The sequence below is a fragment of the Tubulanus polymorphus genome, chromosome 6 (assembly GCF_964204645.1).
Source record: "Tubulanus polymorphus chromosome 6, tnTubPoly1.2, whole genome shotgun sequence".
In the NCBI taxonomy this organism is placed as follows: Eukaryota; Metazoa; Nemertea; class Palaeonemertea; order Tubulaniformes; family Tubulanidae; genus Tubulanus; species Tubulanus polymorphus.
Genome location: NC_134030.1, coordinates 16,646,819 through 16,790,997, shown reverse-complemented (window position 1 = coordinate 16,790,997; position 144,179 = coordinate 16,646,819). Strand labels below are relative to the sequence as shown.

Here is a 144,179-nt window from a genome sequence, read left to right as displayed (position 1 = left end):
GTAAGTATATCATGATTTTTTTCTTACCTTTACCTCATTATTCGTCAAAACAATGAAACTTGTCATCAAAAGCTGTACGTCCTCACTCTTCTCAAAAACGCGTGAAATTACCTTGTGTTTAGCGGGTTAAGACCTGGGTACTATGGATTTATAGGTTAATAATAATGTAAAAGTATAGGTAGGCAATTGAGACAATTGGTAAGTAAACCTTTGGAGCGAGGGTCAGCATTAGCCATTACTGAAAAAAACGTTTGTGGCAAAAGAATGAATTGATAATTTTTCGACATCAGTTTCGCACCAACAAACAAAAGATCCATAAATCATAATAAATGGCTCTCAATGTTTGTAAGGCCTAATATATGTTAGTTTTTTCATAAATGAAGCTATCCCCCTTCAAAATACCTTTAATATGATATATTACACGGTGTAGTAGACCATATACAGCTTCATAACCCCCCAACATCGAACCAAAATAGGTTTTGGCAGAATGATCGAGTTGTCATGGATACTTCAACAATCCGTAACTTGTTAACCTACCCACCGATCTTAAAGTTTTTTCTGTTCTAAATAAGTATTTCCTTATCTTTCATTTGATATGCAACTTGCCATAGCTGTGAAGAATATTAAAAATAAGGTTCCTATTCCTACTGAGACTCTCAGTGCGACGTTTTGACAATGTACATGCTCTCGTACATGCTCTGAGAGCATGTACATTTACATAAGGCCGATTTTTCCTTCAAAATTGTCACTTACCATTGGTCTGACGAACAACATTCGATACGATGAAACCAGGGCAAAATAACTGCGATTACAAGCCTCTCGATTCGACCGACGCGCCATATTGATTTGCGCTCAAGTATGAAAGTTTCCACTACGCGGCAGCACCATATGGCGTACCGGTGTTGCGTGCCGAATAGGAATCGTGCCATCTGAGAATATATCATCCTCGCTTGCCAGGGGTCCAGTATCACTCCCGAACTCGCTTCCACCAGCCCCCTGGCCTCACGAAGCGTGATTTCATTACTGGCGCTGTTGCGCATGACGTCATATATCGATTTGCGAAATACTTCCTTGTTCGGTAAAACGTTCGCTGATTGGTCCATTTAACGGGAAAACCATTATAAGTCTACTCTAATTGCCACTCTAATTGACAACATATTTACTAACTCACATAACTATTACTCGGGCATCCTTACAACACCACTCTCGGACCATTTTATCACTTTTGCGTGTAGTCACAGAACAAAACAAAAACCCAATAGTAAACAAACGTACACAAAAAATTTTATCAGTGAACAAGGATTTAACAATATATGTGATAAACTCAGCGATATTGACTTCCCAACACTCCTAAACAAGAACCTTTCAATAAACGAAACATTCGAATCATTTTCAGCGACCTTAAGCACAATAATTAATTCAGAAACCACTTCAAAAAAACTGAAACGAAACAAATACAACACACCAAGAAGCCCATGGATAACTAAAGGCATAATTCAATCGATCCAGAACAAAGATAAAAAATACATACACCTAATGTCTATAAAAAATGAAATCCTACGTGCTATCGAACTACACAACTTCAAAACATACAGAAACAAACTTAACTCAATCATTAGACTTTCCAAAAAACTTCACTACCAAGAATCCTTAAAAATGGCAAACGGCAACATAAAAGACACCTGGAAAATCCTGAGGGAAGTAATCGGGAAAACTAATAATAAACAAGACATTACACACTCATTCAAAATTAACAACATTAAGACTACCGACCCAATCAAAATTGCCAACTCTTTTAACAATCACTTCAATCAAATTGGTGAACATCTAGCAAATGAACTTCCCTTATCTCAAATGCCTTCTCAACACTACCAACACTACCAACACTGAACAATTTACCTAGATCCGACTCTAACATCTTCCTCATGCCAGTGTGCGAAAGAGAAGTCATAGAAACTATAAATAATCTCAAAACAAAACACTCAAGTGGTCATGACAACATTTCCACATACACCCTACAGGGAATCATCAACCACATATCATACCCTCTAACTTGCCTTTTAAATCAATCCTTCTCAACAGGCAAATTCCCCGATTTACTTAAAATAGCTAAAATAACACCTTTACATAAAAAGGTGACATAAACCTGATCGAAAATTATCGACCCATTTCACTACTAAATTCACTTTCCAAAATCTACGAAAAACTTGTACATAAACGACTATCTAAATTCATTGACAAACACCTTTTTTCCTAACCAATATGGTTTCCGACACAGCCATTCAAACGAACATGCAATACTCAAACTCATAGACAGAATTTCTAACTCACTAAATAACAATGAATGGACAATAAGCATTTTCCTGGACCTTTCGAAGGCTTTTGACACTCTTAACCACGATATACTACTAGATAAACTTGAACATTACGGCATCCGAGGAATAGCAAGAGATTGGTTTTCCTCATATCTTTCTAATCGTCAACAATACGTTTCGTACAAATCCTACAACTCCTCTACATTATCCTCAAACATCGGTGTACCCCAGGGTTCCATCCTAGGTCTACTTCTCTTTCTAATTTACATCAATGATATCTATGCCTCCACGGTAAACATGAAGTACATATTATTCGCTGACGATACAAATTGCATTGCTTCTCATACACACCTCAACACACTCATACAGTATATTAATTATGACCTAAACATATTGAATGACTGGCTTATCGCTAATAAACTTACCCCTAATCTAAACAAAACTAAATATATCATATTTCATAATTATCAGAGAAGACCATTCATAAACCACATACAACAAATCAAAATAGGCAACTTTGAACTTGAAAGAGTAAAACAAATAGATTTCCTCGGCTTGACAATACATGAAAATCTGAACTGGAAACCACATATCGACAAAATACACAAGAAAATTTCACAAATTACTGGTATCATAAACAAAACTAAAAACATCCTAGACACACAAAATTTACTTTCTCTCTACTTTTTAAAAATCTTGAAATCCTCAAAATCAATGATGTCCTCATCCTTAAAACTGCACTTTTTATTCAAAACACCATCAAATCTTCACCCCATTACTTTTCTAATTACTTCACCGCGGAAAACTTATCTCCTTCAGTCAACATCAGAAAAAGCATATATTTAGACCACGCACATTCTTTATTTTCGAAACAAACACCGCCAACCCCGCATCAAAATTCACCTCAAAACATTCTTTCAAAATTTAAAATGTAAACTCAGACCATATCTCACCTCTCCGCCTACAATGATATCCATCAATGTAATAACCCTAATTGTTATAATTGCTCACTCTCCTGAACCCTCTAGCTTACTCATATAAACTCTCCTGAAATTATAAAAAATCATCAACTTTCATTTCCTTCCCCTTTATTTCATTTCCCTTTCGTTTTTTTTCCCTGGGTGCTTGCGACAGCGGCCTAAAGGCTTTGCTTGGCCCACACTGAAAGCTACTGTTCTCTCTCTCTTTTTATAATTCTGCTTTGTTTAAAAAAATTGTAAATGTTATTGTTTGTTTTCTATCAACCTGTGTACACAGCCTGTCATGTTTTCTGTGAAATAAATTTGAACTTGAACTTGAACTTGAACTGACGGTTTGTTACAAGCGCTGTGATTGGTACGACCGGATTCTGGTCGGCTAGTAACGACTCCAACGACTCGTGAGGTCAAGGGGTTTGGAGAACAGCTTTAGCGTAGTGGGTTCGAATCCCTTGACGGGTGAAGATGAGAATTTATGCGCACTACTAAATTTAAAATTGCTTTGGCGAAACGATGATTTTAGCGGGCTACCGGCGCGCCGCTAAAATCTTTCCTCTTTCTTTTCTTCTCCCCCTTTTCCCATTTCTTCTATAAAAATGACAATATATATACGAGTATAGAAAATGAATTCATAGATATCATCTGATATCATATCCGTTTCTTTGCTAGAATTTTAAATGATATTAGAATATTAGCCTGCCCAGATTAGGACTATTAGTAATAGGGATAATAGGCTTTCAGATCAAAGATCGAAAGGTCGAGCTCATAAAAAATGAAAAATATGAAAATAATAGCAATTTCTATTTGAATTAGTAGCGAAACTCATGAAAAATGAAAAATAATTCTCGCACACTCGAATTTATTTCTCATTTTATATGAGTTTCACTCCTAATTCAAATAGAAATTATTATTATTTTCATATTTTTCATTTTTTACTCACTCGCCCTTTCAACCTTTAATCTGAAAGCCTATTATCCCTATTACTCTTAAAATATTTATATACATGAATAAAATATATATGAATAACATATAAATTGATAGATTACTCAATATAAAAGTGTTAATAAAAAAGTAACGAGTAATTAACGAGCTCTTATAGAATAGATAAATAGATATATTTTAAACATATTTCAATATTTATATTTGTATGTGTTAGATTTTTGAACATTAAAAGTGTTAGTAAAGTGTGATTGAAATAATTCATATATATACACATGAATAACATATAAATGAATAAAATATAAATGAATAAAATGTGTAAAATCAATTTAAAAAAAAAATTAGTATTAAAATGGAAGCAAATAAGTACTACTGTTCAACATGTAAAATCAATATAGATAAATCCCAAAAAGCAAGACACAATAAAACTAAAACACATTTATAGAATAAATTGAAATTAGAATATGAAGATGATATATTAGAAACTAAATTAGATGAATTAAAGAATGAAAAAGAAACATACAAATGTGATACATGTAATCAATCATTCAGTGATAAAAGATATTATAATGAACGTTTAAAATCTAAAAGTCATATTAGAAATATGAATAATGATATTTTAGGTGAAGATTATTCTGATAATGACAATGATAAGAAACATAAAACAATTAAAAGAATAAGAAATAAATGAAACAATAAAAGACCATACATGGAAGATGTAAGAAATTATATTAATTCATTAGATAATAAAAAAGATATAGAGATAACCGAAGCATTTAAAAGTGATATTGGCCCAGCATCTATTGAGTTTAAATTTCATGAAGGAAAAACATTAGAAGAAAATAAAAAACATTTAGAAAATATGAAAAATATTATAAAAATAATCACAGATGTTGAATATCCTAAAATTAGCATATCAGTTAAAGTTAAATTTATAAAATCTGAAGATAAACCAATATATAATATAAATTCTCATTCACAACATATTATATCTAAACAACATATAGATGATAAATTAGATAAATGTTATAATGAAATAAAAACTAAAATAGAAGAGAAATATTTCGAAGGATCTGGTTTAATATTTGATGAAATAATATTTATGACTTTACATGTTTATAACACAAAATATAATAAGTTAACTTAATCAAAACCAATAGATGAAAATAATGTATCATATTATAAAGAACCAGATATTGAAGCATCGAGTTATATTAAACTACCATTTAAAACTAATGCTGTTATAAATGTACAAAATTCTGATGATAAATGTTTTCTATGGGCAATAATTAGTTGCTTACATCCTGCAACTGATAATATTTGTAGATTAACTCATTATAAACCATTTGAAAATAATTATAAGATAGATAAGTATCCTGTTAGAATTAAAAATATCCCAAAAATAGAAAGAGATAATAATTTAAGAATAAATGTATTTGATTTAATCAAATTACCAAAAACAAAAGGCAACAATATAAAACATTATACATTAGAACCTTTATACCTATCAAAAGATTATGATTCAAATGGTGTTGTAGATATATTATATTATGAGAATCATTATATGTGGATTAAACAAATAGATTTATTCTTTAGAACAGAAAGTGATCACCATAATAAAATATATCTATGTAGAAAATGTTTACATAAATTCAGTAATGAAAGTACATTATTAAATCATAAACAATTATGTGAAAATCATGATTATTGTAAATTAGTTTTACCAAATGAAAATGATAAAATATTAGAATTCAAAAAATATGATTACAAAAATAAAATACTATTTGTTATATATGGAGATATTGAATCATTAAATAAAGAATTAACTGATCAAGATAGAAAAGAAATATATTATAAAAGAAAGAAATTAAATTCTAATGAAAATGATATAATTGATTATTCAGATCCTCTAATAACAAATACTATCAAAAAGATTCATCAATCAGCTGCTGCTTTCGGGTTATATATTAAATCTGATTATCCAGAACTAATTAAAAGTGAATATTATAATTATAGAAATGAAAATGTTATCAATCATTTTTGTAACTTATTAATTGAATATGAAATAAGATTTAGTAAATTATTGAATACAAATATAGAAATTATAATGACAGTAGAAGATAAAGAAGCATTTGAGTTTGCAGATAAATGTTATTATTGTGAAAAGATATTTAATTATAAAGATAAAAAAGTAAGAGACCATGATCATTTGAATGGAAAGTTTAGAGGTGCAGCGCATGAGAATTGTAACTTACAAGCTAAGAAAATTAACTTTGTACCAGTTATATTTCATAATCTATCAGGATATGATGCACATTAATTTATCAAACAGTTATGTCATCAAATATAAGAAATCAATAATGAAATAGAAAGATTAAATTCAAATAGATCAAAAGATAAAATACCAACTTATAAATTTAAAATATATAAAATATATATATATCATTCCAATTTGGATGCTTAAGATTCATAGACTCATATAGATTTTTAAATAGTTCATTAGATAACTTATCAAAATCATTAGTTGATGATGAATTAAAAATATTAAAACAACACTACCCAAATAATGATGATCACGATTGGTATAACACTATATCCGTGTTGACGCGATGAGGAGAGAATCCCACAATGATAATAAAAAGTCCGAAAATGAAACTTCGAGATAGTAGTTTATTTCAACGTTTCGACTATATCCTAATAGTCATCTTCAGGAATAATGAGATACTACAGAAATTATGAGATATATATACAATCCAGAGACAAAGAGACTAATTCAAGTAATCAGAGATGATACAAACTAAAGGAAAATTAACGTAGAAACAGTTACACGCTAAAATAGATTAAAGGGAAGCAAACTAAGGGGTGATTATAAACAACAATAGTGGGTATAAATATAAATGAAACTTAGTCAGTAGTAAAAAGAAAGACAAACTAGGGGGCACTTAATTTTCCTTTAGTTTGTATCATCTCTGATTACGTTGGAGCATCAGTTTTAGAATTATCAATGTTATTAATGTATGAATTATATTATAACGTATTACAACCTCATTTTGGAGAAAAACATATAGAAATCTTATATTTTGATACCGACAGTTACATATTAAAGATAAAAACTTATAACATAACAGATGATTTAAAAACATTAAAACATCGTTTTGATTTCAGTAATTATCCTAAAGATCATGAATTGTTTAGCAATGATAATAAAAAAGTTCCCGGTAAATTCAAAGATGAATTAGGTGGTGAAGAAATGATTGAATTCATTGGTATTAGATCTAAAATGTATTAGTAATAGGGATAATGGGCTTTCAAGCCAAAGGTCGAACGGTCGAGCTCGTAAAAAATGAAAAACATAAAAATAATAACAATTTCTACTTGAATTACTCGCGAAAGTCATAAAAATGAAAAATAAATTCTCACACGCTCGAATTTATTTTTCATTTTATGAGTTTCACTCCTAATTCAAGTAGAAATTGTTATTATTTTTATGTTTTTCATTTTTACTCACCCGCCCGTTCAACCTTTAGCTTGAAAGCCCATTATCCCTATTACTCTTAAAATATTCATATATATATGAATAACATTTAAATCATTGAACTTCTAAAATCAATTTTAATAAAAAATATAGTATTAAAATGGAAGCAAATAAGTACTACTGCCCAACATGTAATATCGATATAGATAAATCCCAAAAAGCAAGACACAATAAAACTATAACACATTTAGAGAATAAATTGAAATTAGAATATTTACAGTTATATTCAGAACAGTTAACAAAGGGAAAGAAATTTATTGAATTATGGAATAATGATCCAAATAATGAACAATACGTTGAGGAATTTATTATCAAGGAATCGAAAGAACTTATCAAAAGCAGCGAGGAATGAAAAAGGATGACGTTGGTCGAAGAAATGGAAGAGGATTCTAAAATTATTAACCAATTTAGTAAAAAAATACGTATAATAAATGGAACCAGAACAACCACAAATTATTAATATTACAAATAACACTAGCGTTATAAACATATACTACAAGAAGTGTTCTAAATGTGAATTAGATAAATCATTAACAGAATTTAGTAAGCGTAAGATTAGCAAAGATGGTTTTCAATATTGCTGTAAAACTTGTTTTAAACTATATACCAAACAATACCGAGAAGATAATAGAGAAGCTTATAATGATTATATGACAGAATATATGAGAGAAAGATATCAAACAGATCTTAATTTTAGATTGAAACAATGCTTAAGATCTAGATTCACACAATTATTCAACAAAGAAACACATTCAGAAACACTATCTAATCTATTGGGTTGTTCAGATGGATTTCTCAAATCATGGATAATATATCAATTCGAAGATAAAATGAATATAGATAATTATGGTGAATACTTTCATATTGATCATGTGTTGCCGATTTCTAAATTTGACTGAATGATGAATACAATAAAAAACTTATTTGGAATTGGAAGAATCTAAGACCTTTAGAAAAGAAGGAAAACATTATTAAATCCAATAAACTAGATTTACAGTTATATTTAGATCAACTGGATAAAGCAAAGACATTTGTTGAATTATGGAATAGTATTTCACAGAATCAACCGCATTCTGAGGTTTCGATCAGTGGTTAGAAAGCTGGCAATTCTATTTGAGCTTTGTATGTATATAATACATAGCTTTTGCTTACTACTAAAACATATGTTGCCAAATATATCTTGTTTTCAATTCTAAAGAATTAATTAACTTCATCATAAAGAACATCTGTGCAGAAGTAATTAGTTTGGTCGAACGTGCGCCACGTCGGCAGTTAGAAATCAACATTCACATACATAGTACGTATTGGATATTCTCTCTCAAAACACAGTTTACAGTTCTAAATCTAAATGTAAGTACCGTTTTTTGTAGTTATTATGAAGTAGGGAAACCTTTAAACATATTTAAGTACAGTAATTCATTTTCACGATATATTTTAGATTAAAATGGAACACAAAGATCAACCAGAAATTCTAAGCCAACCAACGGATGAGGAACGATTGCTACTGGATAGTGAAACTCAGGAATCAATAGAAATGGAGGATGAAACTCTCGTAATTGACGAACAAACTTCACAAACATTACAAGAACATTTGGACTATCATCAAGAAATGGTGAAAATTCTGAGTGATGTAATACATAATAAACAATTACCGCGCGAACTACAATTACCAAAATTACCAGCAACGCGACTCAAATTGCTGTTGGGGCTCAAAGAATCGAAAACTAAGAAAATGAGTGGAGAAGAGTTGAACGAGTTTTTAAAATCTAAATTAATCATTGACACAGGACATTTAAACTTTCCGGAAATACGAAGTATAGAAGTTATTTCATTTGCTGAAATTACTGATATCTTAAAAAAAAGTTATAAAACCATATTAAATAGAAAAGCAAATCACCTATGGGACCACATCATTTTCGGGGGTTATCTAAATATAGGGTTTTCAATGTTTGATAAAGAAACTGAGGGGATTTCTTGGGGACTGTGGGTTAAAAAGAACATAGATATCAGTGCCGGTTTTGAAAGAAAACTGAGAAGAGTAGGTAGATTAATAAAATATGAAAAATTCAAAATATTAGGATTAGCATTTAGTGAAGTAGTAAGACATTTACCAGAAATTGAAGAAATGATTGTAAACAATCTAGTAATTAAAGAATTCTGGACAAAATTATAAATTATGATACTGAAGGTCTTAGATCTCGATTGTATATATCTGTTTTAATATTGTATTGTTTACTGTTAACTGTGTATTGCGCAATAACCGGTCCGATTGGACCGCATTTCTATTGTTCTCCATTGTTCTACTATTGATCGTTGTTGACTGAAACAGCTGCTCAATATTGATTGGTTACAGTTCTATGTTTGAATGTTGTAGTTTACAGAATAAAAATATAACTATGTATTGCGCAATAACCGGTCCGATATGACCGCATTTCTATTGTTCTCCATTGTTCTACTATTGATCGCTAAAATGTGTATAATAAATATATCTGTTTATGAAATAATATTTCCACCAGTCGTTTCTTTGAATTTATTTTCAGTTGAGGATTTGATATCGAGGATCCGAAATGACTTATCTGGACAGTTATAGTTACTGCTCCTAATAGATAGACAATAGTAGTGAGATAATCTAAATCCTAATTTAAATAAAATATAATAAAAAAACAATAACTTCAACTAGCTAGTCAATTCTATTATATTTTCAATATTTTCTTTTGTTAATTCTAATTGACATTAGATTGAATAGATTTTGAATAGATTTGAATAGAAATTCTTTAACTTTAACTAACCTAGTCAATTTAGTATTAACCTAAAGAGATACTAGTATCATTTGAAGAATACTTATAATATTTTTCTTATTAAATTTCTCTAATATAAATGTCAAAGAAATCTAATAAGAATAGTATTGATATTGAAAAAACATTAGATGATTTGGGTATAAGTGATAATAAAGATACAGTTGTAACTAATTCTATTCAAGTTAATAACAATATAGATTATGAATACTACTTATATTGTAAGCATCATCTTGAATTATTAATTGCTGGCGGGAAATCTAAGGAGTTTTTAAATAGAATCATTACTTTTCAAGAACTAGATGCTATGAAACCCGATCAAGTAATAAAATATTTTAAGATTTATGAAGAAGCTCGATTAGCTAGAATAAATGATTCTATTTCAGATGGTATTGTCAAATGTTATTCTAAGTTATGTAACCAGTTAATACCAATTGATGATGAAAATAAATTATATAATGATTTGAAAAATGACTATTTAGTTATGACTGAATTACAAAAATGGGTTGGATATGCTTCATTTCAATTAGGATCGGTTATGACATTAATTTCTACTGGAGTTATTACATTTTCGAACATCAAACCTATGGAATATAAATCAGGTAAGAACGAAACAGATGTACTACAACCAAACGTCGAAACAGAAAATGAATCAGAACAAAAATTAACTAAAATAAATGAGTGATAGCGTTAAGAAGAAGCCTAGATCCGAGAAACAAATTATATGGGCAAGAGAATTAGGTAAAAGATCTTCAGAATTAAAAAAAGCTAAGAAAAAGAAATTAACTGATATAAATGAATCACAGACTTTATCTGATGGTGCCGTACGGCACCCACACGGTGGTATTGATTCAAATAATAATCCATCTAATTCTTCTAATGCTGGAAGTAATTATAAATTATATATTACAATTGGATTAGTTACAGTTATTATATTATCCGGTGTAATATATAAATCAAAATTCAAATCTGATGATAAAGATGATTCCAATGACAATAAACCTATTATACCAGAAAATAAGTCAAATGAAACTAAATCTAAATTATTATTAATGGATTAAAATAAGATGAAAAAAGAACAATATTTAAGAGCGTTATATTACAACCCAGAAAGTGAAGTATCATTTTCTAACGTTTCAGAATTATGGGATAAAATTAAATCTGATAATAGCAATATAAAATATAGTGAATTAAAATCATGGTTACAAAATCAACCCACATATCAAATTCATAAAAAGATGGATAAAAAATATTTAACAAGAAAAGTAATGGTTTCATATATTGACCAACAATGGCAAGCTGATTTAATTGATATGAAAAACTTAGAAGAATATAACAAAGGATATTTTTGGATACTAAATGTTATAGATATATTCAGTAGATACGCATGGAGTATCCCGATTAAAAATAAAACTGGTATAGAAGTTACAAATTCTTTCAAATTAATATTTAAAGAAGCTATCCCAGATAAAATACAATTTGATGAAGGTAAGGAATTTTATAACGAACATTTCAAAAAACTATTATCTGATAACGATGTAGAATATTTTTCAACACATTCAGATAAAAAAGCATCCGTTATAGAAAGATTTAATAAAACATTGAAAACTAGAATGTGGAAATATTTCACCGCTAATGAAACATATAAATATATCAATGTGTTAGATGATTTAGTGAAAGGTTATAATAATTCTAAACATAGTTCTATAAATATGAAACCTATACAAGCTAGAAAAGAAGATAATTCGGAAATAGTTTGGAATAATTTATATGGCGCGTTTGTTACACATGATTTTGGAGAACCTAAATTCAAAATTGGACAACATGTTAGAATTTCTAAATATCGAAAAACATTTTATAAAGGTTATACCCCTAATTTTACAGAAGAAATATTTAAAATTAAAAAGATAATATTAACTAAACCATTTGTTTATAAACTAGAAGATCTAAAAGATGAAGAAATATTAGGTTATTTCTATGAACAAGAATTATCACTTGTACCAAATCCAGATGAAATAGAATACAAAATAGAAAAAGTATTGATAACAAAAACTCTTAAAGGAAAAAAGTATTCTTTGGTGAAATATAAAGGATATGATGATAAATTTAATGAATGGATTTTATCTAGTAAAATTAAAAGAATAAATGAATAAAGATTTATTTATATTTGAACCGCATAATATGTTAGTTACTGGAGTAACAAACTGTGGTAAAACACATTTCATATTAGATTTGTTAGAAACTATTTATAAGAATCATTTTGATAATATAATATTATTCTGTCCTACTTATGAAATGAATAAAACATATAATAGAGACATAGTTAAGATAAAAAAGTTTATTATATTAGATCCTAAAACAGTAAAAGAAAATTTAGATAATTGTATAAAAATAGCAATTGATACTTATAAAGGATCAAATACATTATTCATTATAGATGATTGCGCAAATTTACATGATTCAAAAGTTAGAGAAAGTGAGTTATGTTATTTAGCTTTCTCTGGTAGACATTTTAGGATAACAACATGGGTTTTAAATCAAAAATATAATTCAATTGTTAAAGACTTTAGGGAGAATATAAGATTTCTAGTTTTATTTTATAACAAAGATAAAAAATCTATGCAACAATCAGTGGAAGAAAATCAAATTATACCTCCTGAATTACATGATGAATATATGAATAAATTAAAGAATAATAAAGGTTCCAAATTACTTATGAGATTACAATTTCCATATGAATATAAATTTATAAAATAACTATTTGTATACCTATGTATTAGATACCTTAATACCTAATACCCCATTAGATGCCCTAATACCTGATACCCTATTAGATACCTTAAATAATTAAAACCCTTTTTTATTTACTATTATTTTATACAATTTTCAACCTTTATTATTCGAGTGTTAGATAATTAATTTCTGAATCACTTTCACTATCAGACGACCCTAACAACATATTTAACTGCTCTACCGAATCTACATCAACATCTTTATAATTTTTTTTCACCTTTTTCACCTTTTTTACCGAATCATCAATAGTTGTTTCATTATTACGCTTATTCATCCTTTCTATTATATCATCAATAGTTTCTTCTTTATGTTTCATAGAATATTTATTATCAATATGTTTATCTGTAACTATATCACCATGTGGGTGCTGTATGGCATCATTTTCATTATCATCTTTATTAGTGTTTGCTCCTAATATTTCATTTACAGTGTTTGATCCTAATATTTCATTAGCATCGGTTAAATCTAATTCATCGTTATTAGGTGTTGCTAATAATAAATCTTTATATAATTCTTTACCATTTACTTTTTTATTTGAAACAAATTTTGTAACATATCTAAATGGGTGTTCTATAAATTCTTTTTTGCCAACACGTTCTATAACATTAGTAATATGTGAATTTGTATTCATATGTTCATTCCAATTTGATGGAGCGTTTGAAAATTCACCATTACAATAACCACAATAATTTCTATTTTCACTAACATTTAATATTATTGCATTATTAGATGTAGAAGGTATTACATTATTAGATGTAGAAGGTATTACAGATGTAGAAGGTATTACAGATGTAGTAGGTATTACAGATGTAGTTGGTATTACAGATGTAGTAGTAGGTATTACAGGTGTAGTAGTAGGTATTATAGGTGTAGTAGGTATTACATTATTATCAATTACATTACTTAAATTATCAACAACACCACTTTTATTATTATCGATTTCTATCAGTTTAGTTTTATAATTTTTAAAAATAGGATCAAATATCAATGCTATATTACAAGGTATTACATAATATAAACCATCATTATTTTCATGTGTATCGATGTATGGAATATGTTTATATACTTTACCTCCTTCCATTTATTATATATATTTTTATTAAAGTTAAAATTTTAATACATAACACTATCTAATTGTGAATTTACAATATTTAATTGTGCGTCAGATATAATATAAATGTGCATTTTAAAATTTTTGATTCCTTTATTCTCTTTCATGAATAATTGTATTCCATCTTTAGTGTTCTGTAGTTTTTTTCCAGAACCATGTAATGAATTATCTTCAGTTGTTCTAAAATCTAACCATAATGCATATTTATTGCCGGTATAATAATCAATTTGATTAATGTTGCAATTTTCAAATGATTTTATTTTTTCATTCATAAAATGTTTTTTAATTTCTACCCATTGATCAATCATTCTCATTCCTTGACAAAATATTTTATTTGCTATACCTTCGATAGTTATTTCTACTTTTGTTATTTCAGGATTATAATAATTGTCAACATTTATTGCGCCATTAGTATACGTTCCAATAGTAAAAAATATTAATATACCTTTAATAGATCTTCCAGGAAAGTTAATATTTTCATTAATTATTTCATCATTTGCATTAATAGTTACAGTTTTAAATTTATCAATATAATCATATAATAATGAAAACCCTTGATTGTATTGGGTTTGAATTATACTTGAAATATTTTCATCAGTTACTGTGTCATATTCTAAACATATATTCGATAATTTATAACTCATATCTTTATTAACGCTAGATAATACAATTTCATTTACAGGAGCAAATGTTATCTCAAATATAATATCTTCTTGAATTGCGTATTTATATAAAGGTGCATTATTATTTATCAATTCAAAGTCTAATGGAATTTTATATTTGCTTCCATATATACTTTTTATCAATTTATCTACATCATTAGTTAATATTGCGCTATTAGCTTGATCTTAATTTATTTTTTTTTTATCTGATCTTAATTTATTTTGGTTTTCTGATTGAATACCCTGAAATATCATATTATTTCTATTTTCTTTAGTTAACCATAAATCTTTATAATGCATAAATAAATTATAATCATCTAATGAGAAAACTGTTTCCGGACCAATCTTTATTGTTAACTTTTTAATCAAATATCTTCCAACATTATCAACAACATAATTATTATTATTACCGATTACTTTTATATCGGCTGATAAATAGATACTATTTGGAACGTAAAAAGTATTTTGTGTTAATCTAGGGATTCTAACGTATAAAGTTTCATCGGGATTAATATTAGAAGGGTTATGAGTAATTATATGATGGGATCTTTCTGCTTTAATAGCATTAGATATTCTAGAATTCGAAGAAGGATTGATATAATTCCCACTCATTTATTTAACAAAAAATTTGATTATTTATTTTTTATCATATTCACTAACCCAAATATAATAGCACTTACAACCGTAATTAAAAATAAAATAATATGTTCAGCAGCAAAGTTAATAATGTTTCCTGCAGATTTCAATATAAAACCAACAATTGAAGCAATAACTCCTGGTAAAGCTGCAGCAGATTTCTTTGATAGTTCCCATAAATATTTTGCTAATTTCTTTAAACCATCTTTAACTTTATCTTGTATAGAATTATTACCTGGAGGTTTATCTGGTTTATTGGGAGTAGGAGTAGATTTTAAAGCATTTGATATTGCTAAACCAATTGTTGTAAATAACATAGTTACAGATGTTAGAATTGAAAGAATTGTTATTCCTTCTAATTTAAATAATAACTTTATTCTATCTTTTAATGATATTTCAGAATTTGGTTTAATCAACAAATCTTTAAAAATAACTTTTAATCTATTAATATTATAATCATATGATTTTAATAATAATTTAATTTCTTCTTTTTGTAATTCTATGTTATATTCTAAATCATCTTTTTCTTTTTCTAAATATGCATTTCTTTTTTTAAATTCAATTTCTTCAATAACTTTATTATCTCTATCTAATTTTAATTGTTCTATTTCTTTATTTTTATCAGTTAATTCTTTTTCTAAAGTTCTAATTTTAAAATCTCTTATACTTTTATCATGCGCAATTTTATCAGATGCAAGTCTTATACTAATAATTTCTCTAATTGCTTTATCAGAAAATATATCTAAATCTTCTAATTCTTGATCTGTTGCATCAAGTAACCCATTCGGTAAAAGTTTTTCAATTGGAACTTTATTTGATTTAAGTTTACTAGTTTTGGAAGTTATATTCTGTTCAGAAGTTGTTTCTGTTTCTAAATTATTATCGATTGTTTCAAATAATTCATTAATTCTTTGTTTAAATACTCTTTCATTTTTAATAATTTCTTCTTGTGTTACATCTTCTGGTTCATTACTATTTCTTATTCTTTTAATTCTAGATAGGTCTAACTTAAGCAAAGTTGATTCTGCTAATATTTTTTCTTGTTTTTTATAAGAGATATCAATATAATAATCATCTTTCAAACGATAATAATATTCACCATCTAAAAACTTTAATTCTTGTACTAAAAGTCTAGCGCCTCTAACATTGATATTATATCCAGATTTTTCAAATATAGGTTTGAAATTATAAATATATTCATTATATTCTAAATTTTGTTTTACTAAATCTGGATTTTCATTTTCAGGATTTATTCTCGATCTAGTTCTTCTATCAAATTCATCTGTTGATGGGCCTTTAGAACCACTATCTGCTAAATTAGAATTATATGCTGATTCATCATTATTATCAATATTAGTTTCATTAAAATCAGGTTGTGGTTCATCATCAATATATCCTTCATTATTATTTCCCATTTCTCCCATTTCATAATCTTCTACACCTTCTACTTCCATTTACATAATAAAAAATTAAAATTTAAAATATAATATTCCTCCGATTACAATTCCTATACAAGTTATAGCTAATTTAGTATTTTCATGGGATTTATTATCATCATTTAGTTTAATTATATCATGTTGAATTTTATCAGTTCTATTATTTTCTGATGTATTGTAATCTTTTATTTTGGAATCATTATTTAATTTAATATTCTTAGTTTTAGTTTCAGTTGATTGAATGTGTTTTTTATTTTTTTCACCTTCCATTAATTTTGGAGCAGTAATAATCTTTTTATTTATATCATTCAATCCAAATGAATTATTTATTGTTGCAGTTTTAATTAGATTATTATAACCAATTATATTTCCCATCTTCAATACTAAATCATTAGAAATAATTAATAGATTAGGGCCTATACAATAATTAAGTCTTACATGAGATTTATCTAAATAATTTTGATATCTTATATTGTTTTCTGGAATCGATCTATTTTTATCATTATGAATTGAATCTTCAAATAATACTTTAAACTGTTTTTGTGTATCGAATGATGTATTCAAATTTCCAATTATCGGTGATCTTGTTTCAACTTGCGCACCTAAAATACATATCAAATAAGTTCTAATAGATTGATTTATTCTTTCTATACCTGATTTAGTAAAACCTTCACTATTTTCTAAAATAAAATAAACCCAACCATTATTGTTTTCTTGTTTTAAATTATCATAAAATTTCGGTAATTTATTAAAATTTAATGTTTCTAAATCCTTTGTTTCTATTTTACCATAACCTAATTTATTATTATAGATATTATAAAAACTATTAGATGGTATGGGAAGTGCACAATATTCTGCAATCTTTTTAGGGCAAGGAAGTGATCTTATTGTTCCAATTTTTGTTCTAAAATCAGAATTATTTATATCTATATTAAATTCATTACAAATCTTATAAAACTTAGATAAATTTATATTATTATCTAATTCTTTGAAATACCTAGATCCTGGTAAAGCGCACTCTAATTCATTTAATATTATTCTTATTTGAAAGTATGTATGAAATCTAAATAAACTTTGAATTAATTTATATTTAGAATTATTCAAATGATCATTCCAACTAATTCCACATCCTGTTGTTGCACAATAAACAGCAAAATTTAATTTAATTCTGCCAATACTTCATATTAGATTTTAATAACCATTGTTTTTCATCTTCCAATTTTTTAAAATTAATTAAATATACATGAAATATATTTTCCATCTTTGCATTAAAATTATTAGTTTCAGTAACATAAATATATAAATCAATTAATGAATCTAAAACTTCATTTCTATATGTAATATCTTTATTAAAATCTATTGCTGGAATATTATATTTAATTGATTTATTATATCGGAAAGCTTTTGGAAAACTATCTACCATTTATATAATTAAAAAAATTAATAATTTATTAATTCTTTTAATAATTTATCTTGTTCTTCAACTGTTATATGACCATTTAAACTTATTATATAATCTAGTGTATTCTTCAATTTATTAATTTCTTTTATATTAGTTTTAATTTTTTCTTTATTACTTTTTATATTTAATTTTGAACTTATACCAGTTAAAACACTTGAACTTAATCCTAATACACCAATTGATATAGCTAATGGTGTTAATGGACTGAATATTGCTAAAAATGTTATTACAGAACTAATTGTAACCGAACCACTTATAATCAAATAATATATAATTTTACTTTTTAAATATTTTTTCTTTTTTATCTTTAAGTCACTTTCAAATTCTAATATTTGTTTTTCTAAATATGTTTTTAATTTAGTTTTATTTATATCATGAGGAATAATATCAATATTATCAACTTTATCTTCCATTTATTTAGAATAAAAATTACTAATTAGTAAACTTATAAGCAACAAATATAACAATAACAGTTCCACCTAAAATCCATATTATTTCATATTTCTGTTGTTCTTTACTTGGGGTATAATAATCTGATAATTTAGGTTTGTATAGATGTAATTTTTCTTTATTTGTTACTGTGTTATATAAACTCATTGCATCATCAACTGATTGAAAATCTCTATGTGAAATCTTCTGATCATATAATTCTTTATTGATGTAATCCGTATAGTTTTGTCTCTTTTCTCTATATTCTTCTGCAGCTTTATTGTATTTCTCTAACGCTAAGTTATGTCTTCTTTGTTCTCCTAATGAACTATTTTTATCAATATGTTTAAATAAATAACCACCACCAGTAAATGCTAAAGCGTTAACAATTGCCGATCCTATAATAGTTATAATTGCAGAAGCCATTTATTTAACAAAAAAATTATGCATTTATATGGGAGGAATATATTTTTGTTTTTCCAAATAATCAATAGTTAAATTAGATAAAGTAACTGCTAATGTTAACTTTAAAATATCATTTATATCAAATCTATCAACATTAACACTTCCCATTTTGAATACTTTTTTTAATACCATTGAATAACCAACCGTTCCAACTGATAGTAATGCGCCATTATATAATCCAGTTATTATCCACTTATTATCACTAATTTATTTATTAAAAAAATACTATCATCAAAATATTTAGTTAACTTAGTGATGATTAATTCAACATTTATTTTATTACTAGTTTCATTTGTATATATTTCAATTAGTATTTTTTTAATATCATCTATGATAAAATCTTCATCTAATTCATAAAATCTTAAAGATTCTCTAATTAAATTAGTAATCTTTTCTACATTTAAAGTTTCTTTATCTATTGTTGTTTCATACTCAAATGTTGTTTCATTAGAAAATGCAGTATTTTTGATATGTGTTATTACATCATTAATATTAAATTTCATTTCTTTCTCACGTTTAAAATCAAATCCAAAACATATACTCGGTCCAACAGTTATATTCATTTATATAGGTGAAAAATTACTCTTTACATCTTATAACTAATTGATATATCACAGGAAAGTTATTCAAATCAATTAAGTATCCATTATGATTTCTTATTTCTAATTTAAAATTATTAAATTTAGGAATGCATGGTTAAAAATCACATTCTGTTAAATTATAATTTATTTGAGTTCCAAATTGTTTAACATTTTTTAGCGGTAAAATATTTAGTATACTAGAACTACAAATTGTTTCTTTAGTTGCTTCGAAAGTTTTTGTAGGCTCGATTAAATTGCAATAAATATAAAAATGTGTAAAAGGTATTATATTTGAGCTGCCTTCTGCGTTTCCAGTAACTGTAAGTGGTTTAATTCCTAACATTTTAGCCAGTGGTTTGTTTACCATAAATTTATGTTGTTCATTAGATATCTTTATTCTAATTTTATTAGTACTATCAATTTTATTAAATTTAATTTCAAATAAAGAAGTGCCCCCGATTTTCAACCGAGCTCTTCTATTAATTTCCTGCGCTAATGATTCTAAATTATATAATCCTGGTTTTAAAAATATATGAAACCATTTATCTTTATTTCTCATATAAATCATAAACCCTCTATGTTCAAAAGTTTTATCCGATATATTATAAAAAGAATTACATAAACTTATATTTACTAATTTTAAATCAACACAATTTTTGAATTCTCTGTCTAATTGTACTAGTAAATTATGTGATTTATAATTTGTAAGTTTTCTAGAATCAACAAATATTCTATATTCTTTTAATTCCACCATTTATTTTATATATTTTCTTATTCGAAATCTATTTCATGGTGCCCTTTTTCATTCTTACCTTTGTATACGAAATAGAAATCACCAGAATATAATTCTTCTAGATCTTCACTTGATAATCTATGAAATCTATCTGGTAAATAAGTTCTGAATTTATGTGTATTTCCTTTTAATCCTTCATATTCTAAATGAATTACTAATTTATCTCCATATTTATTAGTAATTGTTTCAATGTTAGTAATTAAATATTTCTTGTGAATTGTTAACTCAGTTAGTTTTTTAAATTTATAATCTACAGATTTGACGCTTGAAGTATCTTTAATTCTATCTAAGAATTCACTGTGTACTTGTTTACTCTCCATTTATTATACAAATTTTTATTGAAATTTGATTAACACGCTAGAATCCTTTTCATAATCTCATTTTCTTTTGTTTCTTCTCTTTTGAATTTTATATATTCATCTAAATTGCAACCATAGGCGACTGTGTGGATTCCATCATCTAAAATATATCTTTTATCATCAAATGGGTTTAGACTTATCTTCTCTATTTCTTCAATATACATTTCATGATCTTCAGATCTTAAACATTTCATCTTATGTTTTCTAACTTCTTCATTAAATATACAATTGATGTAATCTTTAAAATGAATATTCTTTTCAACAACGCTTTTGGTAATTCCTTTTAACTTTTTAGCTTCATGAGTTTTAGTTTTATATGAATACATTTTAGATCTAATACCAATGAACTCTATCATTTCTTCACCACCTAATTCATCCTTAAACTTCCCTGGAACTTTTTTATTATCATTGCTAAACAATTCATGATCTTTAGGATAGTTACTTAAATCAAAATGATGTTTTAATGTTTTTAAATCATCTGTTATGTTATCAGTTTTTATCTTTAATATGTAACTGTCAGTATCAAAGTATAGAATTTCTATGTGTTTTTCTCCAAAATGGGGTTGTAATATGTTATAGTAAAATTTATACATTAGGAATTTTGAAATTTCTAGAACTGCAGCACCAACATAAATAGGTTTATTGAACTTCATTGAAGTTCTCTTCATCTTAACTGCAGCTAAATTTTCATCAAATATTCTGTTACCAATGAACTTAGGATATGATTGTAAATGCCTTATCCTTTTACCATTACTAACTAACTCAATATCATTTCTATTTCTTATGTTTTCACAAGTCTTACCATAGAACGCATTGTTCATTAACTTAAAAAAATCTTTTTCAAAATCAGTTTTAGATTTAGTTCTCTGTGTAGTATTAAAATCTATATATTTTTCTAACCATTTAGATTGACTGAATGAAATATATCTATGTACTTTTTTTAATATCATTCCTTGATTCAAATAAAACTTCAACATTCTATAATGCACAACGTAATTATATTTATCTTCTTGAGTTACCATTAACTTTTCAGTATGAATATGATTATCGGGTTTAATTCTTTTTTGATAATTTGATAATTCTTCATGTTTAACAGTTTTATGTTCGGGACAATATGCTAGATTTCTAGATTTGAATTTAATATTTTCAGGATATTCTAAATCTACAACGAAGAAGTAACCAATATCTGAATCATCTGCAATATCTAGGATTCTTTTCTTCCAATCAAATTTATCAATTTGTAAAACTTCAGTTATTTCAAACATCCCATAAGGTTGTGGTTCCATCATTGCCCAACCATAAAGATTATTTGCATCTATGTATAATAATTTATATCCAGGATTATCATTTACATTGAAATATCTATCACCTAATACACCTGAAACACCTCCTCTTATAGATTTTTCAAATAATAGTAATTGATCTATATTTGTTAACAAATCCATTTTTATATCTGTAAATTTTAATCCACAATCCCATGTTAATCCTGGTGATGAATAACAATGACAAGGATCAATGTTAAAATATTTTAGGTTTACATCTCTAAACCTTTCGAATATATCGGTTAATAATAATACATCTGATTTTAAATATAAATCTACTAATTGCCCATGATTTTCTATTTTGAAATGATTCCAAATATTCAATGTTCTATTATAAACTTCATCTTTAACATATTCATTTTTTAATTCATCATAAAATTGTTCTTTTAATAATTCAGTTATTTTAAAATCATTATGTGATTTATAAAATGAATATGGAATTGCGCCTTTATATCTCATTAATTGAAAATCATCATTATTTGGGTAATATTCTTTTAATATCTTTAATTCATCATCAACTAATGATTTTGATAAGTTATCTAATGAACTACTTAAAAATCTATATGAATCTATAAATCTTAAGCATCCAAATTGGAAAGATATATAATTCTCAGATGTTTTAGCTAACATTCTAAATTTATAAGTTGGTATTTTATCTTTTGATCTATTTGAATTTAATATTTCTATTTCATTATTGATTTCTTCTATTTTATGACATAACTGTTTGATGAATAAATGTGCATCATATCCTGATAGATTATGAAATATAACTGGTACAAAGTTAATTTTCTTAGCTTGTAAGTTACAATTCTCATGTGCAGCGCCTCTAAACTTTCCATTCAAATGATCATGATCTCTTACTTTTTTATCTTTATAATTAAATATCTTTTCACAATAATAACATTTATCTGCAAACTCAAATTCTTCTTTATCTTCTTCTGTCATAATTATTTCATTATTTGTATTCAATAATTTACTAAATCTTATTTCATATTCAATTAATAAGTCACAAAAATGATTGATAACATTTTCATTTCTATAATGATAATATTCACTTTCAATTAGTTCTGGATAATTACATTTAATATATAACCCGAAAGCTGCAGCTGATTGATGAATCTTTTTAATAGTATTTGTTATTGGTGGTTCATCTGAATAATCACTTTCATTAGAATTTAATTTCTTTCTTTTATAATATATATCTTTTCTATCTTTATCTGTTAATTCTTTATTTAATGATTCAAAATCTCCATATATTACAAATGGTACTTTATTTTTGTAATCATATTTTTTGAATTCTAATATTTTATCCTTTTCATTTGGTAAAACTAATTTACAATAATCATGATTATCACATAGTTGTTTATGATTTAATAATGTACTTTCATTACTGAATCTATGTAAACATTTTCTACATAGATATATTTTATGGTGATCATTTTCTGTTCTAAAAAATAAATCGATTTGTTTAATCCACATATAATGATTCTCATAATATAGTATATCTATAACATCATTTGAATCATAATCTTTTGATAGGTATAAAGGTTCTAATGTATAATGTTTAATATTATTTCCTTTTGTATTTGGTAATTTAATTAAATCAAATCCATTTATTTTTAGATTATTATCTCTTTCTATTTTTGGAATATTTTTAATTCTAACCGGATACTTATCTATCTTATAATTATTTTCAAATTGTTTATAATTTGTTAATCTATAAGTATGTTTATTATAATCTTCAACTGGGTGTAAACAACTTATTATAGCCCATAGAAAACATTTATCATCTTCATTTTGTACATTTATTACAGCATTAGTTTTAAATGGTAGTTTAATATAACTTGATGCTTCAATATCTGGTTCTTTATAATATGATAAATTATTTTCATCAATTGGTTTTGATTTAGTTAACTTATTATATTTTGTGTTATAAACATGTAAAGTTATAAATATTATCTCATCAAATATTAAACCAGATCCTTCAAAATATTTCTCTTCTATTTTAGTTTTTATTTCATTATAACATTTATTTAATTTATCATCTATATGTTGTTTAGATATAATATGTTGTGAATGAGAATTTATATTATATATTGGTTTATCTTCAGATTTTATAAACTTTACTTTAACTGATATACTTATTTTAGGATATTCTACGTTTGTAATTATTTTTATTATTTCTTTCATATTTTCTAAATGTTTTTTATTTTCTTCTAATGTTTTACCTTTATGAAATTTAAACTCGATAGCTGCTGGACCAATATCACTTTTAAATGCTTCGGTTATCTCTATATCTTTTTTATTATCTAATGAATTAATATAATTTCTTACATCTTCCATGTATGGTCTTTTATTGTTTAATTTATTTTTTATTCTTTTAATTGTCTTCTGTTTCTTATCGTTATCATTATCAAAATAATCTTCACCTAAAATATCATTATTCTTATTTCTAATATGACTTATAGATTTTAAATGTTCTTTATAATATCTTTTATCACTGAATGATTGATTACATGTATCACATTTGTATGTTTCTTTTTCATCCTTTAATTCTTCTAATTTATTTTCTAATATATCATCTTCATATTCTAGTTTCAATCTATTCTCTAAATGTGTTGTAGTTTTATTGTGTCTTGCTTTTTGGGATTTATCTATATCGATATTACATGTTGGGCAGTAGTACTTATTTGCTTCCATTTTAATACTATATTTTTTATTAAAATTGATTTTAGAAGTTCAATGATTTATATTTTATTCATATATATGAATATTTTAAGAGTAATAGGGATAATGGGCTTTCAGGCTAAAGGTTGAACGGGCGGGTGAGTAAAAATGAAAAAACATAAAAATAATAACAATTTCTACTTGAATTAGGAGTGAAACTCATAAAAATGAAAAATAAATTCGAGCGTGTGAGAATTTATTTTTCATTTTTATGAGTTTTGCGAGTAATTCAAGTAGAAATTGTTATTATTTTTATGTTTTTTCATTTTTTACGAGCTCGACCGTTCGACCTTTGGCCTGAAAGCCCATTATCCCTATTACTTGTATTCATATAAAACTAAAGAACATGAAGCTAAAAAGTTAAAAGGAATAACCAAAAGTGTAGTAGAAAAGAATATTCATTTCAAAGATTACATCAATTGTATATTCAAAGAAGAAGTTAGAAAACATAAGATGAGATGTTTAAGATCTGAAGATCATGAAATGCTTATTGAAGAGATAGAGAAGATAAGTCTAAACCCATTTGATGATAAAAGATATATTTTAGATGATGGTATACACACAGTTGCTTATGGTTGTAATTTAGATGAATACTTAAAATTTAAAAGAGAAGAAACAAAAGAGAATGAGATTATGAACAGGATTCTAACGTGTTAATCAAATTTTAATAAAAATATGTTATTAAAATGGAGAGTAAACAAGCAAACAGTGAGTACAACAAATTATTTCTAGATAGAATAAAAGATATTTCAAATGTCAAATCAGTAGATTATAAATTTAAGAAGTTAAAAGAATTAATAATCCATAAGAAATATCTATTTACAAATATTGTTACAGTTACTAACAAATATGGAGATAAATTAGTTATACATTTAGAATATGAAGGATTAAAAGGAAATATATATAAATTCAGAACATATTTACCGGATAGATTTCATAGATTATGAAGTGAAGACCTAGAAGAATTATGTTCAGGTGATTTCTATTTCATATATAAGGGTAAGAATGAAAAAGGGCACCATGAAATAGATTTCGAATAAGAAAATATGTAAAATAAATGGTAGAATTAAAAGAATATAGAATATTTGTTGATTCAAGAAAACTTACAAATTATAAATCTCATAATTTACTAGTACAATTAGATAGAGAATTTAAGAATTGTGTTGATTTAAAATTAGTTAAAATAAGTTTATGTAATTCTTTTTATAATATATCGGATAAAACTCTTGAACATAGAGTCTTTCTAATTCATATTAGAAATATAGATAAATGGTTTCATCTATTTCTAAAACCAGGATTATATGATTTAGAAACATTAGCCCAAGAAATTTATCGGAGAGCACGATTAAAAATTAGAAGTGAAGATAAATTTTCAATTAGGTTCATAAAAAGTGATAGTTCTGATAAAATTAGAATAAAGATAGATGATGAAAACAAACATGCATTTTTAGTAAAAAAACCAATAGCTAAACTGTTAGGAATTAAACCAGATACTGTTACAGGAAACGTAGACGCTAATTCAAACTTAATACCTTTTACACACTTTTATACTTATTGCAATTTAATTGACCCTACAAAAACATTTGAAGCAACTAAAGATACAATTTGTAATTCTAGTATATTAAATATTTTACCATTGAAGAATGTTAAACAATTTGGAACTCAAATAAATTATAATTTAGCTGAGTGTGATTTTAAACCTTGTATTCCACATTTTAACAATTTTAAGTTAGAAGTAAGAAATCACAATGGATATTTAATTGATTTGAATAACTTTCCTGTAATTTGTGAATTAGTTATAAGATGTAAAGAGTAATTTTTTGATATATAAATGAATATAACTGTTGGACCGAGCATATGTTTTGGATTTGATTTTAAACGTGAGAAAGAAATGAAATTTAACATTAATGATGTAATTATACATATTAAAAATATTGCATTTTCTAATGAAACAACATTTGAGTATGAAAAAACAATAGATTACTAATTTAATTAGAGAATCTTCAAGATTTTATGAATTAGATGAAGATTCTATCATCGATGATATTAAAAAAATAATAATTGAAATATATACAAATGAAACTAGTAATGAAATAAATGTTGAATTAATCATCACTAAGATAACTAAATATTTTGAAGATAGTAATTTTTTTGATAAATAAATGAGTGATAATAAGTGGATAATAACTGGATTATATAATGGAGCATTACTATCAGTTGGAACTGTTGGTTATTCAATGGTATTAAAAAAAGTATTTAAAATGGGAAGTGTTAATGTTGATAGATTTGATATAAATGATATCTTAAAATTATTATTAGCAGTTACTTTATCTAATTTAACAATTGATTATTTGGAAAAACAAAAATATATTCCTCCCATATAAATGCATAATTTTTTTTGCTAAATAAATGGCTTCTGCAATTATAACTATTATAGGATCGGCAATTGTAAACGCTTTAGCATTTACTGGTGGTGGTTATTTATTTAAGCATATTGATAAAAATAGTTCATTAGGAGAACAAAGAAGACATAACTTAGCATTAGAAAAATACAATAAAGCAGCAGAAGAATATAGAGAAAAAAGACAAAACTATATGGATTATATTAACAAAGAATTATATGATCAGAAGATTTCACATAGAGATTTTCAATCAGTTGATGATGCAATGAGTTTATATAACGCGGTAACCAATAAAGAAAAATTACATCTATACAAACCTAAATTAACAGATTTTTATACCCCGAGTAAAGAACAATAGAAATATGAAATAATATGGATTTTAGGCGGAACAGTTATTGTTATATTTGTAGCATATAAATTTACTAATTAGTAATTTTTTGCTAAATAAATGGATGATAAAGTTGATAATATTGATATTATTCCTCATGATATAAATAAAACTAAATTGAAAATATATTTAGAAAAACAAATATTAGAATTTGAACGTGACTTAAAGATAAAAGAGAAAAAATATTTAAAAAGTAAAATTATATATTATTTTATTATCAGTGGTTCGGTTACAATTAGTTCTGTAATAACATTTTTAGCAATATTTTCACCATTAACACCTTTAGCTATATCAATTGGTGTGTTAGGATTAAGTTCAAGTGTTTTAACTGGTATAAGTTCAAAATTAAATATAAAAAGTAATAAAGAAAAAATTAAAACTAATATAAAAGTTTTTCACTAACGTTTTAACGTTAATGTTGAACGTTCGTGCAACGTTTTTATAATGTTTTTTTGTAAATGTATTTTAAGGTTCACAGAACGTTTTTGATAACGTTGACTGAACGTTACTTCACAACCTCTCTGCAACCATTGAGCTTGATAAAACGTTCCAATAACGTTTGTATGACGTTACTTTATAACCATGATGTCCTCTTTCATGAGCTCGAATAAATCCCTTTCAACTAACTAATATTTGAATTATTTTACCTAACTTTTATTTTGTGTAACTACGTATATATAAGTAATTGTATAAATAGGGGTTCAGATCAAAGGTCGAGCTCATGAAAAATGAAAATTTTTCATTTTTTACTCACTCACCCTCTCAACCTTTAATCTGGAACCCTATTTATACAATTACTCTAATATTTTTGTCACAGGGTGAGTTGTGGACTTCTCCGATGCGGAGTTTGGTTTTTCAGTTGTATGAACTGTCTAGTGGCGCCGGCCTAGGGGTTGTCGTCGTGCCAACCGGAAACCCGTGTTTATTATCATTATTTATATGTGATTCGATCTGTTGAGATCGAATTATTGTTTGCGCAAAATAAACTGGTTTTTATATTATAGAAATATTTCACTCCGTTTATTTAGGTAAGTGATGATGATAAACTGTTATATAAGTGTATGGTTTTTCATAGAGGCCGTCGTATTATGGAATATATTATGGATTTATAGTTACTTTTGTGTTAAACTTTCCGGAGTTTTCCCGGGGTTTTGTGTGACCTTGGCTTTCAAAATGGTGTCTTGATATAATAAATGGTTGCTTTAGGGTATGGTAGATGGGGGTTTGTGAAATACATATTATGTCTATAATTATGATAGAATTAGATTGTATATAGGAAATGCACTACTCTGGTTATTATTATTAAGGATAATGTTAAATAATCGTATCTAAGGCTAGTAAAATAGATATTAAGACTTTGTGGAATTATGATCATTATTTATATGTGATTCGATCTGTTGAGATCGAATTATTGTTTGCGCAAAATGAACTGGTTTTTATATTATAGAAATATTTCACTCCGTTTATTTAGTGGTAGCTGGGGAGCTGGTCAGGTGGCATTTCCAGACACCTGTCTATGACAGTGATATACGGCGTCGGCGGAGAATTTCGACTGATTAAACGAGACCATCTTTGAGGCTGCGGTTAAGCGGAGGGAGCAGCTCTCGTCGCCGTTAATGAATCAAATCGAGGAATCCGCTCTGTCATTTTTTTATAAATGAATATTTTATATATGAATAACTTCTAAAATCAATTTTAATAAAAAAATTGATATCATAATGGAAGCAAATAAGAAGTACTACTGCCCGACATGTAAAATCAATATAGATAAATCTCAAAAAGCAAGTGATAATAAAACTGAATCTCACTTAGAAAATAAATTAAAGTTAAAATATAAAGAAGATAGATTAGAAACTAAATTAGATGAATTGAAGAATGAAAAAGAAAAATATAAATGTGATACATGTAATCAATCTTTCAGTGATAAAAGATATTATAAAGAACATTTAAAATCTAAAAGTCATATTAGAAATATTAATAATGATATTTTAGGTGAAGATTATTTTGATAAAGATAATGATAAGAAACAGAAGACAATTAATAGAATAAAAATGAATTAAACAATAAAAGACCATACATGGAAGATGTTAGAAATTATATTAATTCATTAGATAATAAAAAAGAAATCGAGATAACTGAAGCATTTACAAGTGATATTGGCCCAGCTGCTATCGAGTTTAAATTTCATAAAGGTAAAACATTAGAAGAAAATAAAAAACATTTAGAAAATATGAAAAATATTATAAGAATAATGACAGACGTAGAATATCCTAAAATTAGTATATCTTCTAAAGTTAAATTTATAAAATCTGAAGATAAACCAATTTATAATACAAATTCTCATTCACAACATATTATTTCAAAACAACATATAGATGAAAAATTAAATAGATGTTATAATGATATAAAAAGTAAAACAGAAGAGAAATATTTTGAAGGATCTGGTTTAATATTTGATGAAATAATATTTATGACTTTACACGTGTACAATACAAAATATAATAAATTAACTAAATCAAAACCAATAGATGAAAATAATTTATCATATCATAAAGAACCAGATATTGAAGCATCGAGTTATATCAAACTACTATTTAAAGCTAATGCCGTTATAAATGTACAAAATCTGATGATAAATGTTTTCTATGGACAATTATAAGTTGTTTAAATCCTGCAACTGATAATATTTGTAGAGTATCAAATTATAAACAATTTGAAAATAATTATAAGATAGACAATTATCCTGTTAGAATTAAACAAATACCACAAATAGAAAGAGATAATAATCTAAAAATAGATGTATTTGATTTAATCAAATTACCAAATACAAAAGGTGATAAAATTAAACATTATACATTAGAACCTTTGTATTTATCAAAATATTATGATTCAAATGGTTTTATAGATATATTATATTATGAAAATCATTAAATTCTGGTGTCATTGATTATTCAGATCCTCCAATAACAAATACAATTAAAAAAATTCATCAATCAGCTGCAGCTTTTGGATTATATATAAAATCTGATTATCCAGAACTAATCAAAAGTGAATATTATAATTATAGAAATGAAAATATTATGAATCGTTTTTTGACTTATTAATTGAGTATAAAATCAAATTTAGTAAACTATTAAATGAAAATAAAGAAATAATTATGACAGAAGAAGATAAAGAAGAATTTTAGTTTGCAGATAAAAATGTTTTTATTGTGAAAAGACATTTAATCTAAAAGATAAAAAAGTTAGAGACCATGATCATTTGAATGGAAAGTTTAGAGGTGCGGCGCATGAGAATTGTAACTTACAAGCTAAGAAAATCAATTTTGTTCCAGTTATATTTCATAATTTATCAGGGTATGATGCTCATTTATTTATCAAACAGCTATGCCATAAAATAGAAGAAATCAATAATGAAATAGAAAGATTAAATTCAAATAGATCAAAAGATAAAATACGAACTTATAAATTCAAAATGTTAGCTAAAACATCTGAGAATTATATATCTTTCCAATTTGTGTGTCTAAGATTTATAGATTCATATAGATTTTTAAGTAGTTCATTAGATAATTTATCAAAATCATTAGTTGATGATGAATTAAAAATATTAAAGTAACACTATCCAAATAATGATGATTTTTAATTAATGAGATATAAAGGAGCAATTCCATATTCATTTTATAAATCACATAATGATTTCAATATAACTGAATTATTAAAAGAACAATTCCATGATGAATTAAAAAATGAATATGTTAAAGATGAAGTCTATAATAGAACATTGAATATTTGGAATCATTTTGGAATGAAAAATCATGGACAATTAGTAGATTTATATCTAAAATCCGATGTATTATTATTAACTGATATATTTGAAAGGTTTAGAGATGTAAATCTAAAATATTTCAATATTGATCCATGCAATTGTTATTCTAGTCCAGGTTTAACCTGGGACTGTGGTTTGAAACTTACAGATATAAAAATGGATTTGTGAACAAATACAGATCAATTATTATTATTTGAAAAATCTATAAGAGGAGGAGTTTCGAGTGTATAAGGTGATAGATATTTCAATGTAAATGATAACCCTGGTTATAAGTTATTATATATAGATGCAAATAATCTATATGGTTGGGCAAAGATGGAGCCTCAGCCTTGTGGGATATTTGAAATAAGTGAAGTTTTACAACATGAAAATAATAATAAATTTGATTGGAAGTAAAGAATTCTAGATATTGCAGATGATTCAGATTCTGGTTACTTCTTTGTTGTAGATTTAGAATACCCTGAAAACATTAACTTTAAATCTAGAAATCTAGCATACTGCCCCGAATATAAAACTGTAACACATGAAGAATTATCAAATTACCAAAAAAGAATTAAACCCGAAAATCATAATCATACAGAAAAGTTAATGGTAACTCAGGAAGATAAATATAATTATGTAGTACATTATCGGATGTTAAAATTCTATTTGAATCAAGGAATGGTTCTAAAAAAAGTACATAGATTTATTTCATTCAATCAATCTATATGGTTAGAAAAATATATAGATTTTAACACCAAACAGAGAACTAAAGCTAAAATTGATTTTGAGAAAGATTTCTTCAAACTAATGAATAATGCATTCTATGGAAAAACTTGAAAATATTAGAAATAGAAATTATATTGAGTTAGTTAGTAATGGTAAAAGAATTAGACATTTACAATCATATCCTAAATTAATCGGTAACAGAATATTTGATGAAAATTTAGCTGCAGTTAAAATGAGGAGAACTTCTATGAAATTTAATAAACCAATTTATGTTGGTGTTTCAGTTTTAGAAATATCAAAATTACTAATGTATGAATTTTACTATAATGTATTACAACCTCATCGGAGAAAAACATATAGAAATTCTATACTTTGATACTGATGCGTACATATTAAAGATTAAAACTAATAATATAACGGATGATTTAAAAACATTAAAACATCATTTTGATTTTAGTAATTATCCTAAAGATCATGAATTCTTTAACAAAAGGCGCCGGTAAATTCAAAGATTAATTAGGAGGTGAAGAAATGATAGAATTTATAGGTATTAGGTCTAAAATGTATTCATATAAAACTAAAACTCATGAAGCTATAAAAGGTTTAAAGGAATTACCAAAAGTGTAGTAGAAAAAAATATTCATTTCAAACATAAGATGAAATGTTTAAGATCAGAAGATCATGGAATGTTTATTGAAGAGATAGAGAAGATGAGTTTGAATCCTTTCGATGATAAAAGATATATTTTAGATGATGGTATACACACAGTTGCTTATGGTTGCAATTAAGATAAATACTTAAAATCTAAAAGAGAAGAAACAAAAGAGAGGGAAATAATGAACAGGATTGTAACGTGATAATCAAATTTTAATAAAAATATGTATTATAAATGGAGAGTAAACAAGTACAAAGTGAGAACAACAAATCATTTCTAGATAGAATCAAAGATACTTCAAATGTCAAATCAGTAGATTATAAATTCAACAGAGTTAACAATTCATAAGAAATATTTAATTACAAATATTGATACAGTTACTGATAGATATGGTAGTAAATTAGTTATCCACTTAGAATATGATGGATTAAAAGGAAATACATATAAATTCAGAACTTTTTTACCAGATAGATTTCATAGATTATCAAGTGAAGATTTAGAAGAATTATGTTCTGGTGATTTCTATTTCATATACAAAGGTAAGAATGAAAAAGGGCACCATGATATAGATTTCGAATAAAATATGTAAAATAAATGGTAGAATTAAAAGAATACAGAATATTTGTTGATTCTAGAAGACTTACAAATTATAAATCACATAATTTACTAGTACAATTAGATAGAGAATTTAAAAATTGTGTAGATTTAAAATTAGTAAATATTAGTTTATGTAACTCATTTTACAATATATCGAATAAAACTATTGAACATAGAGCCTTTTTAATTTGTAATGAAAATAAAAATGAATGGTCCTATACATATTTAAAACCGAGGTTATATAATTTAGATACATTATCACAAGAAATTAATAGAAAAGCCGGGCACAAATTAGGTAGTAATTCCGGGTTTAGTATTAGATTTTTAAAAAGTGAGAGTTCTGATAAAATAAAGATAAGGTTGTCTTATATTAAAAAACATAAATTTATGGTAAAAAAACCTATAGCTAAACTGTAAGGACTTCCTCAAGATAGATCTTTTACAAATGTTGGTGCTACACCAAACTTAATACCTTTTACGCACTTTTATATTTATTGCAATTTAATTGATCCTACTAAGACATTTGAAGCAACTAAAGATACAATTTGTAATTCTGGTTTATTAAATATTCTACCATTGAAGAATGTTAAAGAATTTGGAACTCAAATAAATTATAATTTAACAGAATGTGATTTCAAACTATGCATTCCTCAATTTAATAATTTTAGATTAGAAATATTAGAAATCATAATGGATACTTAATTTATTTGAAAAACTTTCCTGTGATATATGAATTACTTATAAGATGTAAAGAGTAATTTTTTTTATATATAAATGAATATAACTGTTGGACCGAGTATATGTTTTGGGTTTGATTTTAAACATGGTAAAGTAATGAGAATTAAACTAAATGATGTAATTACTGATATTAAACGTAAATCATTTAATTATAATATAGAAAAAGTAATTGATTTAATCAAAACGCCTTTAGAATATTATGAATTAAATGAAGATGGAATTATCGATGATATTAAAGATATGTTATCTAATATTTATGATAATCATACAAGAAGTAATGACATAAATGTTGAAATAATTTTAACTAAGTTAACTAAATATTTTGAAGATAGTAATTTTTTTTATAAATAAATGAGTGATAATAAGTGGATGATACTGTGTTATATAATGGAGCATTATTATCAGTTGGAACTGTTGGTTATACAATGGTGTTAAAAAAAGTATTAAGAATGGGAAGTGTTAATGTTGATAGATTTGATATAAATGATATCTTAAAATTAACATTAGTAGTTACATTATCTAATTTAACAATTGATTATTTGGAAAAACAAAAATATATTCCTCCTATATAAATGCGTAATTTTTTTGCTTAATAAATGGCATCTGCAATTATAACTATTATAGGATCGGCAATTGTTAACGCTTTAGCATTTACTGGTGGTGGTTATTTATTTAAACTGGTGGTTATTTATATTGATAAAAATAGTTCATTAGGAGAACAAAGAAGACATAACTTAGCATTAGAGAAATATAGCTGCAGAAGAATATAGAGAAAAGAGACAAAACTATATGGATTATATTAACAAAGAATTATATAACCAGAAAATTACACATAGATTTTTAATCAGTCGATGATGCAGTGAGTTTATATAACGCAGTAACAAATACAAGAAAAATTACATCTATTCAAACTTAATTATCAGATTATTATAACCCAAGTAAAGAACAACAAAAATATGAAATAATTTGGATTTTAGGTGGAACAGTTATTGTTATAATTTGTAGCATATAAATTGACTAATTAGTAATTTTTTTTTAAATTAATGGATGATAAAGTTGATAATAATGATATTATTCCTCATGATATAAATAAAAATAAATTAAAATCATATTTTGAAGAGCAAATATTAGAATTTGAAAGTGACTTAAAGATAAAAAAGAAAAAATATTTAAAATCTAAAATTATATATTATTTTATCATTAGTGGTTCAGTTACAATTAGTTCTGTAATAACATTTTTAGCAATATTTTCGCTATAAACACCTTTAGCTATATCAATTGGCGTGCTAGGATTATCATCAAGTGTATTAACCGGAATAAGTTCAAAATTAAATATAAAAGGTAATAAAGAAAAAATAAAATCTAATATAAAAGAAATTAATAAATTAAAGAATACACTAGATTATATAATAAGTTTAAATAGTAATATAACCGTTGAAGAACAAGATAAATTATTAAAAGAATTAATTAATTATTAATTTTTTTTATAATATTCCTGCAATAGATTTCCATAAAGATATTTCATATAGAAATGAAGTTTTAAATTAATTAATTAATTTAGGTATTTATGTTACTGAAACTAATAATTCTAATGCAAAGATGGAAAATATATTTCATGTATATATAATTAATTTTTAAAAATTGAAAGATGAAAAACAATGGTTATTAAAATCTAAGATGAAGTATTGGCAGAACCAATTAAATTTTGCAGTTTATTGTGCAATAACAGGATGTGGAATTAGTTGGAATGATCATTTGAATAATTCAAAATATAAATTGATTCAAAGTTTATTTAGATTTCATACATACTTTCAAATATGATTAATATTAAATGAATTAGAGACTCCTTTACCGGGACCTAGATATTTTAAAGAATTAGATAATAATATTAATTTATCAAAGTTTTATAAAATTTGTAATGAATTTCACATAAATATAAATAATTCTGATTTTAGAACTAAAATTGGAACAATAAGATCACTTCCTTGCCCTAAAAAGATTGCAGAATATTGTGCAATTCCCATGCCAATTAATAGTTATAACAATATCTATAATAATAAATTAGGTAATGGTCAAATAGAAACTAAGCATTTAGAAACATTAAATTTCAATCAATTACCGAAATTCTATGATAATTTAAAAAAAGAAAACAATAATGGTTGGGTTTATTTTATTTTAGATAATAGTGAAGGATTTACTAAAGCTGGTATACAAAGAATAAATCAATCAATTAGAACTTATTTGATATGTATTCTAGGTGCACAAGTTGAAACAAGATCCCCAATAGTTGGAAATTTAAATACATCATTTGATACACAAAAACAATTCAAAGTATTATTTGAAGATTCAATTCTTGATGATAAAAATAGATCGATTCCAGAAAACATAGTTAGGTACCAAAATTATTTAGATAAATCTCATGTAAGATTAAATTATTGTATATGACCTAATCTATTAATCATTTCTGATGATTTAATATTAGAAATGGAAAATATAATTGGTTATGATAATCTAATTAAGACTGCAACAATACATAATAAGTTTGGATTAAATGATATAAATAAAAAGATTATCACTGCTCCAAAATTAATGGAAGGTGAAAAAATTAAAAAACATATTCAATCAACAGAAACTAAAACTAAGAATATCAAATTGGATAATGATTCTAAAATAAAAGATTACAATACATCAGAAAATTTAAAAACTGATATTATTCAACATGATATAATTAAAACTAATAATGATAGTATCTCACATGAAAATACTAAATTAGCTATAACTTGTATAGGAATTGTAATAGGAGGAATATTATATTTTAAATTTTAATTTGTTTTATAAGATATAAATGGAAGTAGAAGGTGGAGAAGATTATGAAATGGAAGACGTGGGAAATAATAATGATGGGTATATTGATGATGATTATAATGATGCTGAAACTAATATTGATAATGATGATGAAACAGCATATAGTTCTAATTTAGCAGATAGTGGGTCTAAAGGCCCATCAACAGATGAATTTGAGAGAAGAACTAAATCGAGAATAAATCCGGAAAATGAGAATCCAGATTTAGTAAAACAAAATTTAGAATATAATGAATATATTTATAATTTCAAACCTATATTTGAAAGATCTGGATATAATATCAATGATAGAGGTGCTAAACAGGAAGTGAACAATTCAACACAGCAAATTTTATTCAACATAGAATACTCATGGCGACATCTTGTGTGCCCGATGATAACTATCTGAAGCGATTTCATCAACGCGTGTCAAAACGCCGTGTGGACGCACACCAAAATTTGGACTGGTCTAATTTGGAACGGACCAGGTACGGACCCATTAAGACCGGTCTAAATAGTTGTCATGTGAACGCGCCTCATATAAACGATTTACCTGATGAAATTACTGCAAAGTGTTTCATTTATGATTGTGCCTATATATCCTAAAATCCAAGTGTTGCTTCAGAATCCTTGCAAGTGTTGCCTGATACATTCAGTCGGGTTCGCCAAACCGACAGCGTGAGTGTGTTTATAATTCATCGTTTCAGATCTCAAGATCACGTATAGAAAACAGCGCCAAAACTCAGAATGACAATACACGCGCTGCAGTTAAAGAGCCATATGATGAAAACTGATATCGCAAAATTTTAAAGTTCACGTGAAAGGGGGCGTTTATTGTCAAAATCCATCCAGGAACATATGAAATATGATAAAACACGCATTACAGATAGTTTTTGAAAAAAGAGAAAAAGTTATCCATCCATACAGGACAAAAGTACCCTAACAAAATAGGTGCTAGCAACTGTAAAATCGTTTAGACAACCGGTTGGTTAACAATGGTGATCTCGAACCATGTGTAGTAGTTCAAACACATTTTAGAGACAATACACTTCAGTTCATCCTATAGTAACCAACGGTGTTAGACGTGGTCGTTTGGATTTGTTCCGTCTAACAGGACTCCGGTGTACCCTCGCCCCTATTCACGCTATACGGTTTCGACAGTTTAAATGGAGTTTCTTTCTTCATTGTTAGAAAAAAACGACTTTCTAAAAGGTGGGTGAAACAAAATCAAGACACTTCGTGTTCGGCCATGTAACATAATTCTCGAAACGAAAGACTGAAATCGGGATCCGTATCCGTATATTTCGCAGAAGATGGGGGATGGGCTAACCTGCCCCATATTAGATGGGACAGGCAACCAGTCCATGTAAATTCATGTTGTTGAATTAGAGTCTACCATGACGGGAAAACTGACGAGTCACCATCTATGTCTGCTGACATAGGATCAAAGAAAGGAACTACAAAACACGTCTTCTTTCTTTGACAACTACTCGTGAACTAAACTTTATTTACATCAGGTCAACATCTGGTTTCATGCGCGTTACAGAGAATGCGCGGGAAAATATCGCGCCAGTACTATTCTATTAATAGTAGAGATCATCTCTCAACACCCCCACTTGATCTCAGCCTTTTACAATAAAAATACTACTTGACAAATACAATCAAAAAGAAGTTCAATTCACCAATTACCTAAATATCGAATATATAAGGATACGTGATACATGACATAATTTCATGTTGAGCATACAAGCACTGCGGTCAACATATTAAGCTTATAGATATTTCCACAATACTTAAAAAAAACACTCTCAAATCCGTTTTTCATAGCACTAACAATTACACTTTAATTTCCAAAAATAAAACTATGGAATTGTTCTAATTTGAAACAGGGACTTGGTTTTGTAAAAGCATCTGCTACACATAGAATCTGTTGGGCAGTACTCTATGTTTATTTTCCCAGCACTTATTTCAGATCTAATGAAGTGGTACCGTATGTCTGTGTTTTGATCTCTGGTGATTTACTGGGTTCTTACACAAGTTAATAGTTCCCTGGTTATCTTCGTGAGTGAGAACTGGAGTATGCATGTGTTCACATAATCAAGATCTTCCACGATTTGTATCAAATAAAGGTTTTCTTGTGTGGCGGCTGCTAATGCCATTTATTCCGCCTCGCATGATGACAGCGCAACTGTTGGCTGCTTCTTGGATTTCCATGATATTAATTCACTACCTTCAGTACGACTACCACTACGACTAACACAATAACCCGTAATGCTAACTGTGACCGGACGACACAGTCTCCAGAACGCTTTGTTTTTGCGCGGTGTGGCGCCACGTCACAGGTGTTTGACCTACTTATCCCCTTACTGCCTAAATGGCAATGTATAAAGCTTATACGGCTTGTATGTATGCCTGGTAGTCCTGGCAACCCCGGGGACTTGTTTGTGTTCGAGTTCGCTGGCGGGTGTATGAATAAAATCTATGTAGGTCACGAAAGTCATTATCGGTGAATAGAGGTCAAGTTGTGTAAACAAAGTAGGGCAAAATTGAAAGCTTTATAAATAGACACAGCGGCTGGTATACGGTGTCTATACATGACGCAGTGGATATAATGAAGATATATAGAGAGAATATGAAGCTGCAGTTAGGGGTAGGGGTACCCGAATGACCCGAAAGTAGGTATAATTTTTTTTTGGACATTTTGGGGGCCCCTAACGACCCCAGAATAGCTAGATCATCAGAAACAAGCTGAATCATCATATTTTAGTGTAGGGAAGCGTATTAGACCGTCTAGAAGTTTGAGAACCCAATATTTTTTGAAAAAATTTTTTTTTCGAAATAAAAGTCGCAAAATCTCAGGATCTGGTTTTTAGAGAAGTCGCATGGAAAGAGTTCAGTACGACTACCACTACGACTAACACAATAACCCGTAATGCTTTTCCTATCGTCAATCGACAAAGCCCAATCAGCATCACTAAAGCCTGTGAGTTTTAAACCTGAGCTATCATCCTTTCTGACACCAATTTGTAATCAATTGTCCCTTTTAAGTATCGCAGCATATGCTTAGCCGAGGTCCAATGTTCAACAGTTGGATTCGCTGGATACTGTGACAACTTGGTTACAACGAAACCAATATCGGGTCTGGTACACCTCATGGCGTATATCAGGCTACCGACGCACTCTCTATATTTCTTTGGATCACACTTCTCAGAACTGTCATTAAATTTCAATTTTTGTTCTGAAGGTGTTTTTCTAGGTTTACAATCAAACATTTCAAATCCGCGAAGCAATTTATCTATATACAATTTTTGACTCATTGTTACAACACCATTGTTCTGTTTGAACTCGATACCCAAGAACCAGGATAGTTTTCCTAGGTCCTTCATGTTGAACTTGTTGCTTAACATATTTTTGGTTTTTAACATCAATTTTTTGCTACTCGCCGCCGGGATTACATCATCTACCTAGACTAAGAGAATAACCATTTCATTTCCTACATTCATAACATACAAACATTGATCAACCAAACTTTGTTTGAATCCATGTTTTTCAAGATGTTCGTGTAACACATTATTCCAATTCCTACCACTTTGTTTTAATCCGTACAAAGATTTATGTAACTTACAGTAAAACTTTTCGCCGTCTGGGGATTTTAGACAGAAACCTTCGGGTTGTTCAACAAATATTTCACAGTCTATTGGCGCATTTAAATATGCAGTTTTGACATCCATTTGCTCCAGATTTAAGTCATATTAGGCCACCAGCTGCATAAGAATGTGAACTGAAGACATTTTAGCCGTTGGTGAAAATGTCTCTTGATAGTCAGTACCCTCAATTTGACTGTAGCCTTTGGCCACGTATCTAGCCTTGAAGAATTTAGAACCATCGGGTTTGGTTTTCACTGCGTACACCCACCTACCCCCCACTGCAGTTCTACCTGCTTGTAAACTGGTCAGTGTATAGGTTTCGTTGCTCTGCAGGGAATCAATTTCTTCCTGCATCGCGGCTAGCCAAAGTTTGGATTCAGATGATTCTACAGCTTCTTGATAATTCTTCGGACAATCGTCACTCACTCTACACAGATAATCAATGTTTCCAAATGAATTGTCACTGTTTGACATTTCATTCTTAGGTTCTAACAAATAGTCGTCCAAATATCCGGGACGTTGACAATTTCGCTGAGGATACCTAGAATTTCGAGTGTCATTATGTGAGTGAGTTTCCGATACTTGTACTTTTTGACTGCTAGGTTGTGACCTATTTTCAGAATTTTCCCTTGGAAACGCGCACAATGAATCATCGTCATAAGCTCGGATATCAACATGTGGTATTTGCGTTTGCTGTTCAGTGACTATTTTCTGATTGAACTTTACAACTCTGTGCCTCATAACTTTTCCCGTCTGTGGGAAGTAAACTAAATATGATGGGCTATTTCTATCATATCCTACGAATATACCTTTTGTACATCTTGGGTCTAATTTTGATTTATTCTGGAGGTATGCATAACATTCAGACCCAAATAATCTCAAATTGGATAGATTCGGTTTTCTCCCTGTAATAGCTTGATAAGGCGTTTTATTCAGCCTTTTGTTGAAACAACGGTTTCTAGTATATGCCGCTGCCATGACGGCATACGGCCACAAATCGTTTGACAGTTTCGCTTGAAAAAACATACATCTTCCCATCTCAAATAAAGTTCGCCAATGGCGCTCAGCGGTACCATTGTGATGGGGAGAGTATGGGGCTGAGGTATCATGTCGTATTTTATTCTCTATCAATAAGGTTTTGTAATTCTTACACATGAACTCAGTTCCTCTATCAGAACGTATACATTTAATCTTTCATTTAATCTCTATGTCGCGATTACCGTATCGCTTTAACTCTTGAGGAAATAAACAGATACAGCTCCGGTGTAATCATCAGTAAATGATACTGCATACTGGAACCCCTCTTTGGACATGGGTTCGATTGGTCCCGCTAGATCTGTGTGAACCAGATCGAATTTTGATTTTACCCTAGCATCAGGGACTCTATTTGTGTGAATTTACCTAAGGTACATATATTACAATCAATTGGGGTTTTTGTTTCACCAGAAATCTTCATCCCTTCAACAACACTTTCAAGTTGTAATACGTCATTATGGTTACAATGACCTAAAATCTCGTGCCAGCTTTGTAGGTCACGAGTTACACTAAACGAATCAGTTTGATACTCTATTTTATCAGACAACATCTTTAAATAATACAACCTACCATTCTTTTGGATATCATAATCTCTACCGGCATATTTCAACATTGCCGAATTAGGATTGAAAATTACAGTTCCACCTTCTTGAGTTGCCGCCTGTACTGAAAAGATATTCTGCGGATAGCTGGGCACGTACAAGGCGTTAGTAATAGGGGTAATGGGCTTTCAAGCCAAAGGTCGAACGGTCGAGCTCATTTAAAAACAAAACATTAAAAGTAATTTAAAACTATAATATATTTTCATAACCGTGTGTATTTTATATTATAACTAAATATTTATTCTAAGATATCAATAATTTAAATTTAAAAAGCATATTGTATTAAATCAATTGGTCGCTCCACTTCGCTACCGCTCCGCTCCGTGACCAATTGATTTATTTACAATACACAAATTCATATAATCAAATATATTCTAATAATAATAATTATTCTATTATTCAACTGAAATACACACGGTTATGAAAATATATTATAGTTTTAAATTACTTTTAATATTTGTTTTTTATGAACTCGACCATTCAACCTTTAACCTGAAAGCCCATTACCCCTATTACTCTTAAAATAATCATATACATGAATAACATTTAAATTGACAGATTATTCAATATAAAAGTATATATTTACAACATTATTTCAATATTCATATTTGTGTGAGTTAGATTTTTAAACATTAAAAGTGTTAGTAAAGTGTGATTGAAATAATTTATAGCTGTTTATACTAGAACATGATTCTATTTGAGTCTATATACATTTCATGTAAAGAGCTATGGAATAAATCTAAAAATTCACAGCTGTTACAGCTGTTACTATGACGCCGCGACATATGAGACATAATATTGCAAACGTGTAGAGAAAATTCTAGAAAGGTGTGCCGGAACCAGATGACGTGGCAGGAAATGAACAGGCGCTGTAACATTACGCTCAGGATATTCTCTCGAAACGAAATTAGGAGTTTATAGTTTACAATTCTAAATCTTAATGTAAGTACTGTTTTTTGTAGTTATTAGGGCTATTAAATATGAAACCTTTAGATATATTTAAGTGTATTTAGTATATCTTTTAGATGGCTAGAGTTGCCGCTAATATCTTTTAGATTAATAAAACGCCATACGCATCAAGAAGTGATAGAGAAACTCAAGATACTCTTTCTGACTGAGGAATCAACAGCAATGGATATCGAACCAATAGAAATTAGCACAAGAAACACAAGAATCGCCAAAAGATCGACGAAGACTCCAATGATTAAGTTTAACATTTGTTGATGTAGTTAAATATTTACCAGCAATTGAAAAAATGTTTGTAATTATAAATTGTATTTATAGAAATCAAATGATGTATTGGAAGAAACGACTGAACAACTTGTATAATGTATTGTGTAAATCTACTTGGTGAATGTTCTATGTTCGGTCGTTTCAATTATGATTAGCGCATGCGCATTAAGCAAAAACGCTCCTATAAGAGCGGTTTTGCCTAGTGCACATGCGTTTGAATTTTCTTTGTTCAGTTGTTTCTATTTTACAGCATGAATATATAATTATGATTAGCGCATGCGCATTGATCAAAACCGCTCCTATAAGAGCGGTTTTGCCTAATGCGAACACGTTTTGATATTTTATGTCGGTCGTTTTCTATTTTACAGAATTTACAGAATGAATAAAAATTATGATTAACGCATGCGCATTAAGCAAAAGCGCTCCTATAAGAGCGGTTTTGCCCAGTGGTATTATTTAGATATCAAGGAATCGAAACTGACTTATAAAAAGCAGCGAGGAATGAAAAAGGATGACGTTGGTCGAAGAAATGGAAGAGGATTCTAAAATATTAACCAATTTAGTAAAAAAATACATATAATAAATGGAACCAGAACAACCACAAACTATCAATATTACAAATAACACTGGTGTTATAAATATATACTACAAGAAGTGTTCTAAATGTGAATTAGATAAATTAGCTATAACAGAATTTAGTAAGCGTAAGATTAGCAAAGATGGTTTTCAATATTGCTGCAAAACTTGTATTAAACTATATACCAAGCAATATCGAGAAGATAATAGAGAAGCTTATAATGATTATATGACAGAATATATGTAAGAAAGTTATCAAACAGATCTTAATTTTAGATTGAAACAATGCTTAAGATCTAGATTAACACAATTATTCAACAAAGAAACGCATTCAGAAACACTATTTAATTTATTGGGTTGTTCAGATGAATTTTTCATATCATGGATAATATATCAATTCGATGATAAAATGAATATAGATAATTATGGTGAATACTTTCATATTGATCATGTGTTGCCGATTTCTAAATTTAACATGAATGATGAATACAATAAAAAACTTATTTGGAGTTGGAAAAATTTAAGACCATTAGAAAAGAAGGAAAACATAATTAAATCTAATAAACTAGATTTACAGTTATATTTAGATCAACTGGATAAAGCAAAGACATTTGTTGAATTATGGAACTCAACACATAATGAAAAATACGTTGAAGCTTAAGCGCTTAGAAAACCGGTTACTCTCGATCTATGTCAAACCGCCTATATGTAATTGTATTAGGTTGTTTACAAAAGCATATGTCGCACGTTATATTCAGTTGAATAGGGTGTATCTCATTTGAATATTGATCGAATGTGCTATTTCAGTTGAAAAGGATTAATCAATTATATTACAAAGGAACATCTGTTGCACAGACAGTGTTTAGATAGTGAATAACTGGCAGTTATAAACGCGCAGCACATAAGCATAGGAACGTATAGGATATTCTCTCTATAAACACAATTTTAGGAGTTTACAGTTATAAATGTAAGTACTGTTTTTGTTGTTATTAAGGCGTTGGGAAACGTTAAACATGTAAAACTTATCCTGGTAAGATGCGCCACGAATGGCTATGTTTAAGTGCTGTAATTAATATTTTACAACTACAACTTCAAGTTAGTTTTATTCTACGTTAGATATTTATCTTTTAGATAACAAAATGAAGGCCATTGAATCATGAAAGTGAAGATAGATGAATGTGAAATCAGAAATAATGGATATTTCAACTCATGAGACTGTAGCAGTTTAGCCATACTGTATAGGCTTTCAATGCATTACGTTTTCGGAATTTCAATTGCGTCATTAAGCTGTTGTTCAATTGCGTCATTAAGCTGTTGCATTCCACGCATACCTTACCGCGCATTAAATGCGCGGGTTGGAATGTGGAAATCGATAATGATTGCAAAATAAAATATATGTGTTTATGAAATAGTAATTCCACCAATCGTTTCTTTGAATTTATTGTTAGTTTTAGAATTTATTATCGAGAATCCGAAATGACTTATCTGGACAGTTATAATTACTGCTCCTAATAGATAGACAATAGTAGTGAGATATTAAATCCTAATTTAAATAAAATATAATAAAAAAACAATAACTTCAACTAGCTAGTGAATTCTATTATATTTTTAATATTTTCTTTTGCAATTCTTTTCAAAAGAGAATACTTTATATTTTGAATAGATTCAAATAAAAAAACAATAACTTTAACTAACCTAGTCAATTTAGTATCAATAACTTAACTAGCTAGTATTAAAATATTATAATATTTTTCTTGCTTTTTTCTCTAATATAAATGTCAAAGAAATCTAATAAGAATAATACCAACATTGAAAAAATATTAGATGATTTAGACATTAGTGATAATAAGGATATTCCAATCAAAATTGAAAATAATATTAATTGTAATATTGATTATGAATACTACTTATATTGTAAACACCATCTTGAATTAATAATTGCTAGCGGAAAGTGTAAACAATTTTTAACTTAGACTATTACTTTTCAAGAATTAGATGCTATGAAACCTGATTAAGTAATAAAATATTTTAAGATTTATGAAGAAGCAAGATTAGCTAGAATAAATGATTATGTTACTCTAAATTATGTAACCAGTTAATACCAATTGTTGATGAAAATAAATTATATAGTGATTTGAAAAATGACTATTTAGTTATGACTGAATTACAAAAATGGGTTGGATATGCTTCATTTCAATTAGGATCGGTTATGACATTAATTTCTACTGGCGTCATAACATTTTCGAACATCAAGCCTATGGAATATAAATCAGGTAAGAACGAAACAGATGTACTACAACCAAACGTCGAAACAGAAAATGAATCAGAACAAAAATTAACTAAAATAAATGAGTGATGGCGTTAAGAAAAAGCCTAGATCCGAGAAACAAATTAAATGGGCAAGAGAATTAGGTAAAAGATCTTCAGAATTAAAAAAGCTAAGAAAAAGAAATGAACTGAATATAAATGAATCACAGACTTTATCTGATGTTGATTCAAATAATAATCCATCTAATTCTTCTAATGCTGGAAGTAATAATTACTTATATATTACAATTGGATTAGTAACAGTTATTATATTATCCGGTGTAATATATAAATCAAAATTCAAATCTGATGATAAATATGATTCCAATGACAATAAACCTATCATACCAGAAAATAAGTCAAATCATAAAACCATTGAAACTAAATCCAAATTATTATTAATGGATTAAAATAAGATGAAAAAAGAAGAATATTTAAGAGAGTTATGTTATAACCCAGAAAGTGAAGTATCATAATCTAACGTTTCAGAATTATGGAATAAAATTAAATCTGATAATGAAAATATAAAATATAGTGAATTAAAATCATGGTTACAAAATCAACCAACATATCAAATACACAAGAAAATGGATAAAACTTATTTAACAAGAAAAGTTATGGTTTCATATATCGATCAACAATGGCAAGCAGATTTAATTGACATGAAGAACTTAGAGGAATACAACGAAGGATATTTCTGGATATTGAATGTTATAGACATATTCAGTCGATACGCATGGTCAATTCCAATCAAAAATAAAACTGGAATAGAAGTTACAAATGCTTTTAAATCTATATTTAAAGAAGCTATTCCAGATAAGATACAATTTGATGAAGGTAAGGAATTTTATAACAAACATTTTAAAAAACTATTATCTGATAACGATGTAAAATATTTTTCAACACACTCATATAAAAAAGCATCTATTATAGAAAGATTTAATAAAACATTGAAAACTAGAATGTGGAAATATTTTACTGCTAATGAAACATATAAATATATCGATGTATTAGATGATTTAGTGAAAGGTTATAATAATTCTAAACATAGTTCTATAAATATGAAACCTATACAAGCTAGAAAAGAAGATAATTCAGAAATAGTTTGGAATAATTTATATGGCGCGTTTGTTACACATGATTTCGGTGAACCTAGATTCAAAATTGGACAACACGTTAGAATATCTAAATATAGAAAAACATTTTATAAAGGTTATACCCCTAATTTTACAGAAGAAATATTTAAAATTAAAAAGATAATATTAACTAAACCTTTTGTTTATAAACTAGAAGATCTAAAAGATGAAGAAATATTAGGTTATTTCTATGAACAAGAATTATCACTTGTACCAAACCAGATGAAATAGAATACAAAATAGAAAAAGTATTGAAAAGAAAAACTCTTCAAGGAAAAAAGTATTCTTTGGTGAAATATAAAGGATACGATGATAAATTTAATGAATGGATTTTATCTAGTAAAATTAAAAGAATAAATGAATAAAGATTTATTTATATTTGAACCGCATAATATGTTAGTTACTGGTGTAAGCAATTGTGGTAAAACACATTTCATATTAGATTTGTTAGAAACTATTTATAAGAATCATTTTGATAACATAATATTATTTTGTCCTACTTATGAAATGAATAAAACATATAATAGAGATATAGTTAAGATAAAAAAGTTTATTATGTTAAATCCTAAAACAGTAAAAGAAAATTTAGATAATTGTATAAAAATAGCAATTGATACTTATAAAGGATCAAATACATTATTCATTATAGATGATTGCGCAAATTTACATGATTCAAAAGTGAGAGAAAGATGTTATCTAGCTTTCTCTGGAAGACATTTCGGGATAACAACATGGGTTTTAAATCAAAAAATATAATTCAATTGTTAAAGACTTTAGAGAAAACATTAGATTTCTAGTTTTATTCTACAATAAAGATAGAAAATCTATGCAACAATCATTGGAAGAAAATCAAATTATATCTACTGAATTACATGATGAATATATGAATCAATTAAAGAATAATAAAGGCTCAAAATTATTACTGAGATTACAATTTCCCTATGAATATAAATTTATAAAATAAAATTTATATACCTTTGTATTAGATACCCTATTAGATACCCTAATACCTGATACCCTATTAGATACCCTAATACCCGATACCCTATTAGATACCTTAAATACTTAAAACCCCTTTTTTAAATAAATATTATTTATACAATTTTCAACCAATTTAGTTTTATTTTTTCAACTAATATATGAATAAGTTTGAAAATAATAAAGGTTATTTATTATTACTGAGGTTTCAATTTCAATATGAATATCAGTTTATAAAATAAGATATTTTATGTATTAGATTGTATTAGATATGTATTAGATACCTTAAATACCTTAAATACTTAAAACCCCCTTTTTTATTTACTACTATTTTATACAATTTTCAACCAATATTATTATTTGTGTTAAATATAATTAATATTTTAATCACTTTCACTATCAGACTCTAACAATTTATTCAAATTCTCTACCGAATTTCCTTCTTCAAATTCTCTATTATTTTTATACTTATTCTTCACCTTTTTTACCGCATCATCAATAGTTGTTTCATTGTTATGCTTATTCATCCAATCAAATTTATCATTATTTTCTACTTTATGTTTCATAGAATCTTTATTAGTGTTTGCTCCTAATATTTCATTTACAGTGTTTGGTTTTAATATTTCATTAGCATCGGTTAAATCTAATTAATCTTTATTAGGATTTGCTAATAATAAATCTTCATATATTTTTTCACCATTTACTTTTTGATTTGAAACAAACTTTGTAACATATCTAAATGGGTGTTCTATAAATTCTTTTAAACCAACACGTTCTATAACATTATTTATATGTACCCTTGTATTCATATGTTTATTCCAATTTGATGTAGCGTTTGAAAATTCACTTTTACAATATCCACAATAATTTCTATTTTCACTAACATTTAATATTATTTCATTATTAGATGTAGAAGGTATTACATTATTAGATGTTGAAGGTATTACATTATTAGATGTAGAAGGTATTACATTATTAGATGTAGAAGGTATTATATTATTAGATGTAGAAGGTATTACATTATTATCAATTACATTACTTAAATTATCAACAACTTCACTTTTATTATTATCGATTTCTATTAGTTTAGTTTTATAAATTTCGAAAATAGGATCAAATATCAAAGCTATATTACAAGGTATTACATAATATAAACCATCATTATTTTCATGTGTATCGATGTATGGAATATGTTTATATACTTTACCTCCTTCCATTTATTATATAAATTTTTATTAAAGTTAAAATTTTAATACATAACACTATTTAATTGAGAATTTACAATATTTAATTGCGCGTCAGATATAATATAAATGTGCATTTTAAAATTTTTGATTCCTTTATTCTTTGTCATGAATAATTGTATTCCATCTTTAGTGTTTTGTAATTTTTTTCCAGAAACATGTAATGAATTTTCCTCTGTTGTTCTAAAATCTAACCATAATGCATATTTATTACCGGTATAATAATCAATTTGATTGATATTACAATTTTCAGATGATTTTACTTTTTCATTCATAAAATGTTTTCTAATTTCTGGCCATTGATCTATCATTCTCATTCCTTGACAAAATATTTTATTTGCTATTCCTTCGATAGTTATTTCAGGATTATAATAATTATCAACATTTATTGCACCATTAGTATATGTTGCAATGGTAAAAAATATTAATATACCTTTAATAGATCTTCTTGGGAAGTTAATATTCTCATTAATTATTTCATCATTTGCATTAATAGTTACAGTTTTGAATTTATCAATATAATCATATAATAATGAAAATCCTTGATTGTATTTAGTTTGAATTATACTTGAAATATTTTCATCAGTAACTGTATCATATTCTAAACATATATTCGATAATTTATAACTCATATCTTTATTAACGCTAGATATTACAATTTCATTTACAGGAGCAAATGTTATTTCGAATATAACATCTTCTTGAATTGCGTATTTATATAAAGGTGCATTATTATGTATCAATTCAAAGTCTAATGGAATTTTATATTTGCTTCCATATATACTTTTTATCAATTTATCTACAGCATTAGTTAATATTGCATTATGCGCTTCTGATCTTAATTTATTTTGGTTTTCTGATTGGATGCCTTGAAATATCATATTATTTCTATTTTCTTTAGTTAACCATAAATCTTTATAATGCATAAATAAATTATAATCATCTAATGAGAAAACTGTTTCTGGACCAATCTTTATGGTTAATTTTTTAATCAAATATCTCCCAACATTATCAACAACATAATTATTATTATTACTGATTACTTTTATATCGGCTGATAAATAAATACTATTTGGAACATAAAAAGTATTTTGTGTTAATCTAGGAATTCTGACATATAAAGTTTCATCAGGATTAATATTAGAAGGGTTATGAGTAATTATATGATGTGATCTTTCTGCTTTAATAGCATTAGATATTCTATGATTCTTAGAAGGATTGATATAACTCCCACTCATTTATTTAACAAAAAAATTAATTATTTATTTTTTATCATGTTTACTTGATATTTTTTGATATCATATTCACTAAACCAAAAATAATTGCACTTACAACTGTAATTAAAAATAAAATAATATGTTCAGCAGCAAAGTAAATAATGTTTCCTGCTGATTTCAATATAAAACCAACAATTGATGCAATAACTCCTGGTAAAGCTGCAGCAGATTTTTTAGATAGTTCCCATTAATATTTTGCTAATTTCTTTAAACCATCTTTAACTTTATCTTGTATAGAATTATTATCATTCGGGGGTTTATCCGGTTTATTGGGAGTAGGAGTAGATTTTAAAGCATTTGATATTGCTAAACCAATTGTTGTAAATAACATAGTTACAGCTGTTAGAATTGAAATAATTGTTATTCCTTCTAATTTAAATAATAATTTTATTCTATCTTTCAATGATATTTCAGAATTTGGTTTCATCAACAAATCTTTAAAAATAACTTTTAATCTATTTATATTATAATCATATGATTTTAACAATAATTTAATTTCTTCTTTTTGTAATTCTATGTTATATTCTAAATCATCCTTTTCTTTTTCTAAATACGCATTTCTTTTTTTAAATTCGATTTCTTCAATAACTTTATTATCTCTATCTAATTTTAGTTGTTCCGATTCTTTTCTTGATTTAAATAATTCATCTTCTAAAGTTCTAATTTTTAAATCTCATACTTTTATCATGCGCAATTTGATCAGATGCATGTCTTATACTTTCAATTTCTCTAATTGCTTTATCAGAAAATATATCTAAATCTTCTAATTCTTGATCTGTTGCATCAATTAATCCATTCGGTAAAAGTTTTTCAATTGGAACTTTATTTGATTTAAGTTTACTAGTTTTGGAAGTTATATTCTGTTCAGAAGTTGTTTCTGTTTCTGGATTATCTTTGATTGTTTCAAATAATTTATTAATTCTTTTTTTAAATACTCTTTCATTTTTATTCATTTCTTCTTGTGTTACATCTTCTATTTCATTACTATTTCTTATTCTCTTAATTCTAGATAGGTCTAACCTAAGCAAAGTTGATTTTGCAAATATTTTTACTGCTTTTTTATAAGAGATATCAATATAATAATCATCTTTCAAATGATAATAATATTCACCATTATCTAAAAGTTTTAAATCTTTTACTAAAAGTCTGGCGCCTCTGGCATTTATATTATATCCAGATCTTTCAAATACAGGTTGGAAATTATAAATATATACATTATATTCTAAATTTTGTTTTACTAAATCTGGATTTTCATTTTCAGGATTTATTCTCGATCTAGTTTTTCTATCATATTCCTCTGTTGATGGGGCTTTAGAACCACTATCTGCTAAATTAGAATTATATGCTGATTCATTACCATCATCAATATTAGTTTCTGCATCGTTATAATCATCATCAATATATCCTTCATTATTATTTCCCATGCCTTCCAATGGAAAATTTTCTCCACCTTCTGCCATTTACATAATAAAAAATTAAAATTAAAAATATAATATTCCTCCGATTACAATTCCTATACAAGTTAAAGCTAATTTAGTATTTTCATGGGATTTATTATCATCATTTAGTTTAATTATTTCATGTTGAATATTATCAGTTTTTATATTTTCCGTAGTATTGTAATCTTTTATTTTAGAATCATTATTTAATTTAATATTATTAGTTTTAGTTTCTGTTGATTGAATATGTTTTTTATTTTTTTCACCTTCCATTAATTTTGGAGCAGTAATAATCTTTTTATTTATATCATTCAATCCAAATGAATTATTTATTGTTGCAGTTTTAATTAGATTATTATAACCAATTATGTTTCCCATCTTTAATATTAAATCATTAGAAATAATTAATTGATTAGGGCCTATACAATAATTTAATCTAATATGCGATTTATCTAAATAATTTTGATATCTTACAATGTTTTCTGGAATCGATCTATTTTTATCATTATGAATTGAATCTTCGAATAATACTTTGACTTGTTTCTGTGCATCGAATGAAGTGTTATCATTTCCAATTATTGGGGATCTTGTTTCAACTTGCGCACCTAAAATACATATCAAATAAGTTCTAATAGATTGATTTATTCTTTGTATTCCAGCTTTAGTAAAACCTTCACTATTTTCTAAAATGAAATTAACCCAACCATTATTATTATCAATTTTATAATTATGATAAGCTGAAATTCTATGCATATAATCAATTCTTTTTATTTCATACTCTTCACCAACACCTTGCAATTTACCATGCGCTCTAAAATCGGAATTAATATTTATATTAAATTCATTACATATTTTATAAAACTTAGATAGATTAATATTATTATCCAATTCTTTAAAATATTTAGACCCGGGTAAAGGACATTCTAATTCATTTAATATTATTCTGATTTGAAAATATGTGTGAAATCTAAATATTGTGTGAATTAATTTTAAATCAGAATACTTCAAATTTTTATCTAAGTTATTTAAATGATCATTCCAACTAATTCCACATCCTGTTGTTGCACAATAAACAGCAAAATTTAATTGATTCTGCCAATATTTCATATTAGATTTTACTTTATATATATGATATTCATCTCGAGTAAAAGTAACTTCATATGTATTAAATATATTTTCCATTTTAGAAATAAAAAACTGTGATTCAGTAACATAAATTTCTAAATTAGTTAAAGAATTTAAAACTACATTTCTATATGTAATATTTTTCTTAAAATCTATTGCAGGAATATTATATTTAATTGATTTATTATATTATATTATACTAATTCTTTTAATAATTTATCTTGTTCTTCAACTGTTATATGACCATTTAAACTTATTATATAATCTAGCGTATTCTTTAATTTATTAATTTCTTTTATATTAGTTTTAATTTTTTCTTTATTACTTTTTATATTTAATTTTGAACTTATACCGGTTAAAACACTTGAACTTAATCCTAATACACCAATTGATATAGCTAAAGGTGTTAATGGACTGAATATTGCTAGAAATGTTATTACAGAACTAATTGTAACCGAACCACTTATAATCAAATAATATATAATTTTACTTTTTAAATATTTTTTCTTTTTAACTTTTAAATCATTTTCAAATTCTAATATTTGTTTTTCTAAATATGTTTTTAATTTAGTTTTATTTATATCATGAGGAATAATATCAATATTATCATCCATTTATTTAGCAAAAAAAAATTACTAATTAGTAAATTTATATGCTACAAATATAACAATAACAGTTCCACCTAAAATCCAAATTACTTCATATTTCTTCTGTTCATTACTTGGGGTATAATAATCTGATATTGTAGGTTTATGTAGATGTAATTTTTCTTTATTGGTTACCGCGTTATATAAACTCATTGCATCATCAACTGATTGAAAATCTCTATGTGAAATCTTCTGATCATATAATTCCTTGTTAATATAATCCATATAGTTTTGTCGTTTTTCTCTATATTGTTCAGCTGCTTTATTGTATTCCTCTAATGCTAAGTTATGTCTTTTTTGTTCTGTTAATGATCCATTTTTATCAATATGTTTAAATAAATATCCGCCACCAGTAAATACTAAAGCGTTAACAATTGCCCATCCTATAAAAGTTATAACTGCAGAAGCCATTTATTTAGTAAAATAATTATGCATTTATATGGGAGGAATATATTTTTGTTTTTCTAAATAATCAATAGTTAAATTAGATAAAGTAACTGCTAATGTTAATTTTAAAATATCATTTATATCAAATCTATCAACATTAACACTTCCCATTTTGAATACTTTTTTTAATACCATTGAATAACCAACAGTTCCAACTGATAGTAATGCTCCATTATATAATCCAGTTATTATCCACTTATTATCACTCATTTATTTATCAAAAAAATTACTATCATCAAAATATTTAGTTAACTTATTTACGATTAATTCAACATTTATTTCATTACTAGTTTCATTTGTATATATTTCAATTATTATTTTTTTAATATCATCTATAATAAAATCTTCATCTAATTCATAAAATCTTAAAGATTCTCTAATTAAATTAGTAATCTTTTCTACATTTAAAGTTTCATTATCTATTGTTGTTTCATACTCAAATGTTGTTTCATTAGAAAATGCAATATTTTTAATATGTGTAATTACATCATTAACGTTAAATTTCATTTCTTTCTCACGTTTAAAATCAAACCCAAAACATATACTCGGTCCAACAGTTATATTCATTTATATAGTGAAAAAAATTACTCTCTACATCTTATAACTAATTCATATATCACAGGAAAGTTATTCAAATCAATTAAATGTCCATTATGATTTCTTATTTCTAATCTAAAATTATTAAATTTAGGATTGCAAGGTTTAAAATCACATTCAGCTAAATTATAATTTATTTGCGTTCCAAATTCTTTAACATTTTTTAGCGGTAAAATATTTAGTATACTAGAACTACAAATTGTTTCTTTAGTTGCTTCGAAAGTTTTTGTAGGATCAATTAAATTGCAATAAATATAAAAGTCTGTAAAAGGTATTATATTTGAATTTCCATCTACGTTTCCTGTAACGGTATCTGGTACAATTCCTAACAGTTTAGCTATAGGTTTTTTTACCATAAACGCATGTTGACTTTCATCATGTAACTTTATTTTAATTTTATTTGTGCTATCACTTTTTATAAATCTAATTAAAAATTTATCATCTCTTCTAATTTTCAACCGTGCTCTTCTATTAATTTCTTGAGCTAATGTTTCTAAATTATATAATCCTGGTTTTAAAATTAGATGAAACCATTTATCTACATTTCTCATATGAATTAAAACAGTATTATCTTCAATAGTTTTATTCGATATATTGTAAAAAGAATTACATAAACTTATATTTACTAATTTTAAATCTACACAATTCTTGAATTCTCTATCTAATTGAACTAGTAAATTATGAGATTTATAATTTGTAAGTTTTCTAGAATCTACAAATATTCTGTATTCTTTTAATTCTACCATTTATTTTACGTATTTTCTTATTCGAAATCTATTTCATGATGCCCTTTTTCATTCTTACCTTTGTATACGAAATAGAAATCTCCAGAACATAATTCTTCTAGATCTTCACTTGATAATCTATGAAATCTATCTGGTAAATATGTTCTGAATTTATGTGTATTTCCTTTTAATCCTTCATATTCTAAGTGTATAACTAATTTATCTTCATATTTGTTAGTAACTGTATCAATATTTGTAATTAGATATTTCTTATGGATTATTAATTCTTTTAACTTTTTGAATTTATAATCTACTGATTTGACATTTGAAGTATCTTTTATTCTATCTAGAAATGATTTGTTGTTCTCACTGTGTGTTTGTTTACTATCCATTTATAATCGGTTCCTGAACTTCGCTGAAAAAGCTGAAACACTGAAACGCTGAAAAAAAACGCTGAAATTTCAGGGAATTTCCGAAAAACGCCGAAATTTCAGGGAATTCCCGAAAAACGCTGAAATCGTGCTAGGTACCGACAATACACGTTTTGAAATAATTTCCGGGCCGGTATTCGCTGCCGAGTCCTGAACCGTCTTTTAGTCTCCACCTTCGGTTACAGAGACATGCATGGGCAGTATGTGTGGAGTATACTTCTAGAGGGCCACTTGTTGAACAAATTAATTCGCTTGAAATCCGGATTTTTAATGCATACAGGCAGCATGATGAGGAAAACCCATTCACAAACCGTGCAAGCCAACTTAAACACTATGCTCAATATTCCAAGAATATGGTTTACTTCTATCGTCCATGTATAAAACAGGATTATAAGCAACTTTTCTTTTGTCAACACGTTGATGGGCGACGGACTATGGTATTCTCTGAAGGAGGTAAATTAAATTTGACAGCTAGTTATATAAATGATGCAGCTTTTGGACAAAAGGGATCTAACTAAATTTCTTTTTAATTCACCGTGGAATGGAATGGATTGACGCCAATGACATGCAGTAGGCCCCTACTTATAGGTCATACTAATTAGCGTCAACCAATTAATCTTAATCGGGCAAACCATTCAACAACTGTAATTTATTTGCTGTGTTAATAGGTTGTTTTTTTTTTTAAAATGACATACCAACTGTTAGAAAAATGTACCGATTCTTATTTTTAGACTACTACGGTATCTATAAAAGGAGGAGTCATAGATAAAGTTGATTTGCTCAGCTGGACACACTTCTTGTCAAGTACATCATCTCAAGTATTGGGTGTTTTGTAAGTTTGATTTCAGTATTTATTTACTAAGTGCTGTTCCCTCGGACCTCAGCGCTTTCAAACTAGGCCCACCCCATAGGCTATATCTCCAGAGTGTGTTAGCCACTATTCTTTTATTTCCTACTTTAAATGCACTTTTTTTCTATTTTTAGACTCGGGCTAAGAATGTGCAAATTTGAGATACTGAGAAATCAGATGGCACTAGTTAACTTGAACTGCGAAATTTGCAGCAGGATAGCTGAACGACACAATTTTTAAAAACAAAATGGCTATTCGAATGCTATTTCAGTAATAACTTGATTCAACCAGAGAGAAATAAGTCAATTGGGGATGTACAGTACACCCACTTTACTTCCCCGTTTTCCTGGTACCAAATTTTTTATCTTAAGCTAAGCAATATTCTAAGGTATGCTAGTGAATTTCATTAGAATATAAAGCAATGGAACCAGAATTCAAGCCCGAGTTAAGCGAACTATTGATTCTGATATAATGTAAGAACTGATTTCTTTTGTGTATTCTTATAATGTGTTAAGTATTATTTTAAGCTGTTAAATAATATAATTAGACAAACGTCAAATTATTGGATCTTTCTTGTTGACTCGTTTAATTTTGTGAGTTTAGAGTTCCAGTCAATCCACAATGTGCAGTGCCTAGCCTTCATCTAGTACTAAAGCCAAGCCTGTGTATGGGAAAACGTTGTAACGTTGTTCGACTCTCATAAGCCAGACAAATAAAAACTTGCAATACATTGCAGATAGTAGTCTCCAGCAAGTAGACAGAGAAAGTAAACCAGGTTTTACCCCGTACCCTACCCGGCATCTTCACCTGTCAAGGGATTCGAACCCACTACACTAAAAGCTGTTCTCCGAACCGCTTGACCTCGAGTCGTTACTAGCCGACCAGAATCAGGTCGGGCCAATCACAGCGTTGTTACAAACGACATTTGGCATCTATGAAATTTCCCGGTAAATGGACCAATCAGCGAAAACGGAAGTATTGTCGCGTGTTGATATATGACGTCATTCGCTAAAACGCCGGTAATGAAATCGCGCGTCGTGAGGCCAGGGGGCAGGTGGAAGCGAGTTTGGGAGCGATACTGGTCTCCTGGCAAGCGAGGATGCCTACCTGGGAACGAAAGACACTCCAAGACTCCTTCCTTGAAGAGATTGTAGAAATATGGCACCCAATCGTAGTAATGCCAAGTACAGTATACTATGACGGTTGAACCTTTATTCACACCAAAATAGAATCAAAGTAGTCATAAGTTCCATGATAGCACTTAATTTGGGTTATCAGGTTCAGCCTTACTAGCTGTACTTTCATTTAGTCAGTAACCTGTCTGCGGTTTAGTTTCACGATCGGATATTTTCACAAACCACAGTCAGGAATGGGAAGGTCATTTTTGTATGAAATCTTCGTCAGCCAATTTGACTGACGAGTAATTTGCCTGGCATTTCATTGTCTCTTAAGATATCCGTCTAATTTTTGTTGTAATCGACACACAACAGATTCGTAGTTTGTCTGATACCTATAACACCTCACCTGACGATCTTAATCCATCTGCAAATCGGCCGTAAAGTGAGAGCAAATTTCCGTAGAGTCAACAGCTGCCATTTTTTAAATTACTGGAGGTGCTGGCACCTGTGGACTGAGGCCAGGACAACAGCACAAACTAACAAAGCGAAACGACGAAATTGAAAAAAATTAAGAAATCAACACTAATTCACATTTTTCTTTTACCAGAATTTATTATTTCTGTATTTATTATGGAAAACACGAAGATTTGAAATATAAGCTGGAAAACCATCAAAAATAAAAAATGTCGTTTCGTCTTGGAAGTTTTATATAAATCCTTGTAGGTCCCCTTGTCTTATCATGCCACATGTGCAATACAGAGAAATGGCGGCCAATGGCGAAATTTGTGGAGAAATTAATTAATTTCTCAAAATAATGTTGATTAATCACTCGAAACATACATAAAATTGGATTATTTCGAAAGGTACCTGTGTTAGTTTGTGAATTAAGCCATTAATTGTGGACTGAAGTGAATAGAAAGTATATTTTTGAAGTGTTACTTTTTTCAACCGTGTTTTGGTCCTTGTCATCCCTAACGTTGGTATAAGCCCATCCGATTATAAAAAGCTTACCACCAACGATTAGGTAACTAACTATACTTTCATTCAGCTACTACTTTTGTATGAGACTTGGCAATGATAAGTTGGAAGAAATCACCAAATATAAGAAAAAATATTGAGAATTAATATTACTGTAATTAAGAATTTATTCAAATGAAGTGATAATTTCATTGTTAGATCGTACCGGTATATGCGCATAAAACAAAAAACATCTAACAATCCACGCAATCCGCAATCGATCAAGTCGAACATGACGACGACCTCAAGGCATGTCTCTGTAACCGAAGATAGAGTCTAAAAGACGGTTCAGGACTCGGCAGCGGACACCGGCCCGGAAAGAATTTCAAAACGTGTATTGTCGGTACCTAGCACGATTTCAGCGTTTTTCGGGAATTCCCTGAAATTTCGGCGTTTTTCGGAAATTCCCTGAAATTTCAGCGTTTTTATTTCAGCGTTTCAGCTTTTCAGTGTTTCAGCTTTTTCAGCGAAGTTCAGGAACCGATTTATAATACATATTTTTATTAAAATTTGATTAACACGTTAGAATTCTTTTCATTATCTCGTTCTCTTTTGTTTCTTCTCTTTTAAATTTTAAGTATTCATCTAAATTACAACCATAAGCAACTGTATGAATTCCATCATCTAAAATATACCTTTTATCATCAAATGGATTCAAACTAACCTTTTCAATTTCTTCAATAAACATTTCATGATCTTCAGATCTTAAACATTTCATCTTATGTTTTCTAACTTCTTCATTGAATATACAATTGATGTAATCTTTGAAATGAATATTCTTTTCTACTACACTTTTGGTTATTCCTTTTAACTTTTTAGCTTCATGTTCTTTAGTTTTATATGAATACATTTTAGATCTAATACCTATGAACTCTATCATTTCTTCACCGCCTAATTCATCTTTGAATTTACCGGGAACTTTTTTATTAGCATTGCTAAACAATTCATGATCTTTAGGATAATTACTGAAATCAAAATGATGTTTTAATGTTTTTAAATCATCAGTTATGTTATCAGTTTTTATCTTTAATATGTAAGAATCTGTATCAAAATATAGTATTTCTATATGTTTTTCTCCAAAAAGTGGTTGTAATACATTATAATAGAATTCATACATTAGTAATTTTGATAATTCTAAAACTGATGCTCCATCATAGATTGGTTTATTAAATTTCATTGATGTTCTTCTCATCTTAACTGCAGCTAAATTTTCATCAAATATTCTGTTACCTAAAAACTTAGGATATGATTGTAAATGCCTTATCCTTTTACCATTACTAACTAACTCAATATCATTTCTATTTCTAATATTTTCACAAGTCTTGCCATAGAATGCATTATTCATTAGTTTGAAGAAATCTTTCTCAAAATCAGTTTTAGCTTTAGTTCTCTGTTTGGTGTTAAAATCTATATATTTTTCTAACCACTTAGATTGACTAAATGAAATATATCTATGTACTTTTTTTAGGACCATTCCTTGTTTTAGATAAAACTTTAACATTCTATAATGTACTATATAATTATATTTAACTTCTTGAGTTACCATTAACTTTTCTGTATGAATATGATTTTCAGGTTTAATTCTTTTTTGGTAATTTGATAATTCTTCATGAGTTACAGTTTTATGTTCTGGACAGTATGCTAGATTTCTAGATTTAAATTTAATATGTTCATGATATTCTAAATCTACAACAAAGAAGTAACCAGTATCTGAATCATCTGCAATATCTAGAATTCTTTTCTTCCAATCAAATTTATCATTATTTTCATTCTGTAAAACTTCAGTTAATTCAAATACTCCATAAGGTTGTGGTTCCATCATTGCCCAACCATACAAATTATTTGCATCTATATATAATAACTTATATCCAGGGTTATCATTTACATTGAAATATCTATCACCTAATACACCTGAAACTCCTCCTGTTATAGATTTTTCAAATAATAGTAATTGATCTATATCTGTTAACAAATCCATTTTTATATCTGTAAATTTTAATCCACAATCCCATGTTAAATCTGGTGATGAATAACAATGACAAGGATCAATGTTAAAATATTTTAGGTTTACATCTCTAAACCTTTCGAATATATCGGTTAATAATAATACATCTGATTTTAGATATAAATCTACTAATTGTCCATGATTTTCTATTTTGAAATGATTCCAAATATTCAATGTTCTATTACATACTTCATCTTTAACATATTCATTTTTTAATTCATCATAAAATTGTTCTTTTAATAATTCAGTTATATTGAAATCATAATGTGATTTATAAAATGAATATGGAATTGCTCCTTTATATCTCATTAATTGAAAATCATCATTATTTGGGTAGTGTTCTTTTAATATCTTTAATTCATCATCAACTAATGATTTTGATAAGTTATCTAATGAACTATTTAAAAATCTATATGAATCTATAAATCTTAGGCAACCAAATTGGAATGATATATAATGCTCAGATGTTTTAGCTAACATTCTAAATTTATAAGTTGGTATTTTATCTTTTGATCTATTTGAATTTAATCTTTCTATTTCATTATTAATTTCTTCTATTTTATGACATAACTGTTTGATGAATAAATGTGCATCATATCCTGATAGATTATGAAATATAACTGGTACAAAGTTAATTTTCTTAGCTTGTAAGTTACAATTCTCATGTGCAGCACCTCTAAACTTTCCGTTCAAATGATCATGGTCTCTTACTTTTTTATCTCTAAAATTAAATATCTTTTCACAATAATAACATTTATCTGCAAACGCAAATTCTTCTTTATCTTCTTCTGTCATTATAATTTCTATATATGTATTCAATAATTTACTAAATCTTATTTCATATTCAATTAATAAGTCACAAAAATGATTGATAACATTTTAATTTCTATGATGATAATATTCACTTTTAATTAGTTCTGGATAATCAGATTTTATATATATAACCCGAAAGCAGCAGCTGATTGATGAATCTTTTTAATAGTATTTGTTTTTGGTGGTTCATCTGAAAAATCATTTTCATTAGAATTTAATTTCTCTATTTCTTTTATAATATATTTCTTTTCTATCTTGATCAGTTAATTCTTTATTTAATGATTCAAAATCTCCATATATTACAAATGGTACTTTATTTTTGTATTCATATTTTTTGAATTCTTATATTTTATCCTTTTCATTTGGTAAAACTAATTTACAATATTCATGATTTTCACATAATTGTTTATGATTTAATAATGTACTTCCATTACTGAATCTATGTAAACATTTTCTACAAAGATATATTTTATGGTGATCATTTTCTGATTTAAAAAATAAATCGATTTGTTTAATCCACATATAATGATTCTCATAATATAGTATATCTATAACATCATTTGAATCATAATCTTTTGATAGGTATAAAGGCTCTAATGTATAATGTTTTATATTGTTACATTTTGTATTTGGCAATTTGATTAAATCAAATACATTTATCTTTATATTATTATCTCTTTCTATTTTTGGGATGTTTTTAATTATAACAGGATACTTATCTATCTTATAATTATTTTCAAATTGTTTATAATGAGTTAATCTAAAACTATGTTGTTTATAGTCTTCAACTGGGTGAAAACAACTTATTATAGCCCATAGAAAACATTTATCATCTTCATTTTGTACATTTATAACAGCATTAGTTTTAAATGGTAGTTTAATATAACTCGATGCTTCAATATCTGGTTCTATATAATATGATACATTATTTTCATCAATTGGTTTCGATTTAGTTAACTTATCATATTTTGTGTTATAAACATGTAAAGTCGTAAATATTATTTCATCAAATATTAAACCAGATCCTTCAAAATATTTCTCTTCTATTTTAGTTTTTACTTCATTATAACATTTATCTAATTTATCATCTATATGTTGTTTATATATAATATGTCGTGAATGAGAATTTATATTATATATTGGTTTATCTTCAGATTTTATAAATTTAACTTTTGATGAAACACTTATTTTAGGATATTCAACATCAGTTATTATTTTTATTATTTCTTTCATATTTTCTAAATGTTTTTTATTTTCTTCTAATGTTTTTCCTTTATGAAATTTAAACACGATAGCTGCTGGACCAATATCACTTTTAAATGCTTCGGTTATCTCTATATCTTTTTTATTATCCAATGAATAAATATATTTTCTTACATCTTCCATGTATGGTCTTTTATTGTTTAATTTATTTTTTATGCTTTTAATTGTCTTCTGTTTCTTATCATTATCTTTATCAAAATAATCTTCACCTAAAATATCATTATTCTTATTTCTAATATGACTTTTAGATTTTAAATGTTCATTATAATATCTTTTATCACTGAATGATTGATTACATGTATCACATTTGTATGTTTCTTTTTCATTCTTTAATTCATCTAATTTAGTTTCTCATATATCATCTTTATATTCTAGTTTCAATTTATTCTATAAATGTGTTTTAGTTTTATTGTGTCTTGCTTTTTGGGATTTATCTATATTGATATTACATGTTGGGCAGTAGTACTTATTTGCTTCCATTTTAATACTAAATTTTTTATTAAAATTGATTTTAGAAGTTCAATGATTTATATATGCATTATTTTAATCACACTTTACTAACACTTTTTATGTTAAAAAATCTAACTCACACAAATATGAATATTGAAATAATGTTGTAAATATATACTTTTATATTGAATAATCTGTCAATTTAAATGTTATTCATGTATATGATTATTTTAAGAGTAATAGGGGTAATGGGCTTTCAGGTTAAAGGTTGAATGGTCGAGTTCATTAAAAACAAATATTAAAAGTAATTTAAAACTATAATATATTTTCATAACCGTGTGTATTTCAGTTGAATAATAGAATTATTATTATTAAAATATATTTGTTTATATGAATTTGTGTATTGTAAATAAATCAATTGGTCGCGAAGCGGAGCGGTAGCGAAGTGGAGCGACCAATTGATTTAATACAATATGCTTTTTAAATTTAAATTATTGATATCTTAGAATAAATATTTAGTTATAATATAAAATACACACGGTTATGAAAATATATTATAGTTTTAAATTACTTTTAATGTTTTGTTTTTTAATGAGCTCGACCGTTCAAACTTTGGCTTGAAAGCCCATTACCCCTATTACTGGCGTTTTTCAGTTCTGTTTCTGTACGATTTCCGTCACTGTCCATTATCGATAATTGGGCGCTCCCGCGTTTCAGAGCAACATTTGGTGATCGTTCACCATTCGCGAGTTCTTTAAAATGGTTCTCCGGTTGAAAGGTTTTATCGAAATTAGTAAACTTGGATAAATCCGTGACGATGTGGCTGGTCGCGCCACAATCAACTAACAGAGAATTTACACTATCCATCGCACACGTATTCTGTAAACAATCCGCTTTATAAAAGAATGAAAATGAATGTTCATTATCACCCGTATTGTATTCCATCTCGACGACTTCCGCCCTTTTAAATTTATCACCGTTATTCCGTTTTTGTCTTCGGCAAGTTGCATCGGTATGCGAATTTTTACGGCAATACACCACATTTTTGGTTTTGTAGACATCTCGCAATCTCGCGCGAAGTGACCGTGTTTACCGTAATTGTAACACTTTGTACTGTCCCGACTACCGTTGCTGTTACTGGCAGGAAAGTTTTTAGTTATCGTTATTGTGTCGTCTGACTTCGTACTCCTAGCGCGTTCCGTCTCCTCATATCTTGTGAGGGCATTTTTTAGTCAAATGTTTGCGTTGTTTCTTTTTGAGTGATTACTACGACGAAAGGTTTGAAATCGTCTGGTAATCCTTTGAGTGCCATTGCTATAAGAAGACTTATTGTCTGTTTCGCATTTTTCAATGCAGTCGCAGCTGTCTCTGCGCGTATAATATAATCAGTTACCGATTCATTTTGACTTTTAACTAACGACGTAAGTTGAGTATATAAGGAAATAATTCTTGGCATGCCTTCATTTTGATAGTGTTTTCTTAAATTCCGCAAAGCTTTCCATCCGTTGTCTGCCGCATCTCGCATAACTAGTGCTAGGCTTTTATCATCCAAAAATTGAATCATCTCAGCGTACGCTAAATCATTATTGGCTCTATCGTCGTCTCCTGTAGGTTCGTTATCCCCAGTGAGTACTTTATCCAGTTTTTGGAGTTTCAAGCCGAGGAATTTAATCCCCCATTGTTCGTATCGTCTCTCATCTCCGTCGAAAATAAGTCGCCCATATCTTCCAGGAAACCTGGGCCCATAACCTGTTGAATTAGAGTCTGCTATGACGGTAAAACTGACGAGTCACCATCTATGTCTGCTGACATAGGATCAAAGAAAGGAACTAAAAAACACGTCTTCTTTCTTTGACAACTACTCGTGAACTAAACTTTATTTACATCAGGTCAACATCTGGTTTCATGCACGTTACAGAGAAAGCGCGGGAAAATATCGCGCCAGTACTATTCTATTAATAGTAGAGATCATCTCTCAACACATGTTTTTTTATTAGTGTACCGTCAGACTTGATACGATGCATTTCTTAATTACTTGCAAGCATAACCCTCACAGAATTACTCTATTTTACCTGACTCAAATAAGATTGTACTTAAGGTTGCTATACTTTACGTATCTAAGCAAACCATTTATTTTCAATGTATTAGTTTTCGAGTAACAAAGGCACAATTGTATTAAAAAAAAACAGTCTATATCTGCACATAGTAGTTGATATAGTTGTTTTTTGTATATCGTTGACATTGGAGGGCATCACATGTACTGGCACGAACTGCCACGTTATGTCTTTATATGTTTATAAACATGTGTATATTAGTCGAAAGAAATCGGCTGCGACTGAAAGTGTCACATATAATGCGTAGCCGACCGACATCCATGTTATATCGAACCCTGCGACGCAGTACAGTATTTGAATCTGTGCTGGGTAATTGGATTGTATTTTTTGTACTTTTTTCGGCTGTGCAAGTTCCATTTAGAAAACAATCGGAAATTACATGGTCATCCAATGTTTACTGTAGCCAATATTTGTAGCCAACTGTTCGTGATGATAACATCGATAATTGTAATTACCAAATCGCACATAACAACCTGACTCAACATAAAGTTCCATTTACCATACCGATGCGAGATAAGTAAAGGCCCGTCAAGCCAAATTGCAAATCTAACCGAATTGCATGGAAACATCCTGAATCATCAACTTGTATCCGTTCATACTGGTTGCATTTGATTGTAGTCCCGTCCTGGAATCCTTTTCGAAACTGTCTTTTCCAAATAGAGGAATCTCAACAAGTTTTTTCCTCTGTAAACGATATACTTAGAAATAAAATTATCAACTAAATACCTAGACTTAAGACGACTGGGCTATGAACGCCTAGCGTTAATAAATAATGGTAATAATGAAGCGGACAATCAATAGATTTCAAGTTTTCATAATTTCAAGACGACAATTTTTGACAGAGGCATATTTTATGAAAATTCGAACTTGTGAATGATTTTAAAATGAGAGTGGCAACGGCAAATGATATACGCATATGGAAATATTTTGGAAATGATCAATTTAATTAGATCGATAAGATCTACAAATGTCAAAGCTATTCTGTATTGTTTTCTAATTTCTATTCAAAATTAAGTAATTGAACAAATCTCCTTACGGCATTGAAATGTATTCAAAGGGCAGATTCAGGAAAAACCTGGTTCAACCAAAGAGGACATTCAATTCCAAAAAGCAGTATTGGTTCCACTGAAATACTCCAAACGGAAGAGGACACTCAGAATTTTATGGACTTGAACAGGTTTTAACTCCCCTCGATCCAACCCCGCTATTTTCCAAAATTAGTAATTTCCCACGGTTTTTTCGCGCATAGGAGTCTCTTTCCTAAAATTTTCATAGAACTTGATGAGCTGATATGTACGAGGTAAATTGGCCAATTGGAAAGATAACTATCTAATTGGAGGAACACTTGTTTATTCGAACTAGACCGAACCATTACGGAATCCCATTTAGCGTAGCGATTGCAGTGCTGGTAAGAGTTAATCAGCCCGATAAAATCGTGAGGGTATGGCGAACAGACATTTATCGGTGGCGGCGACCCCCCTATCTCCCGTAAGCCGTAAAACATTATTTATCGCAATCGTTGCTCTTATCGAAGTAATCAGCGTACATTGTGAATTAAACACGCTGGAAAACAGAAGAAGTAGCAGTCACCAGCGGCCAAACTCGTGTTATGATCAGCAGGGCAAGGCGAAGCGCTGCATGCCCGAGTTCGTGAACGCCGCATTCAACTTACCAGTTCACGCGACGAACACGTGCGGTAACCCACCGATTCGATACTGTCCACTGACGGGCATGACGGGCGCGAAACCATCATGCACGTACTGCGACGCCAGCGACCCAGCGCATATGCACTCACCCCTATTTCTCACCGATTTTGCAGACGACAATAACGTGACCTGGTGGCAATCGCAGACAATGTACGAAAAAATACAGTACGCCGAAAGTGTTAATTTGACGCTAAACCTTGGTGAGTACAAGTAAGAGCCTTTGATGGCTAGACTTCTTTTACAGGATTTGGTTCGGCTACATGTTGTGTTTAGCTATCCGCCGCTTGATTGAAACTACTGACCTTATGGATGGTGGCCTAAACACAGGCTGTTTCAGGAGTCTCTAGAACTAGTACCATAATCATGTTCTGCTTAGGAAGACGAATTGGCTTAATTTTGATTGGTTTTCGTGTGTATGTTAAAAGTGAATCGATCTTGATAAAACTTGGGTACCATGTTAGTATGGGGATCCAGTTATGTAGAGCAAATGATGGACCCAGCGCACTAACTAGTGGCAGAACAAGGCAACAAGACTAAATGATGGACCCAGCACACCCCACCTAGTTACAGAACAAGGCAACAAAACTCTTGTCTACTAGCATACCTCAGGAACGGGTCGAAATTTAAATTTTGTCATTAGAAAGTTGAAATATTGGCCTTAAGTTCAACATATCCCAAATCCTTTGGGAACTAACGGTCGATCTCCATGAAACTTGGGAACAATGTCATATGGGGTATCGTTGTGCAGTGCAGAGAATGGGCCCGATGCGTTACCGAGCTGGAGAAAAAGGCACCACTAAAAACTAGTGTTCTAGGTGACACAACCTTATAGTTGGCCTAATAACTGAGGAACGGGTTAGAAATTCAAAAAGTTGTCAAGGCAACAAGACTAAATGATGGACCCAGCGCACCCCACCTAGTTACAGAACAAGGCAACAAAACTCTTGTCTATTAGCATACCTCAGGAACGGGTCGAAATTTAAAGTTTTGTCATTAGAAAGTTCAGCCATTGGCCTTAGGTTCAACATATCCCAAATACTTTGGAAACTAACGCCTTCTATTAAGTTTTCTCAATTGACGAGTGATACAAAAAAGTCGGAATATGATACTGCTATTTTGCTCATATGATTTGCTACGCTGAGTCAAAATATCCGCCTCATTGATAACCCGGTTCATTCTGTAGCACCCGCTGATTTTGTTTTGCTATTCGAGCGCAGTAAAAATTATCATAGTTTGATTAGCCAGATGGGGGTTAACAAGTTTGTCCGGCGAAATCGTTCTAAAAATGTCAATTGCAATAATTTGTATATTTAGGCTACATGATCGTACTATAATTTATTCCATGCCGCCACAGTGTTACACTGGGCATAAGGGTTGTGAGTAGGCTCTCAATCACGGAGAAATTATGAACGACAACTTTATCAGGGTCTACAGCAACAAAATAAGTGACGTGATTATTCATTTCTAAAATCAAATATAGCTCCATAAGCCCATCACTACAATGACAATGCTCATACTAAAAAATGGTGGTCACCTTATATATGCACATACAAGAATTGGCATTCACACAACTGTATTACTAGTATCAGATTTCAGCATAGAAAATCTAAATACGACAGATTCATGTGTTCTAACGTCATCTTTAGTCCGCATCCCCCACCCTGCTCCCCACAAAACTATCGTGTGGATACATATTTTCAAACGTACTTGAACGCAGTGATATGAATTTCACTATTTCTTGTCAAACTAAACGGACGAAGTTAAGCTCCAATTTGTCCTGAATTTATTCTAATCGGTAGATATGCGATATGATTTCTTTTTATAGGTAAATCGTATGATATCACGTACGTACGGATACATTTTCATTCTCCGAGACCAGAAAGTTTCGCCATTTATAAACGCACGACGAAGGGAAGTGATTGGGAGCCATATCAGTACTTTAGTGGTTCATGCCAGGAAACTTATAAACTCCCAACTGATGGGCAGGTCACATACGATGACGAGAAAATAGCCGTTTGTTCAGATGATTACAGCGACATAGTTCCTTTAACCGGTGGTTACGTCGTGTTCAGTGTCCTGAAAGGACGGCCTAGTGCTTATAACTTCGAGAGTAGTCAACCATTGCAGGTTAGTAAGGTCTTTGGTGCCTTCAGTGACTGTCCTCTTGCATCTCCGAACCTAAACACTTATGCTCCCATTAGTGTAGATAGACTCTTTGATGAACTAAGATCTATACCTAACTTATCTGTACAGGTTTTTACAGTATCTTGCATAGAAGTTGTATGTTATGAAGGTTATAAGATGGCAGTGATACGATGACGTCATTTTCGTGTCACCACTAATAACTTGTTGGTGGGAGTTAAGGTGAAGATTTGTCAAACGAATAAATACTATAATCTTATTAATGCAGTGTGAAATTTCGCTTTTTAAAAATATTTCCCTAAATTATTAGGAAATGTCGATAATAAGACCGTGGGGAAGTTTCTATCGTAAAATAGGTGTATCACGGCGGCAAATTGCACCTGTGATAAGGCGGAAATAGTTCAATATGAGGGCAAAGCTTTTAAATGATTAAACAGTCGGAGGAGGTTTACCTACTTTTTGAACTATAGTGCTGTTATTTTCCTAATCAAATTGATAGATTCCGATCGTTGCTCAAGTCAACACTTGCTATTCAATTACATTTCGAATAGCGTAGTGAATGGCGGCGCCACGTTTTAAAGCTGCGCGTCGATCGTTGAATAGTGGAATTATAGAGGGTGAAATTATCTCGATTGTATCCATACGAAGTTTATTAGAGGTTAGTGTCAACAAATGGTCCATTATATCCCCTATATGGAGAGATGGGAAAACCGTGGTCTGTTTCATGTTACCGTTGGCCTACGTGACTGACCTTGCTTGGAGCGTTCACTGCCGGCACGCCGCTTCAAAGTTATGAATAAAGTATTATAAACCTGATTGTTAATGACATACAGTAAATCAACCTTTAAAGAGGGTCACATCAGGTTTCCGCTCACATCAAACCTAGTGTCTGAAATTCTGCTGAAAAATTCTGGATAGATTCACCGCAGTTGTTTTTTCATGTGAGCATTTTAGTATATATGAATCAATTACGTAAGATGTTTGACATGCGCGGATGCAGTAGTATCAGCTATTGAAGACGTTCGATGTAAACAATGATAGAAACTACGTGCGCGATGAAACAGGGACAACAAACTAAGAAGCACTGGATTTTTGAATTACATGTGATTTGAATAGACATATGTGCTGGTTTATTTAAAGAGCATATGTCATCAAAATAGAATATTGTGTAAAATTCATTTTCAAATGTGATGTATTCACAAATATCAAATATGGAACTGGTTTGAATTTTAGTACTAGCGCGCACACGTACTTGTGTTGATTGTCATAGTTAACGTCATAAATAGCGCCACCCGCGGGATAAACGTGAACTTTACGCACGGGGTGAAGGATAAATAGATGACTTTTCCGCTAACTATTACCGCTAATTCGTGCTCCTTTTTTCAATAAGTCACATCTGACTCAGGTCGTTATAGTTACACTAAAGTTTCTTCTGGTTAAGAAATCGCGGAAAGTACAATTTTGATGGCATTTGCCCTTTAAAAGTCGAATCTTGATTGACTCACATTGCATAGGCCTAAGCCTGTCAGATGTGTATGAATTCGATACCGCAATTCGCCTTAAATTTGCGATGAATCTTTTTTGAAAATGAGCTTGAAGATTAGTAAGCCTACTCTGTTAGTTGTCCACCCCTATTGTAAAAAAGGTCTTTGGTGATCAAATATGGCTGCCATTGGGGTGGCCATCTTGAATTTCTTGTTTGCACGGCGCAGCCAGCAATTCTCGATGGATTTTCGCAAAATTTGGTGTGAGGATCAGCGTAGGTATAAGCTGTCCATGCCTACTGTATATGGAGGTCATAAGCTTTCAAATATGGCCACCAGGGCAGCCATCTTGAATTTCTAGCACGAAATGGAAAGCAATTCTTGATGCATGTTCATTATACTTAGTTTAAGAATTTTGGTGGGTGAAATGACTAACCCTTAATGAAAATCGCGGCCAAGTATGGCCACCGGGGTTGCCATCCATCTAAGATTTCTTTTAAGCGTGATGCCTAACATTCTTTATGCATTTTTTCATGTGTGATGCAGCTAAAATGGGGCAGCTAAAATGGGCTTGTCTTTTCATGTAAGGATATATTGATAGAATTAAACATTATCGCCACATTGCCTATACCATCTTAACAATCTTAAAACTTGTTACATTAATGTAATACCTTTCTGTAAAACTTTGAATACGTTACCAAATCATTCTTCTACTACTGCGTCATTAAGGTATAAGTCCCGTGGGCCTCTTGTTTAATGATTGAAATGTTTTCAAGTAGGACTGGGTGACAGCTACTGAGATAATGATTGCTTTAAAAAGATTGAATACGTTTGGTGACGAAGCATTTGGTGATACAAACGTTTTAAAGTCCTATTACTACGGTATTTCGGATATTTCAATAGGAGGAAGGTAAGTTCTTCTTTAACTAAAGTAGTTTATCGTACACATATTAGTGCATAATAACATGGACAATTCAACTATACATTCCATGTAGGGTATGGAGCTCGTGAAATTATCTCGTACAGGTATTATGTACATTGTAAATACAAGGTACTCGGATGTAATGAGTTATGGTTGGAGTTCAGATAGCGGTTTAGTCCGCTGCCGTTTTGCATCAATTTAAATGTTGATTTCTCGAGTTTAAAATTCTAGATTGGAAAAGCAAATTATAATTTGAATTTCAATTTCAGTATTGTCCTAGTGACAATAATTCAAAATGAGTTTAGGGTGATAATTATAAGTTGTACCGATATAAATCTGGAGCTGAAGTTCGGCTGCAGTATTAAGAGCCAATCACGATTGGTAGAACACTATATCCGTGTTGACGCGATGAGGAGAGAATCCCACAATGATAATAAAAAGTCCGAAAATGAAACTTCGAGATAGTAGTTTATTTCAACGTTTCGACTATATCCTAATAATCATCTTCAGGAATAATGAGATACTACAGAAATTATGAGATATATATACAATCCAGAGACAAAGAGACTAATTCAAGTAATCAGAGATGATACAAACTAAAGGAAAATTAACGTAGAAACAGTTACACGCTAAAATAGATTAAAGGGAAGCAAACTAAGGGGTAATTATAAACAACAATAGTGAGTATAAATATAAATGAAACTTAAAGTCAGTAGTAAAAAGAAAGACAAACTAGGGGGCACTTAAATTAAAACAAAGGTGAATACAAGTTAAGTCAGAGACGAAATTGATGAGAGAACAAATAACAAATAATCAAAGGGGAAATCAAGTGTTGAGTTTAACCAGTTTACAGAGGAATTTTGATATAAGTTTATTATGGGGTGAAAAACCATTGTTAAGGTTTACAACGTTGTTCGAATTTTCAATAATTAATGCAGATTCCAAAATATGTCTTCTAGTTTTATCGCTGCAAGGGTAAATTAATTCAGCATTAGCAAAATCAAAATTGTGTGAAGTCTGAAAATCATGACTAGCAACTCCGCTTTCAGGTTTAAAGTTTTTTACATCTAATTTATGCTCTTTTATGCGTTGATTAAGATTCCGACCTGTTTCTCCTATATATACTTTGTCGCAAACTTTACAAGGTATTTTATAAATTCCACAGTTTAGGGATTCGGTTTTCGGTTTGTTATTAATCAATATGTTACTAAGTTTATTATTGTATTTCAAGATAAGTTGTTTATTTAGTGACCGAAGAGAAACTTGAGAATTCTCGAGGAAAGGTACATACGGAACAATGATAGGCTGTTTGTTGGTAGCCAACGTAGGAGTTCTAAGGTTGTTATTTCTAAAATGCGTAGTACGAGCTTTAAGTAGAGCTTTTTTTAGAGCTCTAGTGAGAGAAGTTCAAAACAGCATTTAAAGGTTTGTTCACCCGTTGATATTTCTCCACAAATTAATTCTTCACACAAATCCAAGCAAGTTCTTGCTTAAACATTAGTGTACCTTCCCACTATACCTTTATTCCTGAGTCGTCACATGACTGGTGTGTAGAGAGTCTTTTACAATGATAACCCTGATATGTAGGTGTCGCTTGTCATTAACTGTACGATACACTTTATCGAGGTTTTATTTCTTCTTTTATTTCCAATTTGTTATGCATTCATATTTCGGCCCAAATATCTCCTAGAAAACAGATATTGTACTATGTACAGGGTGTAATGCGAAGAATGAATACCGGTATCCACTTATTTCCTTGTAAACCTCAGGCTTTGGCCTTTGATATTCTGAAAATTTTCACTTCCACTCTTACACATTTTCTAAACGGATAAATTATGACATTCTAATACAGGTTTATGATGTACTCTATCAGGTGTAAATGTAATGGTCATTCAAGTGAGTGCGTAGAGAGCACAGGTCAAGGTCAGGCTACGCGGTTAATGTGTAGATGTGAACACAATACTCAAGGTCCCGATTGCAAAGAATGTCAACCATTTTATAACGATCGGCCATGGGCGAGGGCCACTGCGGCTTCAGCTAATGAATGCCAACGTGAGTATGATTCCAGTGATAGTTTTTCAAGTAAGTTCGGTCTTCCCTCCTGAAGCCTTATGTTTGTGTCCGGGAGTCTTGATGAACAGTTTAAATCCAAGGTAACTTGTCTCTTAAAATTAGTACATCCTTTTTCAAATTATGTTATCACTTTCACCAATTTTCAGTACCTTTTCACCCGATAGAACAATTATTATGATATTCGATTATTAGTGCGTATTCCTTCCACGACGCTTTATGAAATACCTGTACCCAATCAATACCTGAGTAAGTGTATAATTGCGTTTTCAGATCAAAGGAAAACGTGATTATACACTTACTCTAATATTTATCCGTAAAATAATTAAACTTTTAGATAAAAAAGTGTTAATATAATAATTAAATTTAGAAAAATAAAAGTTGTGAGTAACGTGTTAGTAAAATAATTTTAGATTTTTGCTGAAAACATAGAAAAATGATAAAATAATTAAATGTTTCCCTAAAAGTAACGAGTAATTAACGAGTCGTTAAATGTGGATTTTTAATAAAAACATTGAAAAGTGTTTGTTAAGTGTGAGTAAAATAATTTAGATTTTAAAATATATAAAATGTGAGTAAAATATGAGTAAAAAAAAGTAAATAGAAATGAGTAAAATAATTTTGTTTTTTAACATGAAATATAGTAAAATAGTTTTAGGGGTTTAATTGAAAAAATAAAATAATTTTGGAAGACAATATTGTCTTCAATACAAAATTGCTTGCCGAGATATAATTCTTTATGTTAAATAGTTAAAAAAAAATAATTAGTTTCTTTTATTTCAGTTATGAATTCAGTTTCTTCTTTCATTTATATAGCAAAATCTTTATTAAATTGAATTTTTAGATTTTTAGCTCCCCTGTGACCGAAGCTGATGGGTTAGGGGGATTATCCGTCGTCGTCTGTCCGTCTGTCCGTCCATCCGTCAACTTTTGCTTCAATTTGCTACTAGTGCTACACTTCTATTCTGATTTTGATGAAACTTGGTATGTAGATACTATGGACCAAGGGCTAGAAGGTTATAGAGCCGTTTTCCCAATTTGATCTCTAGCGGGTGCAGTACGGGTGGCGCTCGTAAAATCTTTAAATCACTACTTGTCCTACAATTATGATCCAATCGTGACGAAATTTGGTATGTCAATATTTTTGAGCTTGGGCTAAATGTTGCCGAGCCATTTCAACCAATCTGAAATCTAGGGGGCGCTGTAGAGGTCAAACTTGTGAAAATATTTAAATTGCTACTAGTCCTACAATCATTATCTGATTTTGACAAAGCTTTATTTGTAGATACTATGGGCCAAGGGCTAAAAAGTTATAGAGCCGTTTTCTGGATTTGAACTCTTGAGAGTGCTGTGTAGGTGGTCCTTGTAAAATCTTGTCATAAAACAGCGGAGCTGTATCAGCCGATAGGTTGCTTGTCTACATTTTAAAATCTGAATTATTTTATTTTTTTGCTTAAACACTAACTATTTTTTGTATTCTATTTTTTCACTTGACTTACCTAGTCTCTACGAGTTGTTAAAATCTAGTTTTAACAACTCGTTAGTTACTCGTTACTTTCAGTGAAAAACTTAATTATTTCATCATTTTTCTATGTTTTAAGTAAAAATCTAACATTATTATTATTCTCACACTCTTCATTTTTCAAATCTTTTTCATTCTATTAACACTTATTTTATCAAAAAGTTTGATTATTTTACTATTTTTCGCATAGATATAAGAGTAAGTTTATAATTACGTTTTCAGATGGAAGGGCGTGAGGACGAGTGGAGCTCGTCCTTTGATCTGAAAACATCTTTGACATGTTTAAGCTTTGTATTATTTAATGACAGATAGTTGCCTACAAATGCATTTTGTGTTTTTGAAAGCGGAGAAAGACCAGTCAGTCGTTAATACACCTACCCTTGCGTGCGTACATATTGTCACTGTCTAAAACATCGATTGGAATTTGAGGCAAACATACTCTCCTTAATGAATTTAGTGATTTAGACACGGGCTTGATACACGTCTGGTCATCTTCTGATGTAAAACATATTTTCTAGCAATACCCCAAGTGGACTTTTGTGTAAAACTTTTCATCCGTCATCTGCTCGTCTAGTAGTCTGTGTCCCGCAACGATTACTCTATATATCTTCAGCTTGCAATTGTAATGGGTTGTCACACCAGTGTTACTTCGACGAAGACCTATTCCAGCGAACCGGACGCGGCGGTCACTGCGTAAACTGTCAAGATAACACTAACGGTGCTAACTGCGAGAAATGCAAAGAGAATTTCTACCGACGCGAACAGGATAAAAAATGTGTTGAAAAAAATGAAATTCATAAATTGAACGTCTATATGTATAACTCTAGATAATTCCAGTGTTCACAGGCTATACTCGAGGAGGGGTGATCCCTGAATAGTCACAGTTATGATTATTCATCATCACTAAAATAATAAAGGTAAATTATACATGTAATAACAAATACGAGTAGCTGATGATTAAAAAGATTAAACAATAAAATGACAAAAAACTAACGTCATACAAATCAAAACATGGACTTTTTCTTCGCCTTGTTGATATGCTTACCTGAGTTAGGGATTGATTCCAGCTCCAAAGTGATTTGGCTCGTTAATGGGGTACCCGCGAAACCAGCTATCCCACCAGATGGCGCAACAAGCAGTAGGTCGTTCGTTGTCAAAATTAGTTCATTTTCAATGACATTTGAACTGGATTTTTGAACTCCTCAATCCATATACTATCGCAGCACCTACCAATATACAATACTTTCATTCTTCTAATCGGATGTCGGTAAAGTTTCCAAAAATGATTCATTCATTTAAGAGAAAAGTTAATTTAGGTTTAATTGAAATGTAGACGAAATCGAACGTGGACGACCAACCATCTACTAGCGACACCTGGCGGATCCTCGCCTGCCATACGTGGAATCCTCGATTGCCACAGTAGCACTGCGGGTACCCCATTGACTAAAAAGAAGTGTCGACCTCATGCTAAACCCGTCGCAGTAGAATAGATATTGTTCCGCGGTCCCTTTCTCTCTCGTCGTTCTTCCCTATTGCAAACTCCGGTCCCTGGTGAGAAAGTCGACCACGAACACAGAAACCCGAAAGGATAAAAAGGAACTCCGCATTTAAATATGATGAGACTCAACTTTTATTCCAACAATTTAAATTTAACTTAATTTCAACAATTTGTAAAATTCCCTACCTTCAAATTTTGAATTTCGTTGTAAATCACAAGAAGATACTTTTTAACCCGATAGCCGAAAGTTATCTGTTCGATAGTCTTCTAATGATTCCCCTAAAAATGCTCTCTAAAAATAGTTTGCTCCCTCTCGAGGTGCGGCCCCTTTTATAAAGCTGAGGCCACGCCCACGAAAAATCCAGAACCCGGTCTGCGGCAAGCCGTAAAAGGGGACAAGCAACCAACGCAGCACCACGACGCAGAGCTGGGGTCCTGATTCTTAGCCTTTTCATTCGCTGCTAATTTTAGCCCAACCCTCGAAGTCATGATACCTGTCGGTCTCCTCACCTTCTCAACCGCACCGAAGAGATTGCATACTACTTTTCCAACCCTCGAATTCATTTATTTTAAAACTTACACCATGATTACAATTCCCACAATGAACGGTATTTAATTTTGTCTAAACAATAAGACGAAATATCTTTCTTAATCATGTACTTTTTTCATAATTAGTACATGTAAATGCAAACACACAACCTTCAATTAATTAAAATAATAAAGATTACTCTTTATAATCGATTTATCAGATTGTGGGTCAGCGAGAGTTTCATAAGTTTATTTTTATAATTTCTCATTTCTATAGCACCGTGATTACCTTCAAATGATTTAGATTGTTCGCCTGATACAAGTATAAATGTTTCAGACAAACAACCATTATGACGGATAATGTATTACCGTGTATAACAAAACAATGCATGTATTCTCTCAGGGCAGACCAATAAACCTACGTATATAAATCGTTTATCTTTTTGAGAATAGAATTTAGCTGTGGATCATAACTCCCCACTCAGCTTAAAATTTCGTCCCGAAATTTTGAATTTAGACAACTTCTGAAACACAAGCAGACACCTCATAAAAAAACCCTGAAAGAGAAAGCATCAATAAACGGATGAAAAACGCCAAATCAAATTTTGTTTTTTTTTCAAACCAAAACTACTCGTTGAAGTTTATGATAAGAATATGCACTAAAAGTTCTGAATTACAGTTCACCATAACCACATATCAAAGTTCAGGATACCCGCTCGGAAAAAATGAAAGTATTTGTGAGACACCTGCCTCCTCAATTGCCTAACCCATTAGAAAGTCGAGCACTTAACTCCACCGCAAATACGAAGTTTCAAAATATACCGCATGAAGACACAACAGTAACCACAACAACACAGTACGCCATGGACGGACGAATGACGATATCCACCGCAGTTCCTCGCAGTCTAATGATACACCACCCAGCGCGAAAACATGCAATATATCAATGGCTTCAAGTAGAACCAGTTAAACGATACAGGAGTCTATAACCATAGAACTATAAGCGAACGGGAAGGGCGACTCCTAAAAAATCCACTTGGCACCGCTAGTAATCTTGTGTTTAGTTCAGCGCACTCACCGGTGGCGATAAACAATATTATTGAACCTATTTTTTATCGCCGACGGTGAGGGCGCTGATCAATTTCGAAGATAGCAAAGACAAATGTATAGTGACGTCACGGAGTTGGCCTTCCCTTTCGCTTATAGTTCTATGCAGTTCTATGCTATAACTTCTCCGCAGTTTATATAGCAACATACGAGTAGAAAATACCACAATGCTTATAGTACAACAGTAATAGGGTAAGTCTCTTTTCATACCAGAGGTCAAAAGGTCGAGCTCATAAAAAATTCGAGCGTGTGAGAATTTATTTTCTATTTTCCACTCACTCAAACTTTCAACCTCTGATATGAAACAACACTTATAGTCCAGGAGCTAGCCCACATTTAATCAACAGTTTTAGTCAAGAAGGTTTGAGGTGTGGAATGTCAAGGTTGGCCCATATCTACTTAGGAAAGGAACGTCTTAAGTTTCAAAGCCGTGCCTGCGGGGGATAGGTGGGCCCCCAAAAATTCCCAAAAAAATCGTTATAATCAACAGTTTTTGTCCAGCATTAATTTCAACATAAATCAGTACGGCATGGGCCAACTTAAATAAAATCATAACTTAAGACGAAATTTTCTGTGCCTAGGGTCCCTTAAGACCCCCTTTTTTCGGGGCCTAGGGCAGTTTTAATCAACAGTTTTTGTCCAGGTCTGATTCTTCCTCAGAATCATAGTATTTTATGTGCTGATTCAGAAAATGTAACTTAAGACGAGATTTTGCGTGCCCAGCCCCACTTAAGACACCCTTAAAACCTCCTTATGTGGCCTTTTGTCGAAAAACTGGCTTTTGTCAACAGTTTTTATCTAGCATTAATACAGCGTAAATCAATGATAGAACAATAACTTAAGATGACATTTATTGTGCCTAGAGTATTATTTATCTTTCATTCAACAGGTCCTGTCTGATTGTACCACGGAATTAGAAGTATATCTTAAGACAGGAGCTGGCATGGTAAACTGTACTTAAGCCATGACCTATCCCTGGACAACCCAACTTTTGATCAATAACATTGTTAGCTCACTACACTGCAGATGTCATATTGTTGTAATGAGAACCAGAATCACCAATTCAATATATGCATATCTTCAAGTTGAGATCATGAATCACTGTGTTTAATTCAAGCGCAGGATTAATTCCAGGCTTTTTAAAGGTAGGTTTTCTAATTTATCTTTCAAGTAACATGATTTAAAAATAAAATACGAATATAATAATTATATATATTAACAGCGTAGATAAGTAATTGTATATATGGGCTTTCAAGCCCAAGGTCGAGAGGTCGAGTGAGCAGAAAAAAAATTCTCGCACGCTCGAATTTATTTTTCTACTCACTCGACCTCTCAACCTTTGACTTGAAAGCCCATATATATAATTACTCAAATAATTCCATATATATGAATAACATATAAATGACACACACACACACACACACACCCACACACACCCACACACACCCACCCACACACACCCACCCACACACCCACCCACACACACACACACACACACACCCACACACCCACACACACCCACACCACCTCACACCCCACCCCACCCCACACCCCACCCCAATTCTGGTATTACCAATATCTAAATTCAACATGAATGATGGACACAATCAGAAGTTAATTTGGAATTGGAAGAACCTCAGACCTTTAGAAAGAGTAGAAAATATTAGGAAAGGAAACAAACTAGATTTACAATCATATTTAGATCAGCTGAATAAAGCAGACATTTGTTGAATTATGGAATTCAACACAAAATGAATAATACGTTGAATCTTAAGCGCTTATAATAAGAACCCAATAACACTTGACCTATATAACTACCTGTATACAACTACATAGCTCTGGGTTGTTTACCAAAATATCTGTCACACGCTTACATTTCAATTGTTAAGAATTAATTAATTTCATTATAAAAGAACACCCGTTGCCGGCGTTTCCATAGCACCAGACAGTGCCTGGATGTATTGAGACATAGTGAATCACCCACCTCAGTCGCATTACATCATCCTGGATCGCATATTCAGGACGCATAGGATTCCTCTCTCGAAACACAATTAGGAGTTACAGTTTACAGTTCTAAATGTAAGTACTGTTTTTTTGAAGTTATTATCAAGTAGGGAAAGGGGCTACTAAATATGAAACCTTTTAATATGTTTAAATGCAGTAATTCATATTTAACAACAACCGCTTCATAAGTTTATTCTATTTTACGTTAGATAGATATCTTTTAGATAAAAATGGAATACAGAAATCAACCAGAATGTTCAAGTAAAACGCCGGAAAGTGAAGAGGAACCAGAAACGATGGATATTGAAACTCAGGAATCAACAGGAATGGAGGATGAAACTCAAATGATTGACGAACAAACTTTACAAAAACATTTGGACTATCATCAAGAAATAGCGAAAATGCTGAGCGATGTAATACGTAATAAGCAATTACCGCGCATACCACCATTACCACAATTACCAACAACACACCTTGAATTGCTGTTGGGACTCAAGGAATCGAAAACTAAAACTAAGAAAATGAGTGGAACACACCTTGAATTGCTGTTGGGACTCAAGGAATCGAAAACTAAGAAAACGAGTGGAGATGAGTTGAATGAGTTTTTAAAATCTAAATTAATCATTGAAACAGAACATTTAAGCTTTCCAGAAATACAAAGTGAAGAAGTTATTTCATTTGCCGAAATTACTGATATCTTAAAAACAAGTCATAAAACCATATCAAATAGAAAAGCAGAGCACCTATGGGACCATATCATTTTCGGGGGTTATTCAAATATAGGGTTTGCAATGTCTGATAAAGGATTTCTTGGGGGGCTTGGGTAAAAAAAAACATAGATATCAGTGCCGGCTTTGAAATAAAACTGAGAAGAGTAGGTAGATTAATAAAATACGAAAGATTCCAATTATTAAGTTTGGTATTTAGTGATGTAGTCAAATATTTACCAGAAATTGATGAAATGATTGAAAACAATTCAGTTATTAAAGAATTCTGGTCGAAATTATAAATTTTATATGTACATTACAACATTGAAGATCTTTGCATATAGAAATCAAATTCTAAATAAGGGAAAATAAAGGAAAATGTAAGGTCTTCCTGTGAACCAAATATTGTGAATGTTTTTATTTTTTTGACACACTATTTTTCAATCAAAATTTTTAAGATACACGAAGATCGATGTATCGTAAACTTTGACGTTGATGATGAATAAGGGATTGAACAAAATGGAAGTGATGATAATGATGGTGGTGATGATTATGGCAACAATAATGATGATGGTGGAGATGACGATGATGAAGGTGACGATGGTGGGGATGACGATGATGAAGGCGGTGATGATGGAGATGACGATGATGATGATGAAGGCGACGATGATGGTGATGACGATGATGAAGGCGATGCTGATGGTGATGACGATGATGATGTGGGTGGAGATTTTGGAGAACATGACATTTTTCAAAGAAGATTATTCGATGGTTCGGAGGTCTCTCTCATTCAGTACTTAGGAATGGTAGCATCCTTCTACTCTAACGGATCTAACGGCGCACTATCTAAATCAACAATGAATAGATTATTATTCCTGACCCATAACCTGCTTCCACAGCCAAACATAGCGCCAAAATCAGTGAAACAAGTCGACACATTAAAAAGGAAAATATATGGAGAAATATTCGTGAAGAGAATGTATGCAAAAATGGATGCATGATGTATTGGCAAGATAAGAGAAATTCAGAAATATGCACACAGTGTGGCTCAACGGAAAAAGTTAAATTTGCATGGATGCCACTCATTCCGTATCTGAAAGGTAATTTACATTTCATGAATTATGGCAGAATATATCCAGCACATTGATTTTTTCCAATCAATCATATATTTATTGCATTTATTCATTTAACACTTGAAGGAGAATTCCAAAATTTTAACATGTCGGTCCTGATGACCCAATACACGAGGGACAATGATGGCGCGAGGTAGGGTGTATGTTCATTATATAGATAACAAGCTTGTTATATCACAGATTTATATAACAGAATATATAAAAATTTATATTACAGAATATATAGCCTACAGCAAACGCAACTATGGGAGGAACTGTACTCGCAAGAGGAGACAGAAGAGGAGTAGCAATGTCTTTGACAATCGATGGAACAAATATTTTCAAGAAAAAAAAACATTTGATATGGCCAATATTGATTAACTTGTGGGAAATTAATCATGATTAGAGGTGATTACGAGAGCCACTGCCTCACATTGATTCACCAGACAGCATCAGGAAATTATGGCTGTATTAAATGTACTCATCGCGGATAACATCCAAATCTATTGAATAGAATGATCTATCATCAAAATCGAAGATAACTTTCTATTAATTCTTATTTTGAAATTTAAACAGACCTGTTCATTCATTCAATCATACCATTCTATTAACCAGATACCTACCTCAAGATCATCAGGAACGAGACATAGGACCCTTCATCAACGACGATTGGAATGGACTATCAGAAGATCGAGAAGAAAGAACGAGTCTGCAAAGCAAAACCCATGACTTTCTTTTAATGTGTGCTAATCAAATACAAGCCCAAAACGGTACGATTCATATCAAAAACCTGGAAGAATGTCTTTGGTCCCAATTTTCCTTAGTCAAAATTTTGCGACCAATGAGATGTAAGACTATTGAGCAGACTCCAAACACCTAAGGCCCATTCCCTCAGTCATATACCTACAACCATCTTCATACATTAATCAACCGGTATTCAATCAGAGCTATGTAGAATATAAGAGATTTTTCATGTTTTAGGAAATCTGAGACATGTTTGTGGAATTAAAAATAAATCCATTCTATTTGATATACATGATCCGATGCACACGATAAGTGGTTTCATCAAGAAGTTGCTTGAAGTATTCAAAGGCACAGATGTAAGAGATGGCGCTTCTGTAAGACAGTATGAAGAAGAGTAATAGGGGTAATGGGCTTTCAAGCCAAAGGTCGAACGGTCGAGAAATTTTCCAAATATGAAAATAACAATAATTTCTACTTGAATTAGTCGCGTACACTCCTAATTCAAGAATAAATTATTATTATTTCACATTTGGAAAATTTCTCAACCGTTCAACCTTTAACCTGAAAGCCCATTACCCCTATTACTCTTAAAATAATCATATACATGAATAAAATATAAATCAATAACATATATAAGTAATTAGAAAAGTAGGCTTTCAAGCCAGGGTACGAGCGTACAAGCTCTTATAGAATAGATATATAGATAAATTTTCAACATATTTCAATATTTATATTTGTATGAGTTAGATTTTTAAACATTAAAAGTGTTAGTAAAGTGTGATTGAAATAATTCATATATATATATATATATATATATATATATATATATATATATATATATATATATATATATATATATATATATATATATATATATATATATATATATATATATACTAAGATAATGTACGATTAACGGGGCGTTTGTCTTTTTAATTTCCTTGTTGCGGGGTGGTGAAAAATTACGGGGCATACAAAGTGTCCCGTAATTGTTACACCTTGCAAACGCTCAGAAAATTGTTCAATCACCCACTTGCAGTCGTAGGCGTAATCGGGTCTGACAAAGATATTTATATATAAAGCAATACAGCAGCCCCATCTGACGGTTAGAACAGATAAGCTCCGCCCCTTTTTCTACGTCAGAAGTTAGGAGAAACCATCACCTGGCAGAACTCCGGAAGTTCGGGAGAGCCCATACAGAGCAGAGCAGGGTGTACGGCTGTGTAGTGTGTATATGATTTACACTTACAAACTGCAAGAATCTTCAAGAACATTAAGATATATTTTTTTCCAAAAACGCGTGTTCTCAACACATTGTTCATATGAAATTCATTGGGCAATTAAAATAATCCTTTGCTTCGAGGTTCGGTAGGGTTCATCTCCTACAGCAAACAATGAACTCGACCGATAGGTCAATGCGCATGTCCAGTTACTATTCGCGGTGATGCTAGAACATTGAGTCTAAGCCTAGCCAAAAAGGAAAAAGGTAAGCTTTCTTTATTAGTTTGCCGATCTTGCATGTCCTTTTTACATGTAACATCATTGGAGACATTTATCCATAGGCCAAATGCAGTATATTTCAACTTTTTTAAATGGACGAAGGGTACCATTATGTACTCTGCTTTAGAGGTACATGCCTTAAAACGACCAGCACGTGCTTTGAACTTAACCGTCGATTCTTTATTCGTTTTACATACACTGCATTGAAGGAATTCTTTTTTATGTAAATCGAATAGAGATGGACTTCATTCTTTGATTAGATCAATACAAGTGTATCATTACTGTTTATTGTCCGAAGTATGTATTGCATTGATATTTTGAAATCATCAAAACCATGGTTTGCCGACTTGATAAACTCAAAAGTAGTTGTCATTGTCAGAAACCATTTATGGGATATTTAATGATACAAACAAATACGCTTGATATGCTTAATAGAATTGTAGGCCATATTGCATAATCATGAAAATCATTTTGTTATCAGGCAGTATTCAGATAGGAAGGTTTTTTCCTTATCTGTAGTTAGTACCAGGGAACAAATAGAATACAGTCAACCTCGGCTATGCCATCCCCGCTTTATCATTATAAGTGCTTGTTCTTACAATATATTGCTTCCATTCCCTGTGTGTCTAATTTGTACTCAATAATTCGTAGACCCATTCTCCATTTCTATGTTAGACTATGTATGTAACCCGTATCAGTTGTCGGGAACGTAGACCTACATCTGTAGTGAAAAGAATATTAACAACTAATTTAGTAATTGAGGTCAGTGGGAAATATGAGTAACTTAGAAGTAATCGCTCAATGTCTAAGTCTAAAGCTTCTCCATTTAATGATGGCTGGTATTTCGTATTGCTTTCAAGTGTGATAGTAGTTTAAGTTCAAGAGTTTACGTAGACAATCTAAACATCTGTAAACCGGCTATTGTACTGGTTATGCACTTAAATCAGTTTATATGGTTGATAATTCATTAGTAGAACTATGGGTTATCTTGTATCCGTACATCACCTAATCTATACTAAAAAGCCGAGTCCTGAGTGATAGGCAAACACCAAGATTGACTGTAGTAAAATCACGTCATGATTACGTAGTGTCTTGATATAATTGATTTTATATGCCACTTAAATGAATGCATAATTGGGGGACATGAATATTATAATAACTCTGTGACTAGGTAGTGTCCAGATATGAATAGTTTTATATGCCAATAAACTGAATGTAGATGTGTAGATACAATTAGTAAAATCACTTCATAATTAGGTAGTGTGTAATATGAATATTATAATAACTCTATGATTAGGTAGTGTCCAGATATGAATAGTTTTATATGCCAATAAACTGAATGTAGATGTGTAGATACAATTAGTAAAATCACTTCATAATTAGGTAGTGTGTGATATGATGGGTTTTATATGCTATTTTACTGCATGTAGAATTGTAGGACATATATAAATAGTAAAATCACTTCATCATTAGGGAGTGTCCAGATATGGTGGGTTTTATATGCCACTTTACTGAATGTAGAATTGCGGGACATAATGAATAGTAAAATAACGTCGCGATTATCTAGTGGGCTGATACGAAGGGTTTTTATACGCCACTTAAATGTATGTAAATTTGTAGGACATATATGAATAGTAAAATCATTTCATGATTAGGCAGTGTCCTGATATGCTTTTGTATGCCACGCAGCGTAATGTAGAATTACAGGACATATATAAATAATATTAGTTCTTAGGTAGAGGGTCAAGATAAGGATCACTTGCGCGCTATGCCTGAAGAGGGGATAATGTAACTCCCGAAAACGTTTACTATAATAAATATATATTACTCATTAGAAAATGAGATTTGTATTGTTTTTGCTCCTATGGATTTTTGATAAATAATATTACTGCATGATTGGGTAGTGTCCGGATTTTAATGTTTTTATATGCCACTTACTTGAATGTAGAATTGCAGGGCATATTTAAATAGTGAAATAACGCCATGATTATCTAGTGTCCTGACACTAATGGTTTTATACGCAACTTAAATGTATGTAGAATTGTAGGACATATACGAATAGTAAAATCACTTCATAATTAGAGAGTGTCCCAATAGGTATGAACGATTTTTTTCATATGACATTTAACTGGATGTAGAATTGTAAGACATATATAAATAGTGAAATCACTTCACGATTAGGCAGTGTCCCGATATATGTGCCACTTAATTGGATGTAGAATTGCAGGACATAATCAAATAGTAAAATAATGGCATGATTATCCATTGTCCTAATATGAATGGTTTTATACGCCACTTAAAATGTATGTAGATTTGTAGGACATGTACGAATAGTAAAATCATTAGGCAGTGTCCTGATGCCGTAGGTTTTATATGCCACGCAACTGATCATGTACAATTGTAGGACCTACACAAATAGTAAAATCATTTCAGGATTCGGTAGTGTCCTGACATGAATAGTTTTAAATACCCCCTAAATGAATATAAATTTGATGATGAGTTCTATATGTTGCGAAACTGATTAAAGAATTGTAGGGCATACATAAATAGTAAAATCACTTCATAATTAGAGTGTCCCAATATAAAGGGTTTTATATTCCACTTAACTGAAGGTAGAATTGTAGGACATATATAAATAGTAAAATCACTTCATCATTAGAGAGTGTCCCAATATAAAGGGTTTTATATTCCACTTAACTGAATGTAGAATTGTAGGACATATATAAATAGTAAAATCACTTCATCATTAGAGAGTGTCCCAATATAAAGGGTTTTATATGCCACTTAACTGAATGTAGAATTGTAGGACATATATGAATAGTAAAATCACTTCATAATTAGAGAGTGTCCCAATATAAAGGGTTTTATATTCCACTTAACTGAAGGTAGAATTGTAGGACATATATAAATAGTAAAATCACTTCATCATTAGAGAGTGTCCCAATATAAAGGGTTTTATATGCCACTTAACTGAAGGTAGAATTGTAGGACATATATAAATAGTAAAATCACTTCATAATTAGAGAGTGTCCCAATATAAAGGGTTTTATATTCCACTTAACTGAAGGTAGAATTGTAGGACATATATAAATAGTAAAATCACTTCATAATTAGAGAGTGTCCCAATATAAAGGGTTTTATATTCCACTTAACTGAAGGTAGAATTGTAGGACATATATAAATAGTAAAATCACTTCATCATTAGAGAGTGTCCCAATATAAAGGGTTTTATATGCCACTTAACTGAAGGTAGAATTGTAGGACATATATAAATAGTAAAATCACTTCATAATTAGAGAGTGTCCATTGTCCTAATATGAATGGTTTTATACGCCACTTAAAATGTATGTAGATTTGTAGGAAATAAACGAATAGTAAAATTATCAGGCAGTGTCCTGATGCCGTGGGTTTATATGTCACGCAACTGAATGTAGAATTGTAAGACATCCACAAATAGCGCCCTGATATGATAGTTTTATATGCCACCTAACTGAATATAAATTTGTACTGCACTTAGCTGATGCAGTATTGTAAGACATATATAAATAGTAAAATGCTTTATGATTACCGTAGGTAGTTTCTTACGAGTCGAGTTTTCTATGCTGCCTAACTAATTATAGATTTGTAGGACATATAAAAATAGTAAAATCACTTCATCATTACGAAATGTGCCAATATGAAGGGTTTTATATGCCAGCGATATAGAATTGTATATATAGAATTGTAGGACATATGTAGTAATAGACATAAATAGTAAAATCATTTTATGATTAGGTAGTGTCCAGATATGATGGGTTTTATATGCCACATAACTGAATGTAGAATTGTAGGACATGACTAGTACAATCAATGCAAGATTAGATATTGCCCTGATGTAATTATGATCTTTCAAGAACCGGTGCGATTCGTGAAGTCTCTTTTCTCTGTCATAAATAAGTTTAAGAAGACTTTTTAACAATCCTTCAATACAGTGTTTAAGATGGATACAAAAACGATGTCCGACTGCACAGTTCTGGCTTGAATGGCATTAGTTTGAAGTATTTGCTCACAAAAGTTACAAATTATCTCGAGAAAACTGATGAAACACAAAAGTGAATAGACTAGCAGTGTATGCCTGACATATCTGCATGTCCGTTCCTAAATTCTAATTTTTTTTTGGTCTGACATCGATTTTTTGAGTTCCCTATAAACTAAACTTTTCAACACATACCGGGTACCTCAATTAGGTCTTAATACGACCAGTGAAACTGTAAGTAAATCATCGTTTTATCCATTTTAAACTGTTTTGCATTGGAGGATTACTAAAAAAAAGTCTTCTTTAACTCATTTCAATTAGAGAAAATAGACCCCATTTAATGAACTACCGTTACGTAAATCAATTTTAACAATATTTTTCTATGCCTAGGCCCTTGCCATTTGAAAATGTTTGCAAATTATTCAAAGAAAATCATGGTTCGTAGGCACGGAAACACAAGAAACATCTTAGAATTTCAAAAAATGGCTGATCTTTTCTGTTTTCGACACGAGAAAATGAAAACCCTTTGGCAATAATTCAATACAGTCTAAAATGGCTATAAAACGAGGATTTATTCAGGCTGCACAGTTACCGTACACTGGTCGTTAAGACCAATTTAGGGTATGTGTTCAAAAAGTTAAGCGAAATATCCCAAAAAGATCGATTTCACACGAAAATAAATCAGCCTTATGCCCGCATCTAAAATTGATTAGTGACATAAAGTCGGTATTTAACGGTTTTGTTCGGTATTTAGGGCTACCGGTTAGTTCGTTGCTGCGTTGAAGGTAGTCTAGTACCTAGCCGTCGTTCTAGGGAACCGGTAACAACGACCGGTATTCAGACTACGTTGAAGGTCGTTGCTGCGTTGTAAACAACCGGTGGACGTGCAATATTTTCATTACTACATTTACGCCCGTTTCATTAAAATTCTGGCTACAAAATTTCTTATATTGACATACATTGTACCGCATTTCTAATCAGGATTGCAGAAAACGCTAAATTCATTTACACACACATTCAACTATACTTATAGGCCTATAGTACACCAGCACTAGCACATTGGATGTGAGTAACCTGTCCTTGTTAGTATTTAGTAATCGGTTGGTGGTAAGCTATTATCTAATAAAATAAAGGCCTCCTCCCAGCTAATCCCTGATGGCCTGAATACCATCTGACCTAGTACTAGTCTGAACAGACTGTAACAACTGCTGTTCAACAGTTGTTGTTACGGTTCCCTACCTACAACCTGTTTGGAAAACAACGGCTAGGTACTAGACTACATCTGACCTTACTAGTAGTATTAGGCCCTATCTCTAGTCTTGACCGAGTCATCTCAGATAGGCTTGTAATTTGTACTTTTACTGCTAACGTTGATAATATCCAGAACTTAGAGAGGCCCTAGAGTATATACAAATAGGCCTACAAATACCTACCGGTATAGGAATTGTCGTGGTTTGTAAAACAGTCCGATCATCATAGAAACCAAACCTGATGTGCTGACTGATATTCCGCGCTACAGGCTGATACTTTTACCACTGCACAGTAGGCTACAGCTAACCTGCTGAATCAGCCTAGATTATAATCCAAATACCGGTACCAACCTGTCATTGTTACAGGTTCATTGTAGGACATGGACCGGCCTATAGCCATGCCTGCTTACTAATTAGTTTCACTTATTTAGGCCCCCTAGTAGTAGGCCTATAGTGATACAGAATTCTAGCATATTTAGGCCTTGAAGCTTGGAACTAAGCACCGGTGTTGCACAATGAATTTTTTCTTTATTGTATATTTTTGACAGCCAATTTTTGTAATTTATATCAAGTGCTACTGCTATTGATATGATATGCAGTGACGTGGCCGTTGGTCTAAATGGTTTTTTTTTTGCAAAAATCAATCGCTTAATTCTTTTTTATTTTTTTTATGTTTCAAGGTGAGGATTTGTGTTCTGCCCAATTTGCAGTATTAATATCTCGGTTAATAGGGCAAAGATACAAATAAGCCTGCCCATTATCATAGCACCTTATTCTTGGTTGTATTTTTCAGGTGAGATGCCGAGACGCATGACACCAAGTCAGGTGGCTCTTGAATTTATTAAATTTGGCAAAGATCCAGAAGAGGCATTCGAAAAAAAAGTTGTCAATAGCGAAATAGGTAGGCTAAATTATACCTAAATGGAATGTTTTAACCCTATCAAACCCTAACCCTCCTGACCTTCTAGACCCCAACCCTATCCTAAACCTAATGAGGCCTATAGGCCGAGAAGTGTTTTTGATATATAATGAGGACAACATAATCTTTAGCCCACTTGGGACTTAAGTCCCAGTGGACTATTGCGTTCACTTTTCATCTGTCGTCCGTTTGTCCATAGACGGAATCAAGTTCTTTTGGGAAGTTTTGAAGTCGCTTCAATGGATTGTCTTGATCTTTAGTTTTTACATGTATCTAGATACATCTTCTGCCCGAAAACTGGCCTGATCAGAATCAAGATGGCCGACTGGTTGCCATTGTTGTTCAGCAAAATCAGCACTTTTTACATATTTTTGATGTTATTAAGGGAAATTTTGAAACCCTTTGATCAATTATCTTGATCATTCACATCTGTTTGTATCCCCGGTGCATCAGCATAAGAAAAATTGTGTAGATCAGACTTAACATGGCCATCATGTGACCTTTTTTATGCCCAAGATCATTTTTGGCCTGAATTCCGAGATCTGGTTATACTATGAGAAGGGCTCTTACACAGGCCTATCAGACAGATACTTTGATCAGTCAAGCGTGATGCAATCAGTGACCATCTTCGTGTCATCAGTCCTCAGAAAAAGGTTTTTGAAGGAAACTATGGACAAGTTTTGACTTATAGTCTTGATATTTGATATAGGCCTATAGTATCGCTGTCATAGTATTCATCTCCTCACGTGGAATTGGGGTTACCCGGGTTTTTGTTCTCACCACCAGGGAGAGTTGAATATAGAATTACATACAGAATTACAGAATTGGTACCTATTGATATTTTGTATGAGTTTCAAGGTCATTGGTATGGTAACCACAATGAATGGCAAAATTGTATCTTGTGACATATTCTATGATTATGGGGCCGATTCTTTTATGCAGTCCGTATTCTCCGGATTGAATATCCTGATTTGTGCATAATGGAATAGTTGTTGAGAATCAAAATGGCGGCTTCCGTAACTTTTCTGAGTTTTAGGAGGCAAAATTCATGCGTCGCCATTTTGTCACGTGGTCTCTCCGCAATCACACCGGTCGACAGATTGGAGAGAATGGACTCTCCGAACTCTCCAGAAATAGTCACCTGATCAATAAAAGAATGGAAATGGAGCGTCCGGATTATCCGTACTGCATAAAAGAATCGGCCCTAGGCCACCAGGGGCATTGAAGAGCTAAATAACTTTTATTATATCATATTAGTATTTTCATATTGTATTGGTCTCTAAGGATATTTTGTAACCACAATCAATTACAAAATTGTAGCTCATGACATGTTCCATCATTGATTGTGGTGAGTTGTAAGGTCATTGCTTTCTTAATATGTTCACCAGGGGGCGTTGAATATTCCGTTTGTTAAGCATTTCTAACCACTTCCCAAGTGGGCGTGGTGTCCCTGGACCACTAGTTTACTAAATTACTGCTGCATCTGTATGATATCCACTTTTTTATAGAATATCTGTTGTGTCAGTCCGTAGACAGAATCCAGTTATTTTGGGAAGTTTAGAAAACACATGGATTGATGTTTGGTTTATACATATATTACCCTGAAACACCTACAGCCCAAAGACTGGTCCTGTCAGAATCAAGATGGCAGATTTCTGTTTGCCGAAATCAGCATTTTTACAGATTTTGATGTTTTCAAGGGAAATCTTTTAAGACGCTTCAATTATCTTGATCTTTCAAATAATATTTTTAATGCCCAGGGGCCCATCAGCATTAAAACAATTGAGTTGATCAGACACAAGAAGTCCGTCCTGTGACCTTTTTGGTGCCCATATAGCTCAAAAATCTCAGTCTGAAATCCTCAAAAACCTATATCGGTAGCTTCCTTGACTTAATAGCAGAAACTGAGTATTTCCATATCATACCTATTAATACATTGGCATATTTTGTTACCACAATACATAGTAAAGACATAAATAAACAATCAATGCAAAATTTATGTCATGGTTTCTGTAGTTCACCAGACGTTGAATATTAACATTTCCAGATGGTTGAGCATTTCAAACCTTTTCTCATCTGGGCATGGTGTCCCTGGACCCTAGGTTTTAATGTAGGACCTGAAGGAATGGTTTTTAATCAAAGATAATACTTTTTTCTGATTAAGGATATGGATTATTCACAAAGAAAGCAGTTTGTAGAGGGGATTTTTTGGTGGAATATCGTGGGCTACTCCGTGATGTGAAGGAAATCGGGGATGACGATACATATGTCTTTGAATTTCAAGACAAAAAGTTCAGTTCTTTGTGGTATGTAGGTCTATTGATTTTCTAACCAGATATTGCCCATCAGGCTACTTAGTTTACACTTTAACTAAAATAAGTCATTCAAAGCCTAACTGTTACCTGTAGGCCTGTATCATAATTTGATACCACCCATCTTCTTAAAGTATATTAGGCCTAATTGAATACTCTAAATATGACTTTTACCATTTCAGCATTGATGCCTCAATTGATGATGGTAGTTTGGGACGGCTCATCAATGATGGGTGGGGTGGCAAAGAAAACTGTAAAGCCAAAACCGTCATATCTGAAGGAAGGCCCCATATTGCATTTTTTGCTATTAAGGACATACCCCCCAAAACAGAATTGCGGTATGATTACGGGGTGACTGATTATTGGTGGAGACAGGTAAATTATGATGATTTATTTTCATCCAATTTTGTTGCAGCGAAGCTCTCATTCAGTTAGAACCTTACCCTCCCCTTCACCATACATCCATACTTTTTGTATACGCTTTAGTGCCTTATAGTAACAACCTCTAATGCAAGCATTTGTGCATCAAAGAATTAGCCCTAAGTTCAAAGCTTGTAATTTTTATCAGAATGACGACTGAAGTTGTCAATTGAAAAAAAAGTATCGTGAACATAACCTCAATATCTCCAATTATCCTTGACAGCGGGTCCCGAGAAGAAAGCAGTTTATGATTCGTAACGCTTGTCTTTATTAATGAATTATCAGTAAATGATTTATGCTGGTGTTGAAAAAATTAAACTTTGGTTATGAGTTACGATGGTCCAACATCAATGATCATACTACATGGAGTATGGTGCATACAGCAGTTTATAAATGCAAACCCCCTCCCATACACAACCATAGACATTTTAATACAAATTTTCAAACCCCCTCACCCTACTCTGTGTGTATGTACTGATCCTAAGAACATCGACTGATCAATTTCTTAATCACGATAAAAGTTCCTCTACAACTAATCATTGTACTATAGATACGCCGTGTAGTATCTTTGTTTCTACTGATGCATTTGGGTACCATATTGTATTTCTGTGCTGCATGAATGAGCTACATTTGCTTATTTGCTGATTTCTTCACTGCTTCCATTATGCCATTCTGGAAAATTATTTTTGTATTCAACATATAAATAGGCTTCTAACAAAAAAGAACTTAATGCCTCAGGTAAGCTTGTTAACCTGTTGGGATTAAAATTTTCTAGATTGAGTCAAACTTGCAAAGTACACCCAGCATGCTGAAGCTTGCGATTGTCATTAGGCCTATGTAGATGGAATTTGGTTTAAGCATGGAGAATAAAAGCAAAATGAGTCTATCATATTCAAATGTAAATTTCAGATTTGCCTTGCATTTCATGGCTTACATAAAAACTTGCTGTATACAGGCTACATTTGCGCCATGAGATTTTCTTCATGTACTGTGTGTGATAACTGTGCATGAATCTGAATTGAGGGTGTCTATCAGGAATATGTGTTAATTCTGCGGTTAATAAATATCATTGGACTTTGAAGATAAGATAGGTTATGTTAGATGCAACTTGCTTCTTATAGGTATGCCCTATGATGGTAGATGATTCATTTTGATACACCAACGACCATAAACTATCATTACCCAATTTGTATAAGTGAATGATACAGTATTGGCTTAGAAGCATTAGGTTGGAACACAACCAAGGGCGGGTAGTTGAATTATGCCTTTTATTATGCACATATAAATCCAGCTTGCATCCACCCCTCAGAAATGTTGCTCTTTTTCTCTATAAGATTTGTATGTCCATAAACTCAGTTTATACATTTACCGGTATACTTTGTTGAGCCGTCCACCAGAACAGCAGAAATAGACGAATTTGAATCATTTTGCATGTGATAGGCCTAACCTTATATATATTCTAACCTTATATATATTCTATATATATATATCTGTTGTATGCTTTTCAATTTTTATGGTTCCCTTTTGTTTCATTGAATTATCTCATAATGCATATTTTAGATAATGAGCAATGTTAAGCATGTATTCTTTGTGTAAAAAAACTTAGGTTCAGTCCTATTGGCCACCCACCATGATAAATGTTTTGTTTTAAGGTGAATACTATACAGTGCTATAATTTCCTGATGGTCTAAGTATGTATCGTTTGATAAAAATATATTTTTAACATCAATGAAATTGGTTATTATTTATGTTAGAAATAATCCATTCTCATGAAGTAAACATGATCTTTGAAATGCATGCAGGGGCGTATCAAGCGGGTGGTCTCGAAGGTCTAGACTCGTGCCTTCCCTTTGAAGTTGCCCTTCGTACAGAGATAACTTAAACCTATAAATTTAACATCTCAGAAATTTCATCTTTAAGGGTTGATTTATTCAAAAGTGTATCTAACCCTAGATGGAGGGACCCCCCTTAACGAATTTGATATGGCTGCTTTAACCGAAAATGCCTCGTATTTACTTTTTGAACCCGCCTTGCAATTTTCCTATTTCTACCCTTGGCAGGTAATTTGATTTCTTTCCCTACAAATTGAACGGTAGGATTGGAAAAAAGACAGTAACCAGGCATACATGTTTTGTCGATTTTTTACTTTCTCTTGACACACTCAAAATGAGGTTGATATAAAACCATGTAATTTTCATGGATCACATTCAAGATGGTCTACTGGCAACATGTAAGCCTATATTTTGGGAAATTACCTACTCTAGGTATTGTATTAACACCCTGTAATTTCATTTTCAAGATAATGTATTGACTTCCAAGTCTTTTCGTCAACACAAATCTGGTGAAAAAAAAAATCATGATTCTTGTTCTGGTAAGTAAACTCATGAAATAACTTAAGCTTGTATAATGCAGTAATAATTGGCAGCAGATTGCTGTATCATTGTATCTGTCATTTGATTTTCTAGATAATGTATTGACGAGTAAATGTTCCAGTGATGATTCAAAACAAGTTTCTGAATTCACGTGTTCTGGTAAGTTTACTCATTATGTAAATTTTTAGCTTGTATAATGCAGTAATAGTGGTCAACAGGTTGCTGTATCATTGTATCCGTCATTTGATTTTCTAGATAATGTATTGACGAGTAAATGTTCCAGTGATGATTCAAAACAAGTTTCTGAATTCACGTGTTCTGGTAAGTTTACTCATTATGTAACTTTTTAGCTTGTATAATGCAGTAATAGTGGTCAACAGGTTGCTGTATCATTGTATCCGTCATTTGATTTTCTAGATAATGTATTGACGAGTAAATGTTCCAGTGATGATTCAAAACAAGTTTCTGAATTCACGTGTTCTGGTAAGTTTACTCATTATGTAACTTTTTAGCTTGTATAATGCAGTAATAGTGGTCAACAGGTTGCTGTATCATTGTATCCGTCATTTGATTTTCTAGATAATGTATTGACGAGTAAATGTTCCAGTGATGATTCAAAACAAGTTTCTGAATTCACGTGTTCTGGTAAGTTTACTCATTATGTAACGTTTTAGCTTGTATAATGCAGTAATAGTGGTCAACAGGTTGCTGTATCATTGTATCCGTCATTTGATTTTCTAGATAATGTATTGACGAGTAAATGTTCCAGTGATGATTCAAAACAAGTTTCTGAATTCACGTGTTCTGGTAAGTTTACTCATTATGTAACTTTTTAGCTTGTATAATGCAGTAATAGTGGTCAGCAGGTTGCTGTATCATTGTATCCGTCATTTGATTTTCTAGATAATGTATTGACGAGTAAATGTTCCAGTGATGATTCAAAACAAGTTTCTGAATTCACGTGTTCTGGTAAGTTTACTCATTATGTAACTTTTTAGCTTGTATAATGCAGTAATAGTGGTCAGCAGGTTGCTGTATCATTGTATCCGTCATTTGATTTTCTAGATAATGTATTGACGAGTAAATGTTCCAGTGATGATTCAAAACAAGTTTCTGAATTCACGTGTTCTGGTAAGTTTACTCATTATGTAACTTTTTAGCTTGTATAATGCAGTAATAGTGGTCAACAGGTTGCTGTATCATTGTATCCGTCATTTGATTTTCTAGATAATGTATTGACGAGTAAATGTTCCAGTGATGATTCAAAACAAGTTTCTGAATTCACGTGTTCTGGTAAGTTTACTCATTATGTAACTTTTTAGCTTGTATAATGCAGTAATAGTGGTCAGCAGGTTGCTGTATCATTGTATCCGTCATTTGATTTTCTAGATAATGTATTGACGAGTAAATGTTCCAGTGATGATTCAAAACAAGTTTCTGAATTCACGTGTTCTGGTAAGTTTACTCATTATGTAACGTTTTAGCTTGAATAATGCAGTAAAAGTGGTCATCAGGTTGCTGTATCATTGTATCCGTCATTAGATTTTCTAGATAATGAATTGACGAGTAAATGTTCCAGTGATGATTCAAAACAAGTTTCTGAATTCACGTGTTCTGGTAAGTTTACTCATTATGTAACTTTTTAGCTTGTATAATGCAGTAATAGTGGTCAACAGGTTGCTGTATCATTGTATCCGTCATTTGATTTTCTAGATAATGTATTGACGAGTAAATGTTCCAGTGATGATTCAAAACAAGTTTCTGAATTCACGTGTTCTGGTAAGTTTACTCATTATGTAACTTTTTAGCTTGTATAATGCAGTAATAGTGGTCAACAGGTTGCTGTATCATTGTATCTGTCATTTTATTTTACAGATATTTCATTGATTCGTGAGTGTTCTGGTGAAAAGAAAATTTCTGAATTCACAGTTTCTGGTAAATAAACTCTATTTCTCTATTCATATGTGTTAAAAGTTCTATATTTAGTAAAGGGGCATATAAAACCTATCCTACCTTAATGAGAAAAGATTCACCATATGTCCTACAATTCTCCATTTACTTAAGTGGCATATAAAACCATTCACATCAGGACACTATCTAATCATTAAATAATTTTACTATTTATGTATGTCCTACAATTCTGTACTTGGTTAAGTAGTATATATAACCCATCATATCTGGTCACTACCTAATTGTGAAGTGATTTTACTGTCTATATATGTCCTACAATTCTACATTCAGTTAGGTGGCATATAAAACCCTTCATATTGGGACACTCTCTAATGATGAAGTGATTTTACTATTCATATATGTCCTACAATTCTACATTCAGTTAGGTGGCATATAAAACCCACAATATCTGGATACTGCCTAATGATGAAGTGATTTTACTACCTATGCATATCTTACAATTCTACATTCAGCATATAAATCCCATATCAGGACACTATCCCAAACCCAATATCCTTTTCAAACAAGTTGAAATAGACCTTTCCTGTTCATGAAGAATTTGAACAATTTTATGCATCACAATTCTATGTTACATTATAATCTAATACATTATATCACCATTGCATGCTTTACTTATGTTATGTTGCAATAATTGTCAGGTTGCTGTATCATTATATCTGTCATTTGATTTTCAAGATAATGTATTGATGTGATGATATAAAGAAAGTTTCTGAATTTACCTGCTCTGGTAAATTAACGTATTGCATAATTCTTTAACTTGTAACATGCAGCAATAATTGTCACCATATCATTTATTTTTCAAGATGATGCATTGACATGTGGCCCTTCTGGTGATGTTGACAATGATTCTGAATCCACCTGTTCTGGTAAGATAACACTTGTTTGCATAAGCAGTTATAGTTGTTCACAATTTAATAGCTGTATCGATGATATCTACCGTATTTATGCAGTTACTGATAGTTACATAGCTTTATTATTCACAAGATGCACATTTCCAATAATCAGCTATTTGAATGATTGAACATCAATGAGCTGCCAATATAGTTATCTTTGGAATTTGTTTTATTCCCAAAATTGGACTAGCTAACACTACTTACCCACTGATAATTGAAATATATATTTTCTTCAAATAGTTTTTGAGATGTTTTGGCTTTTCTCTACTTTTAGAATTTTCAGATGGCGAGGAATTACTTGAATCTTCGATATCTCAAGCTATAATAAGTACGTTACATTTGAAGTGTACTATACCTTTAAACCTGGTTTTTGTTCATCCTAAACATTCATATTTTGTGAGTGTAAGGAAAACGATCGACTTGCAAGATAATGCCTTGCGAGAAGAAAGTCAAAATGCAATCGGTCTTCAGAGAGTGAAATCATGTAAAAGTGGTTTCCCTTCTTTTGTGGGTGGGGATTAGAGCACATTGTACGAACTTTTGTCTTTCAAGGAGCACATACTTTGTGGACAAGACATGTCCTAAAATGCATCAAAAACTGTGATATAAAAATAAATTGCAATCCATATTACTTTACACTCCCTATTTCATAAAAAATATCCTTCGGTCGTTGAAAGTGTTGAGCATAGCTTGTGTCATTAACACGTAGATACTAAGGGGGAGGGTCAATGCCGAAAAATTATGCCAGTATGGATAATTGAAATAATTGAAACTAATCTATTTAGGTTTTCTGCCACATGACTATGATAGCGATGAAGAATTACCATTTTTTTATGAAAACAAGGAGGGAACCTGCGGTAAGTGAACGTTATGATCTTATCTACCTTAAAAAGGTGCATATTAACTGAAAAATCTTACACATTAACTGAAAAATCTTGTTCTAAAGTTGTATTAGGCATATTGCGTTCTAGTGTCAATTGTCCATCCATAGGTAGAATCAAAGCATTTTAGGAAGCTTTGGAGATATTTTAAAGGATTGTCTTAATACATGTATCTAGTACTTTTGAGACAACTGCAGCTCAAAAACTGGTCTTATCAGATTCAAGATATGTGACCAACAGCATTTGTTCAACAAAAGTTTTCATGGAGAACTTGTTTGATGTTTGGTATATATAATATATGTATCTCTGCCCAGAGCCTATTACTACTGGAAAAATTGGATCAATCAGAGGAAAATGGCGTAGTCTCTGTAGTAGTCTCTGTAATCTGTAGTCTCAATTTCTAGATCTTTAGATATGTTTGGATCAGGCAAATTTTGAGTCATCTTAGTCTCACCAGTCCTCGCTCATGGTTGGAATGGTTTTTTTTTTAAGGAGGGTACCAACAATTTTAACTTGTTATTTATGTTGTTGTTATTTATGTTGAATTTGTTTTGTTGAATAGAAATTATCCGATATTGTTCTCCCCACTAGGATTAATTTGAACATTGAAATTTACTTTGGAAATTTGAAATTTACTTTGGAACCATTCAGTTTTGTACCTATTATCTATTGCAAAGTGAAAAAGCACATGAAATTTTCTGTCATTTCATTGATTTTCATGGAAAATAGTTTGTGTATTCGCACCAGCAGGAATTGAACATTGAAGTATTGTTAGACAGAGGTTAGAGTGATAAAAACTTGTAGTCCAATGATGCCTTCAAAAATAACATGAAATAACGCAAAGATGTTATCAATGTATGTGAATATTAATTCAACAGTTTCTACGAGGTCAAAAAGTCAAAAATTCAGTTCAGTAGGATATTTGTTTTTTAGATATTGGATTTAGATACAACTTTGACAAGATTTTTATTGAGAAGCCGGAAAATTGACTTTTGATTGTATTGAATTGGGTACATGTAAAATGGCTAGGTCTACCAGATTTGATTTAAATTCATAAGAATAGATCTGCAACACCAAACATGTTAAATTTTGGTGGTAGTTTCCTAGGTATTCATTAACACTTGATAGATGTCTTTTATTTTATCTTCAGCTACTACCACTATTGATTACTCAAACATTCTGAAGATGCTCACTCTGAGTGCACAGAAAAGCTATGAGAATCTGAAAACTACTGTTGGCTATTTTGCAAGTAGGATACGGGAACTTGAGTATAAGTGTTTGGACAGAAAACTGATGGTACATGGCAGGTCATTAGAAATTATGCAGAAATGTGGTGATATGGTAAATGGGGTGCTCATGCCTGCAGATGTATCTGGTGATGGTAACTGTTTGTTCAATGCAGTATCAGTCGGTCTTTGTGGGTGTGAAGATCTAGCAACTGAACTTCGTGTTCGCACTTGTATCGAAATGGTTGAGAATTCTGACTTCTATCAAACTCGAAGTATCGAATTTGGATTCGATTTGATTTCACCATCCTTCGCAGATGCATGTATTGCTTGTGCAATACACAACAGTTATTCTTCGATGCTGACAATACAGGCACTCGCAACAGTTATTGATAGGAGGATAAGATCAGTATACCCCTCGGTTAATGGGTTATTGGATAATCGTGTGCCTATAATGAACCATATATTAAATCCAAGAAAAAATTTGACTGGCACATTGAGGCAAGCACCTTTACTCGTAATGTGGACTACACATTCAGAACTTAAACCTGGACACTGGAATCCGGATCATTTTGCCCCTTTACTGCCAAAAGATGTATTTGAACCGAAAGCTGGAACCTCTTCACAACAGGATGCAATTATAAAGAAAAAAAGGCAAATTGACTCATCTGACTCTGAAGATCAGTCAATTGATGTTGACATTCCAAAAAAGCGGAAAAAAAGAAAATGTATATCAGATTCTGAAGATGATTACATTCCTGATGACGATCTATGTGATAGTGATGATGATAATCTCCATGAAATTGATCCAAATGATAACGATATTGAGGAAGAAGACTTTGGAGATTATCTGTCAAGACTGTCGGCTCATTTGAAACATGTTACTGTTCCGACATACCAGTCAGTAGATGGCAAGCGGGACTACCGAAAGGCAGATTATTGTTTGTATTGTAAGCGTGTGTTTACTTCGAAAATATCCTCGCATTTGTGCAGTATTCACGCGTCTGAACCAGAAATTATAAAGTACCATCTGATACGCGATCCAAATGAAAAAAAAAAACATATGCGCTTACTTCAGAATGAAGGAAACTTTCGGCACAATTGTAAAGTGATAAAAGAAGGACATGGTACGTTGGTCGTTGTCCGTAGACCCAATAAAACGGATAAACCACCAAATGCAGTGGACTACGTACCATGCGAATTTTGTAAGGGTTTTTTCTACAAGGGATGCCTTTCCGAGCATGCGACACGTTGCCACTTCAAACCAATGGCAAAACAACCAGACATCAATTACATAAGAACCTCTCGAAACATGCTATCACCATTTGTACCAAGAATCGATGAGGATACGGTTGCATTAAACTTGATATTCAGCAGAATGCGAGAAACAGTTGCAAACCCTGGCATTCCTGGCATTTGCGAAAAAGACGAATTAATTGGTGAATTTGCTTTGTCATTGTACTCGCGTTTAGGCACTGCAAAGGAGCAGCGCCGAAAAGACCTAGCAAACTTGAGAACAAAGGTCCGTTTACTCGGTATGCTACTGAAAGCCCTGAACGAGAACAATGGCGAAGAAAACTGGATATCGCTTTCCTCGTACCTGAGAGGGCCACATTTCCATCAGATAGTCAAATGTGTTAAGAAGTTAGCTTTGGAAAAAGATTCCCCGAGTGTGGCAATAAATTTGGGGATTTACATCAAACATTGCATTGTCCTCAAAATGAGCATGGGGATTTTTGAAGGAGACAAAATTATGCAAGAAGAGGGAAGAGATTTCGAAGTAGTTTATCGGGCCCATTGGAACAATACTGTTTCGTGTGTTGCTAATCGAAGGATTAAACTTAGGAAACTCAATCAAGGCAATACACATCCAGTGGCAGATGACTTAGTAGTCTTTAAAGATTGGCTCGACTCTGAAATTGATAAAGCGTTGATGATACATGAGCCTACTTCAAAACAGTGGAAACATCTTGCTTATGCTGTTCTTGTCCGTATAGTCCTTTTCAACCGAAGGCGGATATCAGAAGTGGAAGAAATGATCATGAGCGATTTCGAAAATATTGTGCCGGATGCCGATCAGAATCAAGAGATCCTGCAATCACTGTCTCTAGCTGAGCAGCTTTTGGTCAAACGGTAATTGTTGTTTTAAAATTGTCTTAGTCATATGCTCTTATCTAATTTACAAGATATGTTGGGTTGATTTTGGAGAGTTTTTTGTAGAATGCGTGTAATAGAAATCCGAGGGAAGAGCACTCGCAGTATTCGAGGTGTATACATTCTGCTTACTGAGAAGATGGTTAAAGCTATCGAACATATCCTCGATACCAGACAAAGTACAAGTGACTTCATTTTTGCTAGGTAACATCAATTCTGAAATCAATTAGACTTGTGGCATTCTATTTAGCATGTATAAAAGACGTGTATAAAAGACGTGTATATAGCGTGTATAATAAGAACATTCAACAACGTATATCTGTTGACATTGACAATTTGGATAGATTTTACTTCTATCCATCTTCAGCGATTTAGAAGAGTTTTTATATAACTCTGAAGATGGATAGAAGTCTATCTGAAATGTCAGTGTAAAGTTTCACAGATAAAGCTATGTGGGTCTTTCTAGGAAGAATGCTATTTTCTGATTTATACAGTGTTTGCACTTTCCTATTCAAATAACATTAACCCATTAACAATTGCAATACGGATTTTGAATGTTTCTTGAATGGATTCGATTAATGCAAGGTTTATTTTATTATTATTAAGGTACAATCATTCCCTTTTTGAATGTCAATTGATTAATAGTCCTGATAAAAATCTTAATCTCTCATCACAACTGATATAGTTTTGTTCGTGGGCATCTACATGCTGAATAATCAAATAAGTTAGTGCTTACCAGGCCATGCAGCCATTTTTTAGAAAAATGTCTTTGTATACAGTATATACTTTACAAAGCAATACAATCTGAACCTTTTTTAGTTCATATCGTGACAGGTTTTGTGCAAGCATTGCAAATCCATCATTCATTTTAGGAAACGTGCTGACACACCACTTGACGGTTGTACTGCAATGCGTGAAATGACAAAATTGTGTCCCGGACTGAATGCACCTGAACGAATTAGATCGACGAAGCTCCGATCTTTCTTTGCAACTACACTACAAGTAGGTTTATCATTTACCAATGAACTAGGATTAGTCTTATTGCAAGCATTACAAACCTCTTTAAAATACAAACCACAGTATTACAATTATAAATGTTGTATATTTATATTACCTGATTAATAACCTGACAATTTAAGACTACATGTATATGGGGGATTTTTTTCTGTCTTCCTGATATCAGGTGTTATCTATATTCAAAAGAATCATTAGGTTAATTACTTACTGAAATTTAGAGGGCATGTGACCGTTAAGGTCATGTAATCATCTAGACAGTACTTGATCATGAAAGGATTTTCCCATTATATATATATCCTACAATTCTACATGCAGTAAAATAGCATATTAAACCCATCATATCAGAACACTACCTATTTATGAAGTGTCTATTTATGTATGTCCCACAATTCTACATCCAGTTAAGTGACATATAAAACCCATCATATCAAGACACTACCTGACCATGAAGTGATTTTTCCTATTTATGTATGTCCCACAATTCTACATTCAGTTAACCAGTATATAAAACCTATCATAAAAGGATGACAAGTGATAATAGACAAGTGCTGATATCGGATCCTGTATAGGCCTAAAACATCCGTATCAGGACATACCTTATCATGAAGTGCTTTTACATGTACTATCATACAAGCCTAATTTCCAGCCCTGTATGTATTAGTGAATGAAATTTTTAAGAATATAAAATAGAACCTTCATTCATCAAGAATATCTATAAAGAAGGTAAAGCTCTGGTCTTCGAAAGACATAACAAGCAATGATTATAATAAATCAATGATCGGCTATAATGATACTTGTGAATGGAAATTATATTGTGAAGTGATTTGAAATGGATGAAAGCCCTAAAGCCAGTATTTGGGTTTATAACTTCAGATTTTGTCTATGAAGCCCAACGAGTTGAAGATGGTGGCTGATCATATGGGGCACGATGTGAAAATTCACGCAGATGTATATTGCCTCCAATCTTCACTCGTTGAAAAAGCGAAGGTAGCGAAGGTGCTATTGGCTGCCGAAAATGGCATTATGGCAAGATTCAAAGGAAAGTCATTGGAGGATATTGATCCCGATGGTAAGTCTGACTTTACTGATAGATTAAATATTTTAGTATTCTCTGCTATGACAGCAGTCACCCGTGTGTGTGTATGTGTACATGTGCATTTATTCATTGATAACGTTTTAGCACTCCCATTATCCTTGGATTATGCCGATAAGTGGACTGAGTGTGAAGACAGTGAAAACAGTGATGACAGTGATGACAATGACATGGTCGATGCAGAAGTTCCGCCAAAGATGGAAACTAACCAATCTGAAGCGCAAAGTAAGTTCATGGATAGGGTCCATAGTGATTAAACCACCTTATGGACGGTATAACAATCCTAGGGGAAATGGGGCCTATTGTGAGAACCTATCAGTAGTCTTGATGCAATGGTTTGTGTAGCATTTTTATATGATTTTGTTTCAGATGAGAAGTCACGTATTAAGAGGGCACCCTGGACAAAGGGAGAAACAGATATTTTTTGTAGGATATTGCATAACTATTTGAATAATAAGCGAATGGCACCAGCAGTAGACTTGAGAAAAGTAGTTGAAGAACTTGGTGGTAGCCGAACTTTGCCTCAGGTTCGAACGAGGCTACATAATATTATCTCGAAGAAGCAGAAAACGAAATAATATAGGGAACCTCTAAATGTATGGCGTAAATATACTGTCAAAATTAAAATAGCATTTTTGACGCGTCAATCGATGCGTCAAATTCACTTTATTTATGTTTTGTAATAATTACGTTATTGTTTAGCTGTAGCAAGAACGTACATATAGAACATAGTATTGATTGTTTTGCCATGCGAGTGAGTTTTGGAGAAAGTTGGACATGCATATATAATGCACCAAGATAGCGATCGTAAATCCGAGAAAAATACATTTTTTCGCTCAAAACTAAAATTTACTCATTTGGTCGTACTGGACCCATGGTCCTAATTAAAGATATGTGAAACTTTGTTTTTGCCACTAAGCACTGTGCCCAATGTAAATAATATCTATATATTGATATTCCGTATGTGGAGTTTTCTTTCAATGATTGCTTGTTTTTGTTCTGATCGATTTCTCCTTTTATTAAAGCGCAATGATTACTGTTTAGAAGAAAATGTTTAAACAAAATCAAATATATTACCGGTATATAAATTGTTAAAGCAGTAAATGAAAAATGACCGATCTGAATAAATGTTAGAATTTCCCTCATGCCAGTCTTACACCTGTTATAGAAATGTAATGAACTAGATTACAGGAGAAAATGTGGAGGTTTTTTTTTTAATGATGTGAACATAAGTAAATGGTGTATTTTTGTAGACTAATCTCATTCCTATCAGGTATATTTGTTGTAGGCCATTGATTTCAGGTTGAGAACATAATGATTAAAAAATGTGATTAGTTTCTGTTTTATCTGCAGTTGACAAAATATCATACAATCCAATGACTACCGGTATAACATATTTGATTTGGGATAGTAAACGCATCGAGTTCCAGGTCAGCTAATCTTTACACAATTCTTATGAAACATAGCATGAATTTCCATATTGGAACTTGAATTATCGCCTAACTGAAATAACGAAAATCACTGGTCCTAAATGATTTGAGTCAGAAGGTATCGACTGTATTTTGAATGTATGACATGAATAATATTAAAATATTCCATTGGCAGAATATCCAACTTCCTCGTGGTTTACAATTCTAGGGTTGATAAATATATCAGAATTATCTTGTAGAGTTTGTAAATTTGCTAATGCTTTTTTCCTAATAAAGAGATTTCCAATTTTCATTGAAAATTTTGTTTTGTTTCTGTTGTCAGATGTATCTGGATATTGAAAGCTTTGAAAGGACTTTCATTCCCTCAATTAGAGCCATATTTCAAAAATGTGAATAGAAGTGAAGAGTAGAGAATATTCCGACAAAGCAAGGAGAAATATGGAAGTTGTATACCTTACTTGGACGAAGCTCTGTAGGAAAGCCTATCGCAATTGTTATGAATCGACCCAGACCTGTTAGAACCGACTGTTGCCCGGTCGCTTACAATAGAATAGGCAGTGAGATAATTCGCTGTTTAGTAATGTCTAAGCGTTTGGCCTCAGGTATTCCACACGAAGGGCATAGTTTCAGTTATGTTACATGTATAGGTGCATGTATTTAATTCATGGGGCATATAGGCCTATATAAATTGTGAGGTTTGCATATCATTAGCATATAATTATACATATATGCCCCAGAAACGTATATAATTCATGGGGCATATAGGCCTATATAAATTGTGAGGTTTGCATATCATTAGCATATAATTATACATATATGCCCCAGAAACGGGTATTAAAATAGCACCACACAATTGGGTTTGAGCCCACAAACCCCGTTAATAGTATGTTTTCAGTATATATATATATATATATATATATATATATATATATATATATATATATATATATATATATATATATATATATATATACATGATATAACACATAGCATTTGCTTATACTAGAACATGATTCTATTTGAGCCTATATACATTTCATGTAAAATGCTATGGGATAAATCTTTAAATTCACAGCTGTCACAGCTGTTACTATGACGCCGAGACATATGAGTCATAATACTGCAAACGCGTAGAACATTCTAGAAGGTGTACCGGAACTCTGAATAAAGATGACGTGTCATAATCGCAGACGTGTTCATTCTAGAAATCGCACCGGAACTGAATAGATGATGTAACATAACGCTTAGGATATTCTCTCTCGAAACGCAATTAGGAGTTTATAGTTTACAATTCTAAATCTAAATGTAAGTACTGTTTTTTGTAGTTATTAGGGCTATGAAATATGAAACCTTTAGATATATTTAAGTGTATTTAGTATATCTTTTAGATAGCTAGAGTTACCGCTAATATCTTTTAGATTAATAAAACGTCATACACATCAAGAAGCGATAGAGAAACTCAAGATACTCTTTCTGACTGAGGAATCAACAGCAATGGATATCGAACCAATAGAAATTGGCGCAAGAAACACCATAAGATCAACGAAGAAACTATATAAGAATTTCAAAAACATTAAGACTACTCCACAAATACCAATGATTAAGTTTAACATTTGTTGATGTAGTTAAATATTTACCGGCAATTGAAAAAATGTTTGTAATTATAAATTGTATTTATAGAACTCAAATGATGTATTGAAATAAACGAACGACTGAACATACTTGTATAATGTATTGTGTAAATCTACTTGGTGAATTTTTATGTTCAGTCGTTTCTATTTGCATAATGAATATATAATTATGATTAGCGCATGCGCATTAAGCAAAACCGGCCATAAATGGCCGCATGTGACGCATGTGACGCGGATATGAATGCGTTTGAATTTTCTATGTTCAGTTGTTTCTATTTTACAGAATGAATATATAATTATGATTAGCGCATGCGCATTAAGCAAAAGCGGACATCAATGGCCGCATGTGACGCATGTGTTGTTTCTATTTTACAGAATTTATAGAATGAATATATAATTATGATTAACGCATGCGCATTAAGCAAAAGCACTCCTGTATGTCCGCATGTGACGCGGGTATTGTAACTGGTATGATTTAGATATCAAGGAACTGAAACGACTTATCAAAAGCAGCGAAGAATGAAAAAGGATGACGTTGGTCGAAGAAATGGAAGAGGATGCTAAAATATTAACCAATTTAGTAAAAAAATATGTATAATAAATGGAACCAGAACAACCACAAACTATCAATATTACAAATAACACTGGTGTCATAAATATATACTATAAGAAGTGTTCTAAGTGTGAATTAGATAAATTAGCTTTAACAGAATTTAGTAAGCGTAAGATTAGCAAAGATGGTTTTCAATATTGCTGTAAAACTTGTTTTAAACTATATACCAAACAATATCGAGAAGATAATAGAGAAGCTTATAATGATTATATGACAGAATACATGAGAGAAAGATATCAAACAGATCTTAATTTTAGATTGAAACAATGTTTAAGGACTAGATTAACACAATTATTCAACAAAGAAACGCATTCAGAAACACTATCTAATTTGTTGGGTTGTACAGATAAATTTCTTAAATCATGGATTATATTTCAATTCGATGGTCAAATGAATATAGATAATTATGGAGATTAGTTTCATATTGATCATACGTTACCAATATCTAAATTCAACATGAATGATGAATACAATAAAAAACTTATTTGGAATTGGAAAAATTTAAGACCTCTTGAAAAGAAAGAAAATCAAATCTAATCTAATAAACTAGATTTACAGTTATATTTAGAACAGTTAACAAAGGCAAAGAAATTTATTGATCAATGGAACGATGTTCCGAATAATGAACAATACGTTGAGTCTTTAATGAGTGGTTAAAGATTAATATATCTCAAATAAAATATAATAAAAAAACAATAACTTCAACTATCCATTATTTCTATTTTAATTTTTAATATTTTCTTTTACAATTCTTTTCAAAAGAGAATACTTTATATCGCAAATAAAAAATACTAAAAAAACAATAACTAATACTAAAATTCTTTAACTGAACTAAGCTAGTATTAACCTAAAGAGATGCTAATATCATTTTATAAAGTTATAATATTTTTGTTTGCTTTTTTTCTCCTATATAAATGTCAAAGAAATCTAATAAGAATAGTATTAATATTGAAAAAACATTAGATGATTTGGGTATAAGTGATAATATAGATACAGTTGTAACTAATTGTGCTCAAGTTAATAACAATATAGATTATGAATACTATTTATATTGTAAGCACCATCTTGAATTATTAATTGCTGGAGGGAAATCTAAGGATTTCTTGGGAAAAATAATAACTTTTCAAGAATTAGATGCTATGAAACCAGATAAAGTAATAAAATATTTTAAGATTTATGAAGAGGCAAGATTAGCCCGAATAAATGATTCTATTTCAGATGGTATTGTCAAATGTTACTCTAAGTTATGTAACTGGTTAATACCAATTGATGATGAAAATAAATTATATAGTGATTTGAAAAATGACTACTTAGTTATGACTGAATTACAAAAATGGGTTGGATATGCTTCATTCCAATTAGGATCGGTTATGACATTAATTTCTACTGGTGTCATAACATTTTCGAATATCAAGCCTATGGAATATAAATCAGGTAAGAACGAAACAGATGTACTACAACCAAACAGCGAAACAGAAAATGAATCAGAACAAAAATTAACTAAAATAAATGAGTGATGGCGTTAAGAAAAAGGTTAGATCCGAGAAACAAATTAAATGGGCAAGAGAATTGGGTAAAAGATCTGCAGAATTAAAAAAAGCTAAGAAAAAGAAATGAACTGATATAAATGAATCACAGACTTTATCTGATATTAATTCAAATAATAATCCATCTAATTCTTCTAATGCTGGAAGTAATAATTACTTATATATTACAATTGGATTAGTAACAGTTATTATATTCTCTGGTGTAATATATAAATCAAAATTCAAATCTGATGATAAAGATGATTCCAATGATGATACCAGAAAATAAGTCAAATCATAAAGTCATTGAAACTAAATCTAAACTATTTTTAATGGATTAAAATAAGATGGAAAAAGAACAATATTTAAGAGATTTATATTATAACCCAGAAAGTGAAGTATCATATTCAAACGTTTCAGAATTATGGAATAAAATTAAATCTGATAATGAAAATGGTAATATAAAATATAGTGAATTGAAATTATGGTTAAAAAATCAACCAACATATCAAATCCATAAGAAAATGGATAAAACTTATTTAACAAGAAAAGTTATGGTTTCATATATCGATCAACAATGGCAAGCTGATTTAATTGACATGAAGAACTTAGAAGAATACAACAAAGGATATTTCTGGATACTGAATGTTATAGACATATTCAGTCGATACGCATGGTCAATTCCAATCAAAAGTAAAACTGGTATCGAAGTAAAAAATGCTTTTAAATCAATATTTAAAGAAGCTATTCCAGATAAGATACAATTTGATGAAGGTAAGGAATTTTATAACAAACATTTCAAAAAACTATTATCTGATAACGATGTAGAATATTTTTCAACACATTCAGATAAAAAAGCATCTATTATAGAAAGATTTAATAAAACATTGAAAACTAGAATGTGGAAATATTTTACTGCTAATGAAACATATAAATATATCGATGTTTTAGATGATTTAGTGAATGGTTATAAAAATTCTAAACATAGTTCTATAAATATGAAACATATACAAGCTAGAAAAGAAGATAATTCGGAAATAGTTTGGAATAATTTATATGGAGCATTTGTTACACATGATTTCGGCGAACCTAAATTTAAAATAGGACAACACGTAAGAATATCTAAATATAGAAAAACATTTTATAAAGGTTATACCCCTAATTTTACAGAAGAAATATTCAAGATTAAAAAGATAATATTAACTAAACCATTTGTTTATAAACTAGAAGATCTAAAAGATGAAGAAATATTAGGTTATTTCTATGAACAAGAATTATCACTTGTACCAAATCCAGATGAAATAGAATACAAAATAGAAAAAGTATTGAAAACAAAATCTATTAAGGGAAAAAAGTATTCTTTGGTGAAATATAAAGGGTATGATGATAAATTTAATGAATGGATTTTATCTAGTAAAATTAAAAGAATAAATGAATAAAGATTTATTTATATTTGAACCACATAATATGTTAATAACTGGAGTAACAAACTGTGGTAAAACACATTTCATATTAGACTTGTTAGAAACTATTGATAAGAATCATTTTGATCATATAATATTATTCTGTCCTACTTATGAAATGAATAAAACATGTAATAGAGATATAGTTAAGATAAAAAAGTTTATTATATTAGATCCTAAAACAGTAAAAGAAAATTTAGATAATTTCATAAAAATAGCAATTGATACTTATAAAGGATCAAATACATTATTCATTATAGATGATTGTGCTAATTTACATGATTCAAAAGTGAAAGAAAGTGAGTTACGTTATCTAGCTTTCTCTGGGAGACATTTCGGGATAACAACATGAGTTTTAAATCAAAAATATAATTCAATTGTTAAAGACTTTAGGGAGAATATAAGATTTCTAGTTTTATTTTATAACAAAGATAAAAAATCTATGCAACAATCATTAGAAGAAAATCAAATTATACCTACTGAGTTACATGATGAATATATGAATAAATTAAAGAATAATACAGGTTCAAAATTATTACTGAGGCTTCAATTTCCCTATGAATATAAATTTATAAAATAAAATCCTAATCCTAATCAAGACGTACGTAAGAATCTAAGATTCTTGCTAAGAAAGTAAGAAAGTAAGAATTCTTGGATTCTCACTCGTACGTCTAGTACATAGATATATAAATTATTAAATGAAATATATAATAATGAATAAATTATATATTAAAACTATGTTTAGCTTAGTTCAGTTAAAGAATTTTAGTATTAGTTATTGTTTTTTTATTTGCGATATAAAGTGTTCTCTTTTGAAAAGAATTGTAAAAGAAAATATTAAAAATTAAAATAGAAATAATGGATAGTTGAAGTTATTGTTTCTTTATTATATTTTATTTGAGATATATTAATCTTTAACCACTCATTAAAGACTCAACGTATTGTTCATTATTCGGAACATCGTTCCATTGATCAATAAATTTCTTTGCCTTTGTTAACTGTTCTAAATATAACTGTAAATCTAGTTTATTAGATTAGATTTGATTTTCTTTCTTTTCAAGAGGTCTTAAATTTTTCCAATTCCAAATAAGTTTTTTATTGTATTCATCATTCATGTTAAATTTAGATATTGGTAACGTATGATCAATATGAAACTTATCTCCATAATTATCTATATTCATTTGACCATCGAATTGAAATATAATCCATGATTCAAGAAATTTATCTGTACAACCCAACAAATTAGAAAGTGTTTCTGAATGCGTTTCTTTGTTGAATAATTGTGTTAATCTAGTCCTTAAACATTGTTTCAATCTAAAATTAAGATCTGTTTGATATCTTTCTCTCATATATTCTGTCATATAATCATTATAAGCTTCTCTATTATCTTCTCGATATTGTTTGGTATATAGTTTAAAACAAGTTTTACAGCAATATTGAAAACCATCTTTGCTAATCTTACGCTTACTAAATTCTGTTAAAGCTAATTTATCTAATTCACACTTAGAACACTTCTTATAGTATATATTTATGACACCAGTGTTATTTGTAATATTGATAGTTTGTGGTTGTTCTGGTTCCATTTATTATACATATTTTTTTACTAAATTGGTTAATATTTTAGAATCCTCTTCCATTTCTTCGACCATCGTCATCCTTTTTCATTCCTCGCTGCTTTTGATAAGTCGTTTCAGTTCCTTGATATCTAAATCATACCAGTTACAATACCCGCGTCACATGCAGACATACAGGAGCGCTTTTGCTTAATGCGCATGCGTTAATCATAATTATATATTCATTCTATAAATTCTGTAAAATAGAAACAACACATGCGTCACATGCGGCCATTGATGTCCGCTTTTGCTTAATGCGCATGCCCTAATCATAATTATATATTCATTCTGTAAAATAGAAACAACTGAACATAGAAAATTCAAACGCATTCATATCCGCGTCACATGCGGCCATTTATGGCCGGTTTTGCTTAATGCGCATGCGCTAATCATAATTATATATTCATTATGCAAATAGAAACGACTGAACATAAAAATTCACCAAGTAGATTTACACAATACATTATACAAGTATGTTCAGTCGTTCGTTTCTTCCAATACATCATTTGATTTCTATAAATACAATCTATAATTACAAACATTTTTTCAATTGCCGGTAAATATTTAACTACATCAACAAATGTTAAACTTAATCATTGGTATTTGTGGAGTAGTCTTAATGTTTTTGAAATTCTTATATAGTTTCTTCGTTGATCTTTTGGTGTTTCTTGCGCCAATTTCTATTGGTTCGATATCCATTGCTGTTGATTCCTCAGTCAGAAAGAGTATCTTGAGTTTCTCTATCGCTTCTTGATGTGTATGACGTTTTATTAATCTAAAAGATATTAGCGGTAACTCTAGCTATCTAAAAGATATACTAAATACACTTAAATATATCTAAAGGTTTCATATTTAGTAGCCCTAATAACTACAAAAAACAGTACTTACATTTAGATTTAGAATTGTAAACTATAAACTCCTAATTGCGTTTCGAGAGAGAATATCCTAAGCGTTATGTTACATCATCTATTCAGTTCCGGTGCGATTTCTAGAATGAACACGTCTGCGATTGACACGTCATCTCTATTCAGAGTTCCGGTACACCTTCTAGAATGTTCTACGCGTTTGCAGTATTATGACTCATATGTCTCGGCGTCATAGTAACAGCTGTGACAGCTGTGAATTTATAGATTTATTCCATAGCTTTTTACATGAAATGTATATAGGCTCAAATAGAATCATGTTCTAGTATAAGCAAATGCTATGTATTATATCATGTATACAGATATTAGTGGAACAAAGATGGCGATCTATTCGGGCACCTCTTGGTTGTTCATTCCGAGGCGACAATAACATATTTAATTTTGCCAATGACATAAAATCTTATGATTTAATAGAGGTATGACATCAAATTTACTTGATATGAATACCTCATAAACCAAATAAATTTCAATCATTAGTTATAATGTGCAAATAACTTTCAGGCAGCCATACATGGACCATTGTTATTTTGCATAAGAGGAATGCTCGGCAACAACCAAAGGCTGACAGTTCGAGATTATTGCAAATTAATCGAAAGTAAGTAAACTATTATATCTAAAAATACCAAACCTTGCATAAACTATTAGTACACATTTCAACCCCTGTCTTTTAAGAAATCTACTCAGCAAATACAGATAATGAATGGCTCAACTTATCAAATGACATGGCAGCAAATCTGGGGACATTTTTCAACGTTATTTTCCTGCTTCGATGTTGACGATTCATTATCATCTTCACCATCATCTAATAGAAACAGTCAAGACTTTCGGAACGGCACATTATAGCAACATGTTTGCAGCTGAATCATTCTTAAATAAGCTGAAATCGATAAACACAGCAAATCAAAAAGTAGAGAAAAGCTGGATGAAAAAGCACCAGGTACGATTCCCAAACTTCTAACTTGTTCATAAAACCACATGTATGCATACACAATGTATCTATTTCTAGGTATTACTAACTTCTGTACAACTCGGCCAAGAAACTAAGGAATGAAGATCCTCCATTACCTCTAAGATCATTATTACCTACTGTTAGCATACTACTAACATAGGATCTCAACAATATCTGACTACAATCAACTGAATTTTTTTTTCAACAATAGGATTCGAATCAAGGAGTCTACTGTATTTGCTCTTTTAATTCCTTAAATTGGAACATAATCAACTTATTTTCTAAATTAAACAAATTTTGGCTATCAATTGTCAATATATTTCAAAAAAAGGTAGAGGATGAACAAGATCATAAAATAACAGCAGGTATTACATACAGAGAGTATATAATACACCAACACGACTGTTACCTGTATGGGAAAGCCTCTCTAATACCACCGGATGATGAGCTGCTACACGGCTTAGAGGAGTTTTTCGATGGGTAAACATTCTTAGAAACCTGAATTCTAAAATATCTAATTTGCATTTCATATTAATAAAAATGATGACATATAATATTTCAGACAAATTATTTTTGATCTGATCGAAAATTACGATATGGCTGTGGTACCAGACTACGATTCAGAAATGTTATATCACTATAGAAAAAAAATGTAAGTTATCATGAAAATCTCAATACAAATCTCTACATACCGTATCTTGTCTATGTAGCACATCATTTCAGTTATGACTAAACCGCAGATTAAAAACCTGTAGTTCATATGTACAAATCGAATTTGATGAATATGACGATTGACGTCGAAGAAATGCTGTTGAAATTAACGGTCACATACGACATACCTATATATCACAAATCATGAGCTTCATTAAATGCAATGAACAGGTGCGTGTCCTTTCCTTTCTTCTTCCATCTTAACTAGGGCTTGGTTGCCTCTACCAAGCACAACTTCACTGAAATTGACATTCTTTCAAGGAATTGGCACCAATAAAATGCCTAAGCAGGCCAAAACTTGATGATAACGGATTCTGGTGGACATTCACAACAGATGCAGCATTCGCACCATGCCTGGTGCCTGTTGAGCACCTTAAAAAGTGTCAAATTTTAACGGCTGTTGAAGAAACCAGGATTTGGGCATGGTGCCTAATTTGAAGTACAGGCAGGTACAATTGTAATAACATCTTTGTCGTCAAAATAAAAGACTCATTATTTATTTGCAATTGTCTTGAAATTAAAACATCCCGACCATTCTTAATGGCCAAATTATACATGAATTTCCACTCCAAAGAATTACGCATGGTTTTACGATGAACGAATCAGTCTTAGAAAACATTAATATTAATATTGTATGTTAGAAATACATAAAGAGATTCCAACACTGACAGGCACTTACTAAACGTCAAGAACTTTTGATAATTCTCCAGTTTCTAGGGTTCACCCGCCGCAGATTCATCGTTTGCCTTAAGCTTTTATAATCGGATTGAGCTTATACCAACGCTCCCTCTAATCCCATTAGTAAACATTTCAACTCCAACGGTCATGATACAAATGATATAGCAGTAATGGCTCTAATAACAATTGATAACACACATAAACAAAGAATTAAAGAATCCCAGCTCATTGAAAACCTAGGAACCCTACAACCATATGGTTTAAATCAGGAAGACGATACATATAAACGGTCATAAATGTATGTATTTATCTAAATGTGAAAATTGAATGTATTAAATTTGTTCTGATTTATCATATCTCGTTACTAAGGACATGTGTTTCCATGGAAGTCTATGTAACTGATAACTGTAGCTGTTTGTTGTTGTACCGAAGAAGGCTAAATGGCCGAAATATCTACAACTAAACAGAATATAACATGAATGCACCTAACTATTACTTGTCTGTTACTTATCATATTCTGTGTCCAGGCTTTACGCTTTTCTCTGACCATTTTTAGGGTTTCGCTATTCATCCACATGCGAGATCTTGCCTTCCACCGTTGCAGTATTGTTGGGTGCATATTTTTTTCTCAGTTGCTAACAGTTTCGAAATGATGTCTTGCAGTAGTCTTCTACATCTAGGTTACTTAGCAATCTATGTTTTTCCGAATAAGGCGCAAATGTTCTCTGAAACGATAACCTAGTCGACGGAAACAGTATCTACACACAAAAGACACATCAGACTACAAGAATTATCAGCGTTTGAATAATATTGCGAGACGAGCCACCCGAACTGCCCAAAAAAAGTTTGATGGAACCACCAAGACGGTAGATTCAGGAGAAGCAAAGGCCAAAGTATTTAATGAGTTTTTTGCCAGCACCTTCACACAAGAGGACACAACATTTATACCTGCAGCGGAAACCCATGAAGTTCCCCTGCTCGAAACCATGATCTTCGATCCAGCAGATATAAACTAGGGGTCCAGGGACACTATGCCCATGTGGGAAGTGGTTTCAGATGCTCAACAATCTAACAATTTCAATATTCAGTGCCCCATCCAATGACCTTGAAAAAATCCAATGACCTTGAAACTCACCACTATGGAAGACCTCAGACGACATTCGAGATATGAGATGCAACATACGAGATACGACATATGACATACGAGATACGATTCATTTACAGTACAGGTGTCCGTCCGATAGCTCCACCTCAGTGTATGTTTTTCAACATCTATACCGCATCGTGCGCATGCGGTGGCGTATAATATATAAGCATTGACCTGTTGACTATATCAACATGCGAAAAACGTTTCATTTAAAACGAAATGATATTTCGATCATAGAAGTGTATACGGAATTTGATTTAATTTCGAATCGGATAACGCGCCGCGTCGGTGGGCTGCCCGGCGGGCTAGGACAGTCGACTGAGTGTGAGGCTGGCCGTCGTGCGCTGATGGCTCTGTCAACACCGGTGATTTTGAAACTGTGTCGCATTGTCTTTCGAAATTGTGTGAGACCCCAAGTCTAGTACCTAGCCGTCGTTCCACAAACAACGTTGTAGGGAACACCCATATTCAACGACTGGTATTCAGACTAGCGAGACCCCCAGTACTCCAACGCCTATTAACTATCGACACCTGGCATTCTTGCCACGGCCCGGCTTCCCGCATCGGCAATCCTGGGCCACTCTTGAGTGAGACACCGAGGGTCCAGTGATTCGAGTTGGGCTCCGAATACGCCGGGGCTACAGCCCCTTAATCCCTCAAAACCCCTCAAATTCCAAAATCCATATTTGAGTGTACAAAATCCCTCAAATTCCATAGTTAGCCATGGCTCCTTCAAATTGGTGGTCCTAAGAATTGCACCTAGTCAAGGGTTTAAACTTCGCGTTCGATCGAGGGATTCCGATGAAGAATGAAAGATATATGTATAGTACGATAACCACACTCAAACGTGGTGAATGGAAAGATAAAAACCCACTATATGTACAAATTAAAACGACAATTCACCTGACAATGATCTCTAGGGTGAGATCGAAACGTGGAGTATTTTATATTTTAGATTGTTTGAATAAATAAATTCTCGATTCTAAATTCTTTTAATTTGTACACTGTGGGTTTTTATCTTATGTATGTATAAATTACAAATGCCGATGACCGAAGAGTTTTTAAAAAAGTCCGACATACAGGGAATTTGTTTAGTGTACATGTACATACTATGAATTTCAACCAATAGTGACATGGATATGAATCAAAAATACTAAGATAACATAAATATATTGAATATATTATTCATTAGATATCAGAATGGAGGTACACGGAAGCACTCCCAGATCCTGGCACTATCAGAGTCCAGTTGAGTTTGTTAATCACGACGTTTTTTTGCGACGGGTGCAAACGCACCATACAAACAAAGTTTCGGAGGTCCGCTAATTCCCTGTCTAGAAATATTTTACTTTATATTTCCATGGATCTCTTATCTTTACGAATGTAAGAGGTATGTTGTGTTATGCTGGAGACTATGTGGTTCCTGTGGTTTTGTCAATGAACAGTTTTAAAACTGACCATGATAATTGATGAAAATGATCTTAGATTGGATTCTCCGATTACATTAAAAGTTATTCAGATTCAGCCATTGGCCCTTTTCATGAAAGATGTCAGAAAAGAAAGATTCAGATTTCACTTTGCCGCAATCGCGCCTTCCCATAGTTATAGAAAGACAGTGCTGCATGTCCTGCAGTAAGATACGAAAACTGGCTATTCTCGACTCACAACGGCTGGTCTACTGGACCAGTCTGCCCTGGTAGCTCAATAGGGATGGAATTTAACTAGTGGATTTGAAACCTACAATAGAGAGAACACGCTTGAGTTCTATTAATATGGAATGAGCAGACGGATGTACGGCCCGTTCCTGGGTTGTTTGGGATTCAAGAACTCGGGCGTCTTTGATACAATTGTAAATTACTAGAAGTGTCAAACAGCGGAGGAGGGGCACAAGAGGGCCGGGATGTTCCGGCTGCGGAGTTTGTTTTAGAATTTTGATTTCTGAGACGATGCAGTTTTTTCTGCAGGCAGTTACCGAAACCCCGGACCCTGAACACCAGGCCGTTTACAGACCAAGGAAGACAAGAACTAGCATAATACTATGCCTAGTCCAGGGTGTTCACAGTATGGCCTAATCGTTGTGTCCGGTCCAGGTTTTCATTATCCAAAAGAGATATATTTCTGGTTTGAATAAAATGTTGACTATGTTGGTTTTCGTATGATTGACGATAACTGTACGCGTCACCGTATTAAACGATTTATATGCAGTAAATATTGAAAGAACATAGACTGAGGTGGCGCTAGCGGACGGACACCCATACAGTAAATAAGTTGTATCTCGTATGTCATATGTCGTATCTCGTATGTTGCATCTCATATCTCGTATGTTATATCTCATATCTCGAATGTCGTCTGAGGTCTTCCAAACACCACAATCATAGAACATGTCAGCAGTTACAATTTTGTAATCGATTGTGGTAACAAAATATGCCTAGTTACCAATATGATATGGAAATACCAACTTATTCTGCTATTCAACGCCCCCTGGTGACCATATGCAAAGCCCAATTACCTTAAAACTCACCATAATTATAGAACATGTCATGAGCTACAACTTCGCAATTGATCATGGAAACAAAACATGCCCAGGTACCAATATAATAAGGAAATACTAAGTTATTCTCCTATTCAACGCTCCTAGTGACCATATAGAATAACTAATGTCCTTGAAACTCACCACAATAATAGACCATGTCATGAGCTACAACTTTCCAATTGATTGTGGTAGCAGAATATGCATAGATACGAATATAATATAGAAATACTAAGTTATTGTATTGTTCAACGCCCCCTGGTGGCCATATACAAAAACCGATGACCTTGAAACTCACCATGCTCATAGACCATATCATGAGCTACAACTTTCCAATTGATTGTGGTAACGAAATTTGCTTAAGTATCAATATAATGTGGAAAAACCTTTTTGCACCTACGAATGAGTTCTGATGACACTGAGATGACCGTTAATTGTGTAATAATTGCCTGATCAAATATACCTATCTCGCGTATAAGAGATTCTTTTCAATGAATACCCATCACAAATTGCAATGAAAAGTGGCAAACCATTAGGAAGCTACAGGACTCAGAATTCAGGCTAAAATTTACATTTTTGGGCACAAAAAAGGTCAAAGGACGGCCATCTTGAGTCATCCGATCGATCCTATTTTTCTCATGCTGATGGGCCCTTGGGGGATACAAATATATACGAACAATCAAGGTAATTTATTAAACAAAGCGTCTTCAAAATTTCCCTCGAAAACTTCAAAAATGTGTAAAAAGTGCTGATTTTGGCGAACAACAATGGCTGCTAGTCAGCCATCTTGAATCTGAGAGGGCCAGTTTTTGGGCTGAAGATGTGTCTAGGGTATACCCATGTATAAACCAAATATCAAGACATTACCTTGAAGTGTCTTCAAAACTTCATAGAATAACTGGATTGCGTCTATGGAGGGACGGACGACGGACGAAAAGTGAACGCAATAGCCCGCTGGGACTTAAGTCCCAAGTGGGCTAAAAAGGCTGAAGAACCTAAACCCGAACAAGACCAAAGGCCCAGATAATATTCATCCAAGGTTACTCATAGAATCAGCTGATGTTATTGCTGAACCACTGACAAATTAATTCCAAAAATCCATGCAAGAATCTCGACTACCTGTAATCTGGAAACAGCACATATAAAACCAATACATAAAAGTGGCTAAAAATGATGGCAGAAAATTACAGACCAATCAGCTTCAGAAGCTGTATATGCAAACTGATGGAGTCAATCATTCATGATAAAGTAATGGAGCATCTTATCTACAACAACATCCTGTACAACGGCATGGTTTTATTCCAGGGCGGTCGACTAGCACTCAATTGCTCCAATCACTAAAAGAATGGATGTCTCGCCTTGATGAGGGTGTTTCAACTGATGTCATATTCTTGGATTTCAAGAAAGCCTTCGACAATGTAGCCCATGAGAGATTAATAGCTAAAGTTCATGGCTGTGGTATCATCGGTAATCTGCTTCTCTGGATACGAGATTTTCTATAAAACCGCAAACATTCAGTTCTGGTTGATGGAGTTACCTCTGCATGGAAAAGTGCGTGCGGTGTGCCACAAGGAAGTATCCAGGGGCCGATATTATTTGTAATATTCATTAATGATCTCCCCACCCCCCTGGTTGTAAACAGCAATATCAACATGTACCCCGATGACACAAAGATTTACCGCAGAAGATTCAAATTATTACAAAATGACATATTACTTCTTGGTGAATGGTCATAAAGGTGGCGATGGAGTTTCATCCCGAAAAGTGTATAGTCCTCCATCTGGGAAACGAGCAATTTCTTTCTGAATTCTGGATGCCTGACAAATGCGGTCAAAGATTCCAGCTCTCGTAAAACAAGTTGAAAAAGATCTTGGGGTGCTGACTGATAATAAGCTATCTTTTTAGGACCATATACACACCTCAATTAAAAAGGCCAACACCATGCTTGGGATCATCAAAAGAACATTCAAGAACTTAGATGCCAAGACATTTTGCCTACTTTACAAGGGTCTTGTCAGCCCAATACTTGAATATGCTGCAACAATTTCGAATCTGTACCTTAGAAAACATATCGATTCTCTTGAAAGAGTCCAGCGACGCGCCACCAAGATGATCCAAAAATATCGAGACCAAGAATACAAGGACAGACTAAAGAAGCTGAATTTACCTACCCTGTATTTCCGGAGGGCCAGGGAAGACATGATAATGGTTTTCAACATCATGCACGAAAACTAGAATATTGATGGAAACACCACACTTGAGGGGGATAAGCGTACACGTCAGTTGAGAGGTAACAGTCAGAAACTTTTAAAACAAAGGTGTAAGAAGGAGCTTTACAGCAACTTTTTCTCAAATAGTTGTAAATAAATGGAACAGCCTGACCGAAAACATAGTCACTGCTCCATCAATAAACTGCTTTAAGAGTAGACTCAATAAATGTTGGGAAGACCAGAAATATCTTACCTCGTAAAATAAATTTTGTCAATTCAAATTATATGTCAAAGTATAATAATCAAATGTTTATTGTTAAAATTTACCTGTTTCTTAATTTTTGTTAATCTTATTAATTAATCTAATCTTTAAAACTAACTTAACAACTAACTGAACTAACATCATATTAATTATTCTTTGGTAAATGCGGATTGGTGCTCCTGGTGGTATAATGTCGGCGGGATTCATCCTGGTACCTCCATAGAGATTGCCGATACGTTCACCTTGGGCCACACGCACTTCCTTTTTCTTTTCAGAATAACACCAACAACACTCGTATTATGGACCGAATAAAACCTTCTCCTTGTAGCAAACTCTACAAAATGGCTAGAAATCAAGCGTTTATGACTTATGAAATTAACTACGCCAAAACTGTTAATTATGACGGATCAGATTTGTATAAAATTCAACTAATCAACTCTTAAAACAATTTAATCTTTTAGTAATGAATAAATATACCAATTATTTGTAATGAAATATTATTAAGTGAGAGAGCTTTTTATGGAAACCCTGTCACCTAAACCAATACAAATCAACAAACGAGCCGGACACCAATAGGCCACCACCAGGCCTCCTTTCCGTCCGTGAATTTGATGATGATGAAATAGGTGACTGAGGTGAAACGGTTGAAATACGCGGAACCATCGAAATTCAGAAAAACATCTCACGAGGAGCAATGGTGGTGTAATCGTAAAGTTTTAGACTCCTCAGTGAAAGTATGGCCTGGGTCAAACTCGAACATCCAATGCCCCATCAGCGCACCAAACGGCTTGAAATATAATCGTTGAACTGATATAGATACAAATAGACTGTCGATGAAAGTCTCTGTCTTATCATCTGGGTCATGGCACCTCACTTCCCACAGGTCGTTATTTTCCCAGTTAATGAGGGTATTGGCTTACATAGTAAGTGCTTATACACAAAAATATTTTACTACTGTTTGACTGAGTATAATCAGGGAAGTAATGAGATTACACTTCCCCCGTAGAATCATTAGAACAGACCATTGAAACACATCAACGCAATACTATCGAAAAAATCAAGATATCTTTCATTTTCATCGTCACAATAAATAAGACATTGAATCGACATATAATAATTAATGATAACAATCTAATAGTTTCGATTTGATTTATCAAATTCATCTATTATCAAATGATTCATTGATCATTAAAATTATATAAACGAGTTTATTCAATTTAGAACCGATATCAATCATAGCGAGTATAACTTAATTTTGGTTAAACAATTTTTAGTTTTATGAATACAAAACTAACCCGATTCAGTTTATTAATATGATATTCAAGTCTGTTGGCGCCACTTTTCGTGTGATCGCGTCTTGATAAAAAACAATTGACTTGTGAAATTTGCAGAATGACGAAGCTTCTTCAGAAATGTTTGTAGCTATCTTACCAACTGCGGCCACGAGGATTAGGAACCCTAGTGGTGGTGTTCGAATCGCCGAAATAATTGCAAATAAAAATATAAATTTGCCATTGAGATGGAAGAACGATCTGACTAATAAAACTAAATACGACGTAATTATTGACGGTTCAATTCGTATTTATGTTGTTCTGCTGGAATTTATGCTAAAGTAAGCTATGATTCTGCCAGTTCGATAAAATATTAGAAACAGGTAACAGAACAACATTCTAATCCGCGAACGACGAATTCACCAACGCCCTTTAAAACGATAAATAATTTCACTATAGGGGTAGAAATGTCCCATCATTAAATTTTACTCATTAGTACATTCAACTGCCGCGATTTGGTGATTCAGCACAAGTTCAAACACCCACTTGAGAAATAGCGCAGGCCACATCCTACCATCGCGATAGTTTGTGTATAATGTTTACAGGAACACATCTGGCTCACACCAGTTTCACACAGTACCATAATGACGATTCAAAAAAACTTTTTTCATATATCTTTGAAATCATTTTGACCATATTCTTGTTCTTAGTTATATTTCACTGATTCCATGGATGTTTTTTTCATAAAAATTCCTTTAGTAATAACGGATTTGAACATAAAATCTGTATTTTCAATATATTCAATTTGTGTTCAATTTCTATGAAATTTTGACACAACATTGCTGATAAGGTGCTTAGATGGTATTGAAATATTCAGTTTCATACAATTTTTAGTTTTCTGACCCAAACCGAGCGGCCAAAAATATAGGAGAAAATAGCAGTAGCTAATCAACAGCAGAAAATACGCTTCCTGGGTAGAACAACACTGAACAGTCAACCGAGTCAACAGAGATTGTCAACTCCATCAGTGGCTCACCAGTATAGGGACAATCCAAATACCACAAGATCGGCCATTATTTGATGGGGATGATGGGCCATTGGAGACGGCAATGCCCTTAGAAGATGTATGCAGCAATGATCTGCTGTGATTGGAAGTAATATTCAGACACCGATAAGTACATTTTATCGATCTGATATTGATAATTGGGGTAGCAGTCAAGCCAAGGCTTGCCGGGAGGTACCATAAATAGAAGTACACCTGTGTGTGAAAATATAGAATCCCTAGTGTCGCCAGTAGGTAGATTAAAAAGTCATCAAAAAATGTGGATGAAAATGGGGGCATCGGAATGGATTTTTGATTTGATAAGTAATGGGCTAACATCACCGTTTGAGTCTAGGCTGGTAGGGAAAACATTTAAAAACAATTAGTCAGCGCTTCTAGACAATGCCGATTTTGTGTCGTCTGAATTATTGAAGTTCGAGAAAATAAAGGTAGTAACTCGGGTCACGTCAATGCCAGTTGTGGTCAATCCCTTGACTGTATCGGTCAATAAAGTGGGGAAAAGGAGGTTGATTTTAGACATGAGGCATGGAAATGAACATTTGTGCAATTTGCGGTTTAAAATGTAAGATTTAAAGGTGGCAATAGAAGTAGTTGGCGAGTCCACCCATATATTCAGATTTGATTTGAAGTCTGCGTATCATCATGTAGAAGTAGCTGATAATACATAGACCTAATTTGGTTTTGCCTGGGAATTAGTAGGCAAGAAGACATACTGACAGTTCAATGTTTTGGCTTTTGGCTGTGCTATAGGTCTATATATTTTTACAAGATTGGTTAAGGTATTAGTACGTTACTGGAGGGCAGAGGGTTGGAGAGTGGTTCTTTATCTAGATGATGATATAGGGGTGGCGTTAATGAAACACAAGGTAAAAAATTAAGTCACAGAGTACATGAGGATTTGGTTGCTTGCGGTTTCATTAGCGAGGAAAATGCTTTTGGGAGCCTTGAGTCAAACAGGTGTGGTTAAGGTTAAGATTCAGAATCAATATGACTCAGAGAAAACTCTATGTCACAGATGAAAGGGTGAGTAGAACACTAAGGATAGTAAATACAGTGTTGTCAGATTATATCACAGATGGTAAGGTAACTGTTAAAGCTTTGGCTTGGGTGGCAGGCCTGCTGGTAAGTGCCACATTGGCGCTAGGGCCAATTGGGAGATTGAAAACCAGTGGTATGTATTCAAGCATAGAAAAAAGGTTGTCATGGTCGCAATAAATAACTTTAACTCAGGAGTCCGTTGATGAACTGGAGCAGGTTTCATAGACATAGAATAAGGTTATTCCCTGATATGAAATCACTTATCCCACGGATCAAATTTAGTACTAGGGATATTTCTGTTTCATAGACGTGGATGTTTTTATTCCCCGGCAATAAGTTACTTATTCCTAGCGGCAAATTATATTCCTAAGCTTCAAAATTAACAAAATGGCCAATGAAATGTTGATTCGTCAATGAAAAATCAAAGAATATCACTGCTTGGACCATTCTTTGGATGTTTATGAGGCAAATGAAATCCTTAAACGATTCCGTTTGACGCCAGAGACTATTTTGGTAATAACGCAACTTATAGCTAGAAGACTTGGGAAGCTAACGGAAAGAGGAATGCCAATATTGCCTATTTGGCAGGTTATGATCGCTTTGCGATTCTATGCGACTGGATCGATTTTATCTGTAATTGGCGACAGATTTGGTGTATCAAAAGCCTCCGTTTCAAGAATTATAACTAACGTTACAGAAGCACTGGACGAGCTTGTCCCTGTATTTATCAGATGGCCCACTACCGATGCTGAACATCTAGAAGTAAACCAAGGCTTTCATGCTCTTGCGTATTTCCCAGCAGTCATAGGTTGTATAGACTGCACTCACATTCGTATACAAAGACCCCCATGAACATGAAGCTGATTATATCAACCTAAAGGGTTATCATTCCATTAATGTCCAAGCATTCTGTAATTATAAAGGTACAGAGCCTTTTTATTTCTACGTTCTAACCTTATCATTACATTATTCCACAGGAAATAATCCAAATGATGAAATGTTATAACCTTATCATGACTCTGCCTGTATGAAACTAACAATATGTTTGTTTGAACAACTAAAGATTACCTAATACATTTTAAGCTGAATTCAGCGCAAAACTGATTATGATATAGTCAATACTTAGTGCACGACGCGAGTCGATTGCTTTGTCAGCAATAACGCGTTAACCGTTAACCATTTATGTATCAATTACGTGTAGTAATGGATTGAACGCAAATACTAATTAGTAGAACTCTTCTAGTTAACTCTTCCCACGGAGCAGATAGGTGTTTTTACCGCGTGAACACAGATATGCATCAACAGGCCCACATTTTAATTGTCGAATGGTCATGCGAAGACATGGTGACACATTTAAAACGTTTTAAGCTTTAATTTCAGAAATAAAGCATAATACGTATTTAATACGTATCAAATACATTGATACCAAACCCCCTTTTTGATTAACTAATATTTCATACAATATTTCATACATTTCAGCTAATTTAACAGTCTTATTCGTGATTTATCATTTAGTTTATGAATATACAATCTACGCAATTTAATACTTAAACAGTTTAACAATCTAATGGATTCATTGTAATACTCTTTCAATAATGATAAATGTAAATATATAATTGAATATGATTTATACTTTTCCAAATATTTATAATAAATCTGTGAGGTAAATAAATATTGAAACAGAAATATATATATGATAAAACTATTTATGATATTTATTTACTAGACGTACGAGTAAGAATCCAAGAAATCTAACTTTCTTACTCGTACCTCTAGTACTTAGATATATAAATTAGTTTAGATTATATAAAAATGAATAAATTATCAATCTTAGTATAGAAATAGTTAAAATATAATCTATTTTTTATTTTTATTAAGTGAAAACATATAATTTATTCATTTTTATAAAACTAAGTAAGACAGGTACGAGTAAGAATCCACGAATTCTTACTTTCTTGGCAAGAATCTTACTTTCTTACTCGTATGTCTAGTACATAGATATATAAATTAGTTTTTATAAAAATTATAAATATAAATTATTAATCTAAATATAGAAATAGTTCTAATATAATCTATTTATATATATTTCAGCCAATTTAACAGTCTATTGCTTAATTTGAATTATACAGTTTATCATTTAGCTCATGAATATACGTGTGATTCCTTAATGATTTCTAATTTCTATATCTTTTATTACATATTTCACAACACTTAATATTATTTATTCGATCTGATAGATAATTTATATTTTCTTTCAATTCTGAATATCTAATTTAACAAGAATCATAAAATTCTAACAACTGTTTTATACTATAAATTGAAAAAGAAAATTAACCTGAAATCATAATAATTGATTTGATATTCTGTTAATTTTTATATATTAGATGTAATAAATTTACTACCTTACTTTCACTCATTTTTATAGTTAAAATATATAGAATAAATTAAATTAAATGATCTTGTTTTAATCCTCAATATCATTTAAATCATTAACTTTTTTATTCTTTTTATTTCTGTGATTGTTTCCATTTAACTTCTTTAACTTTTTACTCAATTTATTATTTTCATTTATCAAATCTTTTGAAATATTCTCATAGTACAAGTATAATGCAGCTAATATTAACCCTCCTGCTACAAGATAATGTTTCAAATCACTTTTCCCAGTTGGAATAGAACCATCCATTTATTTAAGAGAAAAATTAAACAGTTTATAAAATATTTATATGTTTCAAATCAAATAACAATTAGACTTACTACTAATTTTTTATGCCGCTGAGAATTATATTTTTGCTTGTGTGTAATCAATTTTATCACCTGATATTCTGTTATATTATACTTAATCATTTCTTTATCGAAAAATTCATTTGATATGTAAATATTTTCATAATTATGAATTAAAATTAATGGTGTAATTGATTTCTAAAATATCTAAGATTAATGAAATCAATAGTATATTCAGAATTATCTTTCAATAGTTCTAAACGCTTGCATTGCTTAATTTTCATATTGTTAAGTTTCATTTTTCTTGAATAATCAGATTATTTATGTATATCACATACATTAATGAAATCATAAGAATTTATCTTCAAATATTCAGTATTTTTTTCATCAATTCAAAATCCATTTTATCAATTATTTCAAAATGATTGTGGGTTATCTTCTTTACTTGGAAAATAGGTTTTTCTAATTTTGATAAAATAAAGTGTCTATCAGGGCTATGAACTCCTATTTTTAACTTTTTGATAATGTTTTCTATCGAAGACAATTCAAAATAAATATTATTTAATACGTTTAATTGTAATGTTTTTATCAATAATTCTATTAAATCAGTAGTAGTTTCATAAAAGACTTGATCTGTTAAAATATAACTGAAATAAAGTTCTGTTATACATTTACATTGAGTTGAAAAAACTCTAATTTCAAAAATTGTATTATTTTCAACCCCGGATATTTTAGGAGTATAATCATTTAATTTAACTTCAGGAATTATTTCAAGTTTTTTAAATTCTGTCTCAAATAATTCATTATCGATATCTAATTGTTACTTTAATTCATTACATATTTTATTTCTATTTTCATCTATATCTTCTTGTAATTGTTTAAGTTCTATCATTTCTTCTAATCTTTTAAATTCACTTTTAGATAATAATTTTAAATCAAAATCTTCTTCAATATCAAGTGCATCTAATTTATAAAAAGGTTTAGATTTTATATTGTACCTCTTTTTTAAAGTTGTAAAACTAATTCCGGTTTCACGTAATTTAAATCTAAATATAAATTTATTATATACTGTAAACATTGAATTAGTAGAAGATATAACAGTTGATCCTTCAGTTTTAATAAATTTTTGTGAACGGAGTGTGAACAGAGAACGCTATGGATCCAAATGTTGAAAAGTTATTACGACGTACGAGAAGTCGATGCTGCTGAGCCGAACGGAGGTTTCTGGACGGTTTGTAGGTGGTTAATAGTTCACAGAGATAGTCAGGAGCTTGGTGGGTGAGTGATTTGTAGGTAAGCAACAGAACTTTGAAGTCGATCCTAGCTGAAACAGGGAGCAATGTAGTTGCACAAGGATTGGCGTGATATGGTCGGAGCGAGGTGTTCTGCATATCAAACGAGCACAGGAGTACTGTAAGCGCTGAAGTTTGTTGACATTTGAACTACTAACACCAGCAAGGAGACTATTACAATAATCCAGCCGAGATATGACCAGGGCATGAATAAGCGATTTGGCTGCCGATTGAGTTAGTTGATTCCACACTGACGCTATGTTACGCAGATGGTAATAGCCACTCTTGAGAATGGCTTGAGAATGACACAATGCCAAGTATCATAGTAATGTGGAATTATCCAAGTGTCGCGTGCCCATTTTCTAACGGACAAATGCATATCAGTTACGAGAGCTGTGATTTTGAATTTCTTCAGTTTTTCTGCGCATCTTTTTAAGCCTCAGAAGTTATTATTTTATTGGTCTCCAGATTCATTATCGAGTATGAACAGTACTTTGCCGAGTGGCCAGGAGAGTCACAGCATCCATCTCCTCCTATCAACAGTGGAGATGAGTGGATTTGAGTCGACTCGCGTTTCCTTTCCAAAACTTGTCGTATAGCGGCATGGATGTATTTCGAATGATGGTTATACACTGTTCGCGTTGAAAGGCACTGAATTTTTATGAAGCTGGATTGAAAATGAATGTTTGAAATAATATATTTAAATGTATTTTTTAAAAGTCGATGAAAATTAAGGCACAATTTGATGACAAGCATTGGCTTCAACTTACTTAAACAACCTGATCACCTTTGCTGTTAGGCTTCCTGTCAGTAGTATTCCAACACTCAATAATATACTGGTAACGGGAATACTCTCGATAAATGGCTCACTTTTCCATGTGGTCCTGTGGTTACACAGCTTACACTGGGTTCTAACTGTCAGACAAGTAGAAGACACACTCTTCAAGACAAGATTTTCACCCTTGCAGATACTGCAGAATTGAAATAGTATCAGCAGAGCAGACTGATAAACAATAAACTTGGTCTGATCCTGAAAATCAACGTCATCTTCATTCCTGCAAGTAAAAATACTTCTATAATTTCACAGATCTTAGCATTGATCTCTCGACAAAATCAAATACAAATTTCTATGTCATGATATCTAACTTGAGGGTAGGCTACATGTAATGATCATCTTACTTCATTTCTACAAATTTCACACTTTCTTCTTGAAATTCATCATCCGATTCAGTCTCTGTGTCGCACTCTGGACGATATTCTTCATCAGAATCCGTCTTGTTTGATGAGACACTGCTCTGACTAGCCTTTCTGTATCGCTTCTTAGGTCTTGTTTTGGGGGATAGAAGGGAACATTGAACCCCACGTGAGGTGCGTCTGATTTGGTAGCTTTTGACTTTCGGTTTTGGATATTTTGGGAAATGTCGACGTTGACAAAAATACTTAGGTCTCCATTTGAGAGTTTGGATCGCTGAAAAAATATTTTGAAATAATAATGATTAAATTAAATTCAATATCTATAATCAACAAATGAAATATGAAATTAAAAGTATATTTTTAAATAATACTGATCAAATCTAATTCAATTTCTATAATCAACAAATGAAATATGAAATTAAAAGTAGGTAGGCAACTATCTTATTCATGATTTCGAATGGATGTAATTACCTTAACTAGATGTGTAAGGTTCAGTTTGAACAGCTACAGTTTCCCGCATCTTATCGAGATCGCCATCACCATCAATTTCAAAGTCAATACTTTGAGGCTCTGGTTCAGCTACACTTGGCTGAGTCGCATCATTGACCATCGCTAGCCTCAGTCTTTTTTCAAAAGCTGAACGTCCTATCTGCATCTTCGGACTCAAAAAATCTGCTTTCTGAGGCGAGTCAACAGAATTCGACACAACAGAATCATTGAGATGCAAAGTTGGTACAGAATCTTTCTTTAGTCGAAGATTGAAGTGAAAAATGCATCATAATAGTCAGTTGTTTCCAAACTAATTACAAGTCGCCTGATTATACATGACAATCTTAGGCCCAGGTCACTCAAAAATGAATTGAATATGATTTGTTTCAAAAGCTGTAGAATCAAGGTATCAGTTTATTTTATGGGATTGATGTTTTTAATATACGAACCTATTAGCAAAACCAGCATTGTACTCCATGTAATTGTCGAAGGCCTCCGTTGTGAAATGTTTTCTACAGAGCACACTTGATGACGAAGGCTTCCATTGTGCTCGCTTTGTACTCACAAAAGCAGTCCATACTCTAGCAATATTTGGATCACGCGGCCATTTGAATAACAAGGAATCTTGTGTACTACAATTGTAGTACACACAACGCCGTGGCATAGTTAAAAATCGTTTTAAAATCTTTTTATCATCACTTTATCTCCTGTTGTTATCGCTATCTGAACGAGGCTGATAATACTTCCGGGTTCTCAACATCTCGCGCTGACGTCACCACAGGGGATTACCCGAGATTGCTGAGCATCGCGACTACGTATATTTTGGTTTGCCGTAGCAAGAAAAAACCTCTAAAAAGTATTCGAAATGAAAACAAATATACCTAAGGTCATTAGATTATCATTTATTACATCATAATGGATTGATTCAAGGGAAAAAACAAAATTGTACAGTAGTCCTTTAAACACTACCCTCCGTGATTCAACTAATGGTATGTATTGTTTAAGATATCATTATTCCGAGCTGTATTAGAGTGTTAAAATAACACCAATTTTGCCTTTGTGAAATAAGTGAGGTCTCTTATACACCTCCCCTGGTGATATGTTTGTTATTCTCAAGTGATTCGAGTGTTTGAGTACATTTTATGACTGTTAGAATACAGTAGATTCTGCGTTCAAGTTGATTATACGTTCCGACCTTAAGAGGTGGTAGACATGTGTCCCGCTTGAGTCACGTCAAATTGAGATGTGATAAGATATCCGAGTTGTTCTGAATCGTGTAAAGTGTTACATTTTTATCGAATTCCATTCTTTTTTTGTTCTATATTTTCGAGCGACTTTTCGAGATCATATTGATAATCTCCCTTTTTTCAAAACAAAGTCTTAATCATCCATCAATCAAACAGGAACGTATTTAATTCAATGTTACAACAACTCCGGACACTTCGAGTTGCTATCAGAATTTATTGAGACTTAACAATTTACAAATCTCATCTCTTGTAGGTGAAGTAAAATCCCTTGAACCATCGGAATTGTTAAAATGTCGGTAGGTCTTCATGTGTTGTTACTTTCACTTAATTGCTTTCGGGAAATAAAGAAATTCACAGTCAAAAACAGCATGCCATATAATTTGCTGAAAACATATTACCTCAATTTCCTCATTTCTGAAGTAATACAAAATTAGATGAAAAAAATTTAATTATCAAATTAGAATCGAATTAGATTCAACATTAGGTTATGGTGACACTTAGAGAAATATAATAAGATATTTCCATTCGTGGTAAATTTACAGAAATGCCTGTACAACAAATTGAAACTACTGAAAACAGATCTTCATCAGTCAACCAGATTACATCTTACATTTCATAATCGCTTCGAACAGATAATTCGTTTATATCAATTTAATTTATCCCCTTTCTTGCCTGGATAGATATGCTTCAAAAACAGGTTATACGCTTGAGACAAGGTGAGCTGATTTTAAAATAATCGTTATCAGTGTCTAATTTCCGATGCATTATGCATCATCCTGGCTTTAATAGATAAGGCTAGTAGTCACCCTTGTGATATAGAAAATGAGACTGTGGTCATCCCAAAAGAATCAGTCGTGCATAATTACCCATGGGTCACAGTTCAATCTGACAAATTTGTAAAACTTTCATATCAAGTTTTTAAACATCCAAAAAATGAAAAGAAAGAGTGAAAGACGTGTGAAACGAAAACTATTTTCTTTCCGTAGGTACATACAAAAACAGTGACCGTCTTGGCCACTCCAGGTGCGATGCGTGGATCAGAAACACGTGGACAGTTCGAAATCTGAGATGCTGGCACGCCCTGCATCAAACTTTATGTCCCTCGTAGGTCGTGATACAGGGCCCATTATCTCTCCGTTGGATCAAAATGTTATCGAAATATTGGGTGGAAACCACACCAGAATCGCGCTACAGGAGCTTTTGATTGAAGGTGCGTCACAGAATTGTACTATACTTGTTTACAGAACAAATGCAGCATTCCTTAGTGACCATACAATATCAGTATTGGTTGTAGGCATTTAAACCGAATGTGTAGGCTTAGTTATCTGATATATTTGAACTACATGGAACTAAAAACAATCATTTCATTTTTATTCGGAAAGAAGAAAAGGAGTGCCTCGAGGCTAATAATAAACGAACTAGAAACCCAGCTGCAAGTAAATTATTCATCTTTTTGTTATATTCACAGTACCCGGTATATCATGGTTTATATGCGAAACAGAATACGCTGGAGTGAATACATTGGATACAATACGCTAATTCTACGAAAGCGTCCTGTGCACACATAACAACAAATCCAGGTTTATCCCGATTCGAAGTCACTTTTAACTGCTAACTGTTGACAAACTCGGGATAAACCTCGTAATGTTTTGTCCGCAGAGCGTTTCGACTGCGGTCGTTTACTCATCTAGAATGAAAACATAAATGAATGTGTTCTACACTAAAACCCATTTATCTATGTTATATTGCAGGCGAGGGAGCTAAGAATATCCAGGTATCGACGGAGACGTCATTCTCATTGATTGGGAAAATTACGGGATTTCCGTGGCCGCAGTATCCGACAAACAATTAATTAGTTGCAGAAGGCCGGTCAGGAAATTATCAGGATCTATCATACTCGATGATGACTTGTTATCAAATTTAGACGTATACGATCGGCAGGAACTGAAACAAGTCCTTTTCGTGGTTTAAATGGTGCCCCCCAGAGCATTCATTCAGATGTCTTCTCGCTGGGACGGATACTGAAGATGATTGCCATTTCCCTCTGAATCCAGCAATTGTATTATATAAGCCAGGAATACCAGCAAAACGGCCATACGCTGGTGCGGTTACTGCATCTATCAATAGAATTATTGTATATAAGAATATGTGATTGGGCAAGGAAATCATCTGAATATTTGTCAGCGTGTATTGTATTCCAATAAGAAATAAAGTACAAGTAGTGTTGAACTCAAAACCATAGTGAAAGGACATTTATTTGTAATTTAGCTTAAATTCAATGGAATTAGAGTCAGCTGTGCCTGTTTAAAGCCTGGCACACATGGGGCGATTATACACAGGTTGCTATGATCGTTACTACAAGCGATTCTTGAGCAATCAATCGCTAGACGCTTCCTGTGTGCTTTGACTGGAGACAGAGAGGCGATTATCTATATCTTATGACTTGTCAAGATGTCACATTAACTGCGTCGACATTTGTCGAATTTTGGCAGTATCACATGATAAATGTTCGCTCACCCATTGTCTAGTTGACTTGTTGCTTGGTGTTTCCAGCTTACCGCACACACAGCAACTCCAAGCGATCAATGAGTAATTTCTCGCTGTGGAGCAATTTCTGTCTACAATTGCCCCGTCGTTGCTAATTTTGTCAATGATGAGGATCAAAGAGGCTGGATGAAGATCTTCAGATACAGCAGAACTTGGATAATATGGGACGAACAAAATTCATCTGGGAAATCTGGATTAGAAGTCATTATTTGTATATTAATGAACAAATGGGCTGCAAGTATTGTCTGGATTAGACCATTTGGCACTTGTGTGAATTGTCATTCCCGGCCTAAATTGGCATCAGCCCAAAATGCTCGTGTGATCATGGCTTAAATCTTTTAATACTTGTGTTCATTATTTCAGAAGAAGATATTGAAAACACAGGCAGCTGTCCAGAAATCAGATGAGCTGCTGAAAAGAATAAAAAAGAGAAAAGAGATTTTGATATTTCTTGATTGATATTTGTTATTACAGTAAACCTTGCCTTACTCAGAGACAACAGACTAGGATCTCAGTAGACCGATGTTTATTGTACAAAAGATTTTAATGAATGAAATTTGGTTTTAGCTGTGACTTCCTTTGCTATTAGCAGCGTATGTGCATAGGCAATTACCCCCTCTATACTGAATGACCAGCCCCCTATTAGTTCTTAATAGCAATTAATGATCAGTGGAGGATAAGCAAAAACTGGTTATTATCATAAAGAGATGACAGATGATTTGGGAATTGATATCTGTTAATGAAATTGTCAATATAGAGGGCTAGTTATGCCTTTACAGCTCTAAATCAATTATGTTATTTCATATTATTCACAGAAGGTTTCTTTAATATCACTGTAGGAACACAGCCTCAAAAAGAGGAATTCAAGGATATATCTACAACACCTCGCCGATTAAAAGATCAAGGAACAAACATAGCTGCAAAGCAGCGATAACAGGTTTTCTGCACAGACTTGTTCGTATTCTTGATGTTGTCTACATAATTTGTCGACTAAAAATGCATGTATACTGACGCAGCCCCACTATGCTATGAAAATGAAGGGAATTAAGAGTCCTGGTCAACGGTCAACACGGTTTTATAAAAGGAAGGTCTACAAACAGTCAATTGGGCTTACTTGAAACCATGGATGATTGGATTAGATAGTTTTTTGACACTGGAAAATGGATTGTTAATTAGTCTCTATAGATCTAGAAAAAGCATTTGATAAGGTACTACATCAGTGATTACTGAAAAAGCTATTAGGAAATGGTATCAAAGATCATGGGTCGCTTAAATGGCTCAGCATTATTCTACGAACGAAAAAAGGTGGCAGAAATCAACAGAACATCTTAAAATAAGATCTAACCATTGGTGTAACGCAAGGTAGTATACTAAGTTGCCTTCTCTTCACTGTCAAATGATATACAGGACCCAGTCGTGAGTTAAGATTTGATTCTGAGTAAAAACATTGAAAATGAAATAATTTTAACTCAGAGTTAACTCTAATTCAAAACTGTGGAACTGGGTGCTGAATATTCCAAAATGTACTGGACCAGTGAATTTCCAAATTTCCAAATGATCTAAACAAGCTGTGTTCCTCACATGGTCAGAAACATGGAAGATGCGCTTCAACCTGAATTAGAATGAGGCAAAGCCTCGAATGCCCCTGGCCTGAAATTCACCGCCATGTGAAGTAACAAAGTTTGTGGTAAATGCGTTAGAAATATCGAGGCCACGATAATTTCTATACGAATGATATTAGAGACCATGTGTAAAAAGCATAAAAAATTGATCACCAATTGCAGCCTCTAGGCTGGTGTCGATCATCATAATGGTAAATATGGAACCTCATTAAAATGCTGACGGTATAGCTCCTGTACAAAAGAATTATATACCATCGGTGGGAGAAGAAATTTTCAACTTACATATGTGTTTGCTACCACCACAAACAATCCAATGACTTTAAATGAAAACTATTCTACCTCAAGGATGGGAGAATCATATTGTGCCTAAATAAAGCCAAGCTGTGATGGACCCGTTAAGTTCAGTGATGGGTATTAAGACTGCCCTATCAAGGTCCTTGCCCAGGCTTACTCAGCTCAGACTTGACAAGGTGATTAAGTCGTTGAAATCCCTGATGTGCGAAGTTGGAGGTGATCTGGAGGACTTGAATGGGAAGCGGCAGAAACTGGAGTCTTGAGTAATCCGGACTGGACCGCCTGTGCTACTGTGTTTCAGGCTCTATGTGTCAGCGGTTTACTGGACTACCCTAAGGGAGGTGAATTGTTCAGCTGCCGTGTTTAATGTATGAACCACGGGCTTGAGTTTAGGAGACATATCCCTATGAATCTCCAGGAGGCACAAAGTGCTGCTGTATCACCTGGAAGTCCAAGTCTCTCCCTGTCATGAAGGGAAAGCTGCGCAACGCATCACTAGCCTTCATTGAGATACCGCACCCGGCACTGAAACCTACCAATTTCAATGGTATTCGGTATAAGGGTCAGGGTCCGGAGTGGATCATGAGGCATTCGGAATGTCAGACGGGACACTCGGGCACAGGACACAGGAATCTCTGGGTTTTTTCTTAAAAAAACTGGGACAATTTAATACTGTCAGGGACACCGTGACAAGTGCCGTGTCCTGGCGAAAACAGGACGGTTGGCAGCTCTGTGGATATGTGATAGAATAACTTTTTGGACCATCAAATCAGAAATCGGGCGGAGCTTTGTTGCGGGGAACATTATTTTGAGTTATTTTCAGCTATTTCTAATGTTTTACATGAACAGAGTGACAATTTAAAGTTACTATGAAAATGAGAAGAGTCGTACTACTATTTTTGATCCGTTTAACTAGCACTGGCATGACGTCATAGACCTTGTGGAAATTGTTCTATCTGAAGATCCATTATGATATACTTGAAAGTTTCTTTACTGATATTTTCGCTATTTTATTTTACTTCCTACAACGTTGGACTGTGTCCTTCTATATTCTACACACGACTAACATAATTTTACATAATTTTTTAGCTATTCTAGTTCTGGCGACAGGATGTCTGTGTTATTTTCAGGATCACTGCAAATTGTTACAGGAGACTTCATTCTTAGACTATATTTTGTTTACTTTTAAGTTTAACTTTTAATCACTTCTCATCAGACGTCAACCAATGCTAATTTTCAGGGAGTAATACTCCATCATTATAATTTTCTAAGCCTTTATACTGGGGCCAAATTTACCCCAAATACCTCCAAATTTTACTGGAGTGGACAGAACCAGATGCATTGTTTTTCTGGGTTCAAAGCTCTGAGGGCATTAAATGGTGAGCATGAAATGATTGATTAACTAGATCGATGGTGGAAACGTTTCTTTCGATGTTGATGCTTAATTTCTCTATTCATATCATTACAGAAGCACTGTGGACAAATCCACTCCAATGTTCCCAATGATGAAATTGAGAAGCTAGTTAAGGAATGGTTTGAACATGCAGAAGAGGAATGTGCAGTGAAAAAAAGGACGAAGGACAAAAAGAAAATCTATAGAGCAAAATTAATATGAGCCAACTGGTGGGGGCATAGCATTAATTGGCATTTGTATTCATTTTCTAGTCACTTCGCCCATCTGTCAGTCCTTTTCAGTGTATTTCCATACCTAGTATTGCGTTATATTAGGTGTTCTGTGTGAGACGATGTGCACTGCGTCATAAATATTGCTGTTTTCTAGCCTATTTTCTATCATATTCACTAGACCTAACTAGAAAGCGGACAATGAGCCCAAGATTATGACAACAATACAGCCATAGTAGATGGATATTGTAATCATGATTGATGCGAACCACTTCCAATTGTTTTACTTTTAAAGCATTAGACTTTCAACAGTAAAGTGAAAATGATTCGACTGGCACAGAAAAGTGTATAAATAACAAACAACACCTATAGAAAATGGTAATCATCACTATCTTTTACGTGACCATGATAAGGAGGAAAATGATTTTTTTCTGCAATGTCGATCAACAATGCAAGGAAACAATTTCACGACCGATCCTATTTCTTATGAGATACGTTACTTTCGTGTTTATGTAAAAAAGAGGGCAATCATCAGGAAAACATGACCCAATCACCTTGGATCCCTTTGAACTCGTTGTATGCTGTGATGAAAAGCTCGAGAATATTTTCAAAGCAAATGTTTATTCATCCAAGCTCAGGGGAGAAAGGACTTCTTTTGTTGACATTCGAAACATGCAAAAATGGGGTATATTTACTATTCCTCATAGGAATTACTGGTTCTGGGGATCCAAGAAAAAAACAGGCGTTACAACATTCGCAAGAAATTTGAATCTCAGTGATCTGCAAACTAATATAAGGGTATACAAATAAAGATACAAAGTGAACATCACATAAATTTCTATTTTCAGTTTGTTTGATTTCAATCGCTTCGATATCATCGTGTATCCTGAAGGTTGAATCTAAGATGACAATAGCTTTGCTGGAACCATATGTTGGCAATTACACTGATAAACTCCTAGATGCTGAAGTTATAATCTCGACATTTCCTGTTCCAGACGAACTGATTTGGAAAGTGTGCCAAGTGTGTTCTGATCATGAAGAATGACTACAGCAGACAAAGGGCCATCAGATAGGGCTACGGAAAGCATTGAAAGATGCCTGAAATAAACATCTTTATAAACAGAAGCAAGTTCAAATATGTCTGTCTTAAAGCGAGGTTGGATGTTTGTCTGTCCTTGAACACTGAATGCCAAAAGTACTTAGTACACGTGGAAGAGGCAAGAAGATACCCGTCTAAGTCAGTCATAGTTGACCACAAGGATCAATCAAAATCATATTTGTGGCATTTTGCAACGGTAGGTAACTACAATGTGATACATTTACAATGGGAAGGTCGAAAACCCATTCATCCAGTGCCTTGGGCATAGGGCTTATGGGTTCTTTGACAATGCAGAATTCAAGCATGATCATAATTTAACGATCAATATTTTGATGCTTATATTTCTATGATGACCAACCAACAATTCTCTATTGGGAACTGGACGACCGAGAAAACAAAAATGAATGGCATTGTTTTCACATTCCGTGAAATGCTTATCGAACTCAAGATTTTTGATAACTGGAAGTCAGTTTTTTAAGTGATTGGTCATATGTGCAAAGACGTGGACCAAATGTTTTTTCCCGATATTCGGCCTTCCTAAATAGACACAGTGCATTAACACTGAATTCACTGATGACTGCCTTTGAGAAATACTAAAGCCCTGTGCCAATGTCTATTGGTATCGGATATCTATTTGACTATGGTTATTGGATCCACCCTTCGCTAAATGCTGTTGAAAAACACAGCAAACCACATGTTTAAAAAAAATTTTTCAGTTCAATTCCATCCTGTGGTTATAAGGTATGAAACTGATGTCTTACATCTAGACTGGCTGGATAAGAAAATGCAGCTAACCTTAATCCTAACCCTAACCCTAACGCAGAACTGAAGAGGACCCTGGCCAAGGAACTTGTTCAGAAATTCTCGCTGTAGGAGTCACCAACTTGCCCCTTGGTGTCTGAATTGATCCCTTCCACTGAGAAAAACCTGCACAGGAAAAATACCCCTCTTACTGATCGTCAGTTTGCTACATTAAGGGATGAGCTAAAGACATTAGTCAGAGAAGCTGGTGGGAGCACCGTGGGGTTGGAAGCTCCAGAAACTTAAGTCAAGGGTAGCAAGTAAACCTAAGCCATAACTTGTTCTTGCATATTGTTTCCATGTTCAGGCAAGCTTAAGTATCCGAAAACTCTGCTGAGTAATCTGGTGAGATTATGGCTGAGCTCCTGGATTCTCTCCAGAGTTTCCACATCAATTGCAACGCCATCGTTTTCAATTATGGTTTGAACCACATGCGGGATTCTGACTCAATTGAGGACCATGTCATGAAATTTATCTTATCTTTCCCACGGTATGATTACTCGTAGCTTATTCACAGATGCATGCCAGATGTTAGTTGTAACAACTTCATTCGCGAGAAATAAAGAGCAGTCACTTCATATAGTTAATAAGAAACACACGCGTTTTCTCATTTTGCCTTTTTGGCCTTGGGTCTACGCTACATTATTGGTGCCTTGACCAGGATGGCTACTGTGACAAACGACACAGAAGCGCTAAGAAGGCTAACGGCATCAAGAACAGCCCACAGAGGGCAGTTAACGAAATTGATCAAGAAAGCGGTTGAACATTTTCAAAGACTGCACTGACTGATGAGGCAGATGGAACAATCGAAGGGCTCTCGCTTTCCAACCCTAATTATGAGGCTCTAGATCTAATGAAGAAACGCTATGGTCAACCACACAAGATAATATCAGATGGCTGATCCGTAAGAAAAATGTTCTGCTGCACCCCTTGTATCTAATTGTAATTCCCCCTCTGATCATTTATCCAAATTTTTGGCTTAACAATAATCCCGGCTCTTGGTTCTTTCTCCCCCTAGCATTTACAACACAACCAAGATTTATTAGAACGGTTAAAACACATTATTCCTGGTAACGACAGATTCATTTCGTTTGATTCTAGTTCTCTTTTTACAAATGCTCCTCTTAGGCCTACCCTGGCTTTTCTCAAACGTAAATTTCCTTTGTTGGATTTTAATTCTGATATTCCTACTGATTGTATTATCGAATAAATTGAATTTTGCACTCAAAACTCCTTTAGTTTCAACAATTCATATTTCGAACAGGTTTTTGGCATGGCTATGGGGAACCCGCTTAGTTCCATTCTAGCGAATCTATCCCTTGAACACTTTGAAACCGAATTACACGGTTACTCCCCCTTAACTTTGGTTATGAAACGTTGATGATATTCTTGCCCTTATACTTTTTGACTTTGATATTGATCTATTTCTCACATTTATCAACTCTTTTTATCCCTCCTTGAACTTCACTCTTTGAATTGGAAGTTCATGAAAAAATCCCTTTGTTTCAATTCACAATTGCGTCTTGTTCAAAATTCTCAGTTTATAGGAAAACTACCCACTCTGGATCATACCTGCATTATTTCTCCTTCACTGTTCATAACACTAAACTTAATGTTGCCCAAGGCTTATTCCATCGTGCGTTAAGGATTTGTGACCCCCTTTTCTTGGATGATAAATTTACCCATACCAAGACTTCTCTTGACAACTTTTTGAATAAAGCTCTCGAGCTAGTCATTCACATTTCTGTCATTCTCAAGGGACCCACGCGGGTAAATAGCCTATTGTACCTTTTGATTCTGGAAAAATCGATAACCCCCTCCATCTCTTAAACAAACATCTCATTTTTACTTATAACAATAACAACAAACTCAGTAATAATCTTCATCATAACTTCCCTCAAAATTGAACCCCTGAACCCCTGGTGTATATAAAATTCCCTGTAAAGTTTGTAATGAAAGATATATTGTTGAAACCGGGTACAATTTACACAAGCGCATCCGTGAACATAAGAATGATGTTAAGAATTTCAAGCCTGAAAGTGGTGTTGCCAATCTC

The 144,179-nt window shown here is 31.5% G+C and overlaps 5 protein-coding genes and 1 pseudogene across 5 annotated transcripts; all 6 read left to right on the top strand.

The window, feature by feature from the left end:
* The first annotated feature begins 9,056 nt into the window (after positions 1-9,056).
* On the top strand, positions 9,057-28,629 carry LOC141907786 (uncharacterized). Its single transcript, XM_074797529.1, has 3 exons — positions 9,057-9,116; positions 9,205-9,580; positions 28,598-28,629. Exons 2-3 carry the CDS (start codon positions 9,211-9,213, stop codon positions 28,627-28,629), a joined length of 402 nt encoding a protein of 133 aa, XP_074653630.1. The 5' UTR covers positions 9,057-9,116; positions 9,205-9,210.
* A 39,335-nt stretch (positions 28,630-67,964) lies between these two features.
* Positions 67,965-77,387, top strand: LOC141907290 (laminin subunit gamma-1-like). Its single transcript, XM_074796891.1, has 5 exons — positions 67,965-68,473; positions 70,099-70,400; positions 72,679-72,809; positions 74,695-74,873; positions 77,027-77,387. The coding sequence occupies exons 1-5, from the start codon at positions 68,011-68,013 to the stop codon at positions 77,242-77,244; spliced, it is 1,293 nt and encodes a 430-aa protein (XP_074652992.1). The 5' UTR covers positions 67,965-68,010; the 3' UTR covers positions 77,245-77,387.
* Positions 77,388-81,549: 4,162 nt separating this feature from the next.
* On the top strand, positions 81,550-82,700 carry LOC141907431 (uncharacterized). Its single transcript, XM_074797069.1, has 2 exons — positions 81,550-81,625; positions 81,775-82,700. Exon 2 carries the CDS (start codon positions 81,781-81,783, stop codon positions 82,375-82,377), a length of 597 nt encoding a protein of 198 aa, XP_074653170.1. The 5' UTR covers positions 81,550-81,625; positions 81,775-81,780; the 3' UTR covers positions 82,378-82,700.
* A 7,984-nt stretch (positions 82,701-90,684) lies between these two features.
* Positions 90,685-97,011, top strand: LOC141907432 (N-lysine methyltransferase KMT5A-like). The gene is made up of 6 exons (XM_074797070.1): positions 90,685-90,693; positions 91,672-91,779; positions 93,962-94,103; positions 94,292-94,484; positions 96,829-96,900; positions 96,995-97,011. Exons 2-5 carry the CDS (start codon positions 91,677-91,679, stop codon positions 96,838-96,840), a joined length of 450 nt encoding a protein of 149 aa, XP_074653171.1. The 5' UTR covers positions 90,685-90,693; positions 91,672-91,676; the 3' UTR covers positions 96,841-96,900; positions 96,995-97,011.
* LOC141907100 (uncharacterized) lies at positions 96,886-107,814 on the top strand. The gene is made up of 15 exons (XM_074796669.1): positions 96,886-96,900; positions 96,995-96,999; positions 97,428-97,546; positions 98,291-98,356; positions 98,615-98,680; positions 98,777-98,836; positions 99,676-99,738; positions 100,040-100,093; positions 100,551-100,622; positions 101,797-104,005; positions 104,093-104,230; positions 104,899-105,028; positions 105,917-106,112; positions 106,224-106,361; positions 106,506-107,814. The coding sequence occupies exons 1-15, from the start codon at positions 96,886-96,888 to the stop codon at positions 106,712-106,714; spliced, it is 3,540 nt and encodes a 1,179-aa protein (XP_074652770.1). The 3' UTR covers positions 106,715-107,814.
* A 14,885-nt stretch (positions 107,815-122,699) lies between these two features.
* On the top strand, positions 122,700-127,034 carry LOC141907785 (uncharacterized; annotated as a pseudogene).
* Positions 127,035-144,179: the final 17,145 nt, after the last annotated feature.

Bases quoted from the DNA above. Each gene is read 5' to 3' on its own strand.
- LOC141907100 (XM_074796669.1), top strand. The intron at 98,681-98,776 runs GTAAGTTTACTC...TTTATTTTACAG, and splicing joins TTCTGAATTCACGTGTTCTG to ATATTTCATTGATTCGTGAG. The intron at 100,623-101,796 runs GTAAGTGAACGT...TTTTATCTTCAG, and splicing joins AAACAAGGAGGGAACCTGCG to CTACTACCACTATTGATTAC.
- LOC141907432 (XM_074797070.1), top strand. From the start codon at position 91,677: ATGCCGAGACGCATGACACCAAGTCAGGTGGCTCTTGAATTTATTAAA. The intron at 91,780-93,961 runs GTAGGCTAAATT...TTTCTGATTAAG, and splicing joins AGTTGTCAATAGCGAAATAG to GATATGGATTATTCACAAAG. The intron at 94,104-94,291 runs GTATGTAGGTCT...TTACCATTTCAG, and splicing joins AAAAAGTTCAGTTCTTTGTG to CATTGATGCCTCAATTGATG.
- LOC141907290 (XM_074796891.1), top strand. From the start codon at position 68,011: ATGGCGAACAGACATTTATCGGTGGCGGCGACCCCCCTATCTCCCGTA. The intron at 68,474-70,098 runs GTGAGTACAAGT...TTCTTTTTATAG, and splicing joins TAATTTGACGCTAAACCTTG to GTAAATCGTATGATATCACG. The intron at 74,874-77,026 runs GTGAGTATGATT...ATATATCTTCAG, and splicing joins TTCAGCTAATGAATGCCAAC to CTTGCAATTGTAATGGGTTG.
- LOC141907786 (XM_074797529.1), top strand. From the start codon at position 9,211: ATGGAACACAAAGATCAACCAGAAATTCTAAGCCAACCAACGGATGAG. The intron at 9,581-28,597 runs GTATAGAAGTTA...ATGTATTTTAAG, and splicing joins AAACTTTCCGGAAATACGAA to GTTCACAGAACGTTTTTGAT.
- LOC141907431 (XM_074797069.1), top strand. From the start codon at position 81,781: ATGGAATACAGAAATCAACCAGAATGTTCAAGTAAAACGCCGGAAAGT.